General features: G+C 34.8%; 5 protein-coding genes, 4 long non-coding RNA genes and 1 pseudogene across 15 annotated transcripts; 4 read left to right on the top strand and 6 right to left on the bottom strand.

Annotated features, from left to right (window-relative positions):
* The first annotated feature begins 5,650 nt into the window (after positions 1-5,650).
* Positions 5,651-6,328, top strand: LOC115987324. Its single transcript, XM_031110856.1, has one exon. The coding sequence runs from the start codon at positions 5,727-5,729 to the stop codon at positions 6,162-6,164; it is 438 nt and encodes a 145-aa protein (XP_030966716.1). The 5' UTR covers positions 5,651-5,726; the 3' UTR covers positions 6,165-6,328.
* A 16,896-nt stretch (positions 6,329-23,224) lies between these two features.
* On the bottom strand, positions 23,225-28,967 carry LOC115987115 (fatty acyl-CoA reductase 2-like). 2 transcript variants are annotated; one of them, XM_031110584.1, is made up of 9 exons: positions 28,508-28,967; positions 27,121-27,224; positions 26,751-26,950; positions 26,523-26,623; positions 26,240-26,450; positions 25,895-26,056; positions 24,946-25,027; positions 24,451-24,848; positions 23,225-23,610 (listed from the first exon to the last, which is right to left on the bottom strand). In XM_031110584.1, the coding sequence occupies exons 1-9, from the start codon at positions 28,887-28,889 to the stop codon at positions 23,442-23,444; spliced, it is 1,809 nt and encodes a 602-aa protein (XP_030966444.1). In that variant the 5' UTR covers positions 28,890-28,967; the 3' UTR covers positions 23,225-23,441. The 2 variants fall into 2 exon arrangements, with proteins under 2 accessions (XP_030966444.1, XP_030966446.1); XM_031110586.1 differs by lacking the exon at positions 25,895-26,056 and having other exon boundaries at positions 23,226-23,610.
* An 11,890-nt stretch (positions 28,968-40,857) lies between these two features.
* LOC115983979 (major facilitator superfamily domain-containing protein 12-like) lies at positions 40,858-55,278 on the bottom strand. 2 transcript variants are annotated; one of them, XM_031106847.1, is made up of 13 exons: positions 55,057-55,278; positions 52,412-52,599; positions 51,871-51,940; positions 50,882-51,078; positions 50,375-50,450; positions 50,197-50,280; positions 50,042-50,121; positions 49,539-49,665; positions 49,228-49,287; positions 43,391-43,441; positions 43,150-43,308; positions 42,196-42,328; positions 40,858-41,314 (listed from the first exon to the last, which is right to left on the bottom strand). In XM_031106847.1, exons 2-13 carry the CDS (start codon positions 52,573-52,575, stop codon positions 41,142-41,144), a joined length of 1,374 nt encoding a protein of 457 aa, XP_030962707.1. In that variant the 5' UTR covers positions 52,576-52,599; positions 55,057-55,278; the 3' UTR covers positions 40,858-41,141. The 2 variants fall into 2 exon arrangements, with proteins under 2 accessions (XP_030962707.1, XP_030962708.1); XM_031106848.1 differs by lacking the exons at positions 52,412-52,599; positions 55,057-55,278 and adding an exon at positions 52,280-52,341.
* A 3,133-nt stretch (positions 55,279-58,411) lies between these two features.
* On the top strand, positions 58,412-66,420 carry LOC115983356 (putative disease resistance protein RGA3). The gene is made up of 2 exons (XM_031105996.1): positions 58,412-60,058; positions 65,363-66,420. The coding sequence occupies exons 1-2, from the start codon at positions 58,543-58,545 to the stop codon at positions 66,418-66,420; spliced, it is 2,574 nt and encodes an 857-aa protein (XP_030961856.1). The 5' UTR covers positions 58,412-58,542.
* LOC115987331 lies at positions 60,065-62,342 on the top strand. Of its 3 annotated transcripts, none has more exons than XR_004091055.1 (5): positions 60,065-60,450; positions 60,848-60,882; positions 61,093-61,140; positions 61,316-61,909; positions 61,999-62,342. It is a non-coding gene; the product is annotated as an uncharacterized LOC115987331 (long non-coding RNA). The 3 variants fall into 3 exon arrangements; XR_004091053.1 differs by having other exon boundaries at positions 60,848-60,890; XR_004091054.1 differs by lacking the exon at positions 60,848-60,882.
* Positions 63,399-65,342, bottom strand: LOC115987330. Of its 3 annotated transcripts, none has more exons than XR_004091051.1 (4): positions 64,517-65,342; positions 64,179-64,306; positions 63,927-64,067; positions 63,399-63,809 (listed from the first exon to the last, which is right to left on the bottom strand). It is a non-coding gene; the product is annotated as an uncharacterized LOC115987330 (long non-coding RNA). The 3 variants fall into 3 exon arrangements; XR_004091052.1 differs by having other exon boundaries at positions 64,962-65,342; XR_004091050.1 differs by having other exon boundaries at positions 64,179-65,336.
* Positions 66,421-66,443: 23 nt separating the features above from the next.
* On the top strand, positions 66,444-87,087 carry LOC115986733. Its single transcript, XR_004090827.1, has 23 exons — positions 66,444-67,519; positions 67,636-67,774; positions 67,900-67,962; positions 68,444-68,514; positions 68,652-68,787; positions 69,124-69,211; positions 69,381-69,524; positions 69,615-69,660; positions 70,416-70,549; positions 70,685-70,778; positions 72,051-72,136; positions 72,220-72,360; positions 72,609-72,815; positions 74,324-74,574; positions 74,697-74,799; positions 74,928-74,990; positions 75,480-75,613; positions 75,747-75,840; positions 77,326-77,466; positions 77,716-77,923; positions 86,241-86,326; positions 86,409-86,548; positions 86,764-87,087. It is a non-coding gene; the product is annotated as an uncharacterized LOC115986733 (long non-coding RNA).
* A 21,365-nt stretch (positions 87,088-108,452) lies between these two features.
* LOC115987507 lies at positions 108,453-119,776 on the bottom strand. The gene is made up of 3 exons (XR_004091110.1): positions 119,035-119,776; positions 109,642-109,685; positions 108,453-108,901 (listed from the first exon to the last, which is right to left on the bottom strand). It is a non-coding gene; the product is annotated as an uncharacterized LOC115987507 (long non-coding RNA).
* A 6,444-nt stretch (positions 119,777-126,220) lies between these two features.
* On the bottom strand, positions 126,221-127,166 carry LOC115983337 (annotated as a pseudogene).
* Positions 127,167-131,495: 4,329 nt separating this feature from the next.
* On the bottom strand, positions 131,496-131,954 carry LOC115983334 (protein YLS3-like). Its single transcript, XM_031105980.1, has 2 exons — positions 131,651-131,954; positions 131,496-131,548 (listed from the first exon to the last, which is right to left on the bottom strand). The coding sequence occupies exons 1-2, from the start codon at positions 131,952-131,954 to the stop codon at positions 131,496-131,498; spliced, it is 357 nt and encodes a 118-aa protein (XP_030961840.1).
* Between the last annotated feature and the right edge of the window lie 12,225 nt (positions 131,955-144,179).

Genomic DNA, 144,179 nt, shown 5'->3' with positions numbered 1-144,179 from the left:
TATTTGTGTTTGATTGTCATTTAACTCAATACTAGCCGTTGTTCGACTCATTAAAGCCTAGTTTTTTAACTCACTCTCTACAAATTTATTGTACTAGGTTCACTAGGCCAAGATCCTATACATCTTGGGCTTGGACTGCAAAATGTGTCCCTACAATCCCCAAATAATCAAAAAGAATTAACAGTTCAACCCCTTTTCCCACCCTTCAAGTGATCAAAATAATTTATTCTCTACTGCTAAACTGGTTAAAGAAAAAGAAGTGAGTTGTATTAATTAATTTGATCATTCAAGAGTCATAGTGTTCTAAAACATCAAGTATGACAAGTCTCATTTCATTATAAGTCGTAAGTTGAACATTTAAGTGTGTATTATATGGGCGTATGGTGAGTCTCATATCAAGTATTTACTAAATGAATCTTGGATATATAAGTAAGAAAAAGGCTAAGACATGCTTGATTTAGGAAATATTTTGAAAAACTTTTATAGAAAATACAACAACTATTTTATAAATTTTTTTTTTATATATTTTTCAGGAAAGTGATATTAAAATTGTCCTAAAGTGTTTATTATAAATGCTTTAGGGCACTCGGACCCTATAAGTAATTATGAAATACTCTAATTAAAGTTTAAAACTTTAAATAGTCTTTTTTTTCCACTCAAATAACATTTTAACCAAAATAAAATAAAATAAAATAAAAGCGGTACTAGTACATTATGAAGATTGTTTGAGTCCAATTAATATATGTCCAAAAGTACTAATTATTCATTTTATGAAACTTTTTTATGAAAAATTGAAAAAATATATATATATATATATATATATATATATATATATTAGTCACTTTTCATCTTCCCATAAAACACGGCCTAAACTAGTTTATTAATTAATGGGTCCGTTTGGATGAAATTTATTGTTGCTAAAACTGAAAACTGAAAACACTGTAACAAAATAATTTTTAAATGTGTAAATAGTACCGTGGGATCCATTTTTAATATTTTTTAATGTATGAACAGTGCTGCTACAGTGACGAAACAGTGCGTGAATAGTGAATTTTGTCTCTCCCTTAAACGCGTGAAAGCAAAAAAAAAAAAAAAAAAAAAAAAAGTGACGGGCGATTCTGCTCCGCTGAATCCAAACCCACACAATGAATGTCCTAAGTCTCCAACCACCTACCTATATCTTTATATTGGATATGAAAATTTTGATTATTAAATTGTGTCTTCTTATTATATTTTTCATACTTGCAAAATTTCAAAAATATCAAAGATCAATAACTATGTCATTAATGACATGTTTAAGTTTCAAATTTTTGTGGTAAAATATTATGGACAAAAATAAGTTTATTAATTGAATATTAAATAACATCTTATTTAAATTTAATTTAATATTCATATTAAGAACATAAAAAATATATAATCTAATCATTAGATTTTTAAATTTAATATTTTAATAAATAAATATATGACTAATTTAGAGGAATCTTTCTAAATAGAGAGAATAAGGTCATGTTTGGTAAAATAATTTAACAATTTATATTTAATTTTTAAATAATATTACATGTATTTTAACATACTTTTTTACTTACATATATTTAAAAAAAATACAAACAATATTACCCAAAGCTTTTGTTTTTAGAGCACCCGCATCAGATGTGCTAAATGTGCCAAATGCCAAATTTTTGGCACATTTAGCACACCAAACACAAAATCAGAGCTTTATCAGATGTTCCAAATGGTAAAAATTATACCCCATATGAACAGTACCATTGCAAATTTGCAACGGTACGGACGAAAATGGTATAAGTTTTATTAATTTTTTATTCTCTCTTCTCTCTCCTCTCTCTTTACTTTATTTTTTTCTCTTCTCTCTTTCTCTTTCTCTCCGCCTCTCCATCTCTGTCTGTGTCTCCTCTTTCTCTTTCTTTCTGACTCTCCCTCTCTTTCTTTGATTGTTGATCTTTCTTTGTGGGCCGAGTTGATTTCGTGGGTAGTGGTGGATCGTCCTTGTTCGTGATTTCATGGGTCTAGGTTGATTCATGGTTCGGTTCTTCGACAAGTGTGAGTCTGGGTTGATTTCGTGGGTTTGGGTGATGGTGGTTCGGCAAGTGTGATATGATTTTGATAGGTTTTGTAGTTTGATTTCAGTGGGGTGATTTGATTTTGTGATTTGGTGGGTTCGTGGGTCTCTGACTGGCATGGGTCATCGGCTAGGAGATCTGTTGGTCATTGGGTTGGGTTGTGTGAAATGTGATTTGTGGCTTGGCCGCCACTCAACGCCGCCGATCTCACCAAAGACCACCACATTCCGCTTCGGGTTGTTTTTTTTTTTTTTTCCTTTTTTCTTTTTTCCGTTCACTTTTTTGGTTGTGGTTTGATGGGTGGGTTCGGATGGGCAGATTGGTGGTGGGTGGGTTGAGATGGGCAGATCGGTGGTGGGTGGGTTTGGGTTGTGGGTTATGGCGGTGGGCGAATCGATGGTAGTGGGTGGGTCGATTGGTGGGCGAATCAGTGGTTGTGGGGTTTTTTTTTTTTTTCCTGGTGATTGTGGCCGCAACAATTTTTCTGGTTGTTGTTTGTTGTTGCAGTGGTGGTTGATGATGATGATTTCTGATCTGTTTTTGTCTTTGTTTTTCTGTTTTGGTGGTGGATTTGGCGGCGGTTGATTTTGGTGGTTGTGTTTTTTTTTTTTTTCCTGGTGATTGTGGCGGCAACAATTTTTCTGGTTGTTGTTGATGTCGTTGTTGCGGGGTAGTTGATGATGATGATGATGATGAGGGGAGGAATTTAATATATTATTTTAATGTGGTGTAAATATTATTTTAATGTATAAAATTGAAATATAGAATATCTGATAAATGAGATGTTGTAAAATGATGTGGTAAAATAATAAAATAGGTGTTTGATATTATAAAATGGTATTTTTTTTACAACGTCTGCTGTGGATGCTCTTAAACATTTGTTATTTTCGAAACCCAAGAAAAGATATTTAAATACTGCAGAGGTCGCAATCAGGGTCAGAACTGTTGAGTATTGACAACTGAAAAGAACTTAAAACTGAAATGTCTCTGTCGGAGACGCAATCAGCAGCCAGTTAGGCTTACAGAAGAAGTGGAATCCCACCACTGTGCCACTTACTTTCTGTTTTTTTCTTTTTCTTTTTGGTAAACCTTGCAACTTCCAAGATAAAGCACAATTCAAGCTTGGTCAACAACTCGTGGAAAAGTCATTGTTTTTACCCATTTTTATGTCACATGATGCGAACAATTCTATAAACTAGTTTTCTTGGTTGGTAAGACCCAAGAACACAGAAAAATTGCTTGAACTACCCCTCCAAGAACACATATAATTCACAAGTGAGTCCTTACCCCTCCTAGGCCTTTTGCTCATTACCCCTCCATGATTCAAACCATAGATTTACTTTAATAGAGTAATATGTGTTTAAACACATATTTTCAGTTTTTAAACAATATTACACCTATTTTTACACATTTTTTTTATCTATACCTATTTTTAAAAAATACAAACAATGTTATTAAAATAACATTACCAAAAGGGCCCTCAATATCTCTATCTCTACTTGTCCATAAATTGAGCAAAAGGTCCCTTTAGATTTAAATTAAGGTGATATCACCTAGGGTTATCATTTGGTGGTAAGAGTTTTTGCATCGTTTCACATGATACTAGGAGAAGTTAAAGGATTTGAGTAGTGATTCTTCAATGAATGTGATTTGTCCACGATAATAGTTTCATCAAAACTTGGGTGGTACATGTAGTATTATTTATTACCATCACAAGATATAAAATCAATGAGCCCACACCTATAACCTCTTTTTTATTTAGCAAAAAAACAAAAATTAACGTCATATCACCTCCGAACATTGAAGAACAAAACCAAAAATTGATTGAATATTGGTAAACATGCTAAGCAACAAGCTTGGAATTGCACAAATAATGCGTAGGACATAAGTAGACGTGCTAACCAACAACATTGATGGGAAACGCAATAAATATATATAATTCAACCTCCTAATCCAAGCCATATATCTATAATTCAACAATGGTGATGCTTTTATATTTTTAGTCGCCTATAAGCAACGTTTTTTAAAATTAAAAAAGAAAAAAAAAAGAAAAAGAAAAAAAGCGCTGAATAAGAAATATATTTATCAATCAAACAGGGCTACAAAAACACACGGACCAGCCCAATCTTGTAAAGAAGAGATGAAAGTGAGCCCTCGTGTGGAAGAGCCCGGCCCAATCATAAATTTTAATTCTGAACATGTAAATAGCCTTGAATATTTACAATTTTAATGAGAAAAGATTCATCATGTTTAAGGACACAATATTTTTTAGTTTTTCCATGTGACGTGGTTTTTTATGACTTTGTTGTTATTATTATAGAAAATTGGAACGTTTTATTCTGTAAAAGAAGAAATAAGAAAAATAATGAGATATAACGTGTTCTAAAAAAAACATGGTATGTTATGATTAGTTTGTATTATATCTAAAAGTTGAAATGTAATATTACTGCTAATAAGCCACTATTGAGCCACATTATCGATCCTATCACTTTTTTTTTTTTAATTGATTTCTTCCTCTAGGTTTTTTTATCATATTTTTTTTAAAAAAATTAAGCGTAATGAATTGAAGTAAGAGTAATTTAAAAAATAAAAATAAAAGTGGGAAGGAGTTCTTTCTAAATTAAAGTATATGAATGTGTAAAGGCACAATATATGTAAAGTTAAAACTATCCAATATATTATTTAGAAAAAAAATTCAAGATATTAAAAATAAATAAATAACTGTCCAAGATATATGTTCTGGACTAATATGAAAGTGCTGAAATCTAATCAAGAGATTGGATACATTATGTGAGAGTGTTGAAATCTAATCAAGAGATTGGACACATAAATAGGGTGTGTCCCTACCATTTCTCAAAAAATGGTTATGTAATTGATGATTTGGTACACTTTGCTCTATGTTGGTCAATTTTGGCCCATTTCGATACACTTTAATTCATTAAGGTCTATTTCGGCCCATTCGGTCCACTTCAGTTGATTCTAAATTAATGATAATTCTAATTAACTAAATTGGTAAAATCTTTTATTATCGAATAAGATATTTGGGTTTGACCCTCATCTTACACCAAAGACTGTATAACTAGTGTCTTGGTTTCTTCAAGAAAGAAAGAAAGGTAAAAAAAAACAAATGACAGCAAAGAAAATTGCTTGAATTTTCGTAGTTGCTATAGTTGAAAGCATGAAACTCACCTACTTGATTTAAGATATCAGGAAACAAAAGAAAAAAAGTCATTAATTATTAATTACTAGTGAAAGTGAGTGATTACATGGTGGATACGTTTTATAGTTGACATTCGGTCTATCTCATGAGCACTATTGGATGTCATATTGTGCCAACCCCCTTCAATCATGTGGCTAGAGATTGGTGAATACAATCAAATATCATCACAGTTGTTTGGGACTGATCAGGTTATCAGTTTCTTCAAGTAGGAAGGTGTTCGGTGGTTTAGTCGTGAAAAATGGACAATTTTGAAAACAGACATTCCACCTTTTTTGATAGGCCTTTAAACTACCCTCTTAATTCTTCACCAAGTAATCTCCTCTGTAGCCACATATATTTTCTTTTTGTTTTGTCAGAGTAATCATGGTTGTTATTTTATACAAGCTAAAAAGCACCATTTCTCTGCTACATCCACTTTTTGCAAGACAATGGAAAGTGACTACAATTCAAGTAAACGCCACTATGATATTACCATGTCAAAGAGAACCAGAAGGCCAACAAATTCCAGTCAGATTTATTCAGCACCAGTTTCCCCATGTCAAGATATTCCTCCTCCTAGTAAAGCAGTTGTGAATGAGTTAGGAGAAGATGAGAGCAGTTCTCACTCAGAAGAGAGTGATCGTAAAAGCTTGAAGCAGCTGATAAATAGCAGGAGTTCACTGAGCCAACACTTCACTGCAGAAGAAAAGCAACTTCAAATAGTTACAAAGCAGCAGAAGGAAGAGGGCGTTCATGATGATGGAGTGAAGCTAAAGAAAATGGTGAGTCGCTATGCCAAATTTTTGAGTCGCTTGATCAAGGTTAAGCGTGACTTACCTAAGGGTGGAGAATCCCGGAAGAAAACACTTCTCCTATTGAAAGCCTAGGAATATATATATGTGTGTGTCATTTATCAGCTTGTTTCTGCAGTGGCTGATTACCTATATGCATTGATTATCGGCCAACTGCATATACTTTTTTCTCCTCTTTCATTTTGTATTTCAAGTCCTTGAGATATAATTGATCTGTAGCACATATATGTTATACTCTACATGAGCCTTTATCATCTTCCTATATATGCATATATGTTTAGAAATCAAGTGCTTGTCATGCATGGGTTTCTTCTCTTCAGATTTTACACAACTTATTTTTTAAAACAAAATAAGTTGATGAAAGTAATCTTATCAAAACATAATAATTTAGTTCCTCTCCAATAACAACAATAATTTATATGGGAGTGTTGTACATACTAGTAATCTGTTTGCGTATTTTTTGCACAAAATTAAACCTTGAAATCGTTATTCAAAAATATGCATAAATTTCAAGGGCCGCTTAAATTCCTAATTCATTTCTCCAACTATACGTCCTCTTTGGAAGAATTTACCCCATAAGCCCATGTTCGGAGGCGCTGCTAATTGAAAGAAGTGATCAATGGGACAATGATTCCCTTAGAATTTCAAAATATTATATATTAATAGTTAACATTTCAATGTTTTGGCTCAAAAAATTTCATACACACCCCCCCTCAGATCGAGATCTGCCCAACTTATTCCATATGGTGGTCGGTGACCCTCTTTCAAAATAAAATATAAGCCACATCTCCATTATTTTAGCAAGAATTCACAAATCATAAAATATTATTATTGAAAATGGAACTTCTTCATTATGAGTGTCAGAATATAAGCCCAACGGGCTTAGGTCCATTTGTAGTATGCTTTCTCCCAAGACTAACTAGTTGACATCTTCACTAAGCCTCTTCCGTCAGAACGCTTTTGTGAATCACTCGTGCTAATCTCAGTACTTCGCCCAACATGAGTTTGAGGGATTATTATAATATAAGCCCAATGGGCTCAAACCCATTTACTATTATACTTGTTTGTATTACAAGTATATTACTTGTACAATACACATTATCTACCTAATACCTATACACTACACATTTTAATACATAATCATTCAAACTTTTAAACAATGAGTATAATATAGTTCAACATTTGGACTTCAAAAAATTGTTAAATATTTTTGAATTGTGCCAATGGCTAGTAAGACTATAAAATAAATAGCCTACCAATTTGTTTATACATTGATTATACTTGTATATTTTTATATAGGATAAGTCAAGGAATTATTTGAATTGTTATGTTGTAGTAAGTTGTAACATAATCCCTATAATTAAAATGACTTTTATTTGAATAGTAGATCATGGAAAATTCAACTATAACATTTGATTTCTTCAAAAGAAAAAATTAAAGATAATAAGATAATTTGTTCACAACCTCTAGTATTGATGTCCTAATTTTTGAAAATCCTCAAACAAAATTTTGACCATTCACCACCAATGAAATTAGTATTTGTTTATTGCAGCGTGATACCAGATTGTGTCCACAAATATGAGATTAAAGTGTTATTGAACGCGATAAAATTCGATAAGCTTACATTAAACTTGACCTCGACGTGCCCCCCATGTTCGAATCTTGGCTCTATTTGAATGTATGTTTTCACAAAAATGGTAGCCTATAAATGGTATGAATGGTTCTCAAATTGCGTTGTGCATTGCATGTATTGTTGCAAGCAAGGATCTTGAAGAGTCTAAGGAATGATGTTCTTCTACTATTATTTAACAACAATGTGATTTGCAAGCAAAAAATAACTTGAAAAGTATTGTACATTGTTTAGATTTGGGATAGATAAATTTTCAAGATTTTGGTAGAGATCTCAAAAATATAATTCCTTTGGAAAATGGTTTTTTCTTTATTATTATTACTTAAAAAATGAGAAAATTTCTTATATTTCTTAAAAATGAATATCCTTTTTATATTTGAAAAGATGAGTATTTTCTCTTTAAAAACTTCATGACTTTTTGGAAAAGTTTATTTTGAAAAAGAGGCTATATCTCATGAGTTTCTGGAAAAGAGGGTTTTGAGAATGGTTATCTCATGAGTTTTTATGAGAATGGGATTTCGATGGGAAATCATAAAAGATAGACTAATTTTATTTTAAGAGAGGATTTTTTTATGTACTTTAGAAAATTGTTTTCAAGATTAAATTCCAATCTTTTGAAAGAGCGTTTTTATTTATTTTTTATTTTTTATTTAAGAATAGATTCGGAAGATCTATCTTCAATAACACTACACTCAGCACGTTGATTAAAGATGCAGAGAATAAGCAAGATGCAAAGATGATTTCCTTTAAATCCATGGGATTTAGTATACGTATGTGTAAAAGAAGGCATATACCTTCACACATAGTATACCGATAAGTATGAGGAAAAATCCAACCTCTATTGCATAAATGTAAATGACTTGTATATAAATGACAATAAAGTAAATGATCACAAGTATTTATAGTACAAAGACATTGTAATTGACAAGTATTTAAAGAGTATAAAAGTAACTCGCTTATTTTGTAGGGAAAAAAAAACTTGTGTTTTTATTTTGAGAATTTAACTTATAAGTTGATAAAGTAATTTAAAAATTAACAGAAGAGTGACTTTATTTTTTAGGTAATATTTTAGTGGGAGTTAAAATTTTATTTTTACCTGATTGTGCTTTAATTTTATTTCTACTTAAACATAGGAGTATATGAGTATTTTTGGACCAAAAAATACGATCTCAAATAGAAAAAGTCCCCTTAAATTATAATATAGATAACTTACATTTAGATTTCAAGAATGTAAACAAAAAGTTATTAAATTGCATAAAAGTGAAGAGAGAAAATAAAAGAACAATAATGTAAATGAAGTACATAGATCCATAATGTCTTTGTAGGCTCCAAAGACGGGCTTGATGGGCCAAACCACTATTTGGGCTCACAATTTATTTATCTGGTGGATCTGGGTATCCTACCTTGGGTTGTCCTAGGCTAAGAGACCCAACGGAGTCATCTCTCTCTCTCTCTCTCTCTCTCTCTCTCTCTCTCTCAGAATTGCATCCCTTAACTATCCATTCATTTCTCCTATTTATAGCCTTTGTTAATGGGGTGATCATCATTATCTTCTCCCTTAGTGCAAAAAAGGGTCCAATGTCAATGGGCTTAAGTGGGTTTTTAGGCACGAGTGTCTTTGGAAATGGTTCCCACTTCAGTTAATGTGTTCGGCAGCGAAGTTTCCTAGGGTTCTGCCGGGCACATAAACGGCAATGTGTCCGGGCAATGTGACCGAGCATGTGCATAGTGCCCGAAAATGGTTTCCCGAGCACCCTATGAGCAGGGCGTACGCAATCCGCTTTCTAAGTGTCTGGACAACACTCAATCCACGTTGGCAGCTATTCGTGAGTTTGGGCCGGTGTCCTTGTCAATGTAAAGATTGGATCTTTGGCCCATATCGTTGATTCATGGTCCAAGGCCCAATATGAACTTGGGCGTTAGGTGCCGTACAGTATTTACCAGGAAAATAAAGAAAAATGGATAGCTAGGGTAGTAAGCTAGACTACCCTAGCCTAGAAAAAAAAAAAAAAAAATCTAGGGTAATAAGCTCCTAGAAGAGAGAAGGGGGGGGGGGGGGGGGGGGGGGGGGGGGAAGTAGCCTCAGCCCCCTATACCTCTAGGCCTACTAGCAGGGTATTTATTCTAAAGATTTTTGCTTTTTGTCCCAATCCTTCGATCTAGCATGCCGGAGGCATGGAAAAATAATGGAAAACCACATTTTAATATAAAATTCCCCTTTTAATATTTTTGTAAATCTATTATGTTTAGAAAAGTTCCCCACAACATTTTCATAACAAATCATAAGTGGTAGATTGTTATTAATTTTAATTTGAATTCATAACTTAAATTAATTTTTTTTCCCACTCATAACAATGGAAAGGTTGTAATATTTTATTTTTCTAAATATTCTTGGTTTTTGTCCACGGAAAAAATAGTGGAAAACCACATTTTAATATAAAACTCCTTTTTTTTTTTTTTTTTTCAAAGAAACGATAATAGACTTTATTAATATAAAATTACTTTATACAATGGAGAAGAGAAAAAGGGACATTATGTTAACCAAATAATAATCTTCTCATTCTCTTTAGCAACACTAATTAAAACTAGAACAGCACGATTACATAATAAAGAAATTCTAAATAAAAAAAGAATAAAAGAAAGAAATAAATCTAAACTATTGCACAAAAATCCAAATTACCGCCAGAGAACAAATCCATTCTTTCAAGTTTTCGGATGCCCATAGAACCAGTAAAGCGCCAAACGACACCTCTTGATTTACTAAAGTATCCAGTGTGATGTAGATTTTTTTTTTTTTTTTTTTTTTTTTTTTTAAGGGGGAACTGGGGACCTTCTCCTATGCCTAAACAACGAAACCTGTCACTGCTTTTAGGATCCCAAACCCATGGCAGTTAATGCTAAGAATCTTCAAGGTGGCGAATGGGGTGAAGAATTACCCCCAACAGCTTTATAAGAGACACTAAGACTGTCTGAGCCGAGAGCTTGTTTTTTAGTATGTGAAGGATCCAAGGATAGTGAGGAAGATGAAGAACGTTTACCCGAGGGTTGAAACTTTAGACAAATTTTGCAAAAGAAGTCTGAGACTTGGAACTACGTAGAATACGCTTCCATGATCTCAAAGACAATTCTTTTTTGCCCGGTATATCCTCATCAAAATTGAAAGTACACTCCATCTCCGTATCTGACATTAATCTTCCTTCATTTGAATTTTCATTAGCCACATTTGCTAGCGTACTTCCCTTACTCACAGTTGGACCACCGTTTGGTGTATTATCTGTCAACAGCTGCTGATTTCCGAATCTTGTGAAGGTTGGATCTCTATCAACGCGGGTTTTGAATTTGAAAAAGAGACAGGGACAGCAGCACTACCGGGTTTCAAATTTCAAATTTGACGTTGTGATTCCGAAGATATCTGGTTTTCCGAAAATCTGGGAAGAGCATCCAGCTCGGCATTAGCTGCTTGAGGATTGACGGTTCTGACCGGCGGTAAGTTCAGCACCTGAAGATAGCTTGTAGATTGATCTCTGCCGCCGTCGTTCCCCTTTGTTTCCAGGTTTTCTTCATCGCTAGCTTCATCGGTATTGGGTTGGCTAAATGAGGTTTTACGCTTTACAGCTTTGGGCCTACTACACGAAGCCAAGGCCCAGATTGCAAATCCTCCTCATCAGCCGAAATACGTCCTCTCCTGATGCTTGGGCATTCCCGCTCTTGATGACCTAAATTTCCACAACGGTAACAAAAGATAGGAAGTCTCTCATACTTAAAATAGACCCACCCGTCTTCCAAATCTTCAATATGAACCATCTTCCCTCTCATTAGAGGTTTAATAATGTCAATATCCACCCTCATGCATAGGAATGGACCCCAAGCTAATCCACTCTTTGGAGCATCAATCAACAGTGGATTGCCAATCTCCTTTGCAATGTGATTACCAACCATCGTATTCATACTTTTAATAGGGATATTGAACACTCTAATCCAAAAAGGAGACCGTTGAAATTTAACATTAGCTAGATTGAGGTCACCTTAAAATCGCTTTAATAACACCAGTCTTTTATTAAAAGACCATGGGCTTCTGTCCAAAATATCCATCTTGTGCTTCTCCATGACAAAAACAGCCAGGAATAAGTTGTTCCTCACTTCTTTGATAGTTACATGTTGAGATCCTTTCCACAATTGTTGAAAAGTGGATTTGAAAGCCTCCTTATTGAACTCTTTGTTGGTCTGCAATCGAAACAAAAGGCTAAATTGGGCATGCTCCTTTGATCGCTCTACATCTTGGTAATCAACAGATAAAACACCTTTTTCCTCCTCAAAGAGACTAAATTTCTTCCATAATTCCTCCATAGATGAATCCATTTTGATATTTAAAATTGGAAAAGAAAGACAAGGAGAATAGGGAAAGGAGAGTTTATGAAAGGTGAAGAAAGACCGAATGGGTGATAAAGATATAAGATAGATAAAAAATCCCCTACTAAGATCATGAAAAGATTAGAGAGGTTTGAATCTTGTGCTTGAAGACAAACACAAGTTAAAAGCTTCTACTTTCCAAAACTAAGAGGAGTCAAAGAGAGAGAAGTTTTAACTACCTCTTTAATATTTTTGTAAATCAATTTTATTTAGAGAAATGCTACATCTACAATATTTTCACAACACTTTCACAATATATCATAGGTGGTAAGTTGTTATTGGTTTTAATTTAAATTTACAACTTAAATTACTTTTTTACCCATCCATAACAACAATAACAGCCTACCACTTAAGATTTGTTGTGAAAATGTTGTTGGAGAGATTTTTGGCCATCCAAGCATGTAAAATCAAAGTTCATCACGTAACCTTTCCAATGACTTCTCACTTGAACCAACTAGTAGTCGTTGATTGTAATTTAATCGAAATTAAATTATAATCACGTCACAAAAAAGTTAAGGCTTTTTATGTTTTTGTGACATCTCTCCCATTTCAACTCCAATCTGGGCTAGTGAACTATGTTTTTAAAGGGAAATTCATGATATTTAGGATGGGTAAAAATTCATCACAATTAAATGGTCAGATTTTTGGTCAAATTTTGATTAATATTGTTTAGGGTTGGTCAAACTTAGCAAAAAAATGGCAATTTTGAGATTTTAAACTCTTGGGCCATCAAAATGATTTATCCAACATCCGATTAAAACAAATAAAATTATTTAATGTAATTTCTCTTCTTCTTTTTTCATGTTCTAAAAAATGCAAATTTTGACTTTTTAGGGCGTAAATTGGTATTTTGGCAATGGAAATTGAGGCCAAACAAAATACAATATTAAGATTAAGAATTGGATTTGTGGCATGGAATCCTTGAATTTGGTCATGCTAACATTTTGGGAAAGTCTTACAGTGAATCACATGGTGATTAGTTATGTAATATTGACAAAAAGATATTCATGACATATATCTTGATTGAAATAAATATATAGTGACTTCTTTTTTAGGAACCAAAAAAAGAGGATTCGCTTATATAATCATCGTCTCAAGCTCTAAGATACAGGTTAGTAAGCTCAAAAGTACCACCAACATGCAATAGGACATACCATTACTTGCGTACGCATTTTATACCTCCAAGCCGCCAAATGCCAATATAAAATGACCAATCATTGGTTTGCAACAACCCCGCGTGGAAATCAATTTATAAATATTTATCTTTTCATAAGAAGATACGTAGCTATATAATAGTATCACAACCCCTGTTCTCGCTACAAAAAACAACCACCATTGCTACTATAACTGCTATAGTACCAAAACTTCTCGGAGAACTAACAAGATTGTCAGTTGCCAAAACAAAGAATTCGCAAAAGGGGGCCATAGCAGTCTCTCTTCAGCTCTGACGTTGTCCCACAAAAATCCTCAGGATGTGATAACATCCACAGATATGGTGGTTGACAATGGTATAAAAACAACATCTACCACCGCTGCTATCATGCCTCTTCTGAAACCATCTGATGGTATTGGCATTGTTAGTTATCTTCAGGGCAAGAACTATCTTGTCACAGGTGCAACTGGGTTTCTAGGCAAAGGTATTTACTTTCTTTTGCATTTTCATATTTCTTAAAAACATAAGGCCTCTTTGTCGCTTTTTTAGAACCATGTTTTCAATAGTTTTGTTTTTCTTAAATTGAAAATAAAAATATAAACCACATTTTAGTGTTCTCCGAAAATAGATTGCTTTCAATAGTTTCTTTTCTTAATAAAAGACTGAGAATAGTATAAGAAAATATTGTAAACAGAGGAGGGCATGAAAATTACGTGATTTAGCTAACGGTCTATGTTTGTAAAGAAAGCTCTGAGAAGTTGTATTTTTACTACGATGAAGTATTCATTTGAAAAACAGTTTTTATGATATGACATGTATGTTCATGACATCAAATGATTTTCAAAACCAAACTTTTCTAAGAAAAATTCAACCTTTATGAAATTTCTTCAATCTTAATTTTCTTTCCTCACTCCCTAAAATGCATTAAACACATCAAGAACTTTAATTTTTGAAAGGCCACAAAACTTAACACACAATTACATGTATCAAATTTAACAAAGTTTTGCTTGTGGTGTGTGCAACTAGTAAATGTATGAGATACTTACAATGTGATATATAGGTAGAAAATAAGCACAATTTCTACATTATTCATCACATAGATTTGAAAGTGACTATTACCTAAAGAGTTACATCATATAACTCTCACATCTCCTAGAAAACACGGTTGCAACCATGAATTTTTTTTTTTTTTTATTTAGCTTTTTCTTTTTGTTTTTCATTTTGCTTTTTGCTTCTTTTAACTAATGTACATGTGTTCATGATTGGCAAGTAACAATGGTGAGATGGTTATTTATACCTTTCTCCTATGATTTTTTAGTCCTTACAATGAAAAGAATGTGACTTTAAAATCAAGAGCATGTGATTCCAAACCATAAACAAATCACACAACATAAGCATTACATTGCACAAACTAACAAAGTGCAGAAAAATAAAACTCATCAAAGCTAAACAAGGTACACAGTCATGAAATGTAAATTTCATAGGCCAACCTCAATTATATAATACAAAAACCCTTTTTTTTTCCTTATTTTTTTTTTAAAAATGAAAAACAACAAAAAACAACCCTAGAATGCAATGTATGGATGTTATGCAAATGCAAACCTAAAGAAAAACAATTTCGGTCATAAGAGATAGAAAGAATTAACACAAGGACCATGTAAGACAGACTCATTGAGGCTAAGTCTTTTGCATCCAGACTTTTTTTGATGCAAACTTGGAGTTGGGATTTCTATTAGAATTTACCCTAATTTCAGCTCCAGTGTTGGTATAAAGGTTAAGAACCTTTACCAACTTATGAATAAGTGCCACAGGATCTTGTGCTTTTGGCACTAGCACTTTTTGTTTAGAAGCTTGCTTTAAGCAACTTAAAGCAATTTGGTCTAGTATGCCCAACTCCACCATAAAAATGACAAAACCACTAGGGTTTGTGGTTTTTCTTGCTTCTAGATTGATTGGGATTCTTAGGTTTAGACTCACTCAGATCTACCCTAGTTCTTCTAGAAGTTGAAACTCCTTCATTTTGTACCTTAACTTCAGAAAGAGTTGGATGAACAACAAAAGATGATGTAGCAAGTACAAACTTAGGATGATTCACCATAATAGTAGATCTACTCTCAACAGACCCTAAATCTGTCTTCTTAGAAATAGACTTTTAAACACGTAACATATCATCTAGTTTAGAAGTAAAAGTTCTACTATTTGTTCTCTAGCAATATATAATTCTAATTCTAAACTTTTAACCCTTTCAAGTAAAGACATGTTTTCAATCTTAATGGAGTTCAAGAGTTCATTAGCATCAAACAGCTATACCAGCAAATTCTTATTTTCTTGTTCAAAAGTGTTCATTTTTCTCAACCCTAATTCAATACTCATAGCATCTTTAGCTGCAATCTTGCATAGCTTGTTATAAGCCTCTTGCAAATCAGCATTCTCAGAGAGTTCCCCATAAGAAGGGTTCTCATTAGCATTCTCAATTTCACTTACTATAGCAGTAGCAGTGAAAGCCATGGAGTTTCCTTCTTGATCACTTTCAGATTCATGATCAGAAACTTCATCATCACTTAGAGTAAGAGTCATAGCTTTACCTTTGGATCTCAAAAATGTTAGACACTCAAATTTTAGATGACCATAACCCTAACAACCATAACATTGTTGTCCTAAAGAACTATTAGAAGATTGACCTACTTTATCTTTTGATTTTTCAGAATTGTTGTTTTTGGCATTGTCATTCTTCTTAACATTCTTAGTATCAACATTGTTTCTATTTCTTGCCCTTCTATTATTATTTTTCAGAAAATTTCTAAAGTTCTTAGCAAGATAAGCAATCTCAATAGAAGAGAGTTCATCATCAAATCTACAATCATCAACATCATCAACAGATTTTAAAGCGATAGATTTGGATTTATTAGATTTTGGTAAGTCAGATTCATAGGACTGAAGAGATCCTACCAATTCATTTACAAGAATAGAGTCAACATCTTTACTTTCAGTTATGGCAATCGCTTTAGGTCTAAAATCCTCAGTTAATGATCTAAGAATTTTCCTAACAATTTTAGGTTGATCATAAAATTCACTAAAATTAAAAGCATAATTGAAATATCATTCAACTTAGCATAGAATTCATCAAAAGATTCATCATCAGACAACCTAATACTTTCAAATCTAGAAGTCAATTGCTGTAACTTATTGATTTTTATTGCCTTAATGCCTTCATGCACTGTTTGTAAGATGTTCCAAGCAATGTGAGCAATCTTCACATTTGAGATTTTTCTTAAATTCTTCCATGGAAATAGCATTGAATATCGCATTCATAGCCTTATTGTTAAAGCTTGCTACTTCCTTTTGGGCGCAGTAGTCCATTCCCCAATAGCAATGGTTGGTCTTTCCCAACCGTTTTCAACAGACTGTCATACTCTCTCATCAATAGATTTCAAGAAGGATTTCATCCTAACCTTCCAGTAAGTATAGTTATTCCCATCAAAGTGTGTGAGGATCACAAGAGAGTGACCATGTTCCATGACAACAGGGGTCAAGGATCAACTCTAGGTTAAGAAACCTATAAACAAGAGCTAACCCGCTCTGATACCATTTGTTTGTTCGTTTAGACCCCTTAAACCAGATTATTTCACCTAATATATTAACCAAGTGATTACTTAGATTAATTATTCAGATCTAGGTTAAACGCAAGTAAATCATATCATGCAAAGCAGCGGAAAATAAATAACACCACGATATGATGACCTAGGAAAACTAATGAACTGAATCGTTTCAAGGTAAAAATTTGGGGAAGATTTGACCTAACTATCCTCAATGTAAAGTAAATCTACTATAAGAGAATTGAAGTTTTTACAGTCAGATTTAACCCTAAATCTATTGCTACCTCATGTAGTAATTTACTGACATAACCACGTGCAAGTTTTGAATCTACAGACTCCTTCTCTTCTTGGATTTACAGCAACACAAGCTGCTTTGCTTGTGACTTTGAGATCCCACTCAAAGGTTTTAAATCACCATTAGTAATTATCTTGATGTAGCAACTATGTTCTACCAACACTTGATTGTAGTTCTTGTTTCGATAGATTCTTGTATAGTTAGAAGGTACAAAACCTCTCAGATCTCACTAAGAGTAACACACAAGTCTTCCAAAAGTCTTCAAAACGTGGCTAGGGTTTCCCTTTTATATGTGGAGCAATTTAGATGAAACTCTAAACATTTTCGCGAGCTTGGGCCAATTTAAAAATTCTGCAAAAAAAACTGGACCTGCAATTTTCAATTGGTTGAGCCTAATTCTCGATTGGTCGAGCAAGGTAGAACAATACTTCCTTTTTCTGCAGTCAGCTGGACTTGAATCTTGAAACAAACACTTCTAAGCATTGTCTAACACCTAAACTAGACATGTTTTGTTCTCAGTTTGCCAACACAATAAAAATATGATTCTAAATATTTAAACCTAAATCTTTAGAACCTAACAGAGATATAATTTTATTTTTTGCAATTCTATTTTTTATTGTAAAATGTGCTCTTATATCTGTTAAATATTTGATAAAGTTTTGCATCAAACATGTTTGAATCTATCTTTTCCAACCCATTATGTGGCGATTAACAAGTTACTGACTCATTAAAAAAATCTTGTCACTAAAACTACACATGAAATGTCTCTTGTGTTGCTACATAATGGGTTAGAGCAAGATAGTTTCAAATATGTTCGGAGCTTAACTTATTCTTCCAAGTTTTAGATCATTCATGTTTTTAAAAATTTCATTAGTTCAATTGAAAGATTTTTTTTTACAATTTGATAATTTGTATTGAAAATGAAACTTTTTAAGAATTTTACTATAAAATTGGTAAAAATGAATTTTATTTTATGTGTCAATTGCCAAGGAGGCATGGCAAATTTTGGAGACTACCTATGAAGGCACCAAGAAGGTGAAGGATACCAAGCTTCAAATGTTTACCACTTGATTTGAAGAGTTGAAGGTAAGTGAAGATGAATCATTCGACTCATTCTAAGGAAAGTTGAATGAAGTGGTAATCGGGAAATTTAACTTGGGTGAGAAGACGGAAGACTCCAAAGTAGTAAGAAAGATTCTTAGATCATTGCTAGAGAGCTTCCGAGCCAAGGTGACCACCATTGAGGAGAGCAAGGATCTTGATGAGAAAAATGTTCAAGAACTTATTGGCTCTCTTCAAACATATGAGCTGTCTCTACCATCTCAAAGGAAGAGCAAATCCCTTGCTCTTAAGACGATCAATGAGAGAATTGAAGCTCAAGATTCCTCGGATGAGGACGAAGTTGAAAAAGAGATGGCATTCCTTGCAAAGAACTTTCTCAAGTTCTTGAAGTTCAAAAAGGATGGGAAGTCCTTTGAGAAAGGAAAATTCTCCAATTTCAAGAAAGACAGAAGGACTTCAAAAGGAAGGACTCCAAAGACTCCTCTCCTTCTCAAGTAGTCACTTGTTATGAGTGCAACGGGCATAGTCATGTGAAGAAAGAATGCCCCACCTATTTAAAGGCAAAGGGTAAAGTTCTTGCTACAACCCTTAGTGATTTGGATAGTTCAAACTCCGACTCTGAAGAAAGCTGTGGTACGGAAGGAAACTACTCCACTTTCATGACCATTGCACCTATAAACTCTTCGGATGATTTAAGTAATCTAGTGGAAGAGCTTAGTGAGCATACCGAAGTGGAATCTAAGAAGCCAAATGAAAAGCTTCAAAGATATGTAATCAAGTTCATGTGGGAGTTCATATATGTTCATTTCTATAATTGAGATTGGTCACTCTACTTAGTACTAATTGTGTATGACTTGATTGAATTGATCATTGAAGTTTCATGTTAGACTAAGGACTATCTCATATTTGATACTCATCCACATCACACATGTCTATGTTCAATGAATGTCTTATTCATTTGTGTGATTATACTTGATTAAATGTGATGTACATACTCAAGCATGTGTTAATCAAACCCAAAAAGATTTTAAAGTATTTTTAGTTGTTTTTGGAAAGTGTTTTGTTTTGAAAATTTTCAAAAAAATCCAAAGATTTTCAACTCTGCCTTTTGGTGACTCGCTTGCGAGTCACGAGTTTTCAAGGTTTCAGTCATGAGTTTACCCAGAATGGTTTGCAACTGACTGGTGAGTAAGAGTTCAAGTTGCGAAAAACACTTAGAAAATTTTTCAAAATCTGGGTTTTAGACTTTTTGGCAACTCATTCGCGAGTCGCGAGTTCCTCCAAAGGCATACGTGACTCAATGGCGAGTGGAAGTCCCAGTCGTGAAAAAGACTTAGAGAAATTTTTCAAAATTTGGGTTCAAGGGATTTTGGCAATTCACTCGTGAGTTAGTTAAGTCGCAAAAAACGCATGTTTTGCAAAAATAGGGTTGAAACTCAAACAGTTTTTCAAAACTTTTCAGTTTCCCTCTCATCACATGCTTTTCTCTGTCTTCTTTGCCTCTCCCTCTCTCAAAACGTCCATTTTTATCTTCAATCTTCACTCCAAATCCAAGAAAAGGTATGGATTTTCACTCCTTTTCACTTTACTTCAAGTTTAAAGCATTAAATTTCATGGATTTGTTGTTTGTGTTAAGATATTGAGATATGGTTGATGAACATGGGTTTTTGTTGTTTGTAATGAAATTGATGTATGAGTTTTGTTGAGAATGATGGTATAATGCTTGTTTTACATGTTTTTATTACATGCTCATGCATTATACTATGTTTTGTGTTGTGGTGTGCATAACATTGTTCATAAAATGTCTATTTAGATGTTTTTGTGTATATTTTGGGACTTCGGTGAGTAAAAAATTTGGGGATAATCATGTTTCCATGTTTGGAACAACTAATGATTATGTGTTCCACACTTTGCCCCTTGCATGTTTTCATGCCTTATATGCATACTTTTTCATATGATGCACACACACACACACACAATCTTTGACATGTTGTATGTCTAATGCCATGATTATATCATACTTTGATGTTTAACATCTTCACATGTCAATTTTTTTGAATTGCTCTTTAAATTTCAATTTTTAGGGTTTAATTCGTAGTTTATGTTTTGCTGCTATGTTTTTGTAGATGGCTCCATGAAAAACCACTGCTCAACGTGGTGACAAGAGAAAGCACCTTGACAACAACTTGTTTTGCTCCCCTCAATACTATAAGCAATATCCCCATCAATTCGAAACTACTCCAATCATTCAAGAGAGATATATGAATCTTGCTAATCTTAAGGATTCATTCATTCCTAGTTGTTTTGAAGGACAGGGCTGGGATAAACTCACCTTTGATCAGAGAGTTCTATGCAAATGCATCACTCAAAGAAGATCACATAGATTGCTGGGTTAAATGTCATGCATTCACTCTTGACATGGGGGACATTAATACTATACTTGGACTTGAAGAACAAGATCATGAAGGGTTCATTCCGTTCAAGGACAGAATGGTCTCTCTAGAATCGATACAACTCCACATTGGTCGCTATAGGGAAGGAAGATGTCTCAACACAAACTTCTTTCCTCTAGATTTGAGATGCCTCGCCTATATCATGATGTTCAACTTGTATTCGGTAAGGAAGTTGACCACCATCAACAATGCTAGAGCCATATTCCTCATGGAGTTTTGTGAGAAAATCTACATTGATATTGGTGCACACTTGTATAACATCATTGCCGAAGCTACAAAGACAACCTTAAGGGCAAAGCTTGTTCTCCCAAGTCTTATAATGAGGATTCTTCATGAAAATGGTGTGGAGACTCCACAACACATAAGCCTAATGACTTCATCTCCTTCCATCAACTCTCAAACAATCCTAAGAAGTAGGGTTCGACTTCCTGGAGATGAATAAACTGAAGAGCCTGTAGTGGTCGAGGTAGGAGCAGAGCATCATCGTCTTCATCTGTTCCTCCTAATGCCTTTCAGATCATACTTGAGAGGATTGATGGTCTAAGGGATATAGCAACTAAGCACTCCAACAGCCTTGTAGCTATCCATGATCAAATTAACTTGTTGGCAGCCAAGTTTGATAGCTTCACTCACCAGCCTTAACCCTTTGGCCATTCCAATAAAAAAGGGGGAGTAGTATTGGGGTAGTTCTTGAGGGGGAGCTTATCTTGAGGGGGAGAACATAGCATTGGTTTTCATAGTTTTCATAGCACTTATGGTTTTTACAGTTTTTATGGTTTTCATAGCACCTTATTTTAGTACTCTATCGGTTTTAGTATTTTGGTTTTAAAATGCTTGGATATTTTGTGTTATGGATACTTGGATGTTTTAGCTATTTAGACTATGCTTTTATGTACCTTTGCTTATGTAGCTTAGTACTTTTAGTTAATGTTTTGCATTTTCTTTAGTACATTTGTGCCCTTGTTGGATCTTGTATCCTTGATGCAATTGCTTTAGTGTTCTTGTATCGGTTGAGTGTTGGACATGCAAATAATACTTTGCACTGAGCTTATTTGCTTGCATGTCCGGATGTTCATTCACCGTATGAATATTCATTGTAGTCACTATTTATAGTGATTGTTCTTGTATGGTCAAGTTATGCTTCTTTGTCATATTCATACTTGCTTGATCGTATTGTGTTTGCTCCATATGCATTCTAAGTTTTCCGCTTACAATGAACTTAATGAGTCCATTTTGTGATATTGTTTTCAGGAAACTTGTTTGTATGGTTCAAGAGCTTCACAGATCTAGAATTAGGTGTGAGTGAGTTTTGGCAACTGTTCCTAACTCACATTTTTAAATCTAGAGTCTGTTTTAAGGTTTTGTCACAGAATAGCCAAAGGGGGAGATTGTAAAATTGAATTTATTCAACTATGTGTTGGCTTTATTCCGTGCCAAATTTGCTTGTAATTCAGTATTTAGAAACCCTGTATTTAGGTGGGAATAATGTAAGGATTGTGTGTGAGAGAGTGTGAAGAATTGATCAAGTGTGTGCATCAAGAGACAACTCGCGACTGACTCGTGAGTGGTGACTCGCCAAAATGTGGCACACGTGTGAAGCATGCAAGAAGTTAAAGGGTCAGGACAGTTGGATCACTACAGGACAAAAAGTACAGTCTGGCCATTCTATTATCTGGTGACTGGAACTCGCGACTCATCCTAGTCGTGAGTGACTCGTGCTGTGCACCCTGTTTTGCTGAAAACTGACTTTTCACATTCTTTCTCATACCCTATTATAAATACCCTTATACCCACGAAATGTAGAGAGCTTCCAAAGAGAATTTTGAGAGATAAATCCTAGATAACAACAAGATTGATTCATCCACAATCTTATACATTTGATTTTCCAAATTCATTTACTCTCACCCTCTCCATTGTCATAACCATGAGAGGATCTTAAGCTAAATCCTTACCTCACCAAATTCATAGCGGTGAAAAGGTTCTTGGTGTTTAGGAAGCAGTTCGAGAAAGAACCAATTCATATTGGTTGATGCAATGGGCTAATTGCGGGATCCGGTAAGTTAGAGAAGACAAAGTTAGGCGTAACCCTATTAGAGCAAGAAGCTTGGAGGGCTTAGGTGTATCAGGTAGATTAGGCTTGGAGGGTCTATGGCTATTCATATATCTCAACTGATTTTCTAGTGGATCATTTTACCACTTGGAGGGCAGCGGAGAGGTTTTTTGTCGAGTTCTTTGGTTTCCTCTTCAATAACACGTGCCGGTGTTATCTTGTGTTTGTTTCTCTCTATCCCTTACTCTTTACTTTTAATTATTGCTGAGTTGTGATTAAAATATGGCTTAGAGTAGTTTGCATATTTGGATATTGCTTTTATTTCATATTCTGCATATACATTGTTTGAATATAAGCTTGCTTTGGAAATTTTGAATTAAAGCATTCACAAGTGTTTCTAAGTGAGCTTTCATAACTCATAAGTCATATGGGCCTAAGGCTAGCAAGGTGTTGGCAACGTACAAATTAAGCATTATATTGCAAAAGTGAGTGACTAAATTGAAAAATCTTTACACCTCAAGTACTCTTTCATCTAATACGTAGTACAATTTTAATATAAGCATGAGAAATTATTCCAATATACGTTACATAGTCCTCTGCGGACATTATTCAAGTGGTAATATATATAAACATGAAGACACAGATATGATATAGAAAAGGGCTCAACTCAACACCTCTCCCTCTCTCTCTCTGATACAGTTCTTTATTCATTGATAACTAGTCTTTCCTTCATGACATGCCTTTTTACACCTGGAATATGAATGTCTACAATGTAATGCTCCCAATTTATGCTTCGTACATTGAATTCAAAATTCCTCATCTCTTCCAAGGACATGTCTTCCATCAATTTCTGGGTATTACGAGTGTCAAATCTGGCAGCAAATCGTACAAGATCGTAGCTTAACAAATTATTAGCAAGTAACTGGAGTAATGCAATAATGTTATCATCTAAGAAGAGTGAAATAAGATAAATGATTTTTTAGCAAACACAAAAAGTGATGTATAATACTCATCGTACGTGAGTTTGGAAGATTATATTTGTTTGATAGTTATAAACAAGTTTTATATGCACGAATTTAGAAATAATGAAAAAATATTTTTGAAAATGAAACTTCAAAATTATGAGGATGATGTTGTTTGACATCATTATTCAGTATAACTAACCAATTTGTTTATAGAATTACTATAATTATACTTATTCTTTTAATTTCTATTATATATGTAACAAACATTTTCAATCATAAATATTATCAAAACTAGGTTTTGCGACAAATTGAAATATGATATTCTAATAGACTTTTTGATTTTGTACATCAAAATGGAAATTTTTTCAAATTTAGCACAAAATTAATCATAAATAATTTTCAGAATCTAAAAATATATCTAGTTTTAATCTGATATATGCTAGATTATTGAATGGAAATGCATGAAGATATTGTTATTTATGTCCTTTTTTTAATTTAAATTTTTTTAATACTGAATAAATATTAGTTTTATTTTTGAATTTTAGTATTTTTCTTACTTAGTCACCCTAAGTCAAATTCTTTGATGTCGTCCCTGCTAATTAACATACTACCTTGCTTTGTTCAACTGAGGAATTCATTTTTATTATGGTTTCTTTTCCCAGCTAGTTTCAAAGGTCTGATTTTCAGATGCTGAAATAATGAAACATAGAGAATTGTGTGTGATGATTTCAAAGTTAGAAATACTACCGTGCCCTAAAGAACGCATATGGCTTATATAACTTCGCCATGTCAACCATAAGCTCCGCTCTCTTCTTGCATTTCATTTCCAGCTTGCTTTTTAAGATAGAGTCTGAAATTTTTGCATCCATTAGTCCAATTCCTTGAGCTATCTCATCCGATATGTTAGAGGAAAAATTGTCCACTGAGCTAAAAAACTTGAATCCAGTGACCCTTATGTTCTTTCCTTTTGAGTCCTTCAACGGAAAACTAGTAAAGTGATCGCAACAAAACTTGAGTACATCTTCATACGCAATGGGGTTTACAGTAGATGACCCAATATTGTAGACATTTAAACCTGGTTTCCCAGCAATCCCATGCTTTGCAATGGCTGCTATGAATGCATTGACGACCATATCCATAGGAACCTATAACCATGCATGCTTTCAACTCATAGTGTAAAAATTAAGAAAAGTATGGTACGTCAAATGAATATTGAGAGGAAGTAAATATGTAGCTATGTACCACATCTACGATTGCTTTCGGATCTGCAGCAAATCCTGAGAGTTGGCCTTTACCGTAAGATATAATCACTGGATCTAGCATTCTGATTTGTTCACATATAAAAAATAAAAAAAGATTAAACATGTAGTTATAAATTCTACTGATAAAAGGCTTTTCATATGTAGAATAAAAAAATTATGAGTACGTTTATATAGTGTATATATATCTATACTATATATAAGATAATTCTTTTCTTTGGATTGGACTTTTATGTGGTTCAGAAATATTCCTAAACCTTACGTTTAACTAGGAAAAAACTTGGAAACTGTCCTACTAATCTATGTCATCAATACAAACTTATCAAAGTTTTCTCAAAAAATAATATATAAAAAAAAATTATCCAAAATTTTTATAAAAAAACAAAGCTTCATCGCACATGCAAAACGCGTGTGATGAGACTAATTTATATATATAGACACACACACACATGCACACACAAGGTTGGATTTAAGTTATACATCAACTTTATTTTTTGAGAAGAATATATTACCCTACTTGATAACTCTATTTAATATGTTTTTGGAAAATCCACAATTAAATTATATTATCACCTTATATCAAGATAATTAATAACTAGAGATCAAAAATTATTTATCTCATCAATAAATTAATGTTTAACTTCTAGGTATTTTTAATTTTAAAGTTATATATAAACATGAGTTTAAGGATTAAATATTAAATAACACCTACTTAAAATAAAATTTATTGAGTCTTTAAAAAGCACAAAAAACATATATATGCAATTCAATAGTATGATTTTCAAGTATTAATATAATAAAAAATTTCTTCTAAAAAAAATTTGATAATTTTTTTTTTGTGGCATATAACAAGTGTAACTTGATCTAACCTTTTATATATAAATATATAAATATATATATACACACACAAATTAAAGGTTAAAAAGGAGCACCTATTTCCTTGTATCCATCCAGGAAAAGGATCTTTATAGGTACTCTCAATGATGGTAGGGCGGGTGATGACTATTGGAATATCTCCTCTCATGCTATTTATTAGCATCTCTCCCATGGCCTTAGTGAACACGTATGTGTTTTTCCATCCGAATAATTTTGCCCTGTTACAGTACTACTAGTTATATGTTTGGATTAAAATAGCTTGAGCAATGAAAACCTAAGCTTAATTAGAATGGTGTCAAAAAATCATTGAAAAAGAGAGAATGCTGATTTTCTTGGGTATTGGCTTTGATCGATTACTGTTTCATCTCTAATTGAGCATCAAATTAAGCACAGTTCATTACCTTTCCAAACCCAATTCTTTCAACTTTTGAGTAACTTCATTTTTATGCACAGAAAACTTCAAATTTGAAGCCAACTCTATTTCAGCTATAATATCCAGCACTGGGATAGATATTGGTGGGGTTTCTGAGGTGACACTTTCCCCTACTATTGTCTGTCCCATGTGGAAAGGTTTCTCCATAATTAATCCTTGTCTCTCCCCATTGACATATGCTGTGTAACAAAGTAACAGTTTAAAAAAATGTTAATATAGATATTAAGCTTTATAACAACTTATTCGCATACCGGTTGATACATGCAAGAAAAGGCCAAGTTTCTTGCACTTCTTTGCAAAACCTAAGAGCCGAGAAGGTCCTCTTGTGTTTGTGTCAAGAGCAACATCATACCTATATGTATACACAAATAATATTTAAGATTCATTTTCAAGCCAAGAAAAAAAAAAAAAAAGAGAGGCTAAAACAACCTTGTTTTAAATAAATGCACGTTCAAAAAAAAAAAAAAAAATAGAGAAACCTTTCATCAAAATTTGTATTGCCAGCTGAATTTATGATCACATCAACTTCTTTTGCTATTTCATTAGCTGTATCAGGATCCATCCCCAGATTGGGTTCACAAACATTCCCAGCTACTGGGACCAGCTTTCTCATCATGAAAGCCTCAAAGGATTCCCCATGCATTTGTTCCAAGCACTTGAAGAGTTCTGAGTCTAAAATCTAATCACAATAATTGAATCTCTGAGACTATGAACGTAGATTCAGAAGTTCTTTTTTGCTTAAAATACAAAGAAACTAAAAAGTTACATGCATCTTTACATAGCATTATTATTCATTCTGTCGACTATGAACCCACACAACAAAAGGAAAATCTTTATATTATAACGTACTTCAGTTTTCAGTCTGTGGATGGCAGCTTCTTTGTCCTTTGCCTTAATCAAGAGAAAGATTTTCCCCACATCTGGTATTGTACGTAACATCTTCTCAATAAAAGCTGCACCATTGAATATATATTCCCAAATTACTATGTTAGATAAACTAACAAGATCTATTGTTGTATCACATGAAATTCACTTATTCATAATAATCTAGATATGTAGTAGAATAAAATGACAGTGGGCACAATTTAAGAGTTCAACAATCTAGGTACCCTAACTTATTGCCAGGAGTCCGTCAAAATTTCCTTGAGTAGCTTAAGAATAAAATGATTGTGGTGCAAAAAAACCAAAAAAAAAAAAAAAAAAAATTGCACGCAATCCTTACTCCCCATCCCTAATTAGAATTGAAAGTTAATGCGTAGAACAATTATTATTATTATTGTTATTATTTAGGAACATTTCTAATTCTACTTATTTTGAGATGATAAATTACTAATTAAGTTTTTATATTTAGATTTTATTAACATCTCTTTTACAATTGGAAAAAGTAAATCAACTTAATATGTTTATGACATAATCAATCTTAAGTAGAATTTTAATAAATTTAATTTATTATAAACATTATTGTAACTTCACTTAATAATATGATTTTCTATTATGGGTGACTTATTTACAAAAACCAAAGCTTCAAGTTCGTAGGGAAATTGATTGTCAATGGTTAATTAACAGATACACCCTTACGACTTTTTGTTTTTGTTAATACATTTTGATCACAAGTCACCACCAATTTAGGTATTTTAACTTAGTTTCCAGGCTTGAGGGTTTAAGAAGAAACCAAATAAATATTATTAAATAATCCTAATTGTAATTTCATTAGTGCTTTTTTTTAGATATAGTGTATAAGTAGCTTAGATTAATTTCTATTAAATCTACATATTTTTTAAACAATTCATTTTTAAGTGTTAAAAATATTAAGTTTATTATGTGATTATATGTAATGACCTAAGAGGTCACCCAATATACTGTAACTAAGCATAATTAAGGCTGGCCCTAATCTATAAATATACCCTACCAGGGTTATTTGTAATCAATACTATATCATAGTCAAAAAACAACTCCTTAAGGCTTTCTCTACAAACATAAGCCGTTAGGCCAAATCATATAATCCACATGTTTTCATCTTTTTACAATATTTTCTTATACTATTCTTAGTCTTTTATTAAGAAAAGAAACTATTGAAAGCAATCTATTTATCAGAGAACACTAAAATATGGTTTATATTTATATTTTTATTTTTATTTTCAATTTAAGAAAAACAAAACTACTGAAAACATGGTTCTAAAAAAGCGACAAAGAGGCCTTATGTTAGAAATATGAAAATGCAAAAAAAGGTAAATACCTTTGCCTAGAAACCCAGTTGCACCTGTGATAAGATAGTTCTTGCCCCGAAGATAACTAACAATGCCAATACCATCAGATGGCTTAAGAAGAGGCATGATAGCAGTGGTGGTAGACGTGGTTTTTATACCATTGTCAACCACCCTATCTGTGGTTGTTATCACATCCTGAGGGTTTTCGTGGGACAGTGTCAGAGCTGAAGAGAGACTGCTACGGTCCCCTTCTGCTTTTTCTTTGTTTTGGCAACTGACAATCTTATTAGTTCTCCGAGAAGTTTTGGTACTATAGCAGTTATAGTAGCAATGGTGGTTGTTTTTTGTAGCGAGAACAGGGATTGTGATACTATTATGTATTGAATGAGCAAAGGTGAGAGAATAAGACATCTTTGTTTTAGAAGGCTACCTTAGCTCAGCAAGGGACTTAAGCCTTTAGGCATCTGATATTCTGTCCAAAGGAGCAGCCGAGAGCCTGATTATATAGCTACGGGTCTTCTTATGAAAAGATAAAATTTTTTATAAATTGATTTCCACGTGGGGTTGTTGCAAACCAATAATTAGTCATTTTATATTGGCATTTGGCGGCTTGGAGGTTTAAAACGTGGACCCAAGTAATGGTATCTCCTATTGCACCTTGATGGTACTTATTGTTGTGAATGTAACATTTTTGTTAAATATGATGGATTTACAAAAATATTAAAGTGAGAATTTTATATTAAAATGTAGTTTTCCACTATTTTTCCGATGCCTAAATCAATGGATCTGGACAAAAACTAAGAATATTTTGAAAAAAAAAAATTACAACCTTTTCATTGTTATGAGTTGGCATAAAATTAATTTAAGTTATGAATTTAAATTGAAACCAATAACAACCTACTACCTATGATTTGTTGTAAAAATATTATGAAAATGTTGTGGATGTAGCACTTCTCTAAATAAAATAAATTTTCAAAAATATTAAAGTGGGAGTTTTATATATATTAAAATGTGATTTTCCACTATTCTCCCGATGCCTTCGGTATTCAAAATCGAAGGATTTGGACAAAAACCAAGAATATTTAGAAAAATAAATATTACAACCTTTCCATTGTCATGGGTGGGCAAAAAATTAATTTAAGTTGTAAATTCAAATTAAAACCGATAACAACCTACCACCTATGATTTATTATGAAAATGTTAGAAATATAGCACTTCTCTAAATATAATGGATTTACAAAAATGTTAGAGTGGGAATTTTATATTAAAATGTGGTTTTCCACTATTTTTCCGATGCCTCCGGTGTACTAAATCAAAGGATTTGGACAAAATGCAAAAATCTTTAGAAAAATAAATATTACAACATTTCCAACGACATTTTACACAACCAAAATGGAGGTTAGTAAATAGTCAGTCCATAAAGAAAAGTTCACAAAAATTGAAAAGAAATGTACAATATATTATCTTTCAGTTTAAAAGCTATTGTTGGGGGAATATCTCCACGGCCATTCCTAATCCTACCTAAAATACCACATGTTCTTCATCTTTTTCACAACCAACAACTATCACATATCCTACCTAACCTTTACAGAAATCTCTCTAGAGCTCACCCCACTCTCCTTCTGTATAGGCTAATCTCTAAAACCATTTATACAAAAATGCTCAGCAGCCTTTTTGCCTCCATAAACCCCCTAAAAAGCCTTATGTAAACCTTTTTCGTTTTTTCCTATTCTAGGCGAGGGTAGTCTAGCTTACTAGTTACTACCCTAGCTATGGATCTATGTACATTTACATTATTGTTCTCTTATTTTCTTGCTCTTCACTTTTATGCAATTCAATAACTTTTTGTTTACATTCTTGAAATTTAAATACAAGTCAATCTATACTACTACTTAAAATGATTTTCTGTTATGGGTGACTTATTTACAAAAACCAAAGCTTCAAGTTCTTAGGGAAATTGATTGTCCATGGTTAATTATAACACACCCTTACAACATTTTGATTTTGTTAATACATTTTGATCACAAGTCACCACCAATTTAGGTATTTTAACTTAGAATTGTGAAATTTTAAAGTACTCGCAAGTGTACAAGTGTACAAACCGTACCGAAGTATATTTTGACAAAAACGAGGTTGAACCCACAAGGACTTGAATGAACATAGAAAAATTAATCAAATCTTAATCAAATTAATCCTAATCTAGTTTAATATAAATTAGTTGTTTGCAATTAAATATATTAAGCAAATAATTAAACTAAGCAAATATATAATATAAAGTAGTAAAGAGATGTAAACAATCTAGAGAAAGGAATTAAGGTTTTAGAATCCATCTTGTTAATTCAAATTAGCATATATTTACGATCATTAATTTTTCCCAACCACTACATGATAATCTAGAAATCAATCTTGCTACCATGGAGAATATTATCATTAAAATTTCTATTTGAATATCTAAAGCATGCTCTTCTTCACTTCCTAGGTATAAAATCAAATCATTAATTGTATCCGTAGCCAAACAAATCACAAGAGATATTAAATTTTAAAATCAAGAAATAATAAACCAAACATTCAATTAATTAAGAAAAATCCTAAATCATGAGAAAAACATGATTGAACTCATATCTAGAATCTCATCTTAATCAATTGATATGAAATAAGAACAATTTAAATCATTAAAGAACAACTATTGCGGGAAAAATCAAATCACATAAATATTACTGATAATCCTTAACAAAGTTTCATCCTCAACCCTAATTATAAATTTAGCTAATCATGGTAATTGAAATAAAACACAAGAATAAAAATACTAAACATTAAACTAGACAAATAAAATAAAACTGACTGTCATTGAGGAAAACCAAAGAGGTAGCCGCAACTCTCTATACATTTTGCCCTAGTAGTCCTCCCTGACACAAACTGACCTAGAGGCTTATATATGAAAATAGCCGCCTTCCACACGATGCTATAATCCTAATACAATCAGAATAAGGAATTCAAAAGCCACACACATGCAATCATGAGTGAATGATCTCAAAGTAGTATTGGGATTCCTTTACAAATAATAATAAGAAAGTAATAATATTGGGATAGTTCATCTTGTGTCTTGTATTTGAAGGAAGAGTAATACTTTTATTTTAGAAACAAACACACACCCTTAAGAGCATTTGCAGCAGTATAGCTATATTGTTATATTACTATATTTTAGCTACACTGCTGCTAAAATGATGCCCCAGCAGTGGAGCTAAATCTAAAAATTTTATCTTTACTGCTACAGTGTACATCTAAAAATAGATGTGTACTGTTCATGAAAGCAAAAAAAAAAAATATATATATATATATATATATTATTTTAATCAACTGGGTGATTAAAATAATGTCTCTCTCTCTCTCAAGCTCACTCTCTCACTCCGGCCTCTCACTCCGATCACCCAAGTCGCCGCTCTTTCACTCTGATCACCCAAGCCGCCGATCCACCCCTTCTGCCAACCCAGCTCGCCGACGTGATCGGTGCTTGCTCGTTGTGGGTTTTTTTTTTTTTTTTTTTCCTGTTGTGGACTACTGGTGGTGGTGGCGGTTGTGGCTGTGGTTGAGGAAAAAGATTGGAGATTTGGGTTTTTTTTTTTTTTTCCTACTGTGGACTGGTGGTGGTGTTGGTGGTGGTTGTGGCTGTGGAAAAAGATTGGAGATTTGGTTTTTTTTATTTTTTTTTTTTTTATTCCTGCTGTGGACTGCTGGTTGTGGTGGTGGTTGTGGCTGTGGTTGATGGTAGAGGTGTTTGTGGTTGGTTTCTTTGGGTAGTGGGATATATTATTTTATTGTAGTGGCTATATTATTTTATTGTGATGTTTATATTATTTTATTGTGTTGAAAGTTAAAATAGATCCATTGTTGCAGTATGTGTGTAGGTAAAATAGATAAAGTAAGTTTTGGTAGTGTTAAATAGATAAAATTATAGATCCACTGCTGTGGATGCTCTAACAACAATAAGATGACTAATAGATTGATATAGGTGTTTTATAAAAGTAGTGGTGAGTGTTTTGTAAAAAATGAATATAAAAATATTATTTATATAAAATATAGTATATAATAAATGGACTGATGTGGGTGTTTTATAAAAATAAAAATATAAAATAGAAAAAATAAATTTTTTTTTTTTTTTGTAAAATAGATGAAATTAAAAAAAAAAAAAAAAGTTGATGCTGAGTTGGACTACCCCAGTCTAGAAAAGGGAGAAAAAAAGGGAAGCTTTTTAGGGAAAAAGGCTGCTGTGATTTTTTGTACAAATGGTTTTAGAGGCTAGCCTATACAGGAGAAGAGAGTGGGGAGAGCCGTAGAGAGATTTCTGTAGCGGTTAGGTAGGATATGTGATAGTTGTTGGTTGTGAAAAAGATGAAGGACGTGGGGTACTTATTCTAAAATGGGGGACAAGTAGCTAGCCACAGCCCCCTATTCCGTTAGGCCTACTGGCAGTGTAGGAATGGCCCCAACAATAGCTTTTAAACTGAAAGATAACATTTTTGTGAACTCTCCTTTATGGGCTTACTAACCTCCGCTTTGGTTGTGTTTGTGTAAAATGTCGTTGGACAGGTTGTAATATTTATTTTTCTAAAGAATTTTGCTTTTTGTCCAAATCCTTCCATTTAGCATGCCGAAGGAAAGTGGAAAACCACATTTTAATATAAAATTCTCACTTTAATACTTTTGTAAATTCATTATATTTAAAGAAGTTAGACATCCACAATATTTTTATAATAAATCATAAGTAATAGGTTGTTATTAATTTTAATTTGAATTCACAACTTAAATTAATTTTTTACCCACTCATAACAATAGGAAGGTTGTAATATTTATTTTTGTAAAGATTCTTGGTTTTTGTCCAAATCCTTCGATTTTGCATACCAAAGGCATTGGAAAAATAGTAGAAAACCACATTTTAATATATATAAAACTCCCACTTTAATATTTTTGTAAATCTATTTTATTTAAAGAAGTATTACATCTACAATATTTTCACAACAAATCATAAGTAGTAGATTGTTATTAGTTTCAATTTGAATTCACCACTTAAATTAATTTTATGCCACCCATAACAATGGAAAGGTTGTAATATTTATTTTTCTAAATATTCTTGGTTTTTGTCCAAATCGATCGATTTAGGCATCAGAAAAATAGTGGAAAACCACATTTTAATATAAAACTCCCACTTTAATATTTTTGTAAATCCATTTTATTTAGAAAAGTGCTACATCCACAACATTTTCACAATACTTTCACAACAAATCATAAGTGGTAAGTTATTGGTTTTAATTTGAATTTACAACTTATTAAATTACTTTTTTGCTCACACCCATAACAACAATAACAACCTACCACTTAAAATTTGTTGTGAAAATTTTGTTGGGGGGATTTTTGGCCATCCAAGTATGTAAAATTGAAGTTCATCATGTAACTTTTCCAATGACTTCTCACTTGAACCAATTGGTAGTCGTTGATTATAATTTAATCGAAATAAAATTATAATCACACGTCACCAAAAGTTAAGGCTTTTTATGTTTTTGTAATATCTCTTCCATTTCAACCCCAATATGGGCCAGTGAACTATGATTTTTAAAGGGAAATTCATGATATTTAAGGTGGGCAAAAATTCATCATGATTAAATTGTTAGATTTTTGGTCAAATTTTGATTAATCTCGTTTAGGGTTGGTCAAACTTAGCAAAAAAATGGCAATTTTGAGATTTTAAACTCTTGGGCCATCAAAATGATTTATCCAATATGCGATTAGGACATATAAAACTATTTAATGCAATTTCTCTTCTTCTTTCATGTTCTAAAAAATGCAAATTTTTACCTTTTAGGGTATTGGCACGCAATCGACTCTGTTTCTGTGTGGAGGTCAAAATGGTTTGTGGTGAGAGAGAGAGAGAGAAAATATTTCATAACTTTTATCGATGGACAGTTCCTCAATAGAGGTATATTGAAATACCATTCATTTGTTAATTTTGCTCATTAAATTGTTGAGTTTGATGCATGAAGCTTTTTATGGTGTTTAATTAGTTTATACTTAACAAAATGCTATTTTAGCAAGTGTGATGAGACTTGAGAGTGCTCGGAGCTAACAGGACACTCCCTTCCTTTGAACGACCTTGGCATACAATTTCATTCTTGATCATTTTTTCTACACCAAATTTTGCTATATCACGTTAGCCTTTGGTGATAGGGAGCAACAGGTTCTAAACAACTAACCGCTAATTAATGTACATATTGTATTAAACATCTGAGTATTTGACACATCTTGTATATTACATTTCCTACTTTTATTTATGAGAAGCAATGTCCTCCTTCCACTGTCGTTGTAACTAGCCGTAGACCCAAACGATGTGTGAGAATAAATAATTATTTTATATTATAATATAATATATAATTTTTTGAAGATAATTTTTTCTCCCTAAAATTTAAACAATTTCTATTCGATCCAATTAGATCTACTTCAGTCCCATTCGGTCCAATTTCATCTAATTAGGTCTACTTTAGTCCAATTTGTTCTACTTGGTCCAATTCGGTCAATTTCAGTCCCCCTCAGTCCATTTTAATTGGACCTTAAATTGATTCTTTTTGTATTTTTTTTTTCAAGTTTAGCTCAAAAATGAATTTTTATTTCTTAATTTTTGGATTGAAAATTATAAAATTTTATTATATTTGGGCTATATTCTTTAGTTTGAGTTAAAAAAATACAAATAAAATACTAAAATACACATTAGAAATTATAAATAGAGCCTTAAAAATGCAATAAAAATGATAAATATTCAAAAGTCTTATTCGGTCCACATTGATTATATTCTGTCCAATTTGGTCCTATTCAGTCCATTCCGTCTTATTCAGTCTACGTCGGTCCTATTCAGTCCATTCTGTCTACTTTGATTCTATTTCGTCCAATTCGGTCCATTATATCCACTTTGATCCACTTCGGTTCTATTCGGCCCATTCTGTCCATTTTGGTCTTATTCGGTCCAATCTGTCTACTTTTGTTATATTTGGTCCAATTCGGTCTACTTTGATCTACTTTAGTCCTATTCGGGCTATTTGGTCCACTTTCATCCTCTTCGGTCCATTTTTTCCACTTTGGTTCTATTCGGTCCATCCGTCCACTTCAGTCCTATTCAGTCCATATTGGTCCTATTCGGTCCTATTCAGTTCATATTGGTTCTATTCGGTCGATATCGGTCTAGAATTTCCACTTTGGTTCTATTCAGTCCATATTGGTCCTATTCGGTTCACATCGGTCTATTCTGTCCACTTCGATCCTATTCGGTCCATTTTTTCTCATTTGGTCCATTCAATCCTATTCTGTCCAACTCGTTCCTATTCAGTCCATTTGGTCCACTTGTTCCATTTGGTCCAATTCGGTCCATTCAAATCACTTCGGTTCCTTTTGGTCCATTTCGATCTATTTTTATGCACTTACATAATAGGAAAAAACAAGTTAGGGTTGAAAACACCTAATCTAAATCCTAATTTATTAATATATATATATATATATATATATATATATATATATATATCTCAAACTTGTAATATCTAAATTAAATTTTAAGTATAACATTTATTGTTGTTACGCTTTCGTTTAGCCACATTAATGTAGCATTTTAGTTCACTTCGGTATGGCTAAATTTAGGTGAAAGTCTTTCTAAATATAAAAGCTATGAATATACAAATTTAATCTTTAGGACTGTTATTCATTTGTTTTAACATTGTTACTTTTAAATGAATTGCATGAGGTTGGTAATGCATTTAAGGAAATGTGTGTGTGTGTGTGTGTGTGTAATTTTTATTTAAATAAATTATTCAAATGATTCATTACCTTAAAAGAGATTTTCATGTTAATAATCAAAACTCATATCAAACTTATACAAAATATGTATAATTTATTCTCTACATTTTATTGTAAAGAGAGAGACTGTTTGTGATGGGGAACTAATTAAAAAAATACAATACCAAAACGTATGAACCCAAAATAGGGTTTTAAAAATCACAACGATTCACCAATATAGAGTAGAGTTGTAAGAAAGAATAAAAAATCAAGAGAAAGAGAATTACCACTTTTTCAAAATAGAATGTGAGAGAGAATAATAAGAAATTTATAGAAAATAATATGAGAAGAAAAAAAAAAGTAAAAATAAAAAATATAGTAATAAACACCAAATTGTCCAATTCATGTTATGTAATAAAATAATATTATATTCTTATATACCATCTCTATAATGCAATATGATAACATCTATGAAATCAATGAATTTTTTTTTTTTTTTGAGAAGAAAATCAAAGAAAATAAAAAGATAACAACTTAAGAATACAAAACTTAATCACATCAATCCAAAGTAGAGTTCCAAATAATATAAAAATTCATCAACCTAAAGTAGAGATGCAAGAAAAATATAAAAAATTCCACCAAAAAAAAAAGAAAAGAGAGAGAGAGAGAGAAATAACCTTTTGTGTGTGAAAAAAAATCTATGAATATAATGGAAAAAAGAATTTTAAATTTTTAGTAAGAGGTGGAGAATAAGAAAAACAAAAAAATAATAATAATAAAGGAAGATAAAGGGATAAAGGGAAAGTGATATCAGTTTTTTAAGCATGTATAGTGTGGGGCCAGAAAATTCGTGGCCCAGGCCCACTCTACATTAGGGCCCAAGGCCTAAGCCGAGGAGAGCTATTTCCGAGGACGCATAATGAAAGCCCAAAAAGGCCCAAGGATATGGCCGAGGACGATCTTATGCTCAGCACCTCACAAAACGCCTGAAGAAAATGACAAACTCAGTACAGGGGCAGGACAAGGGATAAAGCTGCCAACATCGTAGTACAGAATCCTGCATCTGACAGATCCATACTCCAGACCATGCTATTTAACTTTTCCAACCACCCCCCAACCACTCTAGGTCTGGATTGACAGGACAGGTCTACACCCCAGAAAGTGAAACTTACACGTGGACATTAAAAGGGAGGTGAACAATAGTATAAAAGGGGGAGAAGGAGCAAAAGAAGGGGGGTCCGGAAGGTGGAGAAAAATCCTAGGAAAGGAAAAAGGGGAAGGATACTATGCTCCTCGGACGTAATCCGAGGACCTAAATCCTATAGCCCATACCAATGGAATGCTTAACCAGTCAAACCAAGTCCACCCATGTAAAGGCCTCCACAAAAACCACGACCAAACCGCTCGCCTATGACCAAGGTCCTGCCTTTCAAGCCCACTCTCTACAAATCATATTGTTAGGGCCCTTTACTTACGAGCCCAATGCCATTCTTGGGTCGTTAAATAATCGTGTCCCTACATATAGATTTATCAAGTTATAAAAATAAAAATTAATTAATTAAAAAACAAAAAAAAATGAATGAAATTCTTTTCTCATTTAAAAAAAAAAAAAAAATTGTCCACTGGAATATAGAAGTCCTTGTAAAAAGGACATGCAAAGTCTGACGGGCTTCTGTTTTGTACTTTGATGGGCCAATTCTAATGTCCACCCAAAAATATTGGCTCATATAATATTTAATTTAATCAAACTATATAAATAGGAATTACGGATCGATTCGGTATCATATGGGACAAAAAAAAAATATCATCGATCGTTAAATCACCATGAGTTCCTGGAGATTTCTCATTATGGCTACGTGTGTGTAACGTTCTAGATCAGTTTTTATTAACATCGTTGAATACATTTTGACAAACTCTAATTTTTATCCTACATGTGAAAAAAAGTATCTTGTGAAAGGGGCATTACATAAGCCGATTTTATAAGATAAGTTTTCCAACGTATAAACATTGTGTCAGTGCCTGAGTGAGTCTGAATAAAGATATTATTTGAAGAAAAGGCTTTGAGAGTTAGAGAGTATAAATTAATATTTCAATTGCTAAATACATCACAATATTTTCATTGAGAGATACTCGGGTTTAAGAGTTTATATTCTATTACGTATTCCTACAATTTTCTCTCAAAATTAAACCCTATTCAAGGTATGTTCCTTTTTTCTTTCAAGAACCCTATTCAGTATTCGAGTTAGTTTATTTTATTCTGGATTTTTAGGATTTAGTGTGTTTTTAATACGTATGTCAAAATATAACTTTAACTTGATGTGTGTTTAGATTGTTACGTTGGAGAAACAAGTATGGTTCTGAACTTTGATTTGAATGAATTACCTGTGGACGAGGACATGGCTTTTGATGAGTATGAATTACCTGGCTACGAGAATGTGGTTTTTGATATGATTGGATTACCTGTGGAAGATGAAGAGGACGTAGCTTCTAATACCACATCCCCTGAGGTATACTTTTTAGTATTTATGCTATGTTATTGTCTTCTTTTTTTGGCTTAATTTTTTTCAAGAACTTTGATTGTTTGAACCAATATGTATCTGATTTTTTGTCTTTATAGATTGGTGACAGTTCTAGTAGTAACAGTGAGTTACTTGGCCCCAAAGAAACCTATGATGTTTTGCCTGCAGTTCCTATGGATGAGGATGTGGCTTTGAAACACGAGGAACTCAAGGTGTATATATATATATATATATATATTCAATTTTTTTTTTCTTTTTGTTGTTAATTTGATATATTTTGAATCAATTTTGTGGATTATATGTTTTGATGTAGAGTGGAAACAATACTGAGACTCATGTTGCAAAAGAAGATAATAAAATTGACCAAGGTAATTAGTAATTTCATTTTTTATTTATTTTTTATTTTTTATTTTTTAAAATTTAGTATTAGAAGTCCAAGTAGTTGGAGTTAAAATTTTTGCTTAATGTATTGATTACCCAATACTTCTCTCATATAATATATGGATCATACAACTGAACGAAACTTACATGTTATGATATATAGGACTCATGTATTTTGAGAGATATGTGTTATGTATAAGCAGGATGCATAAAATAATTATATTTTGTTCTTAAATAATAAAATTTTATTGTGTATTCTAATCAGTATTTGTTGAAACATTTTTGTGTCTTTCATATTGCTAACTGCGTACATATTTCCTTTTTTGTTTACATATATGACGATAGTGAGTATAGCTGTAGATGGAGGCAAGGTTTTATCTAATGTGAAGCTGTCAGCTCAATTGCTTGAAGGGAATAAGGAAAAAGTTTTACGGTCTAATAAAGTTGTGAAATTAGTGAAGATGTGGAACCATTCAAAAGGGAGGATCACATGGGAAGGGGAGGAGGATATGAAAAAACATTACCCTCTGTTGTTCCAAAACAAGAAAATGTAATATATGTTTTAAGTTTAATTTTGTTTGAAAGAGAGATGAATCTGATTGTTCATAGTAGAATAATTGTTTCATGGCTTATAATAATTGCGTTCAGTTCCTCTTCAATCTAATGCTTTGTACTCTATTGCTCAACCCTATGTCAACCTGAATTTACAAGTGCTCATGCATGCATGCTTTTGGTTATAATTTGCTTAATGCACTTGAGGAATTTTTCGGATAATCAATACTTGTGGGAGGAGGAACTCCATATTTTAAACTTCTTTCCCTTGAAATCTGTGGTAAGGGCAACGATAAAAGTTTAGGGAAGTTTTAATCCAAAGAAATTAATATTATCAACACTCAACAGCTCATTTGAAATAGAAAAATAACCTCACCATGAAACAAAAGTGGTTCAAAAGAAGAAGAAAGAACCAAAAATCTAGAGGACAGACCAAATGATACACAAGGCTTGTCTTTTTCACATTCTTTTGGGCCCTCCCTACAAATCTTGCAGAGCATAGGGTTTGATATAAACAATCCTAAAATAAGCTAAAATAGCTTCAACCACCCCATTGAACTAGTATCCAGCTGCTGCAGATTTTCAGCAGCTTAAGCAGGGTTATAAGAAGTGAATCAAAGCATTCTACAAATTACATCTGATTCTCCTCGACTTGGAGCTGCCTCAAACTGCCATTGATATAACAAGACCCAGTTTATTTTCCAGCATAAACTACATAATCTAGGCTATCCCCAAACAGAAGGTGAGGAAACTGTGATCTTACCTAATTTATCAAATAAAATGAGGCCACAAAAGTTAGCATAAGCAAGCACCTCTGGTCCTCTGCCGTATATAACGGAGATTGAATCAGAGCATAATTATTGGTAATACGTTATGTTATTCACCATTTCATTCACCAAGCAATGGGCATCACTTGGCTCACTCGGGGCATAGGCAAATAGGGGAGTTAGCACCATCAATTTGAACCTCATTTGCTTTATCGATACCAAGGTAGTACCAATCTATATAAATACAGTCAATCTTCACTATCAATAGGTATCATTATTTGATAACAACACCTAACAATATGTAGCATTTTTTTTTTTCTATTAGGAGAGAGAGAGTATCATTCATATATGTATAAGTTCAATGAATAGACTTTTCATTAACAAATATAAAATCTTGATTATACACATGATAATGTCCTATAAGCAAAAAAAGGGTCTTGAAAAAAAAATGACTTCATAGAAAGAAATAAAAAAGAATAAGAAAGTCTCATGGCTTTCTCCATCATATCTATCTAAAATTTTTCCTTTCCTATAGAAATGTGTGCTATAAAGCTTTGCTTCAGGTAAATACTCAAAAGCAAATGCTCCAACATCTTACAATTAGTGTTGTTTAAAGTAAATTGGCCTTTTGCAGACTATTCCAACAGTGGCTCCATTATAGGTTTCGAAAAAGGGGTATGGAGTTTCATGCTGTACGTAACTGCCACCCCAATTAGTGCACAAAATGACGGTAAGAGACCCAAACCAAACCGTGTAACTGAAATATAGACATTTATTGCATTTGTTCTCTGAAGTTCTGGAGAGCAACCTGCATTGGAGTATATAAAATATCAAACAGAAATTTTTAACTAAGAACCATTATGGACATTTGAGAAAGAACTCAAGAATTTTCTCAGACACAAAAAATAATGTCAGTGTTATTGATGAGTTCTGAAAATTAAGATGGCAACAATTAATAGAGGAATTAATCAGAAAACAAGAAGAGATCCCATGTCTGGAAAATTAGTTTCAAACTTTCAAACCTGCTCAAGTGATGTTTCAAGTAAAATTTCTCTGTCTGGCAGATCACTTAAACTAAAGCTAACAAGGCTTCCATGATTGTTTCTGTTGGTTGCTTCAATGGTTGTCTAATTAGTCAGTAACATAATTGACCAACAAAAACATTACCAAAAATAAAATATAAATAGTGGATCATCTTAAACAAAAATGATATTCATGATAATGATCGTCTTTTTTGGCATGTGAAATTTCAAATAGTGAGTGAATCTTTTCTCAATCTCCCTTTAGCATAATAAAAGCCAGAATCAAGCCCTAGGAAGCATGGACACCTCTGGGGCACAGCTGCAAGCATGTCCAGCCCTTTCTTTTCTTTTTCTTTTTTTTTAAATGACAGGACACGGCCGGGGTGTATTTTGGTTTTTCGTTTTTGGATTTTGTAATAGTATTATCCATTATTGCTCTTAAATTCTTCTTTTTTTCTCTTTAGATCTTCCATCCCTCAAAAGAAAAGATCTAGGATAGTAGGATCTAGAGAAACAGCTAATGAATATAAGCCAAGATCCCTCTCCATTCATTCATAAATATACATACTTGTATGTAATAATCAAGTATGTAACAAAGCACCTAGAATCATATAAAAGAACCCTAATTTTAAAGCTTTTGCAAAGACTGAAGATTCAAACAACTTACTTTGGAAAGACTGAAGAACATACAAGGCAAGCCCACATGATATTTTGTCCAAGAAGCTCAATGATCCACAAACAAATGCACAGCCACCAAGATTCTCCCCAATTAGAACATTTTGCATGCTTATTCCAGTCACCTATAGTAATTGAGGAAAATTTTTATACAAGTTCATTGAAATTAATCATAAGAAGTCAATAATGGCTTGAGTGTAGTCTTTAAAGAGGACCTAATCTTATGTGAAATATCAAGTTCCCTGTTAGCATTAATACATTTGTAATTGTACAGGAACGTTTTTATGTTGTTTCTGTTAGCATTAATACATTTAGACAATGTTTAAGATTCAACTGTCCTTGTAAAGTGTGTGGACTGGTAGTTCACAGACTATGTTACATCATACAACCTATTAGGTAAAGTACTCATTTTTCACATAAGTTCTATAGTTTTGATTTCTTTCAAACTTCATTTAGACATTTCAGCGTTAGGATCTCAAATCATTCACTAATTTAGATGGAACTTCTTAAAAATTCTTTTGTTTTCAATACACTTGGGAAATTTTGGGCTTTTGGCTTAATTTGTTATTAGAATCATCATTGTCAAACTCAAATCAATAAGCTTGGGTCCAATTAGAAGAATACAAATGTTCTTTAGTTAATGCTTTGTTAGCAAAATTATCTGTTATGAAGCATAACTATTCAGAGGAAGATTTATAAACTCTAAGGTTGTCATATTGCTGTAACAAGTCCTAGAAGGCTGGTTGTTTATCGTGTCATAATATTTTGATTCTCAAATCTAATTGGTTTCCATCAACCATGAGGACAATGCCTTTTCTTTTATTGATAATAAAATTCAACAATAAGGACAATGCTTCACTTATCTTAAAATGTCATAGAAGTGAAATGGACTAATAAATAACTTGAAATGAAGAAAAGATTAATAGAACAGAATATTAGATCATACCATCATCGAAGCATTTGCTACACCAATAAATATTGATATTATGTACATGAAAGCACTCATGCTTCTAGGTAAGAAAATGATTGCTGCACCAGAAAACATCCAAATAATGCCACCAGCAGTGTAGTAGGCCTTCAGGCGTTGGCCAGTCCATGCAATCTCCTGAAAAGGTCAGGTATCAATAAATAAAGAATTTGTAGAAAACACGGTTTTTCAACCAAGGAAGTGGGTTTCACAAGGGGACCTGTAGAATAACAGATACAATGAAGCTGCAAGTGTAGATGATGGCAGGAACCTGCTTCCATCAATTTGAAAGAATTAGCCATGCATCATTTTTCCAAATAAAATATTTTTAATGCTAAAAATTTCACAAAAATTAGACATTAGCTATGTACAACATCTGAGAGGCCTGGCTACCTCGAATTAGTCACAATACTTGTGTTTTGTCCTCTGTTGTTATGGGGGGTTCAATTTTCTTTTTCGTTGAATCTAAGACTTTCGAATTCTCAGTCGAGGAGGGAGGTATGTATTTCATGTTACGCATTTTTGAGCGAAGTCGGGATTCTCTCCGATCAGTTTTCATGGGCAGAGAAAGCGCTAAGCGTTTGCTAGCTATTGTGGAGGATCTAATGTCTACTAAAACATCCGGTAACTTTGCTCGTACCTTTAGGGATAATGAGAAAGTTTTTATTTTGCAATTGGGCGCCAATTCACACGGCAGTTTTTTAATGATCTCGGAACTCATCCATGGCCGTCGGAAAGGACTTCTCGTGGTCCCAGAAGGGAAAGCTAGTAGTGGGTGGCAAGGTTTTGGATTTCATCTAAGGAAAGCAATCGCACCTGGGACACTTGCAACCAAACAGTCTTTTATCTCTGTCCTGAAACCGAGAGTGGAGAATCACAAAACTTTTCTGCTGGCAGCGGCGGAGGGTGATCGGAGAGAGGGTAGTGGTAGCAGAAAAGGAAAGCAATTAATGCCGGAGTTTCAAATTTCAACCGAATCAATCTTGAGCAATAAGAGCCACGATATACGCGATTTGAATGCTGGGAAGAAACAAGCTATATCTAAGGCTGAATTGTCGGTTGAGATTACAGAGAGTAACAGCTGTATCAATGACTCACCTTTAACGTTGGATGTTGGCCTGAGATTGGAGCGTGGGCCAGATGGTGAGTGGCAGGTAGTGTGGTCCAAAGTCAAGGAAGTGGGCTGCATAGAAAAACCCAAAGACAAAAATTTTAAGCCCGTTAGCCATTTTAAACCCACAGCCCCCTTCAATGCAAAGCCCAAACTTAATCCCAAGCCCATCAAAGTCTGGAGGCCCAAGTCAAAACAAACTCTTCAAAGCAGCGAGACTCACCCACGTAACTTGTTTTCTGCTTCGAAGAGCTCAGTCAGCGATACCCGCAGAGGCGCTGAGGACTCTACCTCGGAACTTCCACAAGCTGACTCCCAAAGCTTGTTGAGGCTAGCCTAGTCGATTAAAGCCTCCGACGGTGCCGGTATTGACTTTATTGGCGCCGATGAGCCCGATAATGAGATTCTCGGCTCCGATGGGTCCGATACAGCTTCTTTCAGCTCCGATGAGTCCGATGAGTCAGCAAACACCTCCGACGGTGAAGAGAAATTGCACCAAGACATCCGTTTGATACTTCAGGAGAATTCCGGCAATGTTAGCAAGAAATGGGGGAATTCAGATCAGTGGGTGCTTGAACTTCGAGATGGAAGAAGAGTGGCGGTTCCGATTCAAATTTCTCTGCCTCCAGGTGAAGTCACAGAGGTATTGGAAGAGCAAACCCAATTGGCCTTGGTCCCCTTGAAGTGTTCAAATGTTGTGGAGGTGTCCTCAGCCCAAGTTGATGAGAATGAAGTACTTGTGGAGGATTGGGTCTCAGACACTTCAGAGTCTTCTGAGCTACCTAATGTAGAGGGTTTGTCGCCTCTAAGTGTGGAACCACTGGCCTTTTCTCTACCTTTGGCAATGGAAGGGCAGGAAGTGTTGGGTGTGGAGAATCCAGTGAGGGGAGAAGCTTACTCTGAGTGGGTCCAAAGCAGATTTAAAGGGTTTGATAACTTCCTAGGCACGTCCCTAAAAGGTTTGGAAAATCAAGCAACCACCTTTTTATTGGCTGTTGAGGCTGAATTACACCGTAGGGATGCTTTGGAAAAAAAAGCACGTGAGTTGAAGAGTTCTGGAGTGAAAGGTATTAGAGAGCTGAAGGGTCTATTCAGCTCGATTAATTATGGTTCTACTTCAACTAGGCGCAGTGGTATTAATAGGGAGCGGGCTCTCTCTGTTCCTAAATGAATCTGAAGATGATTTCCTGGAATGTCAGAGGATTGAATGAGGCTGGGAAGAGACTTCAGATTCGTAATTTATTGCGTGCATGGAGACCTGATATTGTCTGTTTGCAGGAGACTAAGCTTGAATGGATTACTAGAGGAGTAGTCAGAAGTATATGGAGTTGTCCATATGTAGATTGGTTGTACTTGGGTTCAGAAGGTGCTTCTGGAGGTATTGTATTGATGTGGGATCGGAGGGCAGTGGAAAAGGTGGAAGAAGCAGTAGGGCGCTTTTCTGTTTCATGCAGATTTAAAAACATAGGCGATCAATTTGAGTGGGCTTTTACAGGTGTATATGGGCCAAATTCGAACAAGAGGCGTAGGAAGATGTGGGAGGAATTGACAGGGCTGATTAGTTGGTGGGATGTGCCATGGTGCCTAGGAGGTGACTTTAATATAATTCGTTTTCCATCGGAGAGATTAGGGGCTACAACTAGTACTCGGGCTATGTATGAATTTTCGGATTTTATCTCTTTTCATGGGCTGATGGATATACCTATGGAAGGAGGCCTTTATACTTGGTCCAACAATTTCTCTGCCTCTAGAATTGACCGGTTTCTTTTCTCTCCACTTTTGGCGGATCATTTCACTCTATTGGCACAGAGAAGGTTGTCTAAGATACTTTCAGACCACTACCCAATTCTGTTGGAAGGGGGGAGTCATCGGAGAGGTAGAACTCCTTTTCGTTTTGAAAATATGTGGTTGAAGGCGGAAAATTTTGTGGATAAAGTGAAAACTTGGTGGGCATCCTATTTGTTTCAAGGCAACCCGAGTTTTATACTAGCTAAGAAGTTGGCAGCCTTGAAGTTGGACCTAAAAAAATGGAATGAAACGGAGTTTGGCAATGTCAATTTAAAGAAACAGTTGTTATGGAACAAATTGAATGACTTGGATGTTAAAGAGGAGACTCAACCTTTAATAGCTGAGGAGAAGTTAGAACAAGTTAATCTCCGTACCGAGATTGAAAAGCTTATTCTTTTGGAAGAAATTAGTTGGAGGCAGAAGTCTAGAATGCTACACTTGAGGGAGGGGGACGCAAGTACAAAAATTTTTCATAGAATGGCTAATTCCAATCGAAGAAATAATGGTATTGAGAGCCTTATGGTTGATGGAACCTTGTCTTCTGATCAAGGTATGATTGCTGATTGTATTACTCAATTCTTTATGAATTTATACTCGGAGCAGCAAGTTGTTCGACCTTTTCCAGAAGTCTTGGTATTTCCTAGGATATCCGGTGATAATGCTGATTGGTTAGATAGACCCTTTGAGGAGGCAGAAATTTTGGATGTCATACAGAATTTTAATGGTGACAAAGCTCCTGGACCTGATGGGTTTCCAATGGCCTTCTTCCAAGCATGTTGGGGTATTCTCAAAACTGATCTTATGGCTGTATTTCACCATTTTTTTGCTAAAGGTCAGTTTGAGAAAAGCTTAAATGCAACATTCATCACTCTCATCCCTAAAAAAAATCCAGCAATTGAAGTCAAGGATTTTCGCCCCATCAGTCTTGTTGGGGGGGTTTATAAAATCATTGCCAAGGTCTTAGCCACCAGACTTCGCACGGTCATGGAAGATATAATTTCTCCTTCTCAAAATGCATTTGTGAGGAACAGGCAGATTCTTGACCCTGTGCTTATTGCTAATGAATGCCTCGATAGTAGAGTGAAAACTGGTTTGCCAGGGATACTTTGCAAATTAGATGTTGAGAAGGCTTTTGATCATGTCAACTGGGGTTTTCTTATGCAGTTACTAGAACGGAGTGGGTTCTCTGCTAAATGGAGGCAGTGGATTTTCTTTTGTATATCTACCGTTCGATTCTCTATATTGATAAATGGCACTCCTTGTGGGTTTTTTGAGAGCTCCAGGGGGTTGAGACAAGGAGACCCATTGTCCCCTTTGTTGTTTGTCTTGGTGATGGAAGCCCTTGGGAGAATGTTGGATAAGGCTGTCCATGATGGTCACATGTCAGGTTTTGCTGTGGGTCGTTTAGAGGGAAGATCTTTGGAGGTGTCCCATTTGCTCTTTGCGGACGACACTTTAATTTTTTGTGATGCTGATTTGGACCAAGTTTTGTTTCTCCGTATGATTCTCATTTGGTTTGAGGCGGTTTCTGGTCTGAAGATAAACTTGGGCAAGTCAGAGCTGGTTCCTATTGGTATGGTGCATAATCTTGACTTATTGTTGAATGTCCTTGGTTGTAAACAAGGTACCCTTCCAATGAAATATTTAGGCCTTCCTTTGGGAGCTAAATGTAAGGATAAATCAATTTGGAACCCAATTCTGGAGAAGATAGAACGGAGATTAGCAAGATGGAAACGTTTGTACTTATCCAAGGGAGGTAGAGTCACTTTAATTAAAAGCACTCTATCTAACTTACCCACATATTTTCTATCTTTATTTCCTATTCCTGCTTCTGTGGCTAACAGAATTGAGAAACTTCAGAGGGATTTTTTATGGGGTGGCATTGGTGATGAACCAAAATTCCATTTGGTCAAATGGGCTACTGTTTGCACACCCATTGCTTCGGGTGGTTTGGGGATAAGAAAGGTAAGACCTTTTAATGAAGCTCTACTTGGGAAGTGGCTATGGAGATTTGGGATGGAGAGGGCTGCTCTTTGGAGGCAAGTGATAGCTGTGAAATATGGCTGTGAATGGGGAAGTTGGTGTACTAGACCTACTAACGGTCCATATGGTGTTGGCTTGTGGAAAAATATTAGTCGGGGATGGTCTACTTTCTCTCGACACATTCTATATGAGATTGGGGATGGGTTTAGGGTGAAATTTTGGCAAGACCATTGGTGTGGTGAAACTTCTCTTGCAGTCAGCTATCCTGAATTGTTTAGATTTTGCCGAGATCAAGAGGTTAGTGTGGCTGAGGTTATGAAGTTTGATAACGGAATCCTGTTTTGGGATGTAAGTTTCTTTAGGGGTGTGCATGCTCGGGAACTAGAGGCACTGGCCAGTTTCATGGATACCATATATGGTGTCTCGGTTAGAGGGCTTGGTGAGGATAAAATGTGCTGGAAGTCTGTTAGAGAGAAGGGATTCACAGTTAGGGATTATTACAATCTCTTAGTGGGCCCTACTGACTATTGTTTTCCTTGGAAAAGCATTTGGAAGCAGAAGGTTCCTTCTCGAGTAGCTTTCTTTGTTTGGACTGTTGCTTTAGGAAAATGCTTAACGATTGACAATTTACGAAGAAGGAAGGTTTGGATATTAGATTGGTGCTACATGTGCAAGTGTAATGGGGAATCGGTTGATCATCTTTTTCTTCATTGCCCGGTTGCAATGGATATGTGGGCTATGGTGTTCGGGTTGTTTGGAGTGAGTTGGGTTATGCCACAATATGTAGTGGGGCTTCTAGCATGTTGGCAAGGCAGTTTTGGCCGTCATCGAAATGGGTATATATGGCTTATGGTTCCTCATTGCTTATTGTGGTGCCTTTGGAGGGAGAGAAATAGTCGGTGCTTTGAAGATAAGGAGAGATCCATATCAGATTTGAAGCTATTTTTCTTTAGAACATTAATGGATTGGTTGGCTGCTTTGCTGAACCAATCCTTTCCATCCTTTCTTGATTTCTTAGATTCTTGTAATTTTTGTTCTTGATTGTTTGAACCCTTGTACACTCCCTGTGTACTAGGGTGTTCCATTTTTTGAGATCAATAAACTTTTACTTATCAAAAAAAAAAAATATTTTTAAGATTAAAAGAAATATGATTTGGAAAGGTTAGTGCATGTACCAGAGCTTTAGCTGATTGGGCCATTCGTAGATCATTAATAACATAGAATGCAAGATACGCCTGACAAAAGAAGCCATCTTGATATCAGAACTACAAAGATAGCTTACCAATTTTAGGGAAATCGCTTCTTTTATAATTTGTAATATTAGTGGACTGATTTTTCCAGTAGGGAAGCCCATTTGTCATAGGACATTTTTTCTTGGAGGCTTAAGATATTCTTAAAAATATCAGCTCCTCATATGATGTTATAATATATAAAGTTCTTTTCTGTTTGTTAAAATGAACACCACTAAACAGGAAAAAGCACTGACCTGTGACACATTGACAATTAATCTGGTGAGCACATAAACGATAGCAACTTCATAATATAGAACTCGCTTGAACCAGTAAGCCCATGCAATCCTAACATGAAAATTTCCTTGTGCTCCTACCCTGGATCTACATAAGAGAAGTAAATAATTATTGTAATTAAGTATGCCGAGGTACCCCCAAACTTTCTAAAATTTCAAATATTTCCCTTATATTGATGGTGTTGGAATTTCTCGCATCTAGTTTCTAACCAAATGGTTCAATTAGACAATGTGAAAAAATGAGGTCTTTATCCATCTAGTACCAAAGGCAAAACAACAAAACTTGAAATTAAACGCCCATAGTCATTTTTCTTATCTTAAACCAAACAAAATTAAGAATTATAACACTATTACAGGTCATGGTACTATAAGATTAATTTTTTATCTCGCAAGTCGCAACACATCAAGAAAGCATTATAAAGACATTTCCTAGAAACTTCAAAGATTAAGACTATTTATGTCACCTTGGCTCTTTGGTTCCAAAAAGGAATATGCCCACGAAGCAGCATCCAACAAAAATTGATGAATATGCAATCCATCGATACTGCTTGGTAGAATACAGTGATTAAAATCCAGAAGGAAAACTCTTAATAATAGATCAAAAATTCTTTGGACATACCTGATTTTCAACATCAGCATATGTGTTTGCTTTGGTGACGGCAAAGACTATTAGAGCAACTGCATATAGGCTGAGGTTGGCAATCTATAAAAAAAGTTACCAAAAAAAAAACCTTCATTGGTACCGTGTTACAACATACAGACAAGTACAACCAAATAGAATTCAGTTCGAAGCTGACCATTGTAAATGCATTTCGACAGCTAGTCAGCACTACTCTACTCGTTGAATTCAGTGTGATGCAATTCACCATAGACCTTCAACAAAACAGTTAAGGTTCATAGCATAAGTGAAAAATACTTCCAAAGCCAATGACACGTGTTTCTTCCTTTTATCTTTTCCATCAATGTGGAGGGGCCAGGTGAAGGGGTTCACTGGTGCCCCATGCTTTAAGGAATTTCCATAAGGACCCCCTGTTTTATGTGATCATCCATTTGTTAAATTAACAAACTTTCAGGCTAGTCCTTCCGCATGGACAAAAATTCAGAAATAAAACAAAATAGCCATTTGTTACCAATTAGTTTTTTAGGCTTCAATTAAATGCCCAAAAAATTATGAGTGTTCACAGAATAATAACCACTTAAAGGAGTGGCAGCAGTGCCTTTTCCCTTGTTCTTATATAGGATAAAAAATAGAAATGATGATTTGCATGTTTCAACTGGAAATTGTAGATTGAGAAGGTTATTACATGTGTGAAACCTGAGTAGCAGCCCAACCAACATTGAAGATTGCTGCAAACAAGCTGTAGCCAACAGTTTCCAATGTTGATGAAGAAGTACCAAAGATCTTACAAGGTACGCAACCACCAAAAACAGAAGAAAATGAAACGGCAACCAGAACAGAGCCTGCAGCATGCCATATTTTGAAATGTCCAAACCTGTCAATCTATCATGGAAACAATAGGAAGCAGAATTATTTCCAGCAAGCTAAGGTCACAATTCCCACCCCTACCCCCCCTCAAAATCACCCAAACAACCAAAAATAGGAGCTTATGTATTTAACAAAAATTTTGTAAATGAATTTCAATCATTTAGGAGACAGAATAACTGGATATTAAAACCTAGCCCTAGGCAATCATAATATGTGCATACAATCTTGTGTAGGACATGAAAACATATCAATCAGACATGACATCTGCATTTGTACTTTCTTCTGAAACCATTTGCCTATATAGAGCTAGTAAATGAGGTTTAAAAAAACTGATTTGAAGAACATATAGAATTTAATTTCTTTTGTTCAATATTGTTAGTGTATATTAGACATTTTTTTTTAAAAGGTTTCACATGTGTAAAACCCTCTTGTAAACCCAATCACAAATTAGAGAAAGTGCTTGCTATTTCCTTTTTTTTTCTTTCACTTTATACTAGAAGCAAGCAATGCAAAATGAATCAAACACTCACATGTAAGAAGTATAAGAAACACATGTTAACTTGTCACTAGACTCAAACTTGAGCACCATTGTGAAGGCTCCAATGAATTAAATAACAAAAAGGAAAAATCAAAGAAAGGAAAAAACAATGATGGATATTAAAAGGCATTCAAAACAAAACAAAACAAAAAATGGACCAGATAGATATAATACTCTACTGTTTTAATTTTACAGTATCTAGATATGTATGTTTAGCATATCAATTTGTGAGTAAAAAAAAAAACGGAAAAAAAAATATAAATATGTACCAGTTCACCAGCCAATATGGTTGTAAATCCATCAGCTACTTGACCTGAAAGCATAACCATAGCAGCATCCCTATAAAATGAAACAGCAATGTCAAAAAAAGAAATTATAGGAGCTCAACAATTCATTTATACCATGAGGTAAACAGAACTCAATGCAGCAACAGACAAAAAACTTTAGTCAAGAACAATTTTGATGAAAACATAAGGAAATCAAGAAGTTCTAGGTAGTGTCCTTAGTGTGTGCTTGATATAAATTATTTGCTGACTTCACTATATCTCAAAACTAAAATCTCATCATGCTGCAAAGAATAAGAGTTTGAGTCTGGTAGAATATCACCAAATTTACTTTTCCCAAATAACATATAAAACTTGTACCTGATAAATCCCTTATTACCAAATTCAACATTACCCAGGATAAACACCACTTTCCTTCCATGTATTGTTCTTTTTCAACATAATGTGAACAAAATTTCAACAGAAAACATCTTTAACAACTGTAATGTGATTTTATAAACTGCTGGCCAGGTAATAAGATATATACCTCGGAGAAAGTCCAATATCTGTCAAGAACAATAAGAGGTAAGTGAACCAACAGGCAGCAGTGATATCATTGAGCATGTGACCCATGCCATAATAAATGACGGACCGTCTTCCAAGGGGCTTATTGAACGAATCATCATCATCTTCAATACTATTTCCCATCATGATACTTTTTTAACAAATGGGAACCTGCAAAATATGAACTGAAGCTTGAGAGAACAAGCATAAATAGCAATTTAGGAGAGTAATCATGTTGGAGTATTTTTTTTTTTTTTTTTATAAAAAATTTATTAATTTTATTCTAATTTAAAATAAATGATCATTCACATCAACTATAGAAATAATATATTCATAAATTAATTGTCATTTGACTTTCTCATACAAGTTGACAGGCTTAGCTACTTACTGAGCTTTAGTGATGAATTTCTATTGTTCAATCTTAATTCATTGCTTTTAACCATTACCTTAATTGGCTGAAGTTAATATCTTTAAACAAATTTAACAATTAAACAAACTATGATATTTCCGTTTATATAATTCAATGTGCTACCGGATCCATAATATGTCTATAACATTTACATGTCCAGCTGCCTAAAGGAAATTTAAAAATAAAAAAGGTACTTTTTTAAGCAAGTGAATAATGTTGCTATTTGTTAGACTTCTTTCTTATTGGAGATCTCACTAGTATAAGCAATAAAGAGAGAATTTATCTCTAAAGTTTATTTCATTAATAATTGTTTATTGGTAATTTCATTTTGTGCGAATTTCAAGAAAACTCAAGTAATATCTCTCCTTTATTTCCAACAAATCAAAACTAGGTTTACAGATGATTATACTTTGTCATCCATGCAATGAGTTTATGAGAATTTTACCATACCCAGCAAAATTCTTAAATGCCCTAAATATTCCAAACATAGTTGTTGCTAAGCCAAGTTGAAGGTAACACGGGTTACCATAATCAAAAAACATGCCAACATACAAGGAGAGCAGACTCAAGGGGTAATGAAAGTATACATGCTTGCAGACCCAAGGAGTCACTAACCACCCCTACCCTTTAAGGGTAGCAGTGCTAGAGCGAGGGCTACATTGGAATTGGTGAAGCGCCCTTCATATCGTTGCAGTTTAACTTTTTCTTTTTCTTTTTTTGTGGGGAGGGGGTGGGAATAAACGTTTTGGCCTTTCTTTTGGGGAATGGTCTTCCTAACATACAAGATGCTAAGCATGATGCAGAAATAGCATAAATCTAGACCATTCAAGTATGTGAATGCCACATAGTCCTGCATTAAGTACTAGCATTGCAGGAGATATGGGAAGATTGACACTTTGGATAGCCTTTCAATGACGCCTTGATACGCACATTGGATACAACTTCATTTCAAAATCTTAGGCTATTTTGTTTGGGGATTAACTATTAAATCAATCTCTCAAACTCAACACTTACATGTGAACGCCAACAAGTCGTCCCCTTCATGGCTCATATTCAAGCCTCTATATCTTTCAGGACACTCTTGCCAATTAAACATACTAAGAATGATGCTCTGTTACCAAATATAAGAAATATTTTTGATATCATTTGAGACTAATGAATTGCAAGAGAGGAAAAAATTAAAATAATCTTAACAAAGGGACCGAATCCTGTTCCTATCTTTTTTCCAGCATTCCTCTCCTCAAATTCAGCTACATCCCATCTCATATGTTTAAAAAAACAAGACATGCCATCTTGTTCCTAATCTACACCCAAAATAAAAGTCATTCACTTGGTCTTCAATTTGCTAACAACCTGCCCTTCATTTTGCTAACAACTAATTTGATACATTGATGTAATGTTGGGCAAGTCTTTTGGCAAATCAAAGAAATTCCCCTGTTGTCCAGCCTAGCTAACAGATAAATTATTTTACTTTCTTTTTGCATGATTTACATATAGGACAGGAAGCTCAAATACTCAAATGCATAATTTTTCACAACACATGAATAATGTAAGAAATGGATTTGACCAATTAAAGCTCCACAGCGTTGAACCAGATACAGATACAGAACATATGGACTCCAATTAACTCAACAAAATCTGAAATATCAAATTTAGAAAAATTGAAAACAATGAAGGAACCATTTCTATTGAATTTGGTGAACACGGGATTCTCAAATTTAACAAAGCTTTTACTTGTTATATAATGTTTCTCAAATACGCTAATAGCTTAATCATATCCAGTGAAGAACCTAGGAAACTTTCTGAATAACTTTCATAGTGCCATCAAAGTAACCCCCTTCCCTCCAGAGTCCAGACTATATTGGACAGCCCCAAAAGACAAAAACTTTTAAAATATAGTGTTGTTTAAATCCTAACTATGCAACCCTCTGAGCCTCATCCAACCCCAATTCAGGAAAAGAAGCATTACCCACATAAAAATCCTCATGTAAAATTCAACAGTCTAATAAGCAAAAGAAAAACTGACTGTACCCTTATAACACCCAAAGCGGAAAGCTATTAAATTTACAACTTCAATAGCTTAAAAACCAATGATAATCATCAACTAAAAACAAAACCAGATACAAACTATATATAATAACAGAAAAACTATAAAACCCAGATAGAATTCGAATTCTACATAACTGGAAAAAAACGAAAAAGGGTCAGAAGGAACATACAGACACAGGAGATAAGCTAAGCAGAACCCATCAACGAGAGCCCCTCAAAACGTTAGCAGAACAACCTTCGTTGGTTACCCATAAGAGAAACCGACGTTGTTTGTCAACTGTGTGAATATATATAACTGAATCTAAGTAGACCAATATTCAGCAAAAAAAAAAAGAATCTAAGTAGACCAATAAATATGATACTACTATATTCCTTTTCTGACGTCTAAAGCAATCTTGTTTGTTTGTTTGTTCTCTTTTTTTTTTTCTTTTTTTTCTATTTTCTGTTTCTTTTTCCTTTGTTTGGGGAATGTGTGTCATCAATTTCACCGAATGTGACAGTCTGTGAGTTACGGACTCTCAGACTTAGAATAAGAAGACCAAAAGACAGTGCTGTCCATGTAAGAATATTTTTTCGATGAAAATATCGAGGGTATGTTTGTCTTTTAGTAGAGGATGATTGACTAAGGAATGGGAGTGGGAGGTGCATTTGGGTGTGCCTTGTTTGTCCATTATATGTGGTTGGAATCAAGAAGATGTAGAGCGCTTTTGAAGGCTTCAAATTGAGCCCATCTCTCTCCTTATCTAGGACTTTGTAGGGTCCCACTACCTCTGGTTCCAACCCCTAATAAAGATTCTAAAAAACTACCATTCCTTGCTTCCATGTCTGAACCAAGCTAAAAGTTTGGACTGGTAGATTTTGTGGACCATGCTCACTGGATGAATATGAAAAGAGGAAAGCCTTGGGTGTGATGTCTTCTTTCATGACTCTCTTATTTTGGATTGTAAGACTCTCGCAAGTCAAATTCTTTAATTGGAGATGAATTTCTGTTTTCGTGAAGCAAATAAATGCATTGATGCTCTAACTAGAAAAAGGTTCGGATCTTGACTAGGATATAATTGTTTTTGATGGTCCTCCTGTGGACATTTGTATGTTTTTACTTTATGACAATTTGGGTATGTACTATGAAAGGAGTTTTGCTCTCAAACTGTTTAATAATAATGTATCATATGAAAGAGGTCTAATTATCATGCCAAATGAACTAACCTTTGGAAAGAGATGATACCTCTATTGTTCTCTCTTTATAAAGTTTTTTTTTTTTTTTTGTTATTCAGCAAAAAAAAAAAAAAATGTTAATTCTAATAATGATAGGTATTAACCTTTTGGATGCAATTTTGGTTTGTCCTATTTTTTGACGTTAAGTGGTTGAATTTATGGCAAGCTTTGTTGTTCAACTTTATAAACATGGAGTTCCATCAAATAGGTAAATCGATCCAATTTGCGAGATCTTAGAACTATTTATCAATATATCTAAAAATGACACAACAAATTTCACAATTTTTTTAATAACTATAGACGATGGATTATGATTAATGTATACCAAAAGTAATATTAGTGATAATCACATGTAAAAGCGATGTTATACTAATTACATTCTATCACTTTAATAAGTTGTGAAAAAAAAGGGAAACGAAGGTTCCATAAAATAAATTATTTATTTTCTATTTTAGGGCATCTCGTCTCTCTCTCCTTTTTTTATATATATAAAAAAAAAATTTAAAAAGAAAGGAAGTATGGATAAATAAATGACAAAAAGATATTGGAACATCCGTTTAGAAGAAATTACCCGAAATTTGATCTTGGTTTATTTGATATTGTTCCTTTTAATCGTAAATTTGTAATCAAAGATGTTTAATGCATTATAAAATTGTTGATTGATATTATTTGAAATCGAATAAAAATATTTTGTATCACTTTTTGTATTCCACTTTTTTTTCCACCAATCATGGTATGCATGCCATGTGTTTTGATTTTTTTTTTTTTTTTAATTTTGATTATTTTATATAAAAAGTGAAAAAAATAAATGGCAAGTTGCAAATGGTAGAACTCAAAAGGTGGTAAAGAGGATTTGTATTCCTTAAAACCAACATATAACTTAAGCAAGAAGCTTTTAATTGACTTATTTAAGGATTGTTGATGAGTTTAGTTTCATTGGATTAACTTATTTGCTTAAAAAATAAAGTAAATAAATTGGAAAATAAACTCAGCACAGCACAAAGACTACTTTCATTGTCCATACTTCATTGGCAACAATATATATTTTTTTAATCCTTAATTAACTACGTACTCTTCTACAAACGGGATCAAATCCACAAACAATAGCTATCAACAAGGATGTAATGTTTTGTAATTCAATTAATTGGCAATTCCTAATGTTTCTGATTGATACATCCAAGATTTAAATTCTCACGCTCTCCAAACTATAAAATTATCAACAATAAAAAAAAATAAAAAAATAAAAAACCAAGGGTAGAATATCATTGGGTTATTAGTGTATTGGCAAGTCAAGTTGTTAATTTTTTTTTTTTTTGGTTGATAAAAACAAGTTGTTAATTTTATTTGTTATATAATATCTATGAAATTAAATTTTCAACGTTAAAAACTTATAATACATTAGATATGTATACATTATTATATTTATTATATTTATATATATAAGCAAGCCAAATTTAGTGCATATATTCATCTATCTAATTTGATAAACAAAGTTATTAGTAGTAAACAAAATGATATGCAAAACTATGTTGAAATGTGAAAACTCAAAACTGCCTTGAGTCAGTTATCTTGGTTCTATAAAAACAAGTAGTGTGGAAAACTCAGGTGAAAACTCTTTCCCGAAAGAAGGAAGTGGATATTATCATTGTGTGAAAAAGGCTATCATGAATCATCTTCCCCATCCCCAATTCAGCCATGGGCCTTACTTAACCCTTAAAAAAGTCATAGGCCTCACTGAAGCCCATCAAGATAAGTTTTAGACTAAGCTTTTACGGCCAAAATGGCCCATTAGCATTAATTTTTGAAATATTTAGCAACAGAGCACTGTTTCGGAAATAATTAGGGAAATACCACTTTTTCGGGCCCTATAGCGGCGTTTTCCTGCAAAATTTTTTTATAAGACCCATAACAGGTTCAAGGGGCCCTATAGTGGCGTTTTTAAGCCCTATAGTGACGTTTTTGGGCCCTATAGCGGCGTTTTCCTGCAAAAATTTTTTATAAGTCCCATAACAGGTTCAAGGGGCCCTATAGTGGCGTTTTTAATCCCTATAGTGACGTTTTTGGGCCCTATAGCGGCGTTTTCCTGCAAAATTTTTTTTATAAGTCCCATAACAGGTTCAAGGGGCCCTATAGTGGCGTTTTTTAAGCCCTATAGTGACGTTTTCGGACCCTATAGCGGCGTTTTCGGAAAAAGTGATACTTCCCTAATTATTTCCGAAACAGTACTCTGTTGCTAAATATTTCAAAAATTAATGCTAATGGGCCATTTTGGCCAAGCTTTTACCCTTCCCGAATCAACTCCAATTAGTGGGCCTTGAAATTTCGGACAACCTAGCTAGTGCACATCAACAACAAGAACAGTATATAATTTCTGTGTGAACTCAGAAAAGGTTTGAAAAGAAAGATAGAAGTCAAAAACTACAGCAGTAGTGCATGTGTATATGACAATTGACAAAGGTTGCTTTAATAATGGCGAAGAGCGGAAAGGAAACACTTGTGGTCCACACGGTTTTCTTTCGGTGCTGAGGTCCACACGGTTTTCTTTAATAATGGCAAATTGGGGAACTATGCTTGTTTTTTTCGCATCTTTGTACCCCACAGCCACGCGTTTTACTTTCATCGAAGCACTCAAAAAGTATGGTCTTTGTCTTTTATTCCACCTGAATAGTCCATTCCCACCCACTGTCACAGATTGTTCTGGTATTACTCTTACCCTCCAGTTCTCTGTTCTCAGAGAGACAGAATTTGCATTCATTCAATTCTCTCTAATTCAAGAAATGGCGGAAGGAGTTCTGTTCGACATTGCTAAGGAAATCATTGGGAAGGCGGGCGACCTAGCACTCAAAGAGGTTGCGCTCATCTGGGGTGTCAAAGACGAGATCAACAAACTCAAGGAGACAGTTTCCAAAATCAGTGCTGTGATTTTGGATGCAGAGGCGAAGCAACACGGCAGTGAAGTGATCAAAGAGTGGCTGAAAAGGCTTAAGGATGCCATGTGTGATGCGGATGACTTGCTGGATGAAATCTCCACTGAGGCCCTGCGACGGGAAGTGATGACCGGTGACAAGAAGGCCAAAGAGGTACGCATCTTCTTTTCCAAATATAACCAGCTTGCATATGGTGTTAGAATGGGTCATAAGGTTAAGGAGATGAGGGAGAGGCTAGTTGCTATAGATGCGGAGCCTGCGGATAGGCAGTTTCACTTGGATGAACGTCGTGAGGAGATACAAGTCAGGAATGTGTCAAGAAGGCAGACTCATTCCCTTGTAAGTGCTGAAGATGTTATTGGGAGGGAGGAGGATAAGAAGGTCATTATTGGATCTCTGTTGGATCCCAATGTTAAGGAGAATGTTTCTGTCCTTGCGATAGTTGGTATCGGAGGACTAGGAAAGACCACAGTTGCTCAACTTGTCTTCAATGATGAAAAAGTCAAGAACCATTTTGAGCTAAAATTGTGGGTGTGTGTATCTGAGAATTTTGACGTGAAAATAATTGTTCAGAAAATCTTGGAGTGTCTAAAAAATGAGAAACCAAAAGACCTTGAAAAGAACATGTTAGTCAATAATCTTCAAAAAGAAATTAATGGAAAGAGATATATGCTTGTGTTGGACGATGTGTGGAATGAGGATCGTGAAAAATGGAGTGAATTGAAACAAATTATAATGGGTGGTGCACAAGGCAGTAGAATCTTAGTGACTACACGGAGTGTAAAAGTGGCAAAGATTTCACGACCTAGTCAACCACATGTGTTACAGGGTTTAGAGGAACAACTTGCTTGGTCTTTATTTAAGAAGATGGCGTTTGAAGAGGGGGAAGAACCGAAGGAAGCAAGTTTTGTAAATATTGGGAAGGATATTTTAAAAATCTGTGTAGGGGTGCCGCTTGCAATTAGAACCATAGGAGGTTTATTGTACTTTAAAAAATCTGAAAGAGAGTGGTTATCATTCAAAGACAATGGGATACAGATCCTCTCCATTTCAAAGTGAAATGGAGAGCGTCCAGTTCACGGTGGAGATTTTTTTTAAAATGATCCACGTTCATAAACGCGCCACGTCATAGCTTTACCCACTAAACCCAAACCACACTTAACTACGCTTAAACTAGAGACTCTTTTAACTTAACCTGATCCTTCAGCTACCCAAAAAAGCAAATAACTCCCTCTTCCTTCAGATCTTTCTCTACCCAAAATTCAAAAACTCTCTCACACCATTGCCCAATCTCCATGGCTACAGCTAGCAGCCACTGCGTCCCACACCTTCACTATCGGCGAAGTTCCGGTACATTCCTGTCTCTCTCCTTCGGCCGCTGGAGGTGTTATCGTCGGTGCCACCACCACTGGTGGTCGTCGGGTCCTCCTCTCTTTCTCTTTATTGTCTTTTATCTTTTATTTTTCTTTTTGTTTCTCTTTTTATTTGCCTTTTAGAAGTGACTGAATCCCTTAGAGTTTTGTTTAGTGATTGGATTTCCTTTTGAGTATAAAGCTTGATGATGTGCTTTGGGTTTGAAAAATTGGGACTGAATGTGTTTTGATTAAGTATCTGCCTGTAATTGTTGTGTGGTGTTGTCTTTGACATCAGTCCAAAAATTATGTTGCTTGGTCATGAACTCATGATGTATGCTAAAAATCATTATGAAATTTCTCCCTTTTTTTTCCTAATTTTTCTAGGTATCTGTTCTTTTTCTAAATTTGGATTGACTATGCAGATGGGTATTTTGCTGATGGATAATATATTTTGTTTCTTGTAGTTCATTTTAAAGATATAAACTGTGGCTCTTGATAGGTAATGAGGTACAGTGTTTGTGAGCTTAGAATTCTTGATTTGTTATGCACAACTGGTTTTCTAAGCTATATTGCACTCTTATTTGCTTATCAAAAAGTTTTTTTTCCCTCCTTTCTTGATTTCTTTTAGCCTGAAGGTTTTATTTTGTCTTTTCCAACTAGTGGTATATGTTGATTTAGTGCTGACATCTAGAGATTTCTATTTATGTAGGTGTTAGAAGTTGACAGTAAGAATGTAAAAGCTCTGTACAGTGGTATGGTAAGGTCCTTTAGCTGAGTTCTTAATGTGGAAGTTCCTAAGCTAAACCCTCAACAAATTTACATATTTAGTAGTGATAGTGATCTTATAGCTTCATTTGTGCCTGCTGTTTGTTTGAAATTTTGATATATGGTTATCAGTTTATCATTGAAATCACTCTTTGTTATTTTGTTAGGTTGAATGGCATGATTAAATGGATGCTATACCCAATATGGGAAGCTGCTGCCGTTGATGAATGGTTATACAATGGCGGTCCTTATGAGCTAATTGTTCTACCACCAAGAGCGAGAAAAGGCAGCTGTTGGAGGTGGAGGGGGATTAGTGCTAAATTTTAGATTGTTTTTTGTTAGTGTAGACCACATGTTCTCACTCTTGTATAAGTTCTTTATACAAGTTCTACCATTTTGGTGAAATCTTGTAGAAAATATATGTTTTGGATATATGTAGAAACTTTGTTAAGTTAGTGTGTGTGCTGTGCTTAGTAGTGTGTGGGTGGTGCCTAGTAGTGTGATGAGGTGTGCCTGTTGTGGTGATAAAGGGTGTGTGTACTTGGCTATATTGAGGCATGTGCAGTGCAGGTGCATGATGTGAAGCTTAGTAAGTGATTAGATAGTGAGAGTTATACAAAAAAGAGTAACCATGTCGCCAGGAAGCTTGAGAAGCATCAGCAAGGTCGTACACTTGATGCACATATCAAAGAGCAGTTTGGGGGCGGTAGGCTGTTGGCATGCATCTCTTCTCGACCAGGACAATGTGGTAGATCTGATGGGTGAGCATAAAAGTTTTTACATTTTTTCTTTTGTATTCAGTTTTGTGTCGTCTTATTCTGTTTCCAAACCAATTTGTTTTTTCTGTCAGATACATTTTGGAAGGAAAAGAACTTGAGTTCTGTATGAAGAAGATCCAAAGGAAGAAGGGGAAGGGTGCCGCAGCTTAAGTAGTTTATTAGTCATAGTTTTGGTCTTTTTGCAACTTGTTTTTGTTACACCTGCCTAGATGGGCCAATGTTTATCATTATTGATGGATCTCTGAAGATTTTGTGGCATGTTTAGTTGTTTCAAATTAGATGCTTTAGCTAGTTTGTGATTGACAAGAGTCAGACTTGAGCTAAAATAGCACTTGTTGGGTGCTGCCCTCTTTATCCATCATTCTCTTGTAGTAGAATTTCTTTTTATTTTTATAGCTGTGCTCTTTTCATGGTATTGCCAATTCCTGTAATAGGTATATTGCAACTTTTTCCCTATAGTAAAATTTAGAACCCAGACCTCTATATCCAATTTTAATGCTTTTGTTCATCCCCTCTACATTTTGGCAACTATGGCTTTGTTCTTATCGGTTTTTACACTGCAAAATTATCAATTCTCTTCTTTAGGCTTGAGTGGTGCCCAATATTTGTAGCATTAATCGGATTCCTTTCCATCTTGACCACAAGCATTTTACTGATTATTGTACACCTGGTTGTCGTTCTTTGTAGAATTAATAAATTAAACTTTGGGAATGGCCATATATTCTAGGCGTAACATTATTTTAACTTAGGGGTTTGATTTTGAGTAGGAATTGGAGTTGAAATTGCAATTGGATTTTCAATTCCAGTTTTAAAATGTTTAGAATTGGATTGGAATTTGATTCATTTATCCTTTTGGATGTCTCATGGTATTAGATACCATATTTGATTCAAGTGGTTCAATGTAAGTATTGCATTTGCTTCATGTGATTCAATGCAAATGGTAGATATTGACAATATGCTTTGACAAGAATTGTAACTTGCTCTGCATGATAAGTTATTCCAAACGTGAACTCTAAAGATCTGTAAATTAGATTCCCTTCTTATAGGTTTCATACATGCAGAAGTGTTGTTATTGGACCAATTTGATTAAAGGGGAAGAACCTTGCTGTTGATTTCGCAAATTTTGGAGTGCAGCAAGCAATCACCAACATACGGCAGGGGGCAAATATTGCTTGCAAATAACGGATTCTATATCAAATTTATAGTTCAAGATCAAGTCAAGACCATCGAGTTGTGCCAGTCAAAGTTTGTGGAGAACCCCTGCCCTTTTTTTAGTCTCTAGTGCTATTGGGGTGCTACTTTTTACTCGTGACATTCTGGTTGAAACTTGAATGTGATACTTTGTCCATCTTAACAGGGGGCAAATATTAAGGTTTTTCAACTGTCTTTGAAAATGATAACATTGTTTGTATTTTACCCTTAAATAAGGGTTTCAAAAGAGAAAAAAATGAAAGCAGAAAAGTTGAAGCAAAGAAACAAACAAGGGACATCAGGTGCTTTCTAACAAGAACAATGTTCAGGCAAAGGGTAAACCAGGCTTCAACACATCCAACACAACCTCAATTCTTATATTGTAGTGAGGACAGTGACAAACTGATAATGCAAGTAGACCATGGGAAGCATACAATGACCACTTTTATTTGAAGGATAATACATCTCACTGGTTAATTTGGTACCACTCCACTAATCTACATTCCATAACTGTTCACTGAATCTAACACAACCTCAATTGTTTCTCCAAAAAAAAAAAAAAAAAAAAAAAACCACAACCTCAATTCTTAAACTGTAGCTGTTTAGACTACAGAAGAGAGAGGAGGCCAGGTTGGTATCACACCTTGCTGTCAATTATCATTGGCACTGGCTCCTGCTTTTGCGGTGTATTCTGCTCATACAAGACACAAAAGCAATCACTAATGAATGACTTCAAAGACATATCAAACTAGAGTAATAAATCCAGACAAAAGACAATGTTTATAAAGGTTGGGGTTGGTGAACTTACTGCTGATCTTGCTTGCTCTAATTTGTTCATCTTTGCAAAGATGCTGCCATAAAACTGGGCATCCTTCATGTCATACTCTCTCACTTTCTCCTTCAAAATCTTGGACTCCAGCTTCACATCCCCGACAACACAACCAACATCCTAATGTAAATGACTAAAACCGTGAATTGAGTGAATTATACTGAAGATAACACAACCTTTTCCAGTTGACAAGAAAACATAGCCCATTATTGACAAAATTAGTGAACATACCTGTTGTCTGGGTCTATCTCAAGAGCCTTTTTGATATCCTGTTCTGCCAGATCCAAATCAACAAGTTGTATGTATGCTTGTGCTCTCCTGTACAGAGCTTTTACAATCTTACTGTCAACTTCTAACACCTACATAAATAGAAATCTCTAGATGTCAGCACTAAATCAACATATACCACTAGTTGGAAAAGACATAATAAAACCTTCAGGCTAAAAGAAATCAAGAAAGGAGGGAAAAAAAACTTTCTGATAAGCAAATAAGAGTGCAATATAGCTTAGAAAACCAGTTGTGCATAACAAATCAAGAATTCTAAGCTCACAAACACTGTACCTCATTACCTATCAAGAGCCATAGTTTATATCTTTAAAATGAACTACAAGAAACAAAATATATCATCCACCAGCAAAATACCCATCTGCATAGTCAATCCAAATTTAGAAAAAGAACAGATACCTAAAAAAATTAGGAAAAAAAAGGGAGAAATTTCATAATGTTTTTTAGCATACATCATGAGTTCATGACCAAGCAACATAATTTTTGGACTGATGTCAAAGACAACACCACACAACAATTACAGGAAGATACTTAATCAAAACACATTCGGCAATACCCAAAAGCCCCAATTTTTCAAACCCAAAGCACATCATCAAGCTTTATACTCAAAAGGAAACCCAATCACTAAACAAAACTCTAAGGGATTCAGTCAATTCTAAAAGGCAAATAAAAAGAGAAACAAAAAGAAAAATAAAAGATAAAAGACAATAAAGAGAAAGAGAGGAGGACCCGACGGCCACCAGTGGTGGTGGCACCGACGATAACACCTCCAGCGGCCGAAGGAGAGAGACAGGAATGTATCGGAACTCCGCCAGTAGTGAAGGTGTGGGACGCAGTGGCTGCTAGCTGTAGCCATGGAGATTGAGCAATGGTGTGAGAGAGTTTTTGAATTTTGGGTAGAGAAAGATCTGAAGGAAGAGGGGGTTATTTGCTTTTTTGGGTAGCTGAAGGATCAGGTTAAGTTAAAAGAGTCTCTAGTTTAAGCGTAGTTAAGTGTGGTTTGGGTTTAGTGGGTTAAGTTATGACGTGGCGCGTTTATGAACGTGGATCGTTTTTAAAAAAATCTCCACCGTGAACTGGACCCTCTCCATTTCAAAGTGAAATGGAGAGGATCCGGATCCAAGACAATGAACTTTTGAAAATACCTCAGAATGAAAATGACATTTTACCAACACTAAAGTTGAGTTACGATTATCTCTCGTCATACTTGAAGCAATGCTTTGCTTATTGTAGTCTATTTCCAAAGGATTATGAGATTGAAAAGGAAAGTTTGATTTATATGTGGATGGCGGAAGGATTCATTAAATTGTATAACGAAAAGCAATGTCCAGAAGATGTTGGGCATGAGTATTTTATGGATTTGCTTTGGAGATCATTCTTTCAAGATGTTGAAGAAGATGAACTTGGCAATATATCAACATTCAAAATGCATGATCTCATGCATGATATGGCAATACAAGTAATAGGATCAGAGAGCACCACCATTTATTCAAAAGAGAAAGACATTGACAATAAAAATCGTCATGTGTCTTTTATAGATACGTTGAACTCATCATCAGAAATTACCTTCTCATTATATAAAGCAAGAAGGATAAGAACATTTCTTTGGCCATGTGAAACAACGTATTGGGACTGTTCAACTTTCAGTGAAATTATTGAAAGATTTAAGTTCATACGCTTGTTGGATTTGCATGGATCGGGAATTAAAACAATTCCAAGTTCTATCAAAAAGTTGAAGCATCTAAGATATCTTGATCTTTCTGAGAATAAAGACATTGAGATGCTTCCTAATTCTATTGTCAAGTTGTACAATTTGCAAACACTTAAACTCTCTGAATGTGATAAACTTAAAGAATTGCCAAGAGATGTTAACAAATTAGTCAATCTCAGGTTTCTTGAGATTGGTGGGTGTTTGGGTTTGACTCATATGCCAAATGGCCTGGACCAATTGACTAATCTACAAACATTGTCAAGATTTGTGATGAGTAAGGGTAGGATTGATTCAGTGCCTAGGAGTTACGGTAAATTGAAGGAACTTAACAGGCTAAATGAGCTAAGAGGAAATCTGTCAATTGAAAATCTCAAACACGGAAAAGATGCCGCAATAGAGTATAAGGATGCAAATTTGAAAGAGAAACAACGTCTTGATAGGTTGGACTTAGAGTGGGTAGAAGAAGACATGGATTAGGTGGGTGCTGGTTACATTGACATGTCACTAGAAGCCTTGCAACCACATATAAATCTCAAAGCATTGAGTTTAAAGCGGTACGGGGTAGTGAGATTTCCACATTGGTTTTTGTCCCTCAGAGATCTTGTCCAATTTAAATTAGATTCATGTAAAAAATGCCAATATCTTCCATCGTTGGACCAATTTCCTTCTCTCAAAATTATTTATTTGTTCGAATTGAATTCTTTAGAGCACATATCAGATTCAGAGAGAGATAACAATGATTCTTTATTCTACCCATCTTTGGAGAAACTCTATATTAAAGAATGCCCTAATTTAAAGGGATGGTGGCGGGGAAGGAGGGATTCTCTTCCTTCATTTCCTCGTCTTTCTAGTTTACAAATTTGGAATTCCCCTCAGCTGACTTCCTTTCCTTTGTTTCCATATCTCGAAGGTTTGAAGCTAATGAATTGTAGCTTAAAGCAGTCATTGGAGAGGATGATGATAAACAACAAGACTTCTTCAGGGAATCTACCATAAATTGCTTCTTCTTCTTCTACAATTGTTGCCCCTCTCTCCAAATTAAATTTCCTGTGGATAAAGGGAACGGAAAAAGCTTTGCCAAAGGAGTGCCTACCAAATCTCATTTCTCTCCGTACTATATATCTACTCAAATGTCCTCTTCCTCAAGGCATTCGATATCTTACGGCACTTCAAAATCTGTTTGTTTGGAACTCTGAGGTGGTTGATTTATCCAATGATTGTGATGAGATGGAATGGCAAGGACTTAGGACCCTTCTCTTTTTGCAATTCCGTCAACTTCCAAAGTTGGTCTCTCTCCCAACGGGGCTTCAATATGTCAGCTCTCTACAAAAACTCCAAATTTCGTACTGTCCTAGTTTGATAGCTATACCGGAGTGGATCTGCAAACTTATATCTCTTCAATCACTTTTAATTAGGGATTGCCCTAAATTGGAATCATTGCCAAAAGGAATCGATGAAATTGGAGGATGTCCCATCTTACTGAAAAGATGCAAGAAGCAAATCGGGGAAGATTGGCATAAAATTTCTCACATTCCCAATTTGGAAGGAGATCTGTCTCGGCAAGAAGAAGAGCCAGGTATGTAAAAGTCACCATTTTATTCCCAACCTTCGATTAAAAAAAATCCAAATGCACAATTCTTCTTCTCCATTGTTCTCTCTCAACGGCTGTATTTCTTGGTGATTAAATTTCAGATGAAGAAGAACCAAATGAAGAAATTTCAGATGAAGAAGAACCAAACGAAGAAGCAAAGAAACCTGCTTGTCAGAATTGGGACTTAATTAAAGCTTTTGGGTGCTGCAATTGTTCAACAACACAACAACTCACTCACTGGTACTATCTCCTTTCTTTTCTTTTGCCTTTTCCCCCTTTATCTGCTTATAATATTCTCATTTTTTAAATTATATTTTGGAAAAAAATTAATGTGAACTTTCTTTCATTACCCATTGTGTAAACAGAGTCAATATTACTAGGACAATTGAACTGGGCAACCGTGCCATAGGATTCAGCTCATTGTACAGGTATTCAATTCCTTTTTAAATATATAAGCTTCCAATTTTCTGTTATGTATACAGATAATGCCATTTATCACAACTTGTTATCTTAAGTTAAATCACTATGGGATCATGTTTTGTAGTAAAATATAATTTTCAAGCATCATGGTTTTATTTCGAAATGTAGCTTGATAAGTTGATATTTAGAAGGAAAATGTTACTATATGTTACCGAAACATCGAACTATCTAAGTTTTCTCAGTTTGTTGATTTTAATATTGTTGTCTGGTTTGAGCTAAAAAAAACATGAATTCTACCACTGACCTGGTTTATAAATTATAACACTAAATATACTTTATAGAGATCAAGCACAGATTCATTATTTTTATTGTCATTACAGACTAAATTCTGCAGTCGAGACAAATCCTTGTTTTTATTTTTTTATAGCTAGTTTTTCTATTGATAGTAACAGTAGAACCTGATGCATCATTTTAATGCAAGTGCTCCAGTCTTTTATCATGTACATTTATATAGCTAGCTTTCAACAACAATATGTGGCTTTCTCAAGTGATTTATCGATGTAGGTAACTCATATACAATATCCTAAGCTCTCTCTCAAGTGTCCTTTGTCCTTACTTCTTTAGTTTCTTCTTTCACATCTTTGCATCTTCAGATACTAACATCAATTCTTGTTTTACTGTATTTCACATGCATCAGCACAAGACAAGAAGTAGAGAATAAATATAGGGCCCCATGTGTAAGTGATGTAGTGCTTTTGATCTCTAAGTACATTGAGATACAGAGATGATTGCTTTCATACAGTTTGCATATAGCCTCAAGACTCCTATGAAAGGTAAGCCTACTTATCTAAAATCGTAATGGTTTAACTACTGCTTTCATATATTTTAGTATTTTATATTTCCAACTTTTACTTCTACTGTCTAATTCTGTTTCTAGGTATAATTTTTGTATGTCCTTTTTTTTTTTTTTCCCCTCTAAATGTCCAATGATACTTCCCCTAGTAATGTGGGAGCTGTTTCACCAGTTTGTTTAGCAAACAAGATGTGTTTGCATCAAAGTGCTTTTTTTGAGACATTTTAGCTTTATCTATTGAATGGGAAAGGAAGGGGAAGAGGAGGAATTTAATTCCTAAGAACCAAAATAATATGAATTTATTTGAAAAATGTAGGAGGAAATAGGTCACGAGTGCATTAAGCTGCTCACATCCCAGAGATTGAAATTTATTTTGGAAGGATTTAGCTCCAATGTGTATACAGGTTTCTCATATCCCTCCAAATTTCTCAAGTACTTTTTTTTTTTATCAGTATATAAGTAAGTATTTTACCAAACAAAAAGACAAGGTCCAAATATACAGTTAGTATACTACATAACCAAATTTCTCAGATACCAATCACGTTCACTCTTAAATTTACCCTTTGGTTTCAGGTTGATGACTTTATCATTTATTGGGCTCTATATGCAAAAACCTGAGGAGAAATGAATACTGAAGCAGGTAAGAATTTAAAAGTGCATGTTTTTTTTCCAAACTCGACTATGCGAAGTTTACACAGAAACAAGGAGAAAATAATGGTAACTATCTCATTCCTTACCACATTAAATCTTTCCTCATAGGTTTGGCTTCAATTTTTGAGGTTTTTAAATTTTTTTTTCTTCTGGCAGTATGATAGGCAACATCAACAGCAAAGTCTTATTCCCAAGTTTTGAGGTTACCTATGGATCCTCATTTCCTCCCAAAACTTTTTCCTTTTTTGAAATATGGTGGAAAACTTATTCACCTTTTTATTTCTCAAAATTTGGTCTGATAGGTTACCATGGATGAAAGCTATAGCTCGGTGTTACCACTCAAAGTATTACCTACTTTAAGGATAGCTTAATTTCATGGTGAATGATTTTTGGACTTCTCAACCAATAAGACTTCGTTGAACAAGGGTTGCTTGGAGAGTTCCGTTACATTATAAAGAAGGAATTTCTTTCATCTTTGGATTAATTTCTTAAGGTTACTTAGGAGTAATATTAGAGATATGGCACCTGTGAAATATCACATGAATCTAACACCTTGTTGAATTTTTTTTTTAAGTGCTCTATCTGATAGGTTCAGGCTTGCTGGTTTATTTGTATTGCTATTGTAAAGTGTCATTCTTTTGTTGTCCTGAGTTGTAACTTGTAATTGTCTTAGTGCTCTGTCTGCTGCTTCAGACTTGCTGTTGTATTTGAGTTGCTGGTTTTCGGCTTGGTTTGAATGAATTTTCTCCCTGATTATCCAATAATAAAATAAAATGCAATCTAGCACCTTTTATTCTCGAGAACAGGAGTTCCTAACTTTTCTAATGGCTTTTAAATTGAATCTGGGACAAATAGGACCCTTTTTCTTCATTTTTTATAAATAATTTCCAATTATGTTTACTTATCAAAAAAAAAATTTTCCAATTATGTTATATAAGTAAATTCTTTTCTGGGCAGAAGTTGGCTTTCCAGGTGAAGGCAAGACTGTTCACCTAAATGAGAAAGAGCGATGCTTTTAAACATGAACTTCCTCTCTTTGTGGTCATGGGATGTTGGAATGGATACCAAGGTTGATTTGACTGAACTCACTAGTATTTTTCGCATTTCTGTTTTTTACAGTTTACTTGATCTTAGGACTTTCAATTTTTAATTTATAACTTCTGCATATTAATTAAAAAAAACTGGTACTTTTCTTTCATCATTTTCTTCTTTCTAATAAATTGCAGCTTTGTATCTCAAATTGAGTTGATGAAATGATGTATTTGATGTGCTTCAACTATTGTTTAAACAGAGTAAAATTTGGCTCAAGGTGATATCAAGGTAATATCTCAAGGAGAATTAAATCTTGCAACCATGCTACTGGAATTAGCTCATTGTATAGGAATTTTTCTGTTTCAAATCCTTTTTATATGTAAGCACCTAACTTGCTGTTATATCTTCAAATCACAATCATAATAATAAGGGTTTTACATTAGTAAATGACTCACAATTTTGTCCAGTAGCTTGGTCTTATTTGAAAAAAAAGGTTGATTTTTTAAATCATTTGATAAAGTCCAATAAAATGGGAAATGTTCCTATATGTTATCATAACATAAAACTACCATATTTTTCTCACAATCAATTTTTATATTATAGGTTGCTTGGAAGAGAAAAAGAACAAAAAAAAAAAAAAACCCTGGCATATGTTTTATAACACTAATTACCATATATTATAAACCTAGAGGTCCAAAAATTAATTATTGTTGTTGCTATGAAAGGCTAAATAATATAGTTAGCACTATTTTTTTTGTGAAGCAATTCTCTCTACAAAGATATTAGCAACAGAACTTGATGCATCGTTTTAATGTTTGTGCTTGAAGCTTTGATCATATACATTTATATTGGTAGTTTTTCACAACAATCCATAGCTTTCTTTAGTGAACCATCCATGGAGGCAACTCATACAATATCCTAATTTATATCTCTAGAGTACTTTTTGTCATTTCCCCCTTGTTTCTTCTTTCACCTCTTTAAGACCTGATTTACTTGTGGGTTGTTTGTTATTCCATATGACTTCTTGTTGTCAGTTTATGTAGTAATATCTATTCTTGATTTACATATCAACTATATATCATGTGAAGTGTATCTAGATAATTAAAGAGTAAATGATAACCCATGTATAAGGTGATGTAGTGCTTTCTAATTCCATACTTGACATTGAGATACATGGATAATTGCTTTGACAAAGTATGTTAATAAACTCATGACTCTTGTGAGAGGTGAGCCTATGTATCTGAATTAGTAATGGTTTAATAGTTGCTTTTATATTCCAGTACCTTAAGTCTGCAATTTTTACTTGTCATGCTTGTATCTGTTTCTAAGTATTATTATGCATGCATCAAAATTGTTGTTTGAACTTTGAAGATAGTTTTACTTTATATATTAAATTGGAAAGGGTTGTGGAAGAAAAATATATTTTTGGAAGAGAATAAATATTTTTAATGAATTCTCATTTGAAAGGAGGAATTTGATTTTCAAGAACCAAAATAATGTGAAGCATTTGTTTGGATTTCTTTTGGTACATCTTTTCTCACTTATTTAGAAAAAATCCAGGTGTATATATGTCAAGAGTGGACTAAGCTTTTCATATCCCACGATTCGAAATTTATTTTAGAAGTATTTAACCCGTGTGTCTACAGGTGCATACATCTCCATTCTCAGTTCCCTTCAAATTTATCAAATACCAGATTGGTTCTCTCTTAGCTTTTCCCTTTGGTTTCAGGTGTGGGGAGTTTATTAGTTATTGGGTACTATATCCAAAAGCCTGAGGATAATTGATAATACAGTAGACAAGAGTTTAATAGTGCATGTTTTTCTAAAGCTGCTTGGTACAAAAACTATGCAGAAACTAAGAAAAAGAATGGTAATTATCTCTTTCCTTACCTAATTAAATCTTTCCTCATAGATAAGGTTTCAATTTTTGAAATTTTCTTTTTCTTTTCTTGAAAAATGGTAGCAAAAGTATTACTTTCTACCTCCTCTTTTTAATTTATCCTTCTCTTCATTTTGTTTTTGCAATATGCATGGATTGGTAAAAAAATTTGTTACTTTCTCACTTATTCTCTAAATTTATTTCTTAAATGTTGGTCTAATAGATTCTCATAAATGCAGACCGGTGGTACTTAGAGAATTCCCGAAATCAGGGTAGATGATTCTAGGACCTTACTTGATGAGTTCCATGAACGGAAGGATTGTTTGGTGAATGTTGTAAAATCGTAAACAAGACATTTGATTTCGTCTTTCCACTAATTTCTCAAGGCTGCTTACCATACCATGAAGTTATAGACATTTCGAGATAGTAAACTTGTAAAATATCAGGTAATTATATTTCCATCGGTTTGGGTTATGTTTAGTTCTTAGGTAGGATCCTTGAATTAGTGAATCTTGGAATTTAGTATATGTGTACGGAAGTTTCATTCTATTGATAAGAATATATACATAAATGATTATTTGGGCACAAGTTGGCTTTCAATGTGATCGTGTGATGCACAAGTTTCATCATTCAATGTGATCGTGTGATGCACAAGTTTCATCAAAGGATAAGATCTATGGTATCTACAAAAATTTGAGAAAATTTTCTTGTAGACAATTGAAAAAAATACTTTTTGTTTTTGCAACATCATTAGAGCTTCACTTAAGGGATAGTGATTAGAGTTCAATTTTATCTACTCCTTCTTAATTCTCGTACTTGATACGTATACTTTATCCTTGGACTTATGGGTCTTCTTTGAGAAGATTTATAAGAAAACATGTTTCAAATGACACCCCCTGTGAAAAAGTAGAAAAGCTGAGACAAAGGGAGAGTTGGAAGGTTTTTTACTTTTTATTTGGGATAAATAGAGACAGGGAGTGTTAATAAATGAAACAAACATAACATGAGGATAACAATTACAAAACAGCAGTCAATGCCAAAGTTAGTGAAGAGTGATAGTCCAAGTGCCTATATGAACAAGTGTGAACAGATGAAACACCATGTGAAGGCCCTGCCAATAACAATCTCCATTCCAAACCATCTCTTTGGACCATAACAACCTTCATTCTTGTCTTGACCACTTGTCCCCTCACTTTTGGCACTCATGAAACTCCTTATACCTGTAGCCTTTTCAGATTTAATTTGCTTTCTACAATATCAAAAGAATTTGAAATGAAAAAGCAGAGTCATGTATGTTAATTACATTACCACTGGGACTAGGAGCAGGACTACCATCACTTTGATTAGAACTCCTTCCCAATTGGTAGAAAACTTGAGCTTCTGGTGAATTAGGGTCCAAGTGTAGAAGAGTTGCATCCATTACCATGCAAACAAATCAACTCAGATGTGTAAAATATTAGCCACTTCTAGTAACATCCATTCTTCTTTTCAAAGAAGTATAAAACCAAAACAGGTCTATTGCACTCACCATTCACTTCTTACGTTGAATTTCATTTAAAGCTATTAGCTAGAGCAAAACACCTCTTATAGCTGAATTCATACCAGGACACTGGGAGACATTAGTAGGGGCATGGCAAACAGAAGGCAGGCCCAAAGCAAGTGTAACATTAATCTGTAGTCCTAATTCAGGATCATTACGATCTCTGATGATGACACACAAGCACTTCTTGTTGTCCTTTAGGACTTGTTTAAGACCAGTGCAACAGTCTGGTGTAGGTGCTTTTGCTTGTCTACCAACGTAAGGCAGACATGTAGCAGTCCTACTAGTTGCTGTGCACACTCTTCTCTGTCTTTGGCTGCGTCTGCCGTTGCATAGCTAACCATAGCTGACATTAGCACTAATAGGAAAGGAAGTATCGAAGTGCTCAAGTGTAAGGCTATTGCCATTTTGTAGGTGGCAGTGTCCTAGTTTGATAGCTATACCGGAGTGGATCTGCAAACTTATATCTCTTCAATCACTTGAAATTTGGGATTGCCCTAATTTGGAATCATTGCCACAAGGAATTGGTGCCCTTACCTCTTTGCAAACACTAAGTATTTACAAATGTCCCATCTTACTGAAAAGATGCAAGAAGCAAATGGGGGAAGATTGGCATAAAATTTCTCACATTCCCAATTTGGAAGGAGATCTTGAAGAAGAGCCAGGTATGTAAAAGTCACCATTTTATTCCCAACCTTCGATTAAAAAAAATCCAAATGCACAATTCTTCTTCTCCATTGTTCTCTCTCAACGGCTGTATTTCTTGGTGATTAAATTTCAAATGAAGAAGAACCAAACGAAGAAGCAAAGAAACCTACTTGTCAGAATTGGGACTTAATTAAAGCTTTTTGGTGCTGCAATTGTTCAACAACACAACAACTCACTCACTGGTACTATCTCCTTTCTTTTCTTTTGCCTTTTCCCCCTTTATCTGCTCATAATATTCTCATTTTTTAAATTATTTTTTGGAAAAAAAAAATTAATGTGAACTTTCTTTCATTACCCATTGTGTAAACAGAGTCAATATTACTAGGAGAATTGAACTGGGCAACCGTGCCATAGGATTCAGCTCATTGTACAGGTATTCAATTCCTTTTTAAATATATAAGCTTCCAATTTTTATATTAGAGATATGGCACCTGTGAAATATCACATGAATCTAACACCTTGTTGAAATTTTTTGTTAAGTGCTCTGTCTAATAGGTTCAGGCTTGCTGGTTTATTTGTATTGCTGTTGTAAAGTGTCATTCTTTTGTTGTCCTGAGTTGTAACTTGTAATTGTCTTAGTGCTCTGTCTGCTGCTTCAGACTTGTTGTTGTATTTGAGTTGCTGGTTTTTGGCTTGGTTTGAATGAATTTTCTGCCTGATTAAGCAATAATAAAATAAAATAAAATCTAGCACATTTTATTCTCAAGAACAGTAGTTCCTAGCTTTTCTAATGGCTTTTAAATTGAATCTGGGACAAATAGGACCCTTTTTCTTCATTTTTTATAAATAATTTCCAATTATGTTTACTCATAAAAAAAATAATTTCCAATTATGTTATATAAGTAAATTCTTTTCTGGGCAGAAGTTGGCTTTCCAGGTGAAGACAAGACTGTTCGCCTAAATGAGAAAGATCGATGCTTTTAAACATGAACTTCCTCTCTTTGTGGTCATGGGATGTGGGAATGGATACCAAGGTTGATTTGACTGAACTCACTGGTATTTTTCGCATTTCTGTTTTGACAGTTTACTTGATCTTAGGACTTTCAATTTTTAATTTATAACTTCTGCATATTAATTAAAAAAACTGTGACTTTTCTTTCATCATTTTCTTCTTTCTAATAAATTGCAGCTTTGTATCTCAAATTGAGCTGATGAAATGATGTATTTGATGTGCTTCAACTATTGTTTAAACAGACTAAAATTTGGCTCAAGGTGATATCAAGGTAATATCACAAGGAGAATTAAATCTTGCAACCATGCTACTGGAATTAGCTCATTGTATAGGAATTTTTCTGTTTCAAGTCCTTTTTATATGTAAGCACCTAACTTGATGTTATATCTTCAAATCACAATCATAATAATAAGGGTTTTACTAACGTGTGCCCTTAGGGCACACATTAGTAAATGACTCACAATTTTGTCCAGTAGCTTGGTCTTATTTGAAAACAAAGGTTGATTTTTTAAATCATTTGATAAATTCCAATAAAATGGGAAATGTTCCTATATGTTATCATAACATAAAACTACCATATTTTTCTCACAATCAATTTTTATATTATAGGTTGCTTGGGAGAGAAAAAGAACAAAAAAAAAAAAAAAAAAACCCCTGGCATATGTTTTATAACACTAATTACCATATATTATAAACCTAGAGGTCCAAAAATCTTTTAATTATTGTTGTTGCTATGAAAGGCTAAATAATATAGTTAGCACTATTTTTTTTGTGAGGCAATTCTCTCTACAAAGATATTAGCAACAGAACTTGATGCATCGTTTTAATGTTTGTGCTTGAAGCTTTGATCATATACATTTATATTGGCAGTTTTTCACAACAATCCATAGCTTCCTTTGGTGAACCATCGAAGGAGGCAACTCATACAATATCCTAATTTATATCTCTAGAGTCTTTTTTGTCATTTCCCCCTTGTTTCTTCTTTCACCTCTTTAAGACTTGATTTACTTGTAGATTGTTTGTTATTCCATATGACTTCTTGTTGTCAGTTTATGTAGTAAGATCTATTCTTGATTTACATATCAAATATATATCATGTGAAGTGTATCTAGATAATTGTAGAGTAAATGATAACCCATGTATAAGGTGATATAGTGCTTTCTAATTCCATACTTGACATTGAGATACATGGATAATTGCTTTGACAAAGTATGTTAATAAACTCATGACTCTTGTGAGAGGTGAGCCTATGTATCTGAATTAGTAATGGTTTAACAGTTGCTTTTATATTCCAGTACCTTAAGTCTGCAATTTTTACTTGTCATGCTTGTATCTGTTTCTAAGTATTATTATGCATGCATCAGAATTGTTGTTTGAGCTTTGAAGATAGTTTTACTTTATATATTAAATTGGAAAGGGTTGTGGAAGAAAAATCTATTTTTGGAAGAGAATAAATATTTTTAATGAATTCTCATTTGAAAGGAGGAATTTGATTTTCAAGAACCAAAATAATATGAAGCATTTGTTTGGATTTTTTTTGGTACATCTTTCGGTACATCTTTCCTCACTTATTTAGAAAAAATCCAGGTGCATATATATCAAGAGTGGACTAAGCTTTTCATATCCCACGATTCAAAATTTATTTTAGAAGTATTTAACTCGTGTGTCTACAGGTGCATACATCTCCATTCTTAGTTCCCTTCAAATTTATCAAATACCAGATTAGTCCTCTCTTAGCTTTTCCCTTTGGTTTCAGGTGTGGGGAGTTTATTAGTTATTGGGTTCTATATCCAAAAGCCTGAGGATAATTGATAATACAGCAGACAAGAATTTAATAGTGCATGTTTTTCTAAACCTGCTTGGTACAAAAACTAGGCAGAAACTAAGAAAAAGAATGGTAATTATCTCTTTCCTTACCTAATTAAATCTTTTCTCATAGATAAGGTTTCAATTTTTGAAATTTTCTTTTTCTTTTCTTGAAAAATGGTAGAAAAAGTATTACTTTCTACCTACTCTTTTTAATTTATCCTTCTCTTCATTTTGTTTTTGCAATATGCATGGATTGGTAAAAATATTTGTTATTTTGCTCACTTATTCTCTAAATTTATTTCTTAAATGTTGGTCTAATAGATTCTCATAAATGCAGGCTGGTGGTACTTAGAGAATTCCCTGAAATCAGGGTAGATGATTCTAGGACTTTACTTGATGAGTTCCATGAACAGAAGGATTGTTTGGTGAATGTTGTGAAATCATAAACAAGATATTTGATTTTGTCTTTGCACTAATTTCTCAAGGCTGCTTATCATACCATGAAGTTATAGACATTTCGAGATAGGAAACTTGTAAAATATCAGGTAATTATATTTCCATCAGTTTGGGTTATGTTTTGTTCTTAGGTAGGATCCTTGAATTAGTGAATCTTGGAATTGAGTATATGTGTACAGAAGTTTCATTCTATTGATAAGAATATATACATAAATGATTATTTGGGCACAAGTTGGCTTTCAATGTGATCGTGTGATGCACAAGTTTCATCAAAGGATAAGATCTATGGTATCTACAAAAATTTGAGAAATTTTTCTTGTAGACAATTGAAAAAAATACTTTTTGTTTTTGCAACATCCTTAGAGCTTCACTTAAGGGATGGTGATTAGAGTTCAATTTTATCTATTCCTTTTTAATTCTCGTACTTGATACATAATACTTTATCCTTGGACTCATGGGTCTTCTTTGAGAAGATTTATAAGAAAACATGTTTCAAATGACACCCCTTGTGAAAAAGCAGAAAAGCTGAGACAAAGGGAGAGTTGGAAGGTTTTTTACTTTTAATTTGGGATAAATAGAGACAGGGAGTATTAATAAATGAAACGAACATAACATGAGGATAACAATTACAAAACAGCAGTCAATGCCAAAGTTAGTGAAGAGTGATAGTCCAAGTGCCTGTATGAACAAATGTGAACTGATGAAACACCATGTGAAGGCCCCGCCAATAACAATCTCCATTCCAAACCATCTCTTTGGACCATAACAACCTTCATTCTTGTCTTGACCACTTGTCCCCTCACTTTTGGCACTCGTGGAACTCCTTATACCTGTAGCCAGAGAAATTACCCAGATTTAATTTGCTTTCTACAATATCAAAAGAATTTGAAATGAAAAAGTAGAGTCATGTATGTTAATTACATTACCACTGGGACTAGGAGCAGGACTACCATCACTTTGATTAGAACTCCTTCCCAATTGGTACTAATAGGAAAGGAAGTATCGAAATGCTCAAGTGTAAATGTGACATTCTATGATTGCTGTAGGATGCAAGAAAAGTAACTAAAATTCCATTCCTCTAAATGCACATGATGTAATCTACTAAAGCACCTTTTCTTTCTTTCTCTATCTTCTGTTTGGGCCACAGTTCCATTAGGCTTGAGTTCATATTTGGGACACAGCATTCTCTAGGACGGACGAGGTTTGAGGCTTTGAGATTTGAGCTACCACAAATATCTAGTGTTAGCCTTAGCCTAAACCCAAATAATGATCCACAGCATTCTCTGTTGGATCTTTCCAATCTGCACAACCCTCTTTTTTTTTTTTTTTTTGATTGGAAACATATAACATAATTTCATTTCTCCAGACAACTGTCCAAGGAATTTACATCAAACAGAATCTAGTGTTCAAGTAGGGGAGGAGTATCCTCTACCCATATTACACTATCTTTCACATTCATTGCATTCCTAGCTAGTAAGTGCGCTGCTTCGTTAGTGTTTCTCCTAGTATGCACAGCCTTCCAAGAGTTGAACTGCAGCAGAAAAAGTTTCAGCCCTTCACCAATCTTCAGAATGGGCAGGGTCGGAGGGATGCAACCATTTAAAGCTTGTATAACTCGTTGGGGGTCTCCTTCCACCACAATATCTTTCAGTCCCAGGTCCCAAGCTAAGTAAATACCTGCTTCTGTAGCTTTTGCTTCTGCTTCAATAGGCCCCAGCGGAAACTCAACTTTCTTGCACAATGCTCCCATCAACTCCCCTTGATCATTTCTAATTACCATGCCGAACCCACAGCAGCCCCAGTTGTTGAAGACTGCTGCATCAGTATTGACCTTGTATGTTCCTTTAGGAGGAAGACACCAGCGCTTGAGTCTAGGAGCAGAAGAAACACCAAAAAATCTGACCGGACTAGCAGAACACACTTCAAGCTCATACTTCTGAGCTTCCCCTGCAATGGTTTTCCCCCGTTTACAAACTTCCCCATGCCGAACTGCATTTCTGTTATTCCACAAACCCCATGCCGTGATAGCAAAAGCCTCCCAATTCATATCCCCAGGTGACTCCAGGAGCAACCAAACCACATCAAGAAATTCCTTCGGGGGGTGGATTAGCTTGTCAATCCTGAATTTTGTTTCAGCCCAAGTTTCCTTAGCAATAACACAGCCCCACAAAGCGTGGCCAGAAGTCTCACTTTCACCACAAAAGTCACAAAAGTCCTCTGTAAGCACCTTTCGGTGTAGCAGGCACTACTTCGTGGGGAGCACATTTCTACAAGCTCTCCACATGAAATGCTTTATTTTATTTGGACACTTTAAGTTCCAAACAACCTTCCACAACTCTGTCATTTTGGAATTATCCGAGCTGCCTGGGCTTTCCTCTCTTCCCTTGAGCTCATCAAGGTATTTAGCAGCCACTCTATGTGCGCTCTTAACAGTGAAGAAGCCGTTTGGGGACTTAGCCCACACCTAGGGGTCCGATGGGCTCATGGGGCTAATAGGAATGCTAAGGATAGCCTCTGCATCATAAGGGAGGAAAGAGTGACGTATCAAGGCAACATCCCACTCCGCTCGTTCCTGCACAATTAGGCTTGCCACTTTCGCCTCACTATCCATAGAGGTTCTTGGAGTTACTATTCTGCCTGAATCCGAGGAGGGAATCCATTTCTCCCCCCATATCTTAATGCTTCTCCCATCCCCAACAATCCATTTGGTCCCCTCCTTAATCACCGGTATAGCAGCCACCATGCTTCTCCATATGTAGGATGGATTTTTCCCTACTTGAGCTTCCATGAAGGAGGAGTTCGCAAAATACTTTGCCTTAAGAACTTTGTGGGTCAAAGAGTTTGGGTTTTGCTGTATTCTCCAGCTTTGCTTGGCTAGGAGGGCAAGGTTGAAAGCTCTTAAGTCCCTAAAACCCAGCCCCCCCTCCGCCTTTGGTTTGCATAGCTTTTGCCACGACACCTAAGCAATCTTTCTTACTTTATCTTTCTTTCCCCACCAGAAACCGCTCTCCATAGACGCTATCTCAGCGCAAAGAGAGTCTGGGAGCTTGAAACAATTCATGGTATATGTTGGAGTGGCCTGCGCAACCGCCTTTATAAGGATTTCCCTACCCGCATTAAATAACAATCTCCCTTTCCAACCCGTTATCTTCCTGCCCACTTGGTCTTTAATACAATTAAAGGCCTTTTTCTTTCCTCTTCCAACCATAGGAGGTAATCCCAAGTACTTTTCATGTTGTTTGACAATCTCGGCACCGAAGGTATCCTTCACAAAATTCTGAATGTCTTCCTTTGTGTTCTTGCTGAAAATTAGCGAGGTTTTTTCCCTATTCAACTTTTGTCCTGATTCCTTTTCATAGACTTCTAGTACCGAGGCTACTTGTCTGCACTCCTCCATAGTTGCTCTACAAAAGATGATGCAATCATCCGTAAAAAATAGGTGCGAAATTGAGGGGGCAAGCCTGCTCACAGCCACCCCTCTTATCAACCCCCCAGCTTCCTTTCTCCTCAGCAGGGCTGTCAATCCCTCGGCGCACAATAAGAACAAATATGGGGAAATAGGATCCCCTTGACGTAGCCCCCTAGATGGTGTAATTGTGCCCCTTGGTTCCCCATTAATGAGAACCAAAAAAGACGCTGTGGTCACGCACATCATAATTAGCAATATCCATTTTTCTTCAAAGCCCATTTTCCGCATCATCAACCCAAGATAGGCCTACTCAACCCGGTCATAGGTTTTAGACATATCCAACTTGATAGCCATTGATCCAGCGTGCCCCTTGCTTCTTTTAGCAATTGTGTTCATGGTTTTGAAAGCCACAACAACTTTGTCTTTTATAAGCCTTCCTGGAACAAAGGCACTCTGTGCTTCATTGATCACACTGTGCAAAATTTTTTTCAGTCTATTCGCAAGGACCTTTGATATTAAGTTGTAAATCACATTGCAGAGGCTGATGGGACGATAATTAGTTATCTTTTGTGGGTTTTTGGTCTTAGGAATCATGCAAATATAAGTATTATTGATACCCCTAGGCATTATACCAGTATTAAGAGCCTGTAATACACAATTTTGTACACTAGGACCAACAATATCCCAATATTTTTGGTAAAAGATAGGGGACATACCGTCGGGGCCCGGTGCTTTTGTTGGATGCATTTGTTTGAGCGCACTCTAGACCTCCTCTACCCTGAACTCCTTTAGAAGTGCCTGGTTCATCTCTGGGGTTACCCTTCTGTCCATAGCCTTTAAGCTTGCATCGAAATTGGCCGGTTGGTCCGAGCTGAATATTGACTTGAAATAATCCACAATTTTATTCTCTACTATCTCGGGTTCTTCTTGCCACACACCCTCGTCATCCAACATTCCCCCAACTCTGTTTTTTCGCTGCCGTTGGCTGGTTATGGCATGGAAAAACTTTGTGTTTTTGTCCCCATTTTGCAGCCAGCACACACGTGACCTTTGGTTCCACATGATTTCCTCCTTTGTGTGAAGCTCATTTATTTCCTTTCGGACTGCATGAATTTCCTCTGCCGTCTCATGTAGCTGGTTGAGGGACTCAAGAAGCTGAAGACGCGAATGCTTTTGTTTTAAACATTTGTAGACATTCCCGAAACTATTCTGGTTCCAGCATTGGAGTTGACGCTGGCATCTCTCTAATCTCTCCTGGATAGGCCGGGCAGAGTCATCCTTATAAGGGTCCCAAGCCATTTCAATGACTTCCTTACAATCTTCCTCTTTTGTCCACATTGCTTCAAAAAGAAGCGCTTCTTTCCCCGATTTCTATACTGATTCTTTTTGAGTAGCAGGACCAGCAAGCGATGATCCGATGCCGACATTGACACATTGTGTACCTTTGCCTCAGGAAAAATCTTTATCCATTCCTCATTTGCTACCATTCTGTCCAACCGAAGCAACGTGCGCTGATCACCAAACCGTCCATTACACCAGGTAAACCTCGGACCAACAAAACCTAAATCAATCAAGCCACACCTGCTAAGAGACTCCCTAAACTCCCCTATCTAATCATCATCCCTTTCCTTCCACCCTATCTTCTCGTCTGGATGCATGATTTCGTTAAAATCCCCGCACACCAACCACGGCATCTTGCATTGGGCATACAGGGATTCAATCAATTGCCAGGAGCTTTGCCTCATACTTGTGACGGGATGACCATAAAACCCAGTAGTCCTCCATGGGCCTCCACTACCTTCACCGTGAACCACCACGTCGATGTGGGAGTGAGGGCAACTCTTAAACCGAACATCTACACCTTCCTTCCATAGCATTGCAAGTCCATCGCTTTTGCCATCACAAGGAACAATAAGCCCTTGAGTAAAACCTAATTTGTATTGAAAACCTTTCATCTTATCAGTTGTTGCTTTTGTTTCTGCCAAGAACACCAAAATGGGGTTTTTTTCTTTCACCTCCTCGGTGAGTGTACGAACCGCCGGAGGAGTCCCCAACCCCCGACAATTCCATGCTAAAACGCTCATTGAGCTCGGCGGTGCTGCACTGTAGCCACCGCCTCTCCGCCAACCTTAAGCTTGTCTTCATCAATTTTTTCCCCTGTCTGAAGCTTACCCTTCTTTCGTTTGGTATTTAGAGCATTAGGATCTAACTCTTGTAAAGGGACCGGGCCACTTCTTTTTAATTTTTCTGGGCTGTCTCTTTTTACTGGGTTTGGCTTATTATTTTTCCTTGCAAGCCTTTTCCAATGCCCACTTGTGGGGCCCAAAGTCTCAGCTACCCAGCCCTTATCTTAGTTAAAGCTCATTGCCAACGGGCTAGATACTTCTTCGGACCATGGAATGGTTTGTATTGTCTCCAGGCCCAACTCACTTCTAGCTTCCGTGTGCCTTTCCTTTTCTTTAAGCTTGCTGTCTTCCACCTTATTCTTGGTTTTCTCCCATTGCATATCTCCCTCAATTTCTGCTGTGGGAAGGTTGCCTGTCAGTGAGTTCATGCTTCTAATGTCGAATCCCTCATCCCCCTTTTCTTGTGGCAGGCTTGACTTTCCATTTTCATGATTGAACTCCTCATCTTGACACGCCACCCTCTTTTCCTTTGAATTGTAAATCTGACTAGACCTTTGATTGGTCCTCCTCCCACTCACGTGACCTTCACCTGCTCCCTCCCTCACCTCTTGCCTGACCGCTTCTTGCACAAACATCCCTGTCGTCGTCTCCTCCCTATTCTGCTTGAAACTCATTCTATTAGTGCCTTCCGATCTCCCCTGATCATTCCCCACTCGTCTTCCTGGCTCACCCCTTAACCACGCCCCATATTGCATACAACCTTCCTCCTCTCCATTCTCTGAAACCTGTTTTTTTGCACATTCCTTTTCTCCATGGTCCAGCTTTCCACACCGGTAGCAGAAGTTCGGCAGCCGCTCGTATTTAAAGAATACCCATTTACTCTCTCCGCCTTCAATCGAAACCCTTTTACCCCTAACCAGTTTTTTAGTGGCATCAAAACGTACTCGCACCCTTAAAAATTTTCCCCATTGTACCCCTTTTTCAGGCACATCAATGTCTAGGATTGTTCCAATCTTTGCCCCGATTTCCATCCCAGTTTTGCGTGTCATGCTCTTTAGTAGAAGGTTGTAGATTTGAACCCAAAAAGGGGTCCATTTCAGGACTATCTCTTTTGGGACCAACTCCCCTTCAAATTCCTGCAAAAGTATAAGTTGCTTTTCAAAACTCCAAGGGCTCATCTCCATTACCCGTTTCTTATCTCTTCCATCGCCAAACTCCACAAGAAACATGTCATCTTCAATTTCAGAGATTTGGAGATCCCTGTTCGGTTTCCACAGCATTTTCATGTTCTTTCTCAAAACTTCCAAAAAAATGATACGTTTAGTGAGAATCTTCATAACCACAAAATTTTTTCCCATCTCCCTCGCTGACTTTGTACTACTACTCCCTAAGACAATATCTTCACCTTCTTCTTCTGTAAAACTTAGCTTACTCCACAGAGCTTCCAGTTCATCTGCCATATTGCTATAAGACCCACTCTCCCTTCCCCAGAGAAGGGGTTACCAAGACTGACCTCACCTCACCTGGAGGTCACAAAAACTCTTGCAAGACTAAGCTGCAAGACCAACACTGCTTCTACACGCGCAAGGGCATGAGAGCAACCTGGTTATGTTCTGAATATTTTGCACAACCCTCTTTTGAATAAACTATTTTGGCTACAAGTAAATTTGTCAAATGAATTCTATACTCGGAACCATCCTTTCCAATAAATCCTATGCTTAAAAAATTACAAACATAAAACACAAACACCTTCCAAGCTATGGACTATAACACCTTTCTAATTAGAAACCCACAGATGCGATGTTTTTCAGTTATGCACATTCATTTTAAAAAAAGACAATTAACATTGTGTAAATAAAGACATGCAGCAAACAAGTGTAACAAGTTAGGAAAGTCATAAAACATTGTGTAATTGTTAAGATCATCATGAAGAGTTACCTATTGTGGAGCTGCTACTGCTGCTGTGTGGATTGTGGAGTTGTTACTGCTGCTGTGTGGAGCAGTTATTGCTACTGTAGACAAGTAGAGTTGTTGCTAATGTAGTTACTAGAGTATAACTGTGTTGTAATTGAGTCACTGTAAATGTAATTTTGATTAGTAGAGCTTAGATCACATGGATGTATTTAGACCTAAATTATATTGATTTTACTATAGATCATCTATTAGTTGATATATTTGGTATTTTACTGTTTTCATGTTACTAATTAATCAATTAATATATTTTTAAATGCTTAGAGAGAAACCAAAAAAAAAAAAAAAAAAGTGTTATGCTACAAACTCTTGCAAACGCATCATAAGTAAATAATAATAATAGTAATGAAAACCATAAAGAGTGCAAATTTAAATGTTTCTTGATTTGTTCCATGTCACATGCTAATATGATGAGAAGTGTAGAGTAAATGATATCCCATGTATGAGGTGATTTAGTGCTTCTAATTATAAAATTCACTTGAGATACATGGATAATTGCTTTGATAAAGTATGTAAATAACCTCATGACTCCAGTGAGAGGTGAGCCTATGTATCCGAATTAGTAATGGTTTAATAGTTGCTTTTGTCTTCTACCCAAAAAAAAACAGTTGCTTTTGTTTTCCAGTTTAATAAGTTTGCAATTTTTACTTGTCATGTTTGTATATGTTTCTAAGTAATATTATGCATGCATCAGAATTGTTGTTTGAAGATAGTTTTACTTCATATATATTGAATTGGAAAGGGGTGGGGGAAAAAAATCTATTTTTGGTAGAGAATAAATGTTCCTGATGAATTCTCATTTGAAAAGAGGAATTTGATTTTCATGAACCAAAATAATGTGAAGCATTTGTTGGATATTTATTATACATCTTTTCTCACTTATTTAGTAAAAAAATGCAGGTGGAAATATGTCAAGAGTAGACTAAGCTTTTCACATCCCAGGATTTGAAGTTTATTTCAAAAGTATTTAACCCATGTGTCTACAGGTGCATACATCTCCATTCTCTGTTCCCTTCAAATTTTTCAAATAACAGATTAGTTCTCTCTAGCTTTTCCCTTTGGTTTCAGGTATGGAGAGTTTATTAGTTATTGGGTTCTATATCACAAAGCTGAGGATAATTGATAATACATCAGACGATAGTTTAACAGTGCATGTTTATCTAAACCTACATGGAATGAAAAGTATGTTGAAGCGAAGAAAAAGAATGGTAATTATCTCTTTCCTAACCTAATTAAATCTCGCCTCATAGATAAGGTTTCAATTTTTGAATTTTTCTTTTTCTTTTCCTTTTCCCTGAAATATGGTAGAAAAAGTATTACTTTCTACTTCATTTTTTTGGCAATGGATTGGTAGAAAATTTGTTAAAATTTTTTACTTTCTCACTTATTCTCTAAATTTATTTCTTAAACGTTGGTCTAATAGGTTCTCATAAATGAAGACCGTTGGCACTTAGAGAATTCCATGAAATCCGGGTAGATGATTCTTGGACTTCTTAACTTGATGAGTTCCGTGAACAAAAGGATTGTTTGGTGAATGTTGTAAAATCATAAACAAGATATTTGATTTCATCTTAGCTCTAATTTCTCAAGGTTGCTTAACATACCATGAGGTTATAGACACATTTTGAGATAGGAAACGTGTAAAATATCAGGTAATTATATTTCCTAAAGTTTGGGTTCCAAATAAATATGTAAATATAGTCTTGGTACAGATTAGATATTTGAATCTTTATGCTTTACATTTTTTTTTTCTTTTTTCTTTCTAGTTATGTTTTGTCTTAAGGCAGGATCCTTGAATTAGTGAATCCTGGAATTGAGTATATGTGCACAGAAGTTTCATTCTATTGAGAAGATTATATACATAAATGATTATTTGGACAGAAGTTAACTTTCGATGTGATAGTGTGATGCAGAACGTTTAATATCATTCTAACTCAATGAATACCTTGATAGCTCAAGGAAAAAAAAAAAAAATGTAATCTACAGAAATTTGAGAATTCTCATAGAAGTTTTTTTTCCCCCCAATCTAATCAAGGATAAGATAATGGTATCTACCAAACTTTGAGAAATTTCTCTTGTAGACAATTGAGAAAGTTACTTTTTGTTTTTGTAACATTCTCAGAGCTTCACTTCAAGGATTGTGATTAGAGTTCAATTTTTAATTGTTACTTTTTTTATTCTCATATTAGATATGTATACTGAATCGGTAGTTTTTCCTTGGAAAGATTTATAAGAAAAACATAGTTCAAATGACACCCTTTGTGGAAAAGTTGAGACAAAGGGAGAGTTGAAATGTTTAATAAATGAAAAGTGCGTAACCTGAGTATAACAACTACAAAACGGCAGTCAAGGCTTAAGTTACTGAAAAGTGAGAGTCCAAGTGCTTATATGAACAAGTGTGAACTGATGAAACACCATTTTAAGGCCCTTCTTATCACAAATGCCATTCCAAACCATCTCTTTGGACCATAACAATCTTCATTCTTGTCCAGACCACTAGTCCCCTCACTTTTGGCATTCGTGGAACTCCTTCCACCTGAAGTTGGAGAAATTGTCCCCAAATTTAGATAGTTTTCTACAATATCAAAATAACAGTAATTAAAAAAAAAATGAAAAAACATGTAGCCAGTCCTACTAGTTGCTGTGCACACTCATCTGCCATTGAATAGCTAACGTATAGTGGGTCACTTCACCCAACCCAACCAAAGGCAACAAGTCAGTGACAATGATGATGCCCTAGGCGTTGAAATCATGATATCATTCACCGTTCTTAATGACATCAAAATCATAAACCCGTGCACTTCATTTTTATTTTCTCTTGCACATCTTGGGCTAGTAATGTCTATCTTTTCTTTGGGCCACAATTCTTTTAGGCTTGAGTTCATATTTGGGCCATAGCATTCTCTAGTTGGACTAACATGTACCAAAGAGAAAACAAGAGGAAGAACAGTCAAGGACGAGGTTTGAGGCTTTGAGATTTGAGCTACAACATAAATCTGTTGTTAGCCTTAGGCCAAACCCAAATAATGATCCATAACTTGTCTATAATCAATATCATCATCGGACTTCCTTCAACTGAATTTATCATAGTTTGAAGGTACAAGGCTGGGGCTAGGCCTTAGCTTCTCATTTTATAAATGTATGACATTGTAGTTTACTATACAATTGGTGTAATACTCTACCAATAGAAACATAAATCCTTTTTAAAGAACAAGATAATTAATTTTTTTTTTTGACAACTTTTTATATTTCCCATGAAAATGATATCAATTTTTTTTTTTAAAATAGCACATTAGCTTATGTACGCCAGTTTGGTTATCAAATAAGTCATCACTATTTTGTATGTATGTAGAGTTGGACATACTTTGAAAGCTCAAGGAAAAAATGTACAATTTGTGGCAAATACCCAGTCTCACACTCAAGAAGCTGCTTTCATATATTTCTCAAATGATCTCATTTGTTGTTAAGTTGTAAATTAGTTATCACCCCTTTAAAAGGCACCAACCCCTTTCGAAATTCTTTACACCCTTCCGCTTTCAAATACAATCCCTTCCTATTGCCATGTAGGACTAAAGTAGCACACAGCTCACAAAAGACTTGCGTCGCTATTGGATCTTTCCAATCTGCATGACCCTCTTTCATTTCAACCATTTTGGCTACAAGAAAATTTGTCAAATAAATTCTATACTCAGAAGTATCCTTTCCCAGATTGATGCTTAAAAAATTACAAATATAAAACACACACCTTCCCGGCTATGGACTATAACACCTTTCTAATTAGAAACCCAAAGATGCAATGTTTTTTCAGTTATGCACATTCATTTACAACTAACATTGTGTAAATAAAGACATGCAGCCAAAAAGTGTAACAAGTTAAGAAATTCATAAAACATTGTGTAAATGTTAAGATCATCATAAAGAGTTACCTATTGTGGAGACTATTGCTGTTGTGTGGATTATGAAGTTGTTACAGCTGCTGTGTGGAGCTGTTATTGCTACTTTAGACTAGTGGAGTTGTTGCTGATGTAGTTACTTGAGTATAACTGTGTTGTAATTGAGTCATTGTAATCATAGTTTTGATTAGTAGAGCTTGAGCCAAGTGGATATGTATTAAGACCTAAATTATATTAATTTTACTGTAGATCATCTATTAGTTGATATATTTGGTATTTTATTGTTTTCATGTTACTAATTAATCAATTAATATATTTTTAAATTTTTAGAGAGGAACCAAAAAAAATAACAGTGTTATGCTACAAACTCTCACAAACACATCATAAGTCAAATCTATATATTACTAAAAGCTTAAGCGTAGCATTTAATGCTGCTGCTCTCATGTTGCGTCATATCAGCTGCCACATCATTTTTTTTTTTTTAATAAATATAATTTGTCCTATAATTTTAAAATGGTTTTTACAATTTTTAGCCCTATAAATGCAGCCCACTACTTATTTATTTACTTCCAATATCACCCTATAATAAATCTGTATAATTATCTAGCCCATCTCTTATTTATTTAGTTCCACTATCAAGCCCAACCCAAAACCTTTTCAGTTCAGTTTTAGGGTTTTGTGTGAGCATTTTTAGCTTAAAGGTAGGAAGAAGAAAAAAACAAAAAGAAAAAAGAGTTGAATCCTTTCAAGCTTTGGGTTTTTTTTTTTTTTTTTTTTTTTTTTTTCAATTTTCCTATAATTGTTTTTAACATTGATTTTTTTTAATATTTACACTTCTCCAACCTTTCTCTATCCCTTACCATTTTATCTCCTCACTGCTTCTTCAATCTTTCTCCCTCCCTTACCTTTTCATCTCCCCACTACCCTCTAGATTAATATCATTTTTCCTCTTTCCCTTCATCTTCCTTTATTTTTGTCTTTTCTTATTCACACCCTCTTACTATAAATTTGTCACTATCTCTTCTATTCTATGCATAGTTTTCCCTCACAAAAAAAATGGTACTCTCTCTCTCCCTCTCTCTCTCTCTCTCTCTCTAAATTTTTTGGTGGATTTTTTTTTTATTTTTCTTGCATCTCTACTTTAGGTTGATAATTTTTTATATTCTTTAAACCTCTATTTTGGGTTAATGCGATTTTGTTTTGTTTTTTAAATTGTTGTTGTTGTTGGTTTTTTTTATTTTTATTTTTATTTATTTATTTAAATTTTTCTTTGATTGTTAAATGTTATCCTATTGCATTCTAAAGAATTAATATAGCATATAAAAATATAATATTATTCTATTACATAGCATGATTTGGATAATTTGGTATATATTTTGTTACATATCATATTTTTTATAGTGCTCAATTTAGATGTTAAACTGTGAGACTTTACTAATTTTTGTTTATTTAATGAAAACCATAACAAAGATCACAAATCGGTACCTTTTGTACTGGTTGAAGGTAAATTAGTATAGAAGTTGTCATAAATTATCAATAATCATGGACTTAACACATAACACAAAATCCCATAGCTTATATAAATAATTTTTTTTTTTTAGAAAAGCTTATGTAAATAATTCATTTCACACTTTACCCTTTATTATAACAAAATGAATGATTTATTTGATTAAGAGAACATAAAGGCAGGTACCACCATGGTCGTCAAAATCGCGATCTGGATCATAAAATTGCACGATTTTACGATCTCATCTCACCAAAAAGTTTAAAATCGTGGCAGGATCGCAAAAATGGTAGGATCATATGTAGAATCTTGTAGGATCGCACAGGATCATAGGATCGTATGGGATCCTACCGATCTTACCAATCCTACCATTTGGATTGATTTTTTTTTTTGGTTTTTTTTTGGTTTTTTTTTTTTTTTTTTTTTTTTTATTTATTTTTTTTTTAAGTGGGATTCATTTGTCTAAGATAATCCACCTAAACCCACAAGCCCAACAAGTTATCAAAAGCCCAATAGTGAATTGAAGTCCCAAATTTACCCATATGTCAACATAAAATCTCAAAAAAACCTATAGTACTTAAGTTTAACGTTTTCAAAAACAAAACCTAAAATATTTAGATGATGAAATAGGATATGACAATGATAGTAATTAGATTAGAAGAACCTTAGAATGTGAATTCTCTTTTAGATTTCATATTTGTAATTAGCTAGTTTACCTTAGATTGAGAATTCTCTTTTGGATTACATATTGTAAATATGTAGTTAGCTAGTTTTTATATGCTAACTAGCCTAACTTATTTTGGATTTGGAACTAAGAGGTTGGAAAACATTTTCCATATGTGTAGATAATATTTTGGTACTTAGTTGCTACTTAAACATGTACTGAATTTTTTAGATATATTATGTCAAAAGTTAAATATATTTTGTTTAGTTAGAATGACATAAGAACGATGTAGTGCGTGCAAATTACATTTTATGATGCAATTTTTTTTTTTTAATCAATGGATTCATATTTTAAGTGATTATATAACATACAAAGTCACTATCAATAGGTTTTTTGCTTAAAATCTGAAAAATAGGTAGGATCTTACGATCCACGATCCAATCCTACGATCCACGATCCTACCTACCTCCCACAATCCTACGTAGGATCTCGATTTTGACAACCTTGGGTACCACTAAATTGTGGCTTCAAACAACCAGAAGATTTATAGTACTTCCAATCTATGATATGCACTAGCACTATATCTTCCAAGCATCGTTCAATGATATTTGATCAGCCTCCTCATAATGTGTATGATTAGATTTGTAAATCTAATTCGACATATATCTTATGCATACTATGATATTTGATCATCATAAAGGAAATCCCAAAAAATGATATTAGGGGTACCATGGACTCTACTGCAATTTAATTACAAATTGAAGAAATCATTTATAAATAGGAAACATCCTATTCAAAAAGTGTTGAATCCTAGCTCCTAATAATATTAAACCATAGATGTCCTTAATTAAATATAATCATAATCACACATATCAACTTTCAAAAAAAAAAAAAAAAAAAAAAGATGAAGAGACCAAAACAGCCTAAAAATCCCTAACTATACTTACACAAGCAATACTTCTAAATTACTGCTACTCATGAACAATGTGAACTCCTACAATACTGTGAACGACATTTTTTCTCTTTGAATTTATTTATGTCACATCGACTGCTTAGACTTTCTAACAAATTCAGTTTGAAAACCTACGATTTGAGATGTGAAACCTTTCTTATCTAATCCGGTCACTAAACTTTGCCGTCAAGACTTGTACTGGTATATCACGTGCCATAGCAAAAATGTATAATTTTTTTTGTTTGTAATTTAGAATGTTCAAATACATTTTTTTTTTTTTTCTAAAAAAAAGGAGAATTAATGAAGTTTGGCTTTGGCACATACATATATGGTGTAAGGTTGAATTTAATCAACCATCTTGTTGGCTTTATTCCGTGCCAAATTTGCTTGTATTTCAGCAATTAGTAACCCCGTATTTAGGTGGGATTTTTGTAAGGGTAGTGAGTGAGATAGTGTGAAGAAATGCTTAAGAGTGTGCAAGAAAAACATAGACTCGCGATTGGATCTTGCGGGTGACTCGCGGCTACAAGCCGCCAGAAGCTGCACACGTGCCAGACATGCCAGAGGTTGAAGAGTCATGCTAGCTAGAGCACTACAAGACAGAATAGGACAACTAGCCGTTCAGTTATCTCGCGGCTGGATCTCGCGACTCACTCAAGCCGCGAGCCAGCCCTGCTTTGAAAAACCTGACTCTTCACATTCCATTCTCACCCAAGTATAAATACCTCTTATACCCACGAAAGAACGAGAGCTTCCAGAGAGAATTTTGAGAGAGAAACCCTAAAGAAAAATAAGATCGATTCATCCACAATCTTCACATAAGAGACTCTTCAAATTCCTCTACTTTCTTCCTCTCCATTGTTAAATCCTTGAGAGACTTATTACCAAAACCTTTTCTCACCATATCCATTTCTGTGAGAGGGCTGTTTGGTGCTCTGGGATGCAGTTAGGAAGGAACCAATTTCACATTGGTTGATGCTATGGTCAAGTAGCGGAATCCGAGAAGCTAGAAAAGAAATAGGTTCGGCACAACCTCGTTGGAGCAAAAAGCTTAGAGGGCTTAGGTATACTGGGTAGATTAGGCTTGGAGGGTCTATTACTGTTCATGTATCCTAACTACATTTTCTAGTGGATTATTTACCGCTTGGAGGGTGGCGGAGAGGTTTTACGCCGAGGGCTTCGGTTTCCTCTTCGATAACACATCGTGTGTTGTCCTTGTGTTTGCATCTCTCTTCCCTTAATCTTTGCCTTTTATTTTCTACTGTGGATGTGATTTTAATTGGCTTAGATTGTTTACCAAATCTGTTTATAGCTTGTGTTCATTTTCCGTACACGTATTGTTTGTCATAAAGCTTGAATTGGTAATTTTGTTATTGGGGGTCTAAACGTTCATAGTGTTTTATACACTATTTGAACTTTCATTTGGTATTAGAGCGGGTGCACTTGCTGTGGTTTAATTACCTAAGTGCGATCCTAGACCCTTTAGCTATGGATGAAGCTATGAAAAAGGGTATGCTGAATTGTGGTTTACATGTTTGTGATAATGACTCTATGAGTATGTTTGAAGGGTGTCCTAACAATGAACTCTTAGAGTTATTAAAAACAAAGAAACATGCTAGAATGTTTGTTCACATGCTGAAATATTTTGAAAATGAGAATCGCATCTTACACAATAGTCTATATGAGTCTAATTCGTTGGTTAAGAAGTATAAAAGAAGAAATAGAATATTGTGTGATAAGGTTGATAACTTGAAAAAGAAAATTCAATCTAGCAAAAGCATGGAAAATGAAGATAAGTTTTTGTTTGAAGGTCAAGAGTGCTTGTCCCATGCTTGCCTATTTGTGCACACCTCTTTGAAGGTATTTAATTCATGTCTATGGTATCTTGATAGCGGCTGTTTTTGTCATATGACAGGTGATAAATCACTGTTTAAGTCACTCAAAGAAAAGGTTGGTGACTATGTAACATTTGGCGATGGGAGTCATGCTCAAGTTCTTGGCAAAGGGACTATTGAGATACCTGGATTACCTCTATTGAAGGATGTCTTATACATTAAAGGGTTGAAGGCAAATATTTTAAGCATCACTCAAATATGTGATAAAGATTTCCTTGTTTAATTCTCAAAGAAGGGGTGCATAATCATTGATGAAGAAGGGATTCAAGTCTTGGAAGGAAAGAGGACTACCGAAAATTGCTATGCAGTGGTTCCTACGGCACCAATTTCCTGCAGATTTGCTTGTGTTGACCTATTGGAACTTTGGCATCAAAGATTCGGACATGCAAACTTCAAACAAGTGGCTAAAGTCTCCAAATTTAAAGCTGTTGAGGGACTTCCAAAATTTGGAAAGGTGGAGAAGACTTTTTGTGGTGCATGCCAAATAGGGAAGCAAACAAAGGCAAGTAACCATAAGGTGAATGTGATCGCCACTTCACGATGCTTAGAGCTTCTTCATGTAGATCTAATAGGGCCCACAAGAACAAGTCTAGGAGGAAAAAGGTACATTATGGTTATTGTTGATGATTTCTCAAGATACACTTGGGTTGAATTTCTTAGAGAAAAATCAGAAGCGTGTGAGAAATTGAAAATTCTTTGCAAGAGACTACAAAATGAGAAAGGGGTTCCTATTGTCAAGATAAGGAGTGATCATGGCAAGGAGTTTGAGAATGCAAGATTTGAGTCGTTTTGTGAGAAGAATGGAATCAAAAGGGAATTTTCAGCTTCCAAAACTCCTCAACAAAATGGAGTGGTTAAGAGGAAGAATTTGGTGATTCAAGAAATGACAAGAGTTATGCTACTCAACAAGCAAATTCCTCAAAAGTTGTGGGGAGAAGCCGTGAACACCTCATGTCACATTGGTAATAGAATATTCTTCCGAGCAGGAACAAAGAAGATCGCTAATGAAATTTGGAATGGAAAGAAGCCAAAAGTGAAGTACTTTCGAGTATTCGGAAGCAAGTGTTGCATTCTTAATGATCGTGAGAACCTTGGGAAGTTTGATGCGAAAAGTGATGAAGGCATCTTCCTTGGGTATTCTATCAATAGCCAGGCATATAGAATATTCAACAAGAGAACAAAGATGGTAATGGAGTCCATCAATGTGGAAGTTGATGATGCTATAACAAAGGTAGAGATGGTTGATGATGGAGAAGGGCCAAGCTCCAAAGAACTCACAACTGAGGGTGAAGCCCAAGATATTGAAGTTAGAGAACCTACACTGGAAAAGGAATCCACTCCTGTGAACTCAAAAATGGAAACAAGATCAATGTCTAGAACATCAAGTCCTCTCACTCCTCCGGAAGTTCATCCTCCCATCTCTCGGAATGATGAAGTGTCTACCTCAAAGAAGCCATCATCAAGAGTGATAAAAAACCATCCGGGTAGTAACATCATTGGATCTTTAGATGAAGGTCTTCATCTTAGAAAGGGAAACTATTCTGCACTCATGACCATTGCTCATGTTGAGTCTTCGGAGGACTTGAATTTGCTTGTGCAAGAGCTTGGGAGCATAGTGATGAAGAATCAATCGGAGTTGTTGAAGAATCAGATGCTAAAAAGGATGAAAGCATAGCCAGTCTTCAAGAGAACTACAACTCACTCCTTGAGAAGTCAGGAGAGCATGCAAAGGTGGCCATGACAGCCGTGAAGAAGATAAAGAAGGCAGAAGAGGACTATAAAAGTCTTCTAGTGCGTTATAAGGAGTCCAAGTGTGAGATAGAGACGCTGAATGGTGAGCTAACTGAAATTTACACAAAGGTAAAATTTCTTGAGCTTAAAGTGGTTCAAGCAAATGCCAAGATAGAGAGGGTTTCCACTAAGAAGCTTGATGAAGTCCTTTCTCAACAAAAATCGCTCTCCGATAGAACCGAATTGGGATATACTAGAGAAAGTAGTTCAGTTGCGATTATCTCCAAAGAAGTGAAGTTTATGGAGGCCAAAGAGCCAGTTGTAGTTGCCCGTACTGTGGAGAAGGCAAAGGTTGAAAAGAAGAAGATTATGGCTGACCAAAAGGTGTTGAATAAGCCCCGAAACCAATCTATGGTCAGGTCTGAAGCCAGAGGGAAATCTCTTCCAAGATCACAAAGAGGTTCTAGAACAAACCATGTTTGCCATCACTGTGGACTTCAAGGACACACCCGACCAAAGTGTCATAAACTTAGAACATTGAAGAATGCAACTGATCAAAGGTCAAGAGGACCAAGAAATGACAAGAGAAATTGGGCTGGTGAACCATCAAGAGATCGGAATGGTGATCCTGGAATGATGGACATGATGAAGATGATTGGTGCATTCACCAACTGCTTGGAAAGCTTCACACGAAGGTTTGAAAGCCCTAACTTCCGTACCCAATCCTATAAGGATATCACCCCAAACGCAAGTGACGTGTAGGTAAAAAAGAGTACTCATGCATAAGCATTACAACATGTCCATGCATCAATACTTCCTATACTTTATGACTTTGTTTGGTTGTTTGCTTATTGATTGTGTGGGTTGAAATTTGTTTGTTTATTTTTGTATTCTTTCATTCAAAATGTTTTTTCAATGTTGCTTTTGATCAATCTTTTCCTTCTTATGTGTCAAAAATCTAAAAACCACATAAAAAGTAGAAAATCAAAAAGTTTGATCGACGTTGTTGAGTTTTGTCTCAAAACTTGTTTTGCCTTATACCTTTGTGCTAATGGCTTTGTGCATTTACGAGCATAGCTTGTTCCTATGCACTCTTATCACTGTGGAAGAAATCTTGAAATCTATGTGACTGTTGTAAATAAATCTTCAAACTTGTCATGAATGATTAGTGAATGGTTATGTTGATCTTGAGACATACATAGACTTGTGCCTATATATCTTCCCACTTTTTATTTTTTATTTTTGGCTAAAAAGAGCTCACCAAATGTAAATCTCCAAATGTAAAGAGATATTGAGTTGCAAAAGCCTGTCGCACATACTAGTATTCGACTAGGAAAAAGGAAAAGCAACCAAAAATAAAGTGTATGATTTTTCAAAAAGCCAAAGGCTATCTCATCAAGGTGAAATATCAGACATCATTCTCACAATGAGATGTGTTTGTTTCAAAAGGATCTAAATGATCAAATGACTGAATTGTAGTAGAGCTAAATGAAAAGCTTCGATGTTATGTTATAATGTTTTTGTGGGAGGTCATATATGCATACTTTTATAATTGAGATGGGTCACATGATCTAGTGCTAATTGTATATGCCTTGGTTGAATTGATCATTGAAGCTTCACATTAGACTAAAGACTATCTCATTGTTGATATCCACATACAACACACAAGTTTATGTTCAATGAATGTCATATTCATTTGTGTGATTGTACTTGATAAAATGTGTTTTCACAAGCTCAATCTTTGTTGATTCAAACACAAAAATTTTTGAGTGTTTTAGTTGTTTTTGGAAAGTATTTTGTTTTTACAAAAAATGAAAATTTCAAAAATAGTGTTGCCCTATTTTGGTGACTCAGTCATGAGTCACACAAGTCGCATGCCACAGTTGCAAGCTCGTGGGTCGGTTTTGGCGACTTGTTCACAAGTGGAAGGTCCAGTCGCGAGGGGTACACAGAGATTTTCACGGCTTAGCTTGTGACTCTCTGCGAGTAAGTCTTTCTAGTCACAAAAAATACTTAGAAAAATTTTCAAGAATCTTGTTTTCAAAGTGGTTCGCGACTTACCCTGGCGACTTAACTTAGTCGCGAAAATCGCGTGTTTTACATATTGAGGGTTATTTTCAAAAACTTTTCATTTTTCCCTCCTGCATCATTATCATTGTTCATACCTTCATCTCTTACCCTCTTTTCTCATTGACCCCTTTGTCTATTCGTGTCAAAAAGGGGAAAAGTATAATCTAGAGTAGTATACCTGAGAGTTTTTGTCATTTCTATATGACCCTTGTGCACACTTTTAGGGAGAGAAATTCTATTTCTTGTGCACATTTGTAGGGGAAGAAATTCATTATACTTGTCCTTTTATTACTTGCTATACCTTGAGAGTCTAATGTGTTTGTGCAAGTGTTTCAGGTTACAGGTATAAATGTTCCAAGTTCATAACAGCTCCTATGATTCATGATAGGGGGAGACAAAGTGAAAAGAGCTTTGTGTTATATTAACTATGTTTTTGCTTTGCTCATAGTTCATGATTATGTTTAGCTGTTTAAACTATTTTTAAAGTTTATACCCATGTTGCTTCTGTAAGCTTTTAGGGTTTGTTATCATAATCTGTAGGCTTTATGGTCTGTACTATGCTTTATGTAGCCTTTATGCTTTGTTAAATCAATACTTCTAACTAAATGTCATGTATTTTTTTGTTAAGTACTGTCACTCTTGTGCCCTTGTAGGATTGTTCCTAGATGCATATACTTAGTGTATTATGCATTGGTTGAGTGTTGGGTATACAAGTGACTTGCATTGTTCTTGTTAACTTGTATGTCCAAGTGTTCATTCCAAGTGTGAATGAGCATTGTGGTCACTGCTTTGTAGTGATTAATTGTTTGATCAAGCCGTGGTTTGTTTCTTAACTCCATCTTTGCTTGATCACATCATGCCCGCTTCATATGCATTTCATGCTTTTCTGCATACAATGATCATGGTGTATTGTTGTGTTTTAGGAGATTCATGTTCATATGATTCAAAAGCTTCATAGTTTCTAGAGTTAGGTGTAAATGAGTTATGTTCAACTATTCCCAACTCACATGTTAAGTCTAGAGTCTGTTTTAGGGTTTTGTCATGGAATAGCCAAAGGGGGAGATTGTAAGGTTGAATTCAATCAACCATCTTGTTGGCTTTATTCCGTGCCAAATTTGCTTGTATTTCAGCAATTAGTAACCTTGTATTTAGGTGAAATTTTTGTAAGGGTAGTGAGTGAGATAGTGTGAAGAAATGCTCAAAAGTGTGCAAGAAAAACAGAAACTCACGACTAGATCTCACGAGTGACTCACGGCTGTAAGCTGCCAGAAGCTGCACACGTGCCAGGCATGCTAGAAGTTGAAGAGTCATGCTAGCTGGAGCACTACAGGACAAAATAGGACAACTGGCCGTTCAGTTATCTCACGGCTGGATCTCGCGAATCAGTCAAGTTGCGAGGCCAAGCCACGAGCTAGCCCTGTTTTGAAAAACCTGACTCTTCACATGCCATTTTCACCCAAGTATAAATACCCCTTATACCCATGAAAGAATGAGAGCTTCCAGAGAGAATTTTGGAGAGAAACCTTAAAGAAAAACAAGATTGATTCATCCACAATTTTCACATAATAGACTCTTCAAATTCCTCTACTCTCTTCCTTTCCATTGTTAAATCCTTGAGAGGCTTATTACCAAAACCTTTTCTCACCATATCCATTTTCGTGAGAGGGTTATTTGGTGCTTTGGGAAGCAGTTAGGAAGGAACCAATTTCACATTGATTGATGCTATGGTCAAGTAGCGAAATCTGGGAAGCTAGAAAAGAAATAGGTTCGACGCAACCTTATTGGAGCAAGAAGCTTGTAGGGCTTAGGTACATTGGGTAGATTAGGCTTGGAGGGTCTATTATTGTTCATGTATCCTAACTACATTTTCTAGTGGATTACTTACCGCTTGGAGGGCGGCAGAGAGGTTTACGCCGAGGGCTTCGGTTTCCTCTTCGATAACACATCGTGTGTTGTCCTTGTGTTTGCATCTCTCTTCCCTTAATCTTTGCCTTCTATTTTCTGCTGTGGATGTGATTTTAATTGGCTTAGATTGTTTATCAACTCTATTTATAGCTTGTGTTCATTTTCCGCACATGTATTGTTTGTCATAAAGCTTGAATTGGTAATTTTGTTATTGGTGGTCTAAACGTTCATAGTGTTTTATACACTATTTGAACTTTCATATGCCATAAAACCTGGACATTATATATCTTTATTATTAAGCTATATATATTATAATATACACATAGAAATGTATATATAGGGATAAGGGCCCAAAACTATTTGTTGGGCCTTTAGGCCTTGGCCGAGGACGTTGGTTGGTCCGAGAACTGATAAACAGTAATGAGGGTGTTAAACTTAGAGTCCCATGAGTACGTTGCAAATGGAAAGGTTGGGAGAGGTGGTCCGAGGAGTAGTATCTCCACAATGAAGTGCAGACCAGAGGTATATCCTATTGCTCAGAGTGACCTTTCAAGAAATTCCACTGATAGGGACGTGAATTATGAACTTACAGGAGGGATGGAAGCTCAGAAATATCTGAGAGAAAGCTGCTACCAACGCATTGAATGCTCTGTAGCTAACTCTCTAGCCGCATTAATGAGGAAGTGATCTTTGAATAGTGTTTTTCAGCCTTAGAACTACCCCCAAAGACATCAGGAAGCGGCTGATGGGACAAGTATCAACACCAACCATCTGGCCTGCATGTGGAGGGTAGAGATGAAAGGGGAAGATAATATAAAATAAGAAGGAGGCAATGAGAGTAGGAGAGGGAGAAATCAAGAAAGAAACACTGTAGCAATCAGGAACCAAATTTGTAATCAAACTTATAAGAAATATATAAGAACTGATCTCCTTGGACTAAGCTGAGAACGATTTTCCTTAGATTAAATCAATCTATCTTCTTGTTCTTGTCATTAGAGCTCACTTTATTTGTTGTCCAACTCATTTTAACGTAGTCTTCCAGTCCATTCTCTACAAATTCATTGTTTTGCGCCTAAGTCCATCCATCTTTTAGGCTAGAGACCCAAATCTGGTCCTTACAGTATGTATAGGAAATATAATTAGACAAATAGTATGATAAAATCCAAGATATATATGGCCCTCTTGGTATAGTACCCTCATGTATTAATTGTCAAAAAAATTATGATATGAGGATCATCTATTTGAGTCTGGACTATTAAGATTCATAGGCCGATATTCAATTTTGCACACAATATAATAGATCCTCATAATATAAATATTCAATGGATTTAAAAACCTATCATATGAGAGAAAACAAAGTGAAAGTTATATCAAAATTAGTATTTTATAGTAAAAGTATGACTTTTTTTGGTTTTTATATAATATTTATTTTCCTTCAATGTAACTTAAATAAGGGTACGTTTGTTATGGTGTAATAGCTCCTGTAATGGAATAGTTATTCATGTGTAACAGCAATTCAGTCATTTAGTTATATCTTTATTACATGGATTAGTTATTACATAAGAATAACCATTCTTTAAATTGAAGAATAGCTATTTCTCTTTAAGATGGATGTAATAGTTATTCCTTAATATATGTAATATGTTTTAAAATTAATATATTTCCAAAAATGTAAATTTTCCTTGTACATCATTTTTTACAAGCTTTCCATATGTAACAACCAAACTAATGGATAGTAATAGTTATTCTATTACGTTATTTTCTACTCCCAGTAATAAAGATTACTATTCCTAATATAATCTTCATTCAGTGTACCAAACGTATTCTAAGCATTTTGATGTATTAATTAGCAAATGAGAAGATATCTACTAGAAAAGAGAGGTGAGATTTGTACAGAAAAATTATATATAGATGACATATTTATCCACGAAATTAATAAAATAAATTCAATTTACTTTTTTTTTTTTTTTTAAAAGAATGGAACTAGCTTCTTTAATTTATAGATTGTAACCATAAGTTGTTAAAATTTGGATCATAATAATTTGCATATGATATAGCTTGAACTCAATTCTATATATATTTTAATTTTTTTTTTTAACAATTTAGGCATGTGTTTATAGGGTCCTCTCTTTTGTCAATTATTTTCATTCATCGCAATTTAAGGTTGATACATTTATTTAATGAGTGTTTTTTTTTTTTTTTTTTTGGGGATAAATTCAATAGTTTATAACAAGTAAGGGTGAATTTGAACTTTTAATGTCTCTATTAAAAATACCAAGATGCAGTGGTGGCGGAGCCAAGAATTTTTGTTTGAGGGGGCCAAATTGCGGTACTCAAATATTGGACAAGAGTCAAGATAAATCAACACACACATGCTTAATTTATACCCATCTATTAAAATTATTTATATACGTGTATTTATAATTTATGTATGTAGAAAATTACAACCAACCAAATAGAAAAATGTTTCAATACATTATGGTCATTGTACATATTGTAGTGCTTTATGCTAATTGATGATTCAATGCCTTTCGTTGATGTATGTTTGTCATAAAAAAATGCCTTTCGTTGGTCATTCCAATATATATATATATATATATATACATATTTTTTTTTTCTTTAGTAACAATTGCTATTAACATAACGAAATTTAATGAAAATTTGATATTTGCAGTTTTGCACTAAAAACAACGAAAAATACACATTGTGATGATAATACGACCAAAATGGACCGAGTACGACCAAAATGGACCGTATAAGACCGAATAGAACAAAATGGACTGATTAGGACCAAAGTGGACCAAATATAACCAAAATGGACAGAATAGGACGGAATAGGAGAAAAATAGACCGAATAAGACCGAGTGGACTGAGTAGGATCAAATGGACCAAGTATGACCAAAATGGATAGATTAGGACCAAAGTGGACTGTATAGGATCAAAATCGACCGAATGGACAGAGTATGACCAAATGGACTATATAGGATCAAAATGGACTGAGGATGACCAAATAGACTTAATGGACCGAAAAAGACCGAGGTGGACCGAATGGACCAAATAGATCAAAATAGATTGAATAGGACCGAATGGACCGAATATGACCGAATGGAATGAATAGGACCAAATAGGACAGAACAGAACTGAATGGACCGTATAGGACTAAAATGGACCGAAGTGGATTGAATAGGATTGAATAAGACCAAAGTAGACATAATGGACCAAATAAGACTGAAATGGACCAAATTGGAGCAAAGTGGACTGAAGAGAACAAAAGTGTATTGAATAGGACCGAATAAGACCAAAGTGGACAGTATGGACTGAATAGGACTGAACTGGATTGAATAAGACCGAATAAGGCCAAATTGGACAGAATGGACCGATTAGGATGAAATTGGACCGAGTAAGACCAAAGTGAACAGAATGGACTGAATAGAGCAGAAATGGACAAAATAGATCGAAATGGACCGAATAAGACCAAGGTGGACAAAATGGATTGAATATGACCGAATAGAACTGATGTAGACCGAATATTACCAAAGTGGACCGATATGACCAAATATGACCAAAGTGGGCTACATGGACCAAGGTGAACCAAATAGGACCCAAAATTTTTTTATTTTTAAATTTATAAATATTAATCTTTTAGACACCTAAATTACTTTTTACAAGTATTTCCTAAGAAATTTAAAAATTATTATCAAAGGGTTTGAATTTTATTGCATTTTTTTTTATACCTATGCTACTCCTTTTATATGTGTGTGTCTCCAGTGCAATATAATAAAATGTAAAAAGTTAATCCATATCTTACTTATCTAATATTTTGAAACTAAACGTTTGAAAAAAAAGAACCATTTAACTTTGTCAATAGTCTTCTATGCGTGCATTTGGATTGGACGTTTTGCTCAATCCGCACATCTTGCGTTTTTTAAGTGGGTTTTATAGGTACTGTTCATGCACCACCAAACTCAGCAAAACACAAGTATCCACGTAAATTTAGGTCCCATAGCACTATTTACACCTTTAAAAATTATTTTGCTACAGTGTTTTCAAAAATAAGTTTTCAGTTTTCAGCAAATAAATGATATCTAAACACACCCTATGTAAAATTATTTGTTAATTAAAAAAAAGGGTTTCTATCAACATAATTTTGTGAATTTCACAACTTTCATTTGACGAAATATTTTGTCAACACACTTCTGAAATACTTGAATATGCAAAGATGCCCTTAGAAATGAGAGAGAGAGAAAAAAAAAAGCTAGTAATAATCAATAATTGCATCAACCAATGACAACTTTAATAAATTTTATTGGAAATATTCACCAATAAATCATAAAGAAGTACTGTAGGGTCACGGTTTGAAGCCCAAGCCCAAAATGTATGGAGTCTTGGTCCAATGAACCCAATATAATGAATTTGTAGAGAATGTGTCAAAGAACTAGGTCTTAATAAGCTAGACAACGGCTAGTACTGAATTGCATGAAGATCAAACATAAATAAAGGATGCTGATACCAATAAACTTTTAGTCCGAGGAGGCTAAAACTGCCTACAATGATTCACCCCTGGATATCAGAATGATTTTAGATTGCTATACTATTTCTTTTCTCTCTCTTTTCCGATCCCTTTCTCATGGGAGGTCTCCCACATTATATAGCTCCTTTCTGATCATCTTGATCCTACACTTGTTGATCTTCTGAGTCCTTACTTGAGTGCTCGTCCCATCAGACACCCCTTTCAGCCTTCTGTGAGTTGTGGTAGCCAAGGCAGTACTATTCAGAGGTCCTCTCCACATAAATGCGGTTAGAAAAGTAGCTGCAATGCATTTAATGCGGTGGTAGCAGCTTTTCCTTAGATATTTTGAGTTTTTTTCCCTCTCACATGTTCATGGGGCATATTTTTGTTGTTAGAGTACACACTTGGACTACATTCGTCGTATCCGAGGAGAGATTCCTCCTCGGATCACCTTCCCTTGATCTCCTGCTTATGAGACTTTTACTGGGAATCCTTTAATAACTATTTGCTCCCCCTCGGACTAGTCAATGTCCTCGGACAAGGCCTAAGGCCCAATACACTATTTTGGGCCCTAGTCCCTACAATTACCATTAGGAGATTTTGGGTGATATTCATCACAACCTAAACAAATTATATATTTTTAATCATTTTCTAAAACAATTCTATGTTATACATTAAAAACCATTTGTTATATGTCTATATCAAAAAAAAAAAAAATCATTATATTACATTGCTTAGCACCATTTTCAATATTTTTGTTTCTAAACTAAGAAAGTATACCAATATTTAGAAAAATATATGGTGTAATCAAACAAATGAGGATTACTTAATTGCAATTTTAACATTAATTTATAATCACATGCAAAACATGAAAATAAACAGTAAAAAGAATCAAAATGATTTCTAATGATGAAAAATATAAAAACCAATAGTTTTTTTTAATATAAAATCATATGAGGATTTTATTTTAATTCATTAATATGTAGCAATTTCGAGCATAAAATTTAACTTGAAAATGGATAGCAATATTGTGAGGTGAAAGCCATCAACAATAACATAACAAATAAAATTTCCTTCTGCATAATATCTAAAATTGAACATTGGGAAATTGCATATTAATTCAATATCTTACTCTATCAAAAGTCACAACAGTAATAATTAGACCATTTCTTTACATATAGTTTTTTAAAAAGTACCAATCCTTTAAAAGGGGAAGGAACACCTTATATTAAAAAAAAAAACACAATAACCCTATCTCCGAATGAAAAAAAAAAATGAAAAAAAAGAAAAAGAAAAAAAAAAGTAGAGTTTTGGGGGGGGGGGGGTGTTGTTAAATACTTTAAAAAAATTCTATGAACATATACATTAGATACACTTTGAGCTATGTATGATATTAGAATGAGATTAAATTCTATAAGGATGGGGTGTAAAATCCATGTTTTACACCATCTAATAAGTGATTGACATGTTAGCATTTTACTTAAAATTCAATACATCCTACCACACCTAATAACATCTTAATAAATTTCCAATTTGTTTGGATTTATATATGGGTATTAGAATTGATTGAGTGTGATTGTGTTTATTCTTAAATATGTGATAAGATGATGTGGCATGTTAGGATTGAAGGGGTAAAACATGGGTTTTACACCACGTCCTTATAGAATTTAATCTTTATTAGAATAACATGAAAAGAAAAAAACTCATTTACATAAATAAAATTTTAAAATAATTTTTTTTTAAATCTAGGGGCCATAATTAGCTTAATTATATATATGCCAATGAGTATAATAATGTGGAGTCAAAAGATATATTCTATTTATTTATATGCCGTTGGAAAAGTCCCCAAGTTTATTTATTTATTTATTATTTGTATTTTTTATCTTGTTAAGAGGGAAAAATGTTTCACCGTTCACCAAACTCTCCATCCTTAATATTTGATTTCAGATTTTTTTTCTTTTTAGAAGATTTTTTTTTTCTTTTAGAAAAATTTGAGAAGAATTCGAATGCTTGGAAGTGGGGGAAAAAAAGTAAGAAGAAAGAATAGGTTTAGTAAACATTTTATTGATGTTCAAACTTAAAGCAGCAATGGCTTTTTTTTTTTTTTTAACCAAGAAGATATAAGAATTGTCACCCCCACAATATCATGATATCAATAGTACTATATCAAAAGCAAGTACACATTATTTATTCATCAAGATTATCTATTTCAAAAGGAATTTGGACCATTATTATTAAACTATATATATTATAATATATACATAGAAATGTATATATAGGAAATATAGTTAGACAAATAGTATGATAAAATCCAGGATATATATGGCCTGCTTGGTATAGTACCTTTATGTATTAATTGTCAAAAAAATGATAATGTGAGGATCATCTATCTGGAGTCTGAGCTATTAAGATTGATAGGCCGATATTCAATTTTTTCACACAATAATAGGTCATCATAATATAAATATTCTATGGATTTAAAAACCTATCATATGAGAGAAAACAAAGTGAAAGTTATATCATAATTTTTTCATAATTAGAGTATGAATTTTTCTGGTTTTTATATAATATTTATTTTCCTTCAATGTAACTTAATAAAAAGCATTTCGATATACTGAAAATAATATATAATGAAAAAAAAAAATCATATTGACATCAGAATAGTGAATACCATTTCAGGATATAAACATACAAGTTTCTGTTGGTGGTCTCTTCACTTCCATTACTACTGCATCAAAAATAATAATCATATATATACGACCGCTTTAATTTCATGTCTTGATTTAAAAGAAAGGAAGAGTTCAACAATGTACATTTGCAATATCTTCTGCATATTCTCTTCACGATGGAACGAAAAGTCTTTTGAGTCTTCTGAGTGTGTGACTATGTGAGAGAGACAACATTTAAGATTTAGCTTTAATCCGTGGTAGGGTTTGTTGCCTTGTTGGTGAGAATTTTATTTTATTTTATTTTTTCATGTTATTTTAATACTTTCTATTTTATTCTAATAACCTATTTGTTTCACTTTATTAGGTCATGTCTACAGTATTTTAAAATATCACATATTTTACCACTGCGCATCCTTGGCATCATGATCACTCCACAAGTATAAGTGCTTATGGGGTATGAAGGGCAAGGGCCAAAATTTAATTTTTCAGGAGGAAACTTCACACACATATATACTTAGACTAGGTTATAATAGAATTTTTATCTTGTATATATATATATATATATATCGTATATTTTAAATCATAGTTACATTTTTCATGCAATTAATAAAAATAAATTCAACTTCTTTTATTTTTTAGAAGAATTGAACTAGCTTCTTTAATTTATAGATTGTAATCATAAGTTGTTAAAATTTGGATCATAATAATTTGCATATGATATAGCTTGAACTAAATTTTATATATATTTTTCTTCTCAAAAAAAAAAAAAATATATATATATATATATATATATATATATATATATACTTTAATATTTTTGACGAGTTAGGCATGTGTTTATAGGGTCTTCTTTTTTGTCAATTACTTTCATTCAACTCAATTTAAAGTTGATGCATTTATTTATTTATTTATTTATTTGATAAACTTAATAATTTACAACAAGTAATGGAGGATTTGAATTTTAGATGTTTCAGTTGAAAACACATCAAAGTAAAAATTGATATTAACATAACGAAGTTTAATGAAAATTTTATATTTGCACTAAAAACTATGAAAAATATACATTGTGATGATAATACGCAGAACACTTATATTTTTGGCAAGGAAATCCTACGTCCTTGTTTATGAGAAAAGTGTGTATGACACAGTCGCTCCAAGCAATCTATTTATTTGGGACTACATTTCGTTTTACTTATTGCCCAACTTTTTTTTGTTCATTTGGTTTTGTACAACTCTTTAAAAATTTATTGTATTTTTATACTGTTTCTATATTAAACAGAATAAATCCTACATTTTCTTTCAATATAATAAATCCTGTATTAACCGTGCACAAAATTAAGCTCATCCTTAAAAAAAGATGGGTGAGATCCATGTCAGTTTTTGCTAGATAAGCATCTATATTGATGAGAAGGAAAACATCTAAGTTGGCCCAGTCCATCTCCAAGAATAAAGATAAAGATCCAAGCAAAAATAATGGCAATACAGGCAAACAACATGCTGTTTGGTTTACATCTTTGTCTTTAATCTTCGTTTTTTGTACTACCTTAACAAATTTCCAAAAAGGTTTACTAATGAGTAATGCATTTGAAAGTGAGACTTGCAAGTGGGAATGGCAATTTTTCTCCATCCCGCTTAACCCGCCCCTCCCCGCTTTGCCCCGTGCGGGTTAAGCGGGGCGGGGATGGGGCAAAATTTTAAACCCGCACCACGAGGCAGGGCATGGATGGGTTTTGAAATGTCATATTTTGAAATGTCCAAACTTGTCAATCTATCATGGAAACAATAGGAAACAGAATTAATTCCAGCAAGCTAAGGTCACAATTATATTAGTATATATCCAAAAAAATTGTAAAACGTATATGAATTTCAGTCATTTAGTAGATAGAATAACTGGACATTAAAACCTCGCCCTAGGTAATCATAATATGTGCATACGATCTTGTGTAGGACATGAAAACATAACAATGAGACATGACATCTGCATCTATACTTTCTTCTGAAACCATTTGCCTATATGGAGCTAGTAAATGAGGTTTGAAAGAACTGATTTGAAGAACATATAGAATTTTGATTCCTTTTCTTCAATATTGGCAGTGTATATTAGATTTATTTTTATTTTTTAAATGTTTCCCATTTTTAGAACCACTTCAAACCCAATCACCAATTGAAGAAAGTGCTTGCTATTTCCCCCTCTCATTTTTCTACATTTTAGTCTTGTACCAGAAGCAAGCAATGCAAAATGAATCAAACAAACACGTGTAAGAAGTATAAGAAACACATCTTAACTTGTCACTAGACTCAAACTTGAGCACTATTTTGAAAGTTCCATTGAATTAAATAAAAAAGAGGAAAATCAATGAACGGAAAAAACAATGATGGATCTTAAAAAGCATTCAAAACAAAAGAAAACAAAAATGGATCAGATAGACATATAATATTGAACTGTTGTTTAATTGTACAGTAACTAGTTATGTATGTTTTAGCATATCAAAAAGAAAAAGGAAATACCAGTTCACCAGCAAATATGGTTGTAAATCCATTAGCTATTTGACCTGAAAGCATAATTGTAGCAGCATCACTATGAAATGATACAACAATGTCCAAAAAAAAAATATTATAGGAGCTGAATGATTCATTTATACTAGTTAAACAGAACTTAATGCAGCAACACAAAAAAACTTTGTTCAAGAACAATTTTAATGAAAGCGTAAGGAAATCAAAGTTCCTGTTAGTGTTATTAGTGTGTGCTTGATATAAATTGTTTGTTGACTTCGCCATATCCCAAAACTTAAATCACATCATGCCAACAAAAATTCAATATCAAACAAAAAACATGGGTTACCCAGAAAACAAAGTTCTTGGTAGTGTTGTTAGTGTGTGCTTGATATAAATTAGTTGCTTTTTGTTACGATCATCCAAAACTCTTAAATGCCCTAAATATTTCCAAACAAAGTTATTGCTAAGTCAAGTTGAAGGTAACATGGGTTACTAGAATCAAAAAACATGCCAACATACAAGGATAGCAGACTTAAGGGGTAATGAAAGTATACATGCTTGCAGACCCAAGGAGTCACTAACCACCCCTACCCTTTAAGGATAGTGTAAGGTTGAATTTATTCAACCATCTAATTGGCTTTATTCCGTGCCAAATTTGCTTGTAATTCAGCATTTAGTAACCCTGTATTTAGGTGGGTTTGATGTAAGGGTAGTGAGTGAGATAGAGTGAAGATTGCTCAAGAGTGTGCAAGAAAAACAGAGACTCGCGGCTGGGACTCGCGGGTGACTCGCGGCTGCAAGCCGCCAGACGCAGCACACGTGCCAAGCATGCTGGAAGATGAACAGTCATGCAAGCTGGAGCACTACAGGACAAAACAGGACAACTGACCATACGGTTATCTCGCGACTGGATCTCGCAACTTAGTCAAGCCGCGAGGTCAAGCCGCGAGCCACTCCTGTTTTGTAAAACCTGACGTTTCACATTCCTCTCCCACTCCAGTATAAATACCCCTTTTACCCACGATTGAAAGAGAGCTTCCAGAGAGAATTTTGAGAGAGAAACCCTAAAGAAAAACCAGATTGATTCACCCACAATCTATACATTAGAGTCTCTTCAAATTCCTCAACTCTCTTCCTCTCCATTGTCAAATCTTTGAGAGGCATTATACCAAACCTGGTTCTCACCATCATCATCACTGTGAGACAGCTGTTTGGATTTCTGGGAAGCAGTTAGGAAGGAACCAATCTTCATTGGTTGATGCTACGGTCTAGTAGCGGAATCCGAGAAGCTAGAAAAGAAAAAGGTTCGGCGCAACCTCGTTGGAGCAAGAAGCTTGGAGGGCTTAGATGCATTGGGTAGATTAAGCTTGGAGGGTCTATTGCTGTCCATGTATCCCAACTGTATTTTCTAGTGGATTGTTTACTGCTTGGAGGGCGGCGGAGAGGTTTTACGCCGAGGGTTTCGGTTTCCTCTTCGATAACACATCGCGTGTTGTCTTTGTGTTTGCATCTTCCTTCCTCTCTAGCTTTGCCTTTTTATTATCTGCTGTGGATTGTCTTTTGTTTTGGCTTAGATAGTTTTTAGCCAATTTCATATTATAGCATATGTTAAGTTTCCGCACACTAGTTGTTTGACATATTGCTTGAATTGGTTAAGTTGTTATTTGGGGGTCTAAACGTACAAAGGTGTTTATACACGTTTTTGAACTTTCAATTGGTATCAGAGCGGGTACACTGTTATTGGTTTCATTACCATTGTGTGATCCTTGACTCCCTTTTGAGATGAATCGGTCTCAGTCCCTAAATGCACCTCCATATTTTGATGGTAGTAATTATGCTTTTTGGAAGGTTCGCATAAGAGCTTTTCTGTGTTATATTGATGAATCTGTTTGGGATGCTGTTGAGATTGGTTGGACCAGACCTGAGGCAGCCAAATCCACTTGGGATAAGGCAGCACTTGCTGCATCTAATGCTAACAGTAAAGCACTAAATGTTATTTTCTGTGGTGTGTCTCCAGATGAATTTCACAGGATTTCTCACATTACCGTTGCCAAAGAAGCATGGGAGATTTTGGAAACCACCTATGAAGGCACGAAGAAAGTGAAAGACACCAAGTTGCAAATACTGACCACTCGGTTTGAGGAGCTCAAAATGAGTGAGGATGAGTCTTTTGACTCTTTCTATGGGAAGCTAAATGAGGTGGTTGTCAGTAAGTTCAACTTGGGGGAGAAAACGGAGGATTCAAAAATTGTAAGGAAGATCCTTCGATCATTGCCGGAAAGTTTTCGTGCTAAAGTGACAGCGATTGAAGAGAGCAAGGATCTTGATGACATCAAAGTACAGGAGCTGGTTGGTTCTCTGCAGACTTATGAGATGTCGCTGCCCAATCAACGGAAGAGTAAATCTCTTGCTCTAAAGACCATTAATGAGAAGGTGGAAGATCAAGACTCATCGGGAGAAGATGTGGTTGACAAAGATGTTGCATACCTTGTCAAAAATTTCAGAAAGTTCTTGAAATTCAAAAATAATGGCAAATTTGATGATAAAAGAAAATTCCAAAGTTCTAGAAGGGAGAAAAGGGAATTCAAAAAGAAAGATGGAAAAGAATCCCAACCTACACAAGGTGTCACTTGTTTCGAATGTAACGGGCATGGACACTTTAAGAAGGAATGTCCGAATTATTTGAAATCGAAAGGTAAAGTGTATGCCACGACTTTGAGTGACTCGGATTCGTCTAACTCAGAATCTGAAGAGAGCTGTGATGGAGAGGGGAACTATTCGGCTTTTATGACTATTGCTCATGTTGAGTCTTCAGGTGAGTTGAATCTGCTTGTACGAGACCTTGGAGAACATAGTGATGATGAATCACTAGGAATTGTTGAAGAATCAGATGCTGAAGAAGATGAAAGCACAGCAAATCTTCAAGAGAATTATAACTCATTCTTGGAGAAGTCGGGAGAGTACACAAGGGTGGCCAAGGCTGCTGTGAGAAAAATGAAGAAAGCTGAGGAGGACTACAAAAGTCTCCTAAACCGATATAGGGAGGCCAAATGTGAGATAGAAACACTGAATGGTAAGTTGTCCGAAGCTTACACAAAAGTGAGATATCTTGAGAATGAGATTATGCAAGCAAATGCTAAAATAGAGAGGGTCACTACCAAGAAGCTAGATGATGTTATCTCATCTCAAAAGAGCTTTTCAAACAAATCCGGATTGGGATATACCGGAGGAAGTAGTTCATCTGGAAATGTCACTAAAGAAGTGAAGTTTGTAAAGGCCAAAGATCCAGTTGTAGCTGACCTTACTGGTGAAAAGCTCGAGGTGGAGGAGAAGAAGAATGTGGTGAACCAACGGATGTTGAATCCCCGTAATCAATCTGTGGGCAGGTTTGAATCTCGTGCCAAGTCACGTCCACGACCACAAAGAGGTCCTAGAGCAACTTATGTGTGTCATTATTGTGGACTTCAAGGGCATACTCGACCAAATTGTCAAAAGCTGAGAGCAAAGAATAGTGCAACTCCTCAAAGGTCAGGAGGACCTAGAAATGATAGAAGAATTTAGGCAGGTGATCAATCTAGAGATCAGAATGGTGATCCCAGAATGATGAACGTGATGAAGATGATTGGTGCATTCACCAACTGCTTGGAAAGCTTCTCACGAAGGTTTGAAAGCCCTAGCTCCCGTACCCAATCCTATAAGGAAATCACCCCAAACGTAAGTGACGTGTGGGTGAAAAATGGTACTCATGTATAAGCATTACAACATGTCCATGCATTAATACTTCCTATGCTTTGTGACAATGTTTGTTTGTTTTGCTTGTTGTTTTTGCTGTTGGTTGTTTGTCTGTCTACTTGTGCATATTTTTAATTTTGTCTTATCAATCTTTTTGTTTCTTGTGTCAAAAATCCAAAAATCACATAAAAATTAGAAAATCAAAAAGCTTGATTGACTTTGTTGAGTTTTTGTCTCAAAACTTGTTTTGCCTTGTACCTTTGTGCTAATGGCTTTGTGCATTTTCGAGCATTGCTTGTTTTCATGCACTCATATCACTGTGGGAAAGATCTTGAAATCTATGTGATTGTTGTAAATAGATCTTCAAACTTGACATGAATGATTAGTGAATGGTTATGTTGATCTTGAGACATGCATAGACTTGTGTGTATATATCTTCCCACTATTTATTTTTTTTTTTGCTAAAAAGAGCTCACCAATTGTAAATCTCCAAATGAAAAGAGATATTGAGCTGCAAAAGCCTGTCGCACATTCTAGTATTCGACTAGGAAAAAGGGTAAGCGACTTTATATTAAAGAAAATGTTCATTCAAAAACCCAAAGGCTTGTTCATTAAAGTGAAATGTCAAATATCACTCTCACAATGAGAAGTGATTGCTTCAATCGATCAAAAAAGATCAAATGTTATGATTAAAAGTGGAGTCAAATGTAAAGTTCCAAATTATGTTATCAAGTTTTGTGGGAGGTCATATATACATACTTCTATAATTGAAATGGGTCACATGATCTAGTGCTAATTGTGTATGTCTTGGTTGAATTGATCATTGAAGCTTCACATTAGACTAAGGACTATCTCATTGTTGATATCCACACACAACACACAAGTTTATGTTCAATAAATGCCATATTCATTTATGTGATTGTACTTGATGAAATGTGTTTTCACATGCTCAATCTTTGTTAAATCAAGCACAAAAAGATTTTTAAGTGTTTTAGGTGTTTTTGGAAAGTATTTTGTTTGAAAAATCTGAAAATTTCAAAAATCCAGTTTTGCCCTGTTTTGGCAGCTCAGTCGCGGGTATGTCAAGTCGCGAGTCTCAGTCGCATCTTCGCGGGTCTTTTTTGGCGACTTGATCGCGAGTGGAAGGTCCAGTCGCAAGGGTTACTTAGAGATTTTCGCGGCTCAGCTCGCGACTCACTCACGGGTAGACCTTCCAGTCGCGAAAAACACTTAGAAAAATTTTTCAAATTTTTGTCCTTGAGTGTTTTGGCGGCTTGAACTGGCGACTGTGTGGCGACTTAATCAAGTCGCGAAAAACGCGTGTTTGACAGAAATAGGAGCAGTTTTTAAATCTTTTTCAGTCTTCCCTCGAACATTTATGACTATTCATCTTCTCTCTAAACTATCTCCCTCCCAAACACTCCATGTATCCATTTTCAAATCTCATTGGTGCTTCATTTCCTGTCCAAATCATCAAGAAAAGGTATGGGTTTTGATTTCTCAATCTCATTTTACCTATTTCATGGATATTTCTTTTACCGTTTGGATTGATATTGTGTTCGAAACTTTTCTCCATTTATGTGATGGGTATGGCCTATTATTTTTGCTATTGTTCTCATCTATTTTCATGTTGAGTGGTCACAATGTGTTTTTTTTCATTCTTCTGATATTTGCCTGTTGTTGAGTCTGAAAATCTTTTCTTATATGGGTTTGGTGTTTATTTGACTTACTCATTTCACTTGCTTGAGTATTGATGTTGGATTTCAGTATTGGTTACTGAGTTTTTATGATAACATAATGTGTGTCTCTCAACCATGTGCTCTAGTTTGGATGATTTGTTACTTCATGTTGAAATATTTTCCCATGTTCATATCTCTTCTGGAGTGTTTTATGATATCTGCTCTAAATGTTCGAATGCTGTATCTGTTTGCATATCATGGTCATGATAACCTGTCTCATTGACAGTTTTGTTAGTTGTTTTGTCTATATATGACTTTGTGCAATATCACCATTTTGCTGCACCTGTCTTTTTGTGCTTATTTGTATTGTTGGAAGTTTGGTTGGTTCTGCACTATCTTCAGTTTGTATTTATGTATTGAAATTTTTTTTGCACTGAATCTTGTTGACATTTATCTTGTGTGGTACTGTTGTTTGGTTCTTTGCTGTGGGCCTGTTCTCTTGTAGATGTCTCGTCGATCTTCTAGGGGTAAAGACATTGTTGCTGACGAACCAGCAACACCAGTTGCTAAAAGGACTCGACTATCATCACAGGCATCTCAAGACCCCAATGAGGATAGGTTCAGACTTCCGCTTAACTCACATGCCTACTCAAACATTTTTGACAAGTCAACTACTATAGTGGAACGGGTGGTAGAGTTTAACACCTTAGGGACCACTTTTATACCTCGAATCTTTGAGAAACGAGATTGGGCAAACGTGTTCGGGAACTTTGATGATCCAATGGATGAGCTGGTCAAAGAATGCTTCTCCAATGCAACTGATCTTGGAGTTCAACTCATTTTCTAGGTTAGAGGAACAGAGTTTAGCGTTTCCCCAGACTCCATTGCAGATCTTCTCGGCATCACCAGACCTCAGAATGTGAATCTAACTCCTTACGATGAACGAACTCCAGAAGTTGGAGAAATTCTACAAATCCTAGGATCCGATCATGAAGTATCCAGTGCAAGAACATCCATCAGCACCGCAAAGTTTGCACCAGAGCTGACCACACTAAAGTTGATCATGTTCACCAATCTCTACCCATTGTCCAACACTACATTCATCAATCTTGGGAGAGCTCTATTCCTTTGTGACCTTATTACAGGAGCCCCAATTGATATATGTGCTCACATCTACTACACCTTGAGGAAGACCGCGTGTTGAACTACAACTCGAGGAATTATTCCATTTTGCGTCTCATCATGAAGCTCATTCTTCGTGAAGGCATTATTCCTCCTGCAGATGGAAAAATGTTGACTCGTCAACGTTCTATTTTCTTGTTCACTCTTCAAGCTAGCAGAAGTCACTCCTCTAAATCACCAAGGAGTGCTCACATCTCTCCGGTTACTCCATCTGCCCCTGAATCAGAGACACCTGCACATACCACATCTACTTCACGTGCTGTTCCTCAAGCTTCACCGGCTAGTATTCCGCAAGCACAGACTGCTCCTCATACTGATAGGGTCGGCAGTGTACTTGAGCATATTCAGAAATGCATTGATGAGCTTGTGGCACTTCTCTACTCCACAAACAACCATGTCCAAATGCGTCTCAAGACTATGGAAAATCAGCTAGATTCTATTCAACAAAAGCTCGACGAGAGCCTTTAGCTATTCGTGCCAAAAAGGGGGAGAGCATTCAGTAAGGGGGAGAAAGTTTCAAAGGGAAGTGTGCATAGTGATAGGGGGAGTACACACATACTTTTGTCGTACTTTTGTTTTTTTAGTCTTATCCTCTAAAATTATAGGTTTAGGTTTATGTTTGTTGAACTATTTAATGTTTATATGGGTTTGATACACTGTGTTTTTGGTGTATAGTTGTTTCTAACTCTTAACCTATACTCTTGGTTTAAACTTTAATATATTTTGATGAAGTTATTCAGGATGTTTTGGTTTGTACCCATGTGCTTTTGTAAGCTTTTAGGGTTAATGTTTTATGCATAGTTTGTAGGCTTTATGGTTTGTACCTTGCTTATTGCAGCCTTTATGCTATGTTGAAATCAGTACTTTAATCTAAATGTCTTGCATTTTGGTTTATGTACTGTCACTCTTGTGCCCTTGTAGGATTGTTCCTAGATGCATATACCTTGTGTATTATGCATTGGTTGAGTGTTGAACATACAAGTGTCTTGCCTTGTGCTTGTTAACTTGTATGTCTTTGTGTTCATTCCAAGTGTGAATGAGCACTGTGATCACTACCTTGTGGTGTTCACTTGGTTGATCAAGCCATGGTTTGTTTCTTAACTCCATCTTTGCTTGATCACATATTGCCTGTTTCATATGCATTTTATAATTTTCTGCTTTACAATGATCATGGTGTATTGTTGTGTTTCAGGAGTATTATGTTCATATGATTCAAGTGCTTCACAGCTTCTAGAGTTAGGTGTGAGTGAGTTTTGTTCAACTGTTCCCAACTCACATGTTAAGTCTAGAGTCTGTTTTAGGATTTTGTCATGGAATAGCCAAAGGGGGAGATTGTAAGGTTGAATTTATTCAACCATCTAGTTGGCTTTATTCCGTGCCAAATTTGCTTGTAATTCAGCATTTAGTAACCCTGTATTTAGGTGGATTTGATGTAAGGGTAGTGAGTGAGATAGAGTGAAGATTGCTCAAGAGTGTGCAAGAAAAACAGAGACTCGCAGCTGGGACTCGCGGGTGACTCGCGGCTGCAAGCCGCCAAACGCAGCACACGTACCAAGCATGCTGGAAGATGAACAGTCATGCAAGCTAGAGCACTACAGGACAAAACAGGACAACTGGCCATACGGTTATCTCGCGACTTAGTCAAGCCGCGAGGTCAAACCACGAGCCACCCCTGTTTTGTAAAACCTGACGTTTCACATTCCTCTCCCACTCCAGTATAAATACCCCTTTTACTCACAATTGAAAGAGAGCTTCCAGAGAGAATTTTGAGAGAGAAACCCTAAAGAAAAACCAGATTGATTCACCCACAATCTATATATTAGAGTCTCTTCAAATTCCTCAACTCTCTTCCTCTCCATTGTCAAATCCTTGAGAGGCATTATACCAAACCTGGTTCTCACCATCATCATCACTGTGAGACAGTTGTTTGGATTTCTGGGAAGCAGTTAGGAAGGAACCAATCTTCATTGGTTGATGCTACGGTCTAGTAGCGGAATCCGGGAAGCTAGAAAAGAAAAAGATTCGGCGCAACCTCGTTGGAGCAAGAAGCTTGGAGGGTTTAGGTGCACTGGGTAGATTAGGCTTGGAGGGTCTATTGCTGTCCATGTATCCCAACTGTATTTTCTAGTGGATTGTTTACCGCTTGGAGGGCGGCGGAGAGGTTTTACGCCGAGGGCTTCGGTTTCCTCTTCGATAACACATCGCGTGTTGTCTTTGTGTTTGCATCTTCCTTCCTCTCTATCTTTGCCTTTTTATTATCTGCTGTGGAATGTATTTTGTTATGGCTTAGATAGTTTTTAACCTATTCCATATTATAGCATATGTTAAGTTTCCGCACACTAGTTGTTTGACATATTGCTTGAATTGGTTAAGTTGAAATTTGGGGGTCTAAACGTTCAAGGGTGTTTATACACGTCTTTGAACTTTCAGATAGCAGTGCTAGAGCGAGGGCTACATTGGAATTGGTGAAGCACCCTTCATATCGTTGCAGTTTAACTTTTTCTTTTTCTTTTTTTTGGGGGAGGGGGTGGGAATTAACATTTTGGCCTTTCTTTTTGGGGAATGGTCTTCCTAACATACAAGATGCTAAGCATGATGCAGAAATAGCATGAATCTAGACCATTCAAGTATGTGAATGCCACATAGTCTTGCATTAAGTACTAGCATTGCTGGAGATAAGGGAAGACTGACACTTTGGATAGCCTTTCAATGACGCCTTGATATACACATTGGATACAACTTCAATTCAAAATCTTAGGCCATTTTGTTTGGGGATTAAATATTATATCAATCTCTCAAACTCAACACTTACATGTGAACGCCAACAAGTCCTCCCCTTCATGGCTCATGTTCAAGCCTCTATATCTTTCAGGACACTCTTGCCAATTGAACATAATAACAATGATGCTCTGTTACCAACTACAAGAAATATTTTTGATATCATTTGAGACTAATGAATCTCAAGAGAGGACAATAAATAAAATAATCTTAACAAAGGGACTGAATCCTGTTATGTACAGGTATCAGCTCATTGTACAAGTATTTTGTTGCTTTAATTCCTTTTTATATATATAACCTTCTAATTTTCTGTTATGTCTAAAGATAATACCATGTATCACAATTTGTTATCTAAGTTAAATCACTATGACATCATGCTTTATAATAAAATATAATTTTTAAGCATCATGGTTTTATTTTTCAAAAGTATCTTGATATTTAGAAAGAAAATGTTACCAAAACAACGAACTAACTAAAAGTTTTCTCACTTTGTTGATTTTAATATTGTTGGTTGTTTTGAGCTAAAAGAAAAGAATTCTACCTCTGATATGATTTATAACATCAAATATCAAGCATCTATTAAATACTGTTATTGTCATTACAAACTAATTATTGTGGTCAAGACATTCTTTTTTTTAAGCTATTTTTTTTTACTAATAGTACTAGCAGAACCTGATGCATCATTTTAATACGGGTGTTTCAGGTTTTTATCATGTACATTTGTATGGCCAGCTTTTTACAACTAAGTGGCTTTCTCATGTGAATTATCTTTGGAGGTAGCTTATACAATATCCTAACCTCCTCCTCCAGTGTTCTTTGTCCTTTTTTTCTTTCGTTTCTTCTTTCACATCTTCAAGATCTGAATTATCAATTCTTGTTTTCTTTTATTTCACATACATTGGTACAGGACTAGAAGTAACGAGTAAATATATAGGACCTCATATATAAGTGATGTAGTGCTTTTAATCTCAAAGTACATTGAGATACAAGGATGATTGCTTTCATTAAGTGTGCAAATAGCCTCAAGACTCCTATGAAAGGTGAGCAAACGTATCTAGAATCATAATGGCTATAACTTTTAACGACTGCTTTTGTATATTTTAGGACTTTAGATTTGCAACTTTTACTTCTCCTATTTGATATTTTGGACATTTTTTTTCCTTCTAAATATCCAAAGATATTTCCCCGGTAATGCGGGAGCTGTTTCACCAGTTTGTATAGCTAAAGAGATATGCATGCATCATAGTGCTTGTTTGAAGAAATTCTGCTTTATCGATTGAATGGGAAAGGGAGAGGAAGAGGAGGATTTTAATTCCTGTGAACCAAACTAATAAGAAACATATGATTGGAAACTAGTTTGTATATCTTTTCTCACATATTTGAAAAATGCAGGAGGATATAGGTCAAGAGTGCACTATGATGCTCACATCCCATCCCAGAGACTGGAATTTCTTTTGGAAGGATTTAACTCCAGTGTTTCTCCAGGTTTCTCAGTAAAGATGTATTAATTAAACTAAAAAATAAGGTCCGAATATATAGCTAGTTACTACAGAACCAAATTTATCAAATACTAATCTAGTTCTCTCTTAATTTTATCCTTTGGTTTCAGGTTGATGAGTTTATCAGTTATTGGATTCTATATGCAAAAGCCTGGGGAGAATCGAATACTAAAGCAGGCAACAATTTAAGAGTGATTGTTTTTTTTTTTGTTTTTTTTTTCCAACTAGCCTATATGAAATTTACTCAGAAACTTGGAGAGAATTATGGTAACTATCTCATTCCTTACCTAATTAGTTCTTTCCACACAGAAACTTGGAGTGAATGTTCTTTATTTTTGTTGTTTTTCTTGCAATATGATAGGCCATTACAATAACAAAGCGTTAGTCACAAATATTGAGGTCAGCTATGGATCCTCATTTCCTCTCAAAACGTTTTCCTTTTTTTGCAACATGGTAGAATACTTATTACTTCACTCACTTAATTCACTTTTTTATTTCTCAAACTTTGGTCTGATAGGTTATCATGGATGAAAGCTATAGCTTGGTGTTACCACTCAAAGTATTCTCTGCTTTTAAGGATAGCTTAATTTCATGGAGAATGATTTTTGGACTTCTCAACCAGTAAGACTTCATTGAACAGGGATTGCTTGGAGAGTTCTATTACTTCATAACGAAGGCATTCCTTTCATCTTTGGATTAATTTATTAAGGTTGCTTAGCATACCATGGATTATGTTAGAGATATAGCACCTGTGAGATATCATATGAATCTAGCACCTTGTTGGAATTTTTTGTTTAGTGCTCTACCTGATAGGTTCATGCTTGATGGTATATTTGTATCACTGTTGTCGAGTGTCACTCTTTTGTTTTCCTGAGTTGTAATTGTCTTAGTGCTCTGTTTGCTGGTTCAGACTTGCTGTTGTATATGTGTTGCTGGTTTTCGGCTTGGTTTCAATGAAATTTCTGCCTCATTATCCAAAAATAAAATAAAATAAAATCTAGCACCTTCTATTCTCAAGAACAGGAGTTCCTAACATTTCTAATGGCTTTTAAATTGAATACTAGACAACAAAAGCTATCAGACAGAAGGGAACAAATGATTTTATTTCCAACAATTTGAGTTCTAAAGTAAAATTATAAGGTCTTTACACAAATTGAACCCTTTTTCCTCATTTTTTGTAAAAAAATTCCAATTATGTTGTATAAGTAAATTCTCTTCTGGGCAGAAGTTGGCTTTCAAGGTGAAGGCAAGACTATTCACCTAAATGAGAAAGACCGATGCTTTTAAAAAATGAACTTCCCCTCTTTGTGGTCCTGGGATGTTGGAATGGATACCAAGGCTTATTTGATTTAACTCACTGGTATTTTTTGCATTTCCTTTTTTTACCCGTTATCTGCTCTTTGGATTGTTGATCTTTAATTTATGACTTTTGCATATTAATAAAAAAAAATATGTGACTTTTCCTTCATCATTTTGTTCTTTTTGATAAATTGCATCTTTGTTTCTCAAATTGAGTTAATGGGATGATGTATTTGATGTGCTTCAACTATTGTTTAAACAGAGTAAAATTTGGCTCAGGGTGATATCGAGGTAATATTGCAAGGAGAATTAAATCTTGCAACCATGCTGCTGGAATTAGCTCATTGTATAGGGATTTTGCTGCTTCAAATCCTTTTTATATGTGAGCACCTAACTTGCTATTATATCTTCAAATCAAAATCATAATAAAAATAATGACTTTGCAATTTTTTCTAGTAGCTTGGTCTTCTTTGAAAACACAGCTCAATTTTTTAAATCATTTGATAAATTCCAATAAAATGAAAAATGTTCCTTTATGTTATCGAAACAGCGAACTTCTATATTTTTGTCACTATCAATTTTTATATTATAGGTTGCTTGGGAAAGAAAAAGAACAAAAAAAAAAAATATATCCCTGGCATTTGTTTCATAACACTAATTATCATATATTATAAAACTAGAGATCCAAAAATATTTTAATTATTAGTGTTGCTATGACAGAATATATAATATAGTTAGCACTATTTTTTTGTGAAGAAATCCTTTCTACAGAGATATTAGCAATAGAACTTCATGCATCATTTTAATGTGTGCGCTTCAAGCTCTGATCATGTACATTTATATTGGCTGTTTTTCACAAAAATCCATAGCTTCCTTTAGTGAACCATCCAAAGAGGCAACTCATACAATATCCTAATTTCTATCTCTAGTCCTTTTTGTCATTTCCCCCTCGTTTCTTCTTTCACCTCTTTATGACTTGATTTTTACTTGTAGATTTTTGTCATTCCATATGACTTCTTTTTGTCAGTTTATGTACTAATATCTATTCTTGATTTGTTCCATTTCACGTGCTAATATGATGAGAAGTGTAGAGTAAATGACAACCCATGTATAAGGTGATGTAGTGCTTTCTAATTCCATACTTACATTGAGATACATGATAAGTGCTTTGACAAAGTACGTAAATAAACTCATGACTCCTGTGAGAGGTAGCCTACGTATCTGAATTAGTAATGGTTGAAGAGTTGCTTTTGTATTCAAGTACATTAAGTTTGTAAATTTTTGCTTGTCATGCCTGTATCTGTTTCTAAGTATTATTATGCATGCATCAGAATTGTTATTTGAAGATATTTTTCCATGGTCTTGGCACTCATTGATGAAGATAAAAGGTGTTGGAAGGTTGATTTTGTTAGAATAACCTTCCTACCTTTGAAGCAGACATCATCCTAAACATCCCTCTCAGCTACACCCTCCCAGATGATCAAATCATATGAATTGGAAGCAAGAAAGGTGAATTCTCTGTCAAAAGCGTTTACTATGTGGCACTTCCAATCATTCATCCATCTAATGAGGGTGAAAGCTCAAGAGATGATCCTCGCGGGATGTGGCACCTCAACATCCCAGAAAAGATCAGAATCTTCGCCTGGCATGCCTGCATGAATGCCCTCCCCACTATGCATTGCCTAAGAACCAGAGGAGTGAGCACCTATGGTATTTGCCTTGTTTGCGACTTGTGCCCTGAAAGTACTCTGCATGCCCTCATATAGTGTGACACTCCCAAAAAGGTGTGGAGCAGTTGTCTAAACTGTCCAGTGGATTAGGAGACAAATTCTGGGGATTTTACTGATCTAGCATTTCAGTCATCACTGATGGCACCACTCAAGACTTGGAAACCTTTTTTGTCACAGCCTGGCCTATTTGGTACAACCAGAATCAGATTGTACATGAGTCAACCTCATCACTTCCCATCCAAATATGGGAAACTGCTAGGAGAACTGTCGAGGACTACAAAGGCGCCCTTATCAACTGCGTTTCAGCTGAAATCCAACCCAGCTTTGTGCTGGACTGCCCCACCTCCTGGCACTCATAAATATGGTAGAAAAAGTATTTCTTTCTACCTTCTCTTTTTAATTTATCTCTCTTCTTCATTCTCTTGGCAATAAGCATGGATTGGTTGAAAATTTGTTACTTTCTCACTTGTTCTCTAAATTTATTTCTTAAATGTTGATCTAATAGGTTCTCATAAATGAAGACTGTTGGCACTTAGAGAATTCTTAACTTGATTAGTTCCATGAACAAAAGGATTGTTTGGTGAATTTTGTAAAATCGTAAACAAGACAATTGCTTTCATCTTAGCTCTAATTTCTCAATGTTGCTTACCATTCCAGATGTTATAGACACATTTTGAGATAGGAAACCTGTAAAATATTAGGGAATATTATTTCCAACTGTTTGAGTTCCAAATAAATTTGTAAATATGGTCTTGGCACAAATTGGATATTTGAATCTTTATGTTTTTCATTTCAGATGATAAAATTTCAAATGAAGAAATTTCAGATGAAGAACCACAGAAACCTACTCTTAAGAAGTGGGACTTAATTAAAGCTTTTGGGTGCTGCAATTGTTCAACAACTCAAAAACTCACTCACTGGTACTATCACCTTTCTTTTCTTTTCCTTTCCCCCTTTATCTGCTCATAATATTCTCATTCTCTGACTTATATCTTTGCATGTTAAGCAAAAGATATTTTCTTTCATCTAATTTCTTACATTTGAATAAATTCCATCTTTGTATTTTCAATCGCGATGTATTTGATGTGCTTTTTTTTTCCCGTTGTGCAAATAGAGTCAAATTGGCACAAGGTAATATTATTTGGGGAATTGAATCCGGTAACCATGCCGTAGGAATCCCCTCATTGTACAAGTATTCCCTTTGCTTCAATTCCTTTTTATATATAAGCTTACAATTTTTTGTTATGTTTGCAGACAATACCATGTATCCCAATTTGTTATCTAAAATTAAATCACTATGGGATCATGCTTTATAATAAAATATAATTTTCAAGCATCATGGTTTTATTGTGAACAGTTGCTTGATATTTGTAAGGAAAATATTACTATATGTTACCTAAACAACAAACTAACTAAGTTTTCTCACTTTGTTGATTTAATATTGTTGGTTGGTTTGAGCTAAAAAAGGTTTCTACCTCTGACAAGTTTTATAACACCAACTATACTTTATAGAGATCAAGCACCTATTAATTATTGTTATTGTCATTACAGACTAAATATTGCAGTCAAGACATATCCTTATTTTTTTGGAGCTATGTTTTCTGCTGATAGTAATAGTAGAACCTGATGCATCATTTTAATGCAGGTGTTTCAGGCTTTTATCAAGTACATTTGTATAGCCAGCTTTCTACAACAATATGTGGCTTTCTCAAGTGATTCTTGGACTTCTTAACTTGATGAGTTCCATGAACAAAAGGATTGTTTGGTGAGTGTTGTAAAATCATAAACAAGACATTTGATTTCATCTTTGCACTAATTTCTCAAGGTTGCTTACCATACCATGAAGTCTTTGCACTTTTTCTCAAGGTCGTTTACCATACCATGAAGTTACACACATTTCGAAATAGGAAAACTGTAAAATATCAGGTAATTATATTTCCAACAGTTGAGGTTCCAAAAAAAATTTTGTAAATATAGTCTTGGCACAGATTGGATATTTGAATATGTATGTTTTTCATTTATTTTTATTTTTTCGTTATGTTTTGTTCTTAGGTAGGATCCTTGAAGTAGTGAATCCTGGAATTGAGTATATGTGTACAGAAGTTTCATTATATTGATAAGATTATACACAAATAATTATTTGGGCACAATAATGTGTACAGAAGTTTCATTCTATTGATAAGATTATACACAAATAATTATTTGGGCACAAGTTGGCTTTCAATGTGATAGTGATGTAGAACGAAAACAATTTAGATATCTTTGTAACTGAATGAATAACTTGAAATTTAGCAAAATTCTCATATAAGTTTTTTTCCCCTATCTAATCAAGGATAAGATATATGGTATATACAAAAATTGGGGAAATTTCTCTTGTAGACAATTGAGAAAGTTACTTTTTTGTTTTTTTTTTTTTTTTTTTCGACATCCTTTGAGCTTCACTTCTAGGATAGTGATTAGAGTTTGATTTTATCTGTAACTTTTTTATTCTCTTACTAGATGCATATAGATGTACTTTATCCTTGGATTCATAGGTCTTCATTGGGAAGATTTATAAGAAAAACATAGTTCAAATGACACCCGTAGTGGAAAAGTTGAGACAGGGAGAGTTGGAAGGGTTTTATTATTATTTCGAGCTAAATAGAGGTAGGGAGTATTAATAAATGAAAAGAACATAACATGAGTATAACGATTACAAATCAGTAGTCAAGACCAAAGTTACTAAAGAGTGACAGTCCAAGTGATATATGAACAAGTGTGAATTGATGAAACACCATGTTAAGGCCCCGCAAATAACAATCTCCATTCTAAACCATCTCTTTTGACCATAACAACCTTCATTCTTGTCTTGACCGGTAGTCCCCTCACTTTTGGAACTCACGGAACTCCCTACACCTATAGCCAGATAAATTACCCACAAATTTAAGAAGTTTTCTATAGTATCAAAAGAAATTGAAATGAAAAAGAAGACTTATGTATGTTGGTTACATTACCATTAGGAGTAGGAGCAGGACTACCATCACTTTGATTAGAACTCCTTCCCAATTGGTAGAAAATTTGAGCTTCTGGTGAATTAGGATCCAAGTGTAGAAGAGCTACATCCATGACCAAGCAAACATGTCAAATTAGTGTGTCAAATATTAGCCACTTCTAGTGACATTTATCCTTTTTTTTAAAGTAGTGTAAAACCGAAAAAAACTCTTTAGCACTCACCATTCATTTCTTACATTGAATTTCATAAAAATTTATTAGCTAGAACAAAACAACTCTTATAGCTAAATGCATACCATACCGGAACACTAGGAGACTTTAGCAGGGGCATGGCAAACTGAAGGCAGGCCCAAAGCAAGTGTTACATTAATCTGTAGTCCTAATTCAGGATCATTACGATCTCTGATGATAACACACAAGCACTTCTTGTTGTCATTTAGGACTTGTTTAAGACCAGTGCAATAATCTGGTGTAGGTGCTTTCTTTTGACCACTAAGGCAAGGCAGACATGTAGCCAGTCCTACTAGTTGCTGTGCACATTCCTCTCTGTCTTTGGCTGCATCTGCCATTGTATAGCTAATCATAACTGACATTAGCACTGAAAGGAATGGAAGTATCAAAGTGCTTGGGTGTAAGGCTATTGCCATTTTGTATCATTGCATTTGCTCTCAGTAGTCACTACTTGTTGAAAACATTTCACATTGAACGATATACACTCTTAAGGATAGCTCAACAATTGCTATCTAACTAGTCGCCAACCCGTGCTATGCACGGGAACCTACCTATTTATGTGGTAAACTAAATTGATTTTATAAAATTTTAAATTGATTAAGAAACTACATTATTGCATGAATTGCTCTTGTATAACTTCAATTTGTGTTACAATTTGATAAAGAAGTCATTGTTTGAATGTGCAATGACTTACGAAAAATATTAAAGAATAGTTCATGACTATAAACTTATAACTATTGAAAAGAATCAAAAGATTAAGAGTTTAAAAATTATAAAAATATATATGTGTGTGTGATTACACAACAGAGAAATATAAGAGAAAAATTTGTTACACTCAAAATAATAATTCATGGTTATAATTATTGAAATTTTCCAGATAGTTTTGGATATTACAAAAATATAACTCAAAAAGTCAGATGTTAAAACTTCCAAAAGGCCAAAAAATATTAAGGAATCATAAGATTTACATCCTATAAATTATTGAAACAAAACTATATATATATATATATATATATGATTTTATAATAGAGAAATATAAAAGAAAAATTGATTACCTTCAAAAGAATAATACATGGTATAGTTGTTGAAATCTGCTAAACATGTTCAAATATTGCAAAAACTAACACAAAATATATGACTATTCAAAAGAGAAAAATAAGAAGAAGAAAAAAGTACATGAACCTATAAAGTAATAAGTTTTAAATTTTAATGGGTCTAAACTTTAAACAATGAAAAAAAATCACATGTTAGGTTGTGTTCCTAGCAACCTTGAAAGTAAAAGTAAAGGGAAAAAAAAAACCATGAAATACCATCAGCCAATAAGTTTTAATGGGTTTAAACTACAAACAATGAACAAAAATAATCATAAACAATCATAGGTGCAGGGTTTGGTTACCAAGATCAGATGGTTGTAAAACACAACATTTCAACATTGATTTAGGGTTATGCAGAAGGCAACATAAATGACAGAAAATTGTTTTTACGTTGTCTGCTATGCCAACCATCTAAATATATTAATTCCAAAAAAAATTAAATAAAATAATTCCTAGAATTATATGAGATAATTAAGAAGAACATCAAGCCCTTGCGTGGATGTTATTTGTGGACGGCTGTCCATCACTGCAATTCATAGACTTTGTTGTTAATAAGACAATCGAGTTCAAAACTAAAAGCAATTAGGTGGCCTTTGTACTACAGGATTTGTTCTCGTTGAAGAATCAACTTGCTTCCTACTATGGCTTCAATTTGATATGTGTGTTTTCTTTGTGAAAATTTGAGTGAGTATGAAGGGTTTCGACCTTGGCAGAAGTTTATATTTGTGAAAATTTTTGTTATAGAATTTTAGTTGAAATAGAATTTTCAAGCTTTTGAAACATATATCTAATAGAATTTTATTTAAACTAAACTATTGTAATACTTGATAAGATATAAAACCAAAAATAAAAAGAATCTAAAATAAAAAGAAAAAGAAAAAGAAAATAGTGATGACGTGGAAAATTGTGGGAGCTCCAAAGGCTATTTTCAAGCTTTTGAAACATATATCTAATAGAATTTTATTTAAACTAAACTATTGTAATACTTGATAAGATATAAAACCAAAAATAAAAAGAATCTAAAATAAAAAGGAAAAGAAAAAGAAAATAGTGATGACGTGAAAAATTGAACCAAAAATAAAAAAAATCTAAAATAAAAAGAAAAAGAAAATAGTGATGATGTGGAAAATTGTGAGAGCTCCAAAGGTTTCGGTTTTATATATATATATAGATTAGACATAAACCTGCGCGTTGCGCATGATAATTATTTTTATGGTAGTTTTATTAAATTATTTTTATACAATTTAAACTAATTTAATAAAGAGTAATGTATTTTGTAATTATATTTTTATTCATTATAAGAATAATCATAAATGTAATATAGAAACAATCATAAATCATAAATTTAATAATTTTTGTCGTACTAAAATGAAAAAAAATACAATTTTTCTCAAAAATTCAAAATGCAATTTAACGAAAATATTTATTTTTTAATAAAAGTTATTTATAACATTTTGTGAATCATTAAAAAGAAAATAAAATTTAGAAATTATTCTTTTAGTTTTAAACAAACTTTCTCAAACTTATTTTTTCTGCCTACAATCCAAAACACTGAAAAAAGTAACTAAAAAAATTAATAAAACTTAACTATGATTAATTGGACCAATTAGGAAAAAAAATTGTTATTTATAATCTACTAAGGTTATTTTCTTTGCGGAAATTGTAATTTCGTCCACCCAAAACATATTATCAAATAATCAATTATTAGCAAAATCTAAGAATTAAATTTCTATATATGCATTGTTATAAAATAATAATAATAATTATTAAAGTAAAATTGCGAAAGATAAAATTTGTCTCTCATCCAATAACTTTTGTTTAGCCAACCTTTGCTTTTCTCTAAATAAATTGCATTATAGAGTACTTTGTCTACCACAAAGGATAAAAAAATAAACAAAAATGATTAAAGTCTCATAGTTTAACATCTAAATTGAGCACTATAAAAATCATGCTATCAAATTACAGTAGCTACCAAATTAAATTATCCAAATCATGCTATGTATTAGAATAATATTATATTTTTATATTTAATCCTTTATAATGCAATAGGATAACATTTAACAATCAGAGAGAGAGAGAGAGAGAGAGAGAGAGAGAGAGAGAGAACTGAATCACATTAACCTAAAATAGATTAAAGAATATAAAAAATTATCAACCTAAAGCGAAGATGCAAGAAAAATAAAAAATAAAAATCCACTCAAAAATTGTGTGTGTGTGTGTGTGTGTGTGAGAGAGAGAGAGAGAGAGAGAGAGAGAGAACCTTTTTTTTGTAAGGGAAAGTTATGCATGGAATGAATAAGATAGTGACAAATTTATAGTAAGAAAGTGTGAATAAGAAGAGACAAAAATAGAGGAAGATAAAGGGAAAGATGAAGAATGATATTAATGTAGAGAGTAGTGGGGAGATGAGAAGGTGAGATAATGAGAGAAGGAGAAAGGTTAAAGAAGTAGTGGGGAGATGAAAAGGTAAGGGAAGAAGAAAGGTTGGAGAAGTGTAAATATGAAATAAAAAAAATTATAAATAATTATAAGAAAATGGAAAAAAAGAAAGAAAGAAAAAAAAGATGATGACGTGGACGTTGACGTGGCTCAACGTGAGCGCAGCAGCATTAAACGCTACGCTTCAGCTTTTAGTAATATATTGATTAGAAGTGGCATTCTATGATTGCGGCAGGTTGAAAGAAAAGTAACTAAAATTCCATTCCTCTAATAAACGCACAAGATGAAATCTACCAAACATCTTTTCTTTCTTTAGTCACAGTTGCTAGTAACACTGTTCGACTGGGGCATAGGTGATGCTATGTAAAGAAATAGAAGATCACAGAAGTTTCCCTGAGGTCATAGTCACCAACCCCACCGAGCGCAACAAGTCAGTACATGATGTGGTGAGCCAAGTTCCATAATTATTATATGTACTTCCAAATTATAGTATAATGTATAATTTATTCTCAAAATTTTATTGTAGATAATTTGTTTTCCCTAAAAATTAAACAATTTCTAAAAGTAATTTTTATCTTTCTATCTTTACAAATATATAAAATTATTATTTTTGGTGCTTTTCATTGATTTTATTATTTTTTGAATTAGTTCATATTCTTTTAATTATTTTTATAATGCATTTTATTTTCCTAATTTCTTTTGGCACTACTAAAAATTATAAATTTCAAATTTATCATTCTTCCAACTGGACACTGAAATGAATAGAAGTTGACAAAAATATATCAAATGAAATTAAAACGGACCAAAATGCTATACAAATGTGGCCACTCATGAGCGTAGTGACAATAAATATTACACTTTTAGATATTCATATTATATAGATTCAGATTGAAATTATGGTATTATGCACCATTTTTAGTGACATCAACATCACAATACAACCCCTTCCTGTCCTTCATTTTTGTTTTTCTTTTACACTTCTTGGGCCAGCATTCTCTCTGTTTGTTTGGGCCTCAATTCCTTTTAGACATGAGTTAAAATTTGGACCACGACATGACAAACTTATACCCAAGAGAGGGCAGAAACATAAAACAAGAGTAAAAACTTAGAACGATTCATAGACAAGTTACTTCCAATAGATAGGAATAGGTGTAAACTGAAGAAACACCATGTTAGGGCCCCACCAATGACAATTTCCATTGCAAACCATATCTAGTCCTGACCACTAGTCCCCTCACTTTTGGCACCCGTGGAACTCCCTCCACCTGTAGCCAAAGAAATTACCACAAATTTAAATAGTTTTCAACAATATCAAAAGAATAGTAATTAAATTGAAATGAAAAAGAAGACTCATGTATTTACATTACCACTAGGACTAGGGGCAGAAGCAGGACTACTATCACTTTGATTAGAAGGGGCATGGAAAACAGTAGACTGGCCGAAATTAAGTGTTATATTAATTTGTAGTCCTAATTCAGGTTCTTTTCGATCTCTGATGATGATGCACAAGCACTTCTTGTTGCCCTTAGACTTGTTTGAGACCAGTACCACAGTTTGGGTGTAGGTGCTTTTGCTTGACCACCAATGCAAGGCAGACATGTAGCCAGCCCAACCTGTTGCTTTGCACACAACTCTGTCTTCGGCTGCATCTGCCATTGCATAGCTAACCATAACTGACATTAGCACTAAGAGGAATGGAATTGTTTAATTGTTTAACTCAAAATATTATGAGAATATTATTTGCTCACAATATTCTCATTCTTTAATTTATATCTTTTCAATATGTGCATCTAAATTCATACAGTTTAATAAATTCCATCTTTGTATTTTTGAGTATATCTAATATACCAGTTTTGAGCTGTGAAAATACATACTAGCTACCACCAATTTCTAACGTTTGTTGAATACTTCGATCTTTTCGTAAGAATATAGTCCCTGGATATACAAAACATCCTTAAAAGAAATAAACTAATTACAAGAGATTTATGTTTCCAAAAAAAGAAATTATAAAGACGCAAGGAATGTAGACAAGTGCCTATATATACTTAAACTCGAAAGCAATACACTGGACATAATTTTCATCATGCTTGTGATATCCTATCCTACCTAACTTTATCATTCACTTTTTATTTTATTCAGATGAGAATAAAAACAGTACGTCTTGAGTGACCAAATGCTCAATAATAAATAGTGTTTCCTCTATCCAAGCACTAAAGTTTGAAAGACCTCTAGCACATTGAGCTAGTCCATGCACAGCCTTATTGCCATCCCGTGAAACGAAAGAGAGTTAGTCCTATCGAAATGCTAGAGTTGTGGTAAAGACCCTGTAAATGTAATGCTATTAGATATGCTTAGTGGAGGAGTGGTCATGTCTAGCAGAGAGAGTTTACCACGACCTGAGAGTCTCCCTCAAAAATTTCATCTATAATCCCCATCTCCCAAGCTTTCATGCACTAGTCAAGCCCTCATTGCTTCTTTCAACAGCACCAAAGGTAAAAAATATCCTTGATCTCAAATAGATAAATTTTCCTACCCAAAAAAAAAAAAAAAAATTATAATAAATAAACAAGCACACAAGGTAAATATTACAAAGGCATTGGAACTTAAGCATTGTGAAATGCTCTAAAGTGCATTAAACAATTGCTCTTAAAAAGCTAAAGTAAAGCCTCGAGACAATCAAAGGATTACAATTTCGTGCAATTATTTTAATGATGGAATAAAATAATTAAAATCCAATTATATTGATGGAGTGGATCCTTTTGCTAATATAGGTAAACTTCAGGTATAAAATTCTAGCAATGTCAAATTTTAGGGGTGTACTTTCTAATTTACTATTTTATTTTTAACCAAATCACCTCCACAGCTAGTACTATTCCATTATCAATTTTGGTTAAAATTGCATAAATATTTGCAACCATTGCTATTGAGTTCCCAATATGAAGCCTTCTTTCTTGTTTCACCATGCATAAATAAGTGCAATCATCTATTGTGCTTTTGGGCTAAGGCTTTCTATAGAGGGTAAGGGAGTTGGGCCTGGCTCTCTTTGCGAGATTCCTCTAGAACTAGTCTGTGTACAAGACAAAACACTCCAAACAAGACATGAATTCGTGGTAGTACAACAGTTTGTCCAAAACAGAGCTAGCAGTAGTAATGAATATTAATGATAGTAGAAAAAATGATAAAATGAAAATATCTTCTACAGGATATGAACTACAATTTATATATATATATATATATATATATATATATATACATGTATGGCAGAATTACTTAAAGCTAAACACACTAATACACGTGTTAGTAAACAATATATAAAGTTCATGCCAACATAATCATGAATCCAAAGAAAAGACATTCTCAGCAGGATATTGACTAAAATAGCTTAACTCCAACTCACACAACCTTGTTACCCAATTAGGCTACAAAGTTGAGTGGTTTGGAATGTGAGTAAAAATAGCCATCCATAAGAGATTGCAAAGATTATGGTTTTATGTTTGAGGGAGGGAAAGGAACCCTATTGATGCATGCTATACTCTCTTCCCGTGTATACTCTCTCTTTTTCTCTCAAGTGTTTCTTTCTCTTCTTTAACTATCTCCTTTTACTTTTCTAATTGCCCAACTTACTCTTATTGTTGTTCCAACTTTTCACCTTTCTCTCATTCTTCTTGTCGTTGTTCCCACATTCATGGGTACTGTTCCTTTTATACCTAAGATCAAACCTAGGTGATTTTCCTTCTTTACCCTTGTTTTCACCGACCATTTTGTCTGCCATGGGCATTTAGCCAATACGCACAACATAGCATTCTAGCCATGTGTAGGTGGGTTCGATTCCACTACCTTCTGGCTGCTAGTAGTGGGTTAAATTCTATAACCTTGGCTCTGCGACAAACTTCTTTGTCTTTTTGGGTAATGGCCAACTGGCCACAACAACCTTCTCTGTCTTTGTCTCTCTCATTAAGTCTCTTTGTCTTCATTCTCTAGCATGCATCGGATGGTTCTCACCTAGCTACCTTCTTCCATTTTTGGTAAAGATTCCTTCCGGGCAAGGCATATCTTCAAAAGTGGTCTCGGCAGGATACCAAATCTAGATCATTTCCCCTCTCCTGCATTGGTTGGGTTGCAAGACGATAGAGCTCCTATCCTTGCTACGTTTGCCTTTTTTTTTTTTTTTTTTTTTTTTTTTTTTTTTTTTTTTCACGCGTTTCTTGTCGCTAGCTATGGTTTTTGTTTTATTTTTTCATACATTTCCTGCCGCCATGACTTTGTTTTATTTCTTCTTCATGTGTTTCTTGCCACTGTGGCTTTGTCTTATTTCTTTGTGTGTTTCTTGTTGCTGTGGCTTTGTCTTATTTCTGCCGCTATGGCTTGGCATTATTTCACCATGTTAGCCTTGTAGAATTTGGAGTTTATCCTTATCCCCTTGTACAAGGGCATTGTGGGCTTTGTGAGTTTGTTCTATTTTGTTGCATTGAGCACCTACTGACCTTTTTAATTTATTCATTCTTCGGGCCTTCAGAATATGACCCAATTGCTATTTCTTTACTCATGCCTTGACCCATCTCTTGGGGTTTTCTTGGGCTTTTCTCTTCATGAACTTTTGGGTATGAATTTACAAAAATGGGTATCAACACCAATCAGGACTTAGGGTCCATCTTATTAATGAGTAAATGTTAAGGAGCATCCTTTTATATAAAACTTTCCTGGACATAAACCAAACAATGGAAACAAAGTCTTTTATTCATTTTTCTTTTCTTTTTTATACCCTTCCCTTCAAGGGCAGAGCCATATAGTGGCTTGGAGGGGCCCTAGCCCCTGCCAAAAAAAAAAAAAATCCATTAGAGTAGGTAGAGAAAAAAAATTGGGCCCCCCCATGCCCAATTCTCAACTATTCTCCCAAGCCCATCTTTAGTTTTAGGCCTTATCACCTTATGTACTCCAAATAAAAAAAGCTGGCCCGCTCAAGTCTAAACACTAAAAACAAAACTTCACTTTCTCTTCATCTAAAAAAATCTACCCACTGACCCACGGAATCCCTTTCTTTACTTCTTATTCTTTTGTTTTGTCTTCTTTGATACACTTTCATTTGCACCAGTACTGTTGCCCACCTACCAGCCCCCAAAACTCCAGTCCTTTGTACTCACAGTCCGAAAAAAAAAAATAAATAAATAAATAAAAAATCTTGACCAATTTTTTCTTTCTTCATCAGCTTTAGTTTTGGAACTTGGTGGCTGGTGAGTTTTTCTTTTCTTTCTTAAGCATTAGACATTCATCTCTTTTTAGTGTCTTTTTTTTATTTTCTCAACTATCTACACCTAAATATTCACATGCTCTTTATATTTTCATAGATTTTTAGAGAAATACATGATTGAAGGCATGGGGAGATTGTTTGTGATTGGTTTGAAAGGGAAGATCTAAAGTTGGAGGCAGTCAGGCAGAGGCAGTAGGCATTGCCACACGGGTGACCTATCTTTGCACTTTGTGAAGACAAAGTTTCTAAACTTCCAGAAGAAGCAGAGGTGAAGCGACATGACATGGATGAAAAATTGGTTGGCCTAATCTCCACACAGGACACCTCATCCTGGAAAGTATATATGGTCGGAGCAGCAAACTAACAGGGAGCAGGAGTGGGGCTAGTTCTGGTATCCCCTAAAAAGATCATCATTGAAAAGTCCTTGAGGCTAGGATTCTCGACTACAAACAATGAAGCGGAATATGAAGCTTTGCTGATGGGAATGACTATGGTCCAGAAAATGGGTGGAAAGACAGTGGAAATGTCCTCAAATTCAAGATGATCGTGGGTCAGGTAAAAAGGGAACTGGAAGCCCAAGATACAAGAATGCAGGAATATCTGGGTCAGGTTAAGAGTGTACAAACGAAATTTGAATCCTTCGATTTGTCACATATCCCCAGAGGTGAAAATACCCATGCAGATTCCTTGCCTACCCTTGCCACCTCCTTGGCACAGAATTTGCCCCGAGTGATAGTCGTCAAGGATTTATGCATTCCCACCCCAACAAGGAAAGATTTACTCCAAGTTCATCAAGATAATTTGGGGCTGAGCTGGATGGACCCTATACTATTATTCCTTGAAAGGGATATATTGCCTGAGGAGAAACCAGAAGTTGAGAAAATACGAAGGAAAACTCCTTGGTTTCGGTTGTCTGAGGATAGAAAGTTGTATAAATGTTCTTTTTCTAGGTCATATCTGCTTTGTGTACATCCCGAGACATCAGAGTCACTCCTTGAGGAACTACATGAAGGAATTTGCTGAAGTCACACGGGGGGAAGATCCATATCTCACCGGGCTATTACTCAAGGATACTGGTGGCCGAATATGCAGAAAGAAGCGCAAGAGTGTGTCATAAAATGTGACCAATGTCAGAGATTCGCTCCAAACATCCTCCAGCCTGGAGGAGTTCTTATTCCTCTTTCCAGGCCTTGGCCTTTTGCTCAGTGAGGTTTAGATATCGTAGGTTTTCCTAAAGCACTAGGGAACAAAAAGTATCTGCTGGTCGGCACGGATTATTTCACTAAGTGGGTCGAAGCTGAACCTCTGGCTAATATCAGGGACGTAGATGTTAAAGGTTTATCTGGAAGAATATCGTTATGCGATTCGGGGTTCCCCATACCCTTATCTCGGATAATGGCCTTCAGTTCGATAGCAAAGTCTTTAGGCAATACTATTCTGACCTGGGGATAAAGAATAGGTATTCCACTCCGACTTATCCTCAAAGGAATGGGCAAGTTGAAGCTGTCAACAAGGTTATAGTGAGTGGACTTAAAAAGAGGTTGGATGACTCAAAGGGAAAATGGGTGGAGGAATTACCATATGTCCTTTAGACGTATTGAACAGCGTCTCGACAATCAACAGGAGAGACCACTTTTTCAATGACATATGGAGCCGAGGCCATGATCCCTCTGGAAACTGGTTTCCCAACGTTGAGAACTAGCACATTTATCCCGGGTGGCAATGATAGGTTGTTGGAAAGGAGTCTGGATTTGGTCGAAGAGAGAAAGGAGAATGCGATGGTCCAACTAGCTTACTACCAGTATAAGCTCAAGTAAGGTTATGACACCAATGTAAAGTTGAGGCCTTTGGCTGTAGGAGATCTGGTACTGAGGAAAGTTCTGGGAACCACCAAGAATCCAACCTGGAAAAAATTGGGGCCTAATTGGGAAGGACCATATCGGATCACTTTAGTGGCAGGAATAGGTGTCTATTATTTGGAAGATCTAGATGAAAAAATTGTACTCCACCCTTGGAATGTAAACAATCTAAAAAGGTATTATTATTAATAAAGATAGTCCTTTTTAGTTTCCTTTTAATTTTCTCCACTCATACGTCATGTGTTTCCTCATCTATTGAAGTATTAAACAGAAAATAAGTTATGTCAGGTTCCTCGGACCACAAACTTAGTGGAAATTAATACCCTATGACATCTATTGAAGTATTAAACAAAAACTAAGTTTTGTCAAGTTCCTCAGACCACAAAGTTAGTGGAAATTAATACCCTATGACATCTATTGAAGTATTAAACAGAAACTAAGTTATGTCAGGCTCCTCAGACCACAAAGTTAGTAGAAATTAATACCCTATGACATCTATTGAAGTATTAAACAGAAACTAAGTTATGTCAGGTACCTCGAACCACAAACTTAATAGAAATTAATACCCTATGACATCTATTAAAGTATTAATCAGAAACTAAGTTATGTCAGGTTCTTTGCACCACAAACTTAGTGGAAATTAATACCCTATGACATCTATTGGAGTATTAAATAGAAACTAAGTTATGTCAGGTTCCTCGAACCACAAACTTAGTGGAAATTAATATCCTATGACGTCTATTGAAGTATTAAATAGAAACTAAATTATGTCAGGTTCCTCGGATCACAAACTTAGTGGAAATTAATGCCCTATGACATCTATTGAAGTATTCCTCGAACCACAAATTTAGTGGAAATTAATGTCCTATGACATTTATTGAAGTATTAAACAGAAACTAAATTATGTCAGGTTCCTCGGATCATAAACTTAGTGGAAATTAATGCCCTATGACATCTATTAAAGTATTAAACAGAAACTAAGTTATGTTAGGTTCCTTGGACCACAAACTTAGTAGAAATTAATACCCTATGACATCCATTAAAGTATTAAACAGAAACTAAGTTATGTCAGGTTCCTCAGACCACAAACTTAGTGGAAATTAATACCCTATGACATCTATTGAAGTATTAAATAGAAACTAAGTTATATCAGGTTCCTCGAACCACAAATTTAGTGGAAATTAATACCCTATGACATCCATTGAAGCCCTAAATAGGTTCAATAGAAATTAATACACCCTTGTACTATTAAAATGCTAGTTCAACACGAATTTGAGCACTTAAAAGGAGAAAACCCTTAATTTCCATTCTTGGATCTTAGGGTTTGTGATCACCTAGTAAAGATATAAACCTTAATAAACCTATGAGCATCATTTAGAGCATACTGAGGCACTTCAGATTTAACTTTATTTAATCAAACACTTGGATGTTTACTTGGGGTTAAACTTGTTAGAACAGATATATATGTATTCAAAATGTCTATGTAATGTTACAGATTCAATGGTTATCATCCATTTTAACTGCCAATTAAAAGCATGTGTAAACTATGTTTTTTCTTTTGTACAAACAAGGGGCAGTCAAGATGAAAACTGCTCAAAACCAAAGTAACAAAATAGATAAGATAAAAATGAAATGAATAATAACTCAAACGAATTCAAGATGTTAAAAATACGTACTTCATTAAAATATGTCTAAAAAAGGGGGGGGGGGGAGGGACAAAATCCCTTACAAAAGTCATAATTACATTACAACAGATGGCTTATTTTTTTAACTTAATATGAAGCTTGGAGGTTTTGTTGGCTGGGTTATCTACCTCTGAGGTAGTTGTCCCCTCTTTATCTTTGAAGGCTCCCTTAACAGGCAGGATAGTGGAAGCCAAGTCTTTCTAGAAGCCCTGGGAAGCTACTCCTACCTCTGGGACAATTGCAGCCTTGTCCGAAGGTACTTCTTAGGAAGCACCAGGTTCTTTTGCTAGCCCTTGCTAGCTGGGAAAAGGAGGGTCCTAAGGCTGTGCTTCTTTACTTGGATTAGCAACTGTAGAAGCCCCTTCATCTTGAGCAGAAGGAAAGTCCGAGGCTCGTATGGCAGAAAGGTAGAATACGTTTTCAGGTTTCCTCAACTCAGAAGAAGCCTCAACCCCAACTCGGTTAAGGGCTTCATCCCAAGTTTGGGCGCAGTAAATGCGACATATAGCTGGAACCTCTCCCCTAAGGGCTTCTTCGGTCTCAGCTACTCTAAGATCGTAACTCTTCTGTTCAGCCTCATCCCTAGCCTTCTTGGCTTCAGCCCTTGCCTTCTCAACTTCAGCCTTGGACTTTTCAGCCTAATCTTTCAGCCTTTGGGCTTCCTCAAGTTGCTTCTTGAGCGCTGCCATTTGTTCCCTGGCAGCAGTTAATTGGTCAGTTGTCTCGCGTAGGTGCTTCCTCTGGTCCTCGACTTGCCTCTGTGCGCCTTCCAAGGCCGAGTCAGCTCTACGGAGAGCATGCTCCTCCTCGGTCAGCTTTTTCTTTAGTTCAGCATTGTTATTTTCAGTGATTTTAAGCATTTGTACGGCTGATGTTCGCCTTTTCCTTTCATCTTCTAACTGCTGGTAGTAGTTGTTGGTAATTTCCTCCAGCCTGAAAGTGGCTTGGATAGCGTAAAAGAAAAGCATTAATACCATAGCCAATAAAAAGTATATGTCTACAAATAATGATTAAAAAAAAAAAGAAAAAAAATGGGTTAGCATTTTACCATGCCTATATATCTTTTACAGTTGAGGAAGACCTCATTCTTCCTCATGCTTCGCAGGTCAGACATATCTTTTTGGAGCAGTAAGGCCTCCTCCACGGCCGAGGCAACGTGGCACCCAATGCCCCCGTTGAAGTCCTTGAGTGATGCATCATCCCTCAAGGGCTCCTCGTCGTGCATGGGTGCTGGGAGCTAGGCTCTTGGCTCAGGAGACTGAGTGTCTGACCTCTCTAGGCCCCGTTGTGATGTGTGGCTAACCTTTTGCTACTTCGCAGCTCGTTGGGCCTCGTCTTCCCGAGTCGGACAGGCTCTTCCAGCCTCAACCACATATTTCCCTCTCTGCTCCCTTTTCCTTTTTGGATCATCATGTTCGGGTCTGATTGGTTGAGGTTGGTAAGGAGCAGGAGGAAGAGATTTGGAAAAAGGAGAGGGAATCTGAGACTGTGTAGATTTCCCCGGTGCACCTTTTCCAGGCTGATTTTCTATCAGCTCCATTAAACTCCTCTAGGGTTTCCCCTGGACACCCATTTCGTCAAATACGTCCTCGGGAGATAGAGTCTAGTTGAAAACCTCAAATTCATCTAAGGAGTCTGACAAGTCCATAACCTCTTCTGGGCTTCTTTCTTCCTCTTCTTTTCTTTCTTCCTCTTCCTCGAGAACCGGCTGGGATAAGGATGCTCCGATTGAAGGAGTGGCCACAAAAAGTGGTTGGGTGCGGGGAGTATCTTCGGGGAATGGAACACCCTCCGGAACGATGAACCCTTGATAGGCAACACTGATACGGTGGAGCCGAGGGTCGTGAGCTTTCATTACGTACTTAGGGGCTTGGAAGGTGAACGAGAGGGGTGTGTATCTAAGGATTAAATGGGCTGCTCGGAGTTGACTGTCAGCTTCATTCACATACACCTCGGCTTGCAATATCCTATCCAAGCTCGCTTTGTTGACTAAGCTGAGCTTGGGTTTGGTAGCACGCTTGTCTGCAAATTCATTGAATTAGAATGGGTTTTCATTAGAAACAAGAATATTGAAACACGAAAAAGAAATGTAAACCTAAAATTCATGAATCTATGACTATACCCCCACCTGGTTCTCCCTCCTCCATTGGACAGGGTAAGCCGTTGTGCCATTCCCTAGAAAAGATAAGGAAATCCTCTTTTAAATTTTTGTTTGAAGTGGGGAGGCACTGGATTAGCCTTACTTCGGGATACCTTGACTTGAGGTAATATCCCTGCCCCTTCAAATTGTGCAGATTGTATACCCAATTCACATCGTGGTAGGTCAAATTTAGGTTCATTCTCTCGTTTAAGACTTTTATACTCCCCAAGACCCTGAACATATTTGGGGCACACTGTGTGGGAGATAACCTAAAAAACCTAAGATAATTCCTAGTGATGGTACCCATGGGGATGGTTATCCCTCCCTCTATGAAGGCAATCATGGGAATGACCATCTCTCCATTTTTCTTATCACCAACCCACTCTCCCTGGACAGCATACCTCATGCCTACTGTTGGTGGGATCCTATACTTAGCCCTGAAACTTCTCATACCCTCCTCGGACTCAACCAAACTTTTGAACTTACACATTTTTATAAGAGGTTTCAAAGAAAAATTAACAAGTTTACAATGAAAGCTAAAAGGGTTTAAAAAGACTTACAGGTTTGGAAAAGGGTCCTTGGACAAATTTCTAATATTAGTAGACACACAAGGAGATGAAAGAGAGAGACAGGTTCAATGTATAAGCTCTAGAACTGTGTGATTGCAGAAAGTAAGAAAAAGAATTGATTCGGAAAGCTATTTATAGTGGCACAGAAGTTACAAGCGGCAAAGTTCCTACTCGTAAAACGAGACAAATCTCCCACTGTACGATTCATATCCTACCGTTAAACGTGGGGGACAAGGACGCCGCCGAAGTGTCAAGAGCGTGCCGTGAACAGGTAAAAAGATATATAGGAGGTCAGGAATACAAAATAGGACCTTAAACAAGAAGGGCTAAGGACATCAAAATCATCCTTTTCTCCTGAGGAGTCGAAAAGCAAGATTTTGAGGGGCTATTGTGGGAGTCATTTAATTAGGAGGTACTGTTAAGGTTGTACTAATTGGGCCCATGGCCCAATCCGAGGACATTGGACCATCCAAGGATGTTCAGATGAAATTATAAGGGGAACGGAATAAAGAGAAGAGTAGAGATAATAAGAGATAAGTCCAACGAGTGTTCGAGGAGAAAAGCCATCTCGGTATTTAGTGTCCGAGGTCAGTAAGAGTGTCATATCACCATGGACCTTCTTCAAAGTTACATCACAAGTAGGGGTTGGACATTGGACAAGGGGTAGAAAAAGGAAAAGGGCAGCCTTACAGCTACTAGTTGATGGTTCTGGGAGGTGGTGGATGGGATAGAAAGGAGTTCCCTGAATCTAACCTACACGTGTGTGGTAGGGATGATACTAAGATTGTAGTATATAACATAGGAAGATGTACCAAAATAGAGAGGGAAAAAAATCAAGTAACTTGGGAAGAAGACTTCGAACTCTTGTATGATCTTATTTGTTTAACAAGTTCAATATAATATAAACCCATCGAGTTACTCCAAGGACAGATTTTCTCATCTTACGTGTGTCTTACAATCTTAAATTACCAAATTTAATTGTTGTTCTTCTGAAATAGATCTAGTTCTTTCATCCACGCTCTACAAATTTATTGTTTGGGCCGCTTGGGTTAGAATCCAATCCTATTTTGGGCCTAATCCCATTTCAGTCCCTACATTAATGATTTGTATTTTTTATCATGTTAAGAGGGAAAAATGTTTCACTGTTCACCAAACTCTCCATCCTTAATATTTGATTGCAGATTTTTTTTTTTTTTTTTTTTTTTTTGAGAAAATTTTGAGAAGAATTCGAATGCTTGGAAATGGGGAAAAAAAAGTAAGAAGAATTAGTGAACATTTTATTGATGTTCAAACTTTATATATATATATATATATATATAAGATAGAATTTCTACTCTAGCCTAATCTAAATGTATATGTGTATGAAGCTCCCTCTTGAAGACTTGAACCCTGATCCTTGCCCCTTACACCCCACAAGCACTTAAAGTAACAATGGTTTTTTTTTTTTTTTACCAAGAAGATATAAGTATCGTCACCCCCACAATATCATGATATCAATAGTACTATATCAAAAGCAAGTACACATTATTTATTCATAAAGGTTATATATTTCAAAAGGAATTTGGACCATTATTATTAAACTATATATATTATAATATACACATAGAAATGTATATATAGGAAATATTGTTAGACAAATAGTATGATAAAATCCAGGATATATATGGCCTGTTTGGTATAGTACCCTTACGTATTAATTGTCAAAAAAAATGATAATGTGAGGATCATCTATTTGGAGTCTGGACTATTAAGATTCATAGGCTGATATTCAATTTTTTCACACAATAATATAAATATTCAATGGATTTAAAAACCTATCATATGAGAGAAAACAAAGTGAAAGTTATATCATAATTTTTTCATAGTAAGAGTGTGACTTTTTCTGGTTTTTATATAATATTTATTTTCCTTCAATGTAACTTAATAATAAGCATTTTAATATACTAATTAGCAAATTGGAAGATGTCTACTAGAAAAGAGTGGTGAGATTAAAAAAGGAGGTTTTTGGTAATGTTCATGGAACTCACCTCACGTGACCCAACACGTTATTAACATTGTGTATGTTCCTCCAATATAAAGTCACAAGTTGTAGAAAAATCAAGTTCTAAAAGGTCATGTCATTTAGTAATGAGAGATTTTCCTTTAGACTAGGACGACATGTTGTTGAGAGAGCCTTAATTTTTGTGGAAAAAACAACACGCTGTTTGTCTACATCTGTCTTTAATCTTCGTTTCTTGTACTGCTTTAACAAATTTCCAAAAAGGTTTACTAGTGAGTAATGCATTTGAAAGTGAGACTTGCAAATATGCAAGTGTGGGTTTTGGTTGAACCCAGGAATACTTTAAAAGTTTCTAATGGATATGGAAAATATTGGTAAGGTCCTACTGTAAAATTA

Source organism: Quercus lobata, chromosome 4 (genome assembly GCF_001633185.2).
Source record: "Quercus lobata isolate SW786 chromosome 4, ValleyOak3.0 Primary Assembly, whole genome shotgun sequence".
NCBI classification, from domain to species: Eukaryota; Viridiplantae; Streptophyta; class Magnoliopsida; order Fagales; family Fagaceae; genus Quercus; species Quercus lobata.
The sequence above is the reverse complement of the archived record's forward strand: the minus strand, read 5'-3'. Positions and strand labels throughout refer to the sequence as shown.

Excerpts from the sequence above, each read along its gene's own strand:
- LOC115987324 (XM_031110856.1), top strand. The coding sequence starts at position 5,727 with ATGGAAAGTGACTACAATTCAAGTAAACGCCACTATGATATTACCATG.
- LOC115987115 (XM_031110584.1), bottom strand. The coding sequence starts at position 28,889 with ATGTCTTATTCTCTCACCTTTGCTCATTCAATACATAATAGTATCACA. Across the intron at positions 26,951-27,120 it reads TCCACAGACTGAAAACTGAA|ATTTTAGACTCAGAACTCTT; the intron begins GTACGTTATAAT and ends TATTGTGATTAG. Across the intron at positions 26,624-26,750 it reads AATACAAATTTTGATGAAAG|GTATGATGTTGCTCTTGACA; the intron begins GTTTCTCTATTT and ends GTATACATATAG.
- LOC115983979 (XM_031106847.1), bottom strand. The coding sequence starts at position 52,575 with ATGATGGGAAATAGTATTGAAGATGATGATGATTCGTTCAATAAGCCC. Across the intron at positions 50,122-50,196 it reads ATGCTGATGTTGAAAATCAG|TATCGATGGATTGCATATTC; the intron begins GTATGTCCAAAG and ends TCTACCAAGCAG. Across the intron at positions 43,309-43,390 it reads TTGTATCTGTTATTCTACAG|GAGATTGCATGGACTGGCCA; the intron begins GTCCCCTTGTGA and ends TGACCTTTTCAG.
- LOC115983356 (XM_031105996.1), top strand. The coding sequence starts at position 58,543 with ATGACAATTGACAAAGGTTGCTTTAATAATGGCGAAGAGCGGAAAGGA. Across the intron at positions 60,059-65,362 it reads GTTATCATTCAAAGACAATG|AACTTTTGAAAATACCTCAG; the intron begins GGATACAGATCC and ends TCCAAGACAATG.
- LOC115983334 (XM_031105980.1), bottom strand. The coding sequence starts at position 131,954 with ATGGTTAGCTATGCAATGGCAGATGCAGCCGAAGACAGAGTTGTGTGC. Across the intron at positions 131,549-131,650 it reads TTCTGCCCCTAGTCCTAGTG|GTGGAGGGAGTTCCACGGGT; the intron begins GTAATGTAAATA and ends CTTTGGCTACAG.